Source organism: Stylophora pistillata, chromosome 3 (genome assembly GCF_964205215.1).
Source record: "Stylophora pistillata chromosome 3, jaStyPist1.2, whole genome shotgun sequence".
NCBI classification, from domain to species: Eukaryota; Metazoa; Cnidaria; class Anthozoa; order Scleractinia; family Pocilloporidae; genus Stylophora; species Stylophora pistillata.
The window spans coordinates 12,725,141-12,845,000 of NC_142521.1; the positions used below are offsets into that span (position 1 = coordinate 12,725,141).

The following is a 119,860-nucleotide window of genomic DNA, read 5'->3' on the forward strand; positions in this document are numbered from 1 at the left end:
GACAACTTGCACGAGGCTGCGTGAGGCAAGAAGCCCGTGAGAGACCAAATATGGAGGAGATAATAAATGAGTATTTGAACCAAACTAGTTAAAGTAGTGGAACGTTAGATCATTACAGTCAGGCCTTACTTACGGTTGACTCGCTGGCCACAGTAAGTTGTTAATCAGTCTCGTTTCACTGATAGTTACTTTCAAACGAAGGCAAGCGCGCGTTTAGATGTACTAATATTGAACATCTAAGTAGCATACATTCACATATCTTCAACAGGTGCTTTTATCGTTTTTGTTCGCTTTCGTAAAGATCGATAACCGATGGAAAATGTGGTCTATTGCTTAGTTATCAGTGCGATTTATTTTACACGATTTTTAACAATTATACGAAAAGTTAGTTCAGGATAGCGGAATCGCAAAATCACAGCTTAGGTTACCAGCATTAAGTAAGGTTTCTTAAGATCATTATTAAAACCGATTCTTCTTCACTAAACCTGAGAGGTTCAAGTCAAGGTCGCTGCATAGCCTTTCAGTAATTGCAAGGGTTTTACGAGTCACTGACCATAAATATCAAGAATCCGCCGACAGTGGCAAGATTTCGTCATTCATTTTAATTTTCCTACAGGACCCATTTGGTGAACCTTTTGTTTGTTCTTTTGTTTGTTCTTGCGGCGTTAACGTCTCCTTCTCAACCGTTTTTCGGAGGTGTCATGAAACGACGCCCCCGGTCCTGAACAAAATCGTTATGTTTTGATCGTCCCCGATAAAAGCTGGTTGGAAAGGAGACTACGCTTCAAAACAAGCAGATTGCTCTTTGGTTATACGAGTGGCATATAGATGGTTGTGGTTTTTGAAATGCCACTTTTGTTACTTCGATCGCTTAAAAAATAGCAACACACAATGTTGGAAAGGAACAATGTTCAAACGAAATAAATCGCGGCGATCAGCAAAGCAAAGGCGATGAAAGAATATAAGTCAAGTTTATTCCTCGTTTCCTATAATATTCCTGTTGAGTGTAATATGTTTGCTACCCTTATTCAAGCATTTTTATTAAGTATCTGTGAATGTTTACTTATAAGCAAAAATGTATTCGAGTTTTCGTTTGAGATTTTTTGGGCCATGTCATATGTACAAACCATATTTGTTACGAGCGGCTGTTACATAACGATAAGTATTACTACAGTATGATTGTAGAAAAGTGTTGTTAGCTTTGTACATGTATATTTATTATAAATAGTCAGTCAAAGTAGAATAAAAGGGATAGTTCTGAATGTTCGCTTATGCTTTGCGTTGACACGAAGCTCAGGATAGGGATTTCGTACATTTAATGAGGACAGACGTGGTCATTTCAATTTGAATTAAACTTCTTAAAGGAACATTACTGTCACGGAAAATGGATCACGCGTTTCATTTCATTTTCCTTTGACGAAAGTACAATTTCTAGATCAAAGCTGAGTTCTAGTGACACATACGTTACTTGAGTACTTGAGACATAGGTTTTAATCCAACTTGAAACAAAAACGGGCCAAATAGAATTACTCATCTCAACACTTATTAGATGCAAAAAGGAACGAACGACTGTGCCAGTTAATTTTCTACAGGAAATTTAGTGATGGTAATCAGCGTGACTTAAGGGTCTTGTTTTGTAAACCAGTCGACAAGGATTTATTATGCGATTTGCAAATTTGACAGCGCTGGCTGTCTGCTGATAATTTCTCTTTCCTCCCAAACAATATAGCTCAAAGTAAGGTTTCATTCTGAAATAACAAAACCTTAATCCTTGATTATCAAGAGAAGATTACTTCATCCTCTCTGAATGACCGATTAACTTCTCGATTCTGAATAGTGACTGACCGTTTAAAAGAAAGTTATGTCTCAGTAACAAAGTTATCTTTATTCTTTTCTTAATCTTTTCCAGTGCTATCCATTTCATTGAATCTGTGAATATTAGCCCGCTTGTACACAAATTAAAGCAGAACAGGAACATACGCCACTTCACACGAGATCTACATATATTCAAGCCGGGGCCAAGATGAAGAGAGTTGTTCTCGAATACGCAAAACAAATGAGTCCAATTCTTTTCGATACAACAAACATTAAAACTAGCCCAAGGAGTTTTTTTAACCTTAGTTTTCTGGTGAACGTAGCTCTCATGGGAAAAGAATCTTTTGCTCTTCTAAACTAATTATATGACTTGTATAAAACAAAAAAAAAAATAAACAAAGTCTTTTGTAAAGCGTAGTAAAAAGATGCTGCAGAAAAAATCAAGAGATGGAACCACGCATGTAAAGTCTTAGAATGTTGTAGTTTTAGTATTCGAAACGGATTCGAGTCTGTTTTCATGTTGACTCAGGGTTCTGACATTTGTGAGACCCGCCACCCACCCACCCATATATTATTTAGCCCCTCCCCCTTCGGAAATAGAGTGTAATTCAAAGGGGCCTGATAGATAATCACTTGTTTTCCGTTTGAAAATTAAGTGGACCACATTCGCTCCGTTTGCAACGTTCCTGACAATTTGAGCATGAAAGTATGCTTATTATATTACTCATACTGAAGATAGTGAAATGCGCCCTCCTCAAGGTAAATGTTTACTTGGCCAGGCAAATTAAACATTACAAGAAGTAAACATTAGAAAAAGGAACGATACTCGAAAGTGAGCAAACCAAGTAGACCAGATTCTTTGTGGCTGATCGAAAAGAAGTATGAGGGAATCGACAGAAAGTTGGAATCTCTTTGATTTGTAGAGGTTGAACTGCTGGGAACGATTATGGGTTTTCAACCGACAGCGACGCTCTAGAGGACAGACAGAAACGGTGAGTGATTTTTACCGGTTAAATCAGTTCGTGGTTCAGTGCCAATCGCTGTCCATCAGCGCGGACTACAGAGTTCGAAGCAATTAGCTTCTTTGAATTATGTTGCTTGGTTTTAATGACTTAGAACTAAGCAGCAGTTGAAAGTTTCTCCATGAATTTGTTTTTCTGTCGGTAGAATTGATACGTGACGACTCGAGTGTCAAACCAGGAAGTAGAATTAAGAAGAGCCAGCCCCATCATTAAGACCAATGACCCCGGCCCCAACCCAAATTTATACTTCTGATCACGCTTCATCAAGAGAAGAAGTAACAAATAGGAAACGTTTCTTCAATTAACAAATCTGATAGAAAGATGAAACAGTAATTATCTGCCATTTACCGAAAATAAGCGACAGAAAAGCGTAAACGAATGCAACACATGATTGTCATATATGTGAACGATCCTTCGCAGTAAAGCACTATTTGAGCAATAGTGAAAATCAGACCTGAAAAAAATTTCAGGCCTGTACGGGATTCGAACCACTGACCTCTGCGATACTAGTGCAGCGCTCTACCAATTGAGCTAACAAGCCAACTGGGAGCAGGCCATCAAATTTCAGGCCCCGTACAGGCCTGAAATTTTTTTCAGGTATGATTTTCACTATTGCTCAAATAGTGCTTTACTGCGAAGGATCGTTCACATATACGTCTCATAACCGCAGTTCATACATATGTTTCATATGTTTGTTGTTGTTTGATTTATCATCTACGGGTTTATGTCGAATTAATTTGATGGCCTGCTCCCAGTTGGCTTGTTAGCTCAATTGGTAGAGCGCTGCACTAGTATCGCAGAGGTCAGTGGTTCGAATCCCGTAGAGGCCTGAAATTTTTTTCAGGTCTGATTTTCACTATTGCTCAAATAGTGCTTTACTGCGAAGGATCGTTCACATATACGTCTCATAACCGCAGTTCATACATATGTTTCATATGTTTGTTGTTACATGATTGTCAGCAGGCATAAAAGTTAAAGCTCAAGGATTCTGGTTAAATGAAAATAACAAGATGCCTCCGGCATCACAAAACGTACATTTCGATATATTTATCGCTTGGAACCAAGTAACGTCCAAGTTGTGATCCCTGTCGTAAAGTTTCTACGACAGGGATTGGATATTGTGAGACTGGTTTTATTTCAGTTGAGTCGATTGTGCATTTTTCTCATGCGTGTTTACCCGAGAGCACTTAGTCGTAGCCCGTTTAATGACTTGATTTTTATTTCAATAAGGCGATAACCTGTAACTGGCAATATCTTGCAGATCATCTGACGGATTAAAATGAATTTATCTTCAATTAGCGGTCTCCCTAATTGACCTCAGTTTTCTTATAGACTAGATGTGTAAAATTCTTTCGAGAAGTCATCAAAGGTGGAATCGTAGCTTACCGGACATTTGGGCGTGATTAAACGAAAATTATTTTCTCTTGTATTTAAGTTTTGTACTTAAAGCGGTCTACTTTTAGTAAATAAAAACATTCAAGTAAAAACATTTTAGTAAATAAAACATTCATTTTAAAAATTTCAGGAAGCTACACTTAAGAGGATGGAGGAAGGGAAGATGTAATCTGCTTTGCGACCGGCATGAGGAACAAAGAAAAACATCTGAGTTCCCATTTGGCATACAAGCCCAGACCTTCGGATTTTGCGCCCTAATACTTTGAATTCCTAGCGAGGGAACTCTTCTTTACTACATGCTCGAAGAACGAGTCTAAAATCTGCCATGTTTCTTATTTTTACACTAAGAGGGCTTGTTAAAATAGTTGTTGGGAAAACCAGCGACATCCGTTCATCCGCTTAAAACTAAACAGCTCCTGTACTTTACGAAAACATCTGCCATCCCTCTCCAGCATATTGATTAATATTATTGGCGAGTAATGCCTTTGGATTAAGCCTGACACCACACGACACAATAAAAGCTATGCAGATTAATCTAAACCTAATAATAAAATACAATAACCTTGTTATCGGAGAAAACAAGACGTCGGTATATGTTTGCTTTAAGGGAAGTGATCGGAGGAACGCTCACGTAGAGGCTAAGCTTTAGGGACCAAGAACACCTTCTACAGAAGGTATGTACGACCAGCTATCAAAGACATATGTTCAATTAGATACTATGTGCATGATTAAATGGAATAACAGAACTCTCTCTGACTCTTTCCGGAAAGAGCTGCAATTTGATATTCGGTCTTAACATCGTTCGGTGTTAGATATATACTGAAACGATTATAACGTACAGGGTCAGAGAAACTGGTGGATGTTTACCTCCACATTATATAATTAGTGAATTATTTTATCACATCTAAACTTTTCAGTATGCTTTTAAATTTGAACATGGTCCTTTGAAAGGACCTCTCCTCCCTCCCCCCTCCCCCCTCCCCCCTCCCCCCTCATCATGGAATAATCCCATTCACAGTATTATAGTCTCAGACGCCGACGGGAGGAGAATACTCCGAAGTAGACGGTCAGAAGTTAGGTCTACCAGACAAGAAAGAAACTCTTTGAAACTCTTAACGGTGGCCAATTTACATCATCATCCCCTCCCCCCCCCCCCCCCCACACACACACACACTCACACACACCGACGTAGCATTACAGTTTCTTTAGAAACTTACTTCCTTTATTTACTGGTCAAAACGTAGCTAAAAATAACAGAGAACAAATCAACACCATAACAGCAGAGACGGAAGAACTTAAGGAGCATAAAAACATATTTTTTGGTAGGTTTTCAAATGATTTAAGATTTCTAGAAAGTTCAGTAGAACGGTACGTGACATGAAGAAGGAAGTAGAATGAAAAGAAAACATTCATTTGACTAAGCAACTTATGTATTGAAAGAGGAAGTGAGTTAACATTGTAAAGTTTACATAAGGAAGCAAAACTTCTTAATGACAGATTAACAATAACAAAAATACGAATAGATTTATTGCAGTCTACGGACGTCCCAATAGTAAAGTGGATGTGAAATTGTAACGTGATCTGTATCTAAAAAAAAATCCTACGCATGTAGAATGTTGCGGTTTGAGTAATAATCTTCGAAACGTATCCGGGTAATGTTGACTTAGGGTTCTGACATTTCTGAGACCCGCCACACGCCTACCCATATACTATTTAGCCCCTTCCCCCTCCGGAAATAGAGTGTCATCCAACGGTGCCTGTTTTGCGTTTCTGATAGATATCGGTTGTATACCGTATGAAAATTAGGTGGACCACATTCGCTCCGTTTGCGACGTTACTACCAATTTCAGCATGAAAGTGTATTATATTCTTATACGGAATATAGAGAAATGCGCTCTCTTCCAGGGAGATGTTTACTTAGCCTCTAAAAGGTTGCAAGGCAAAGAATTAGAAAAAGGAACGATACTGAAAAGCGAGCAAACCAACCAGACCAGATTCTTTGTGGCTGATCGAAAAGAAATATTTTTTGATAGGAACTGCGTTGAGGAAATCGACGGAAAGTTAGAACTTCTTACATATGCGGAGGCTGAACAGCTTTTGGAGATTATTTCTCTAGAGGAACGACTGCGGGTATTCGACGCCGGACAGCGACGCTCCGGAGGACAGACAGAAGCGGTAAGTCATTTGTTATGATTAAGTCAGTTCGTGGTTCAGTGTCAATTGCCGTCCATCGGTGCGGAACAACAGAGTTCGAAGCAATAAGCTGCTTTTAATTATTGAATTATGTTGCTTGGCTCTGACTTAGGACTAAGCAGTAGTTGAAAGTTTCTTGATGAGTTTTTTTTCTTTTCAGTTAGTTAGAATCGATACGTGACGACTCGAGAGTCAAACAAGGAAGCAGAGTTAAAAAGAGTCAGCCCAGCATTTAGAACAATGACCCTACCAAAACCATACGCTTTTATTCACGCTTCGTTAAGAGAAGAAGTAACAAATAGGAAATGTTTCTTCATTTAAAAATCTGATAGAAAGATGAAACAGTAATGATCTCGCCATCTACCGAAAATAAAGAAAGACAAGCGTAAACGGATGCAGCACATGATTGTAGGCTAGCATAAAGGTTAAAGTTCAAGGATTCTGGTTAAATGAAAATAACAAAGAGATGCCTGCCGCATCACGAAACATACATTTCAATACATTTATCGCTTGGAACCAAGTTACGTACAAGTTGTAATCCCTGTCGTAAAGGTTTTAGCTTGTATATTACTTGCAAGACCAATTTAATTTAAGTTAAGTTAATTGTGCATTTTTTTTCTCATGTGCGTTTACACAAGAGCACATAGTCGTAACCCGTTTATGACTGGTTTTCATTTCGATTAGGCGATAACTTGTAGCGGGCCAAATCTTGCGGATCGTAGCGGTCTCTCCAATCGACCTCAGTTTTTCTAGAGACTTGATGTGTAAAATCCTTTCGAAAAATTTAGAAACGCCTTCAAAGGTGGATTCAATAGTCGTAGCTTACCGAGCAATTGAGCGTCATTTTAAGCAAATTGTTTGGTGTAGTTGTATGAGGTTTGCACTTAAAGCAGTCAACACTGGACTCTTGCCTATCTTATATAACGTGCACAAAAGCATTAAGTTAAAGAATTTCAGGAAGCTAAATTTAGCAGCTGGGTAGTGGAAGGGAAGATGTAATCTGCTTTGCGATGAGCATGGAACTAACAAGAACATCTGAGTCTCCCACTTGGCATACAAACCCAAATACAAACATACCTTGGCAAACTTCAAAGCATTGCGCCCGTGCCCGATGCTTTGAATTCCTAGCAGGGAAACTCTTCTTTTCTACATGTTCGGAGAACGAGCTCAAAACTCGCCATGTTTCTCATTTTATGGTAGGAGGGCTCGTAAAAATAGTTGTTGCGAAAATCAGCTCCATCCGTTCATCCGTTTAAAACTATACAGCTCCTATATTTTGCGAAAACATCTGCCATCCGTCTCCAGCGCTTTGTTCATACTGTTGGCCAGTAATGCTTTTATTTTTAGCCTGTCACCACGCGACACAATGCAAACGATACAGATTAATCTAAAACTAAAAATAAACCACAATAACCCTGTTATCAGAGAAAACAAGAGTTCATTATAGGTTTGCTTTCAGGGAAGTGATCGGAGGGACACTCGCGTAGGGGCTGAGCTTTCGAGACCAAGAACACCCTCTACAAAAGGTATGTGGAATCAGCTACTTATCAAAGATATTAGTTCCGCTAGATACTATGTGTATAATTAAATGGAATAACAGAACTCTCTCTGACTGGCTTTCCAGTCAGAGAGAGTTTTTCTTACGCCTGACTACATATCGTTCAGAGTCCGATTATACTGAAACAGTTATAACCTCCAAGGTCGGAGAAAGTGGATGTTTACCTCCACTTTGGTAACTTTTTTTCTATCTTAAAATTTCAGTATGCTTTTAAATAAAAAATATCCTTTGAAAAGACGACCTCTCCATTCTTTCCCCCGCATCACTGAATAATCCCACGCACGATGGCGTTACCTCAGATGCTGACGCTAGGAGAGCACCCAAAAGAAGACGGTCAGAACTTAGGTCTGCCAGACAAGAAAGAGACTCTTGGAAACTCTTAACGGTGGCCAACTTACATCATGAACTCAGTTGATAAAACCAAATGATCTTGTCATACCACCCCCCTTCCCACTTCCCCCTTCCCCCCCCCCCCCCCACTGACAAAGCACTGCAGGTTTTTTGAAAACTATTCTCCTTTATTTACTGGTCAGAACTGAGATCTGCCATACAAGATGAAGAGCGTCAAAAATTGAAAACAGAGCTAGAATTACAGAAAGAACAAATCGACACCTTAACTGCAGAAAGAGAAGAACTTAAGGAGCAGTTATCCGAAAAAGGTTAGTTCGACTAAAGAAAACATGTCTATTAAAGTAGGTTTTAAAATGATTTAAGATTTCTAGAGAGTTCACCAGAACGGTATGTGACATGAAGAAAGAAGTAGAATGAAAACGAAACATTCATTTGACTAAGCTACTTATGAATTTGAAAGGGTAGTGAGTTTGCATTGTAAAGTTTACATAATGAAACAAAACTACTTAATAACAGATTCATTTAATATCATTTAGCTTTCGAATCGACGTGTCTTAATCTTTACTTAATAACTGCTCTTGGTGAATTATTTAAAACTTTTTGGTATTTTTTTTTTTCAAAAATTTCAAAATTTGATCCTTTTATAGAACCTCTCCTCTTTCCTTCCATCTCCATTGAACAATTATACTTACGTAATTACAATCTCAGAACTGACGGGGGCTAACGCTCGGAACGTCAGTTTTAGAAACTCTTAGTGGTGGCCAAGTTTCATTGTCAACTCAGTTGATAAAACCAAATCATCATGTTATACCCTACCGTCGACGCAGCTCTACAGTTTCTCTCGAAACTTACCCCCTTTATTCGTTGGTCAGAACTTAGGTCTGCCAGACAAGATGAAGTACGTCAAAAACTAGAAAATGAGCTAAAATTTCTGCGGGAACAAACCAACACCTTAACTGAGAAAGACAAAGCACTCGAGAAGAAGCTGTCCGAAAAAGGTTAGTAACAAAGTAGATGTGTCTTTTAGGTGGGTTTTCTAAAGTTTAAGTCTTCTAGAATGGTCGAATGGCAGATGACATAAAGCAGGAAGTGGAATGAAATACAAACATCCAGTTGATAAGATGACATATGAATTTGAAGAGGAAGTGAGTATTAGATGTATAGTTGAGATATGAAGCAGCCGACTGTTTAATAACATATTCATTTAAGTTTTTGAATCAACAAGTCTCGAATCTCGCTCGATAGCTGCATTTCAGGATTCATATTGTCGTGTTAAAACTTTCTGACATGTTTTAAATCTAAAGTATATTTTATGGAATAACATTTGACCACCATCATCGAAAACTCCCACATACATCGTTGAAATATCAGGGAAGAGAACAGCCAGAGGTAGACAGTCAGAAGTTAGGCTTGCCAGACAAGATGAAGAGCGTCAAAAACTGGAAAACAAGCTAAATTGTAGATAGAACAGACCAACACCTCGAGCGAGAAAAACAAAGCCCTTGAGAAACGGTAGTCCGAATAATGTACTTACCAAAGCGAACGTGTCATTTTTAAATGTATAGAGACTGAAATTAAATCTGTTTGCTCCTCACTCAAAAGAAGGCTTAGTAGATCAAATCGAACGATCAAGCATTATAAGTTTTTGGCGATTAAGAGTCTTTTCGCCTGTCGCAACACATACTCATTATTTTCTTTTGATGTAATTGTGTTCCTCTCAACGCATCATATTCCTTTTTGAAACACTAGATTCACAGTTGGCACACCGCGACCAGCAACGAGGAAAATGGAAGGAAGAGAAAGCTGAATTCATAAAAAGGCTAAAAACCCTCCAACAAAACTTAGACGAAGTAACACAAGCTAAGAAGGATCCTGAACAGCAAGTGGTGAACCTGGAAGCAGAGTCAATAGCAAAAGAAAAACGAGCGAAAGAACTGGAAGAGTCTTCAGCCTCAGTTCAACATACTCCAGATGACTATAGACCAGAAGAGTCCTGTGAATGGGTCATATCACGTAACGAGATTATCCTGACAGATCAGAACCTTGGGAAGGGTGCTTGGGGTAAAGTTCTCCTTGGGAGGTTTAGAGGTTGCAAAGTAGCTGTGAAACAGATTCATGGCTTGATTCGTTCCTCCTCTTTCAAATCCACGTTTGAAAGAGAAATGAATATTGCTTCAAGATGCCGCCACCCTTGTTTGCTGCAGTTCATTGGTGCAACAAACGATGAAGGAACGCCTTTGCTTGTAACAGAGTTAATGGAAACCAGTCTACGAGCGTTCCTAGAAGCCCAGTTTCCAACTCTCTCTAATTCAGGAATTTCTCTCATTTCCTTGGATGTAGCACTCGCCCTCAATTATTTGCACAAAACTGAGCCTCTTCCCATCATCCACCGCGATGTAAGTAGTGCCAACGTGTTGTTGTGGCGACAGGGTCCGCATTGGCGAGGCAAAGTGTCAGATTATGGAGCCGCCAACTTTATGCAGCAGACCATGACAATCGCTCCTGGAACTATGGTTTACAGTGCGCCTGAGGCTCTTACTCCAAATCATACTGTTAAGGTTAGTATATGTTAGTTCACCGAAAAATTAATGAAAATGAATTGAAAACACCTACCTCATTACACGAAGTTGCTTAATTTGCGTCGCTAGGATTTTAGGGATTTTTGGAAAGACAATTTTTTTCACTGAAATTGTAACCTACAAGTTGAGTTGAATCAACCTTTATAGAGATAATAGTGTCAAATTATGTGCATAGGTGGGGGAGAAGCAATGACCAAATGGTTAGTGCGCTGCACTGTGGGTCGCGAGGTCTGGGTGCGAAACGCAGCGGGGTCGTTGCGTTGTGTTCTTGGGCGAAACATTTTACTTTCACAGTGCCTCTCTACACCAAGGTGTAGAAATGGGTATTAGCGAATTCCCAGGGAGGGCTGATGAAATGCCTGGGGGGGGGGGCAACCTTGTGAAGGACTGGCATCTCATCTTGGGGTGAACGGTAATCCTTCTAGTTACTCCATGCTATGGTAAACGGATAAGGTCCTGTTGCATGGTGCATTCCGCTCGAGACAGAATTTACCTTACTTTTTACATACATAGGTACTGCAGTAAATTTGAAAGTACAATAATTATGTTTTTGATGCTGTTTTTTCGTCAGATTGATGTGTACAGCTTTGGAGTCCTACTCTGTGAAATGTGCACGGGAATATTTCCACATCCTGATCTGCGCGAGAAACATATATCCCAAGTGACAAACCAAGAGTTTAAAAGTCTCATTCAACGCTGTGTGCTGCCAAACCCTAAGAAACGCCCAGATATGAAGGAAATCTGTGCTGAAGTCGAGGCCTTGTATGACCACCAATCAGAAAGCGAGGGCGATAAACTCTCAATTGGAGCCATAGAGCAAATGTTGAGAGGTGCTGTTAGGGAGACTAACGATGGAGAACAGACGAGGGAAGTGCATCATGAAGCAATAGAACCACACACGGCGAGCAGCATACAACCAAGTCAAGAGTCATGTGACTGGACCATCCGACGTGATCAAATTGAGCTGACAGATGAATGTCGTGGCAGAGGATATGTTGGGAAGGTCTTTGAAGGCAAATACAATGGCTGTGCGGTAGCAGTGAAGCTAGTCCATGAGGTCCTCCTTTCCCCTGAATACCGCCGTTTGTTTGAACAAGAGATAAACATTGCTTCACGATTCCGTCACCCTTGCTTACTTCAGTTCATCGGAGCAACTAACGATGAAGAATTTCCTTTGATCGTGACAGAGCTTATGGAGACAAGTCTACAATCACTGTTAACTTCGCGATCTCTATCGGAAGCGGAAGTCTGCGCTATTTCTCAGGATGTAGCTGAGGCACTGAACTACCTTCACCACAGAGAACCATCTCCAATCATTCACCGAGACGTCTGCAGTGGTAATGTGTTGTTGTGGCGACAAGGACATCAGTGGAGAGGAAAGTTGACCGTTTCAATCGCTACCACTTTTCAGCAAGAAATCATGACAACAGCTCCTGGAAATATGCTGTACAGTGCACCAGAAACAAAAGGAACAAAACAGACCGTCAAGGTTGGTGACCTATAATTTTTTCAATACAATCTTAAGTATCATATAGTAAATGGTTTGAACTAAGAAATAACAAATAACAGTTAATCGTTTCCTCTAATCATTTATGCAGGAGCACGATCAAGTGTCTTCTCTCCAGATCGTGATATGATCTTTTACTCCTCAGGGGCATAAATGTTTTCTGTTGAAGATTCTCAAAAAAAAAAAAGACTGATTAGAAACTAAAAAACAGATTAGCAACGTACTGCAAACTTTTAATTTAGTTAAACAACTCAGACAGGCTCGTGAAAAATGTCAAAAATAGTTACCACCCAACAAACGTTGACTTCTTTAACATCAATGGCGATCAATGAGAGTTCCGCTTCAATGTATTGACGGGTGAAAGGTAGCAGGTCACAAAAACGAGCAACACTTAAGTTCTGCAACCGATTGTGGCCTGAAAAACATCATTTTAGTCTTACAAACAGCTTTTCTCTGATATGACTCCTCCTCAGATTTTTGATGATGGTTGTCTTGGAAAAGGACTATCATCATCCGAATGATAATATCACATATTCTTGAATAGTCACTAACGAAAAGATCCCACATCCAAGCTCGTCCTGGATGAGAAATTTGCGAGGGGGTTCTTTTAGCCGTCAAAAATCGTAATAACTTCGTAGTGTTATCTTTTGTCGAGAGACGAGACCGTGGCATTAAAGGAAGATTCTGATGTTTAATACCATTGATTCAAGGATGTTCTTGTCTCTACTAGGTGGACATCTATAGTTTTGGTGTTCTCCTGTGCGAGATGTGCATCGGGGAACTACCAGATCCTGAGCAGCAAGGACAACAAGTTGCAAGAGTGAAAAACCACGTGCTTCAAGAGTTGATACACAAATGCCTGCCAGAAGATCCTGAGAAGAGACCAGGGATAGAGTATGTCGTTACTGAACTACGCCACGGAAAGTTACACTAATTTCAGTTGGTCAAATTTGTTTTTATCAGCCAGTGTCTTGAAAAGATAAACATGAGGCGAACTTGCAAATAGCTCCATACTTAAAAACTTCTAAAGATCCTGAGAAATTTACTTAAAAACCTTTTAGTTTAGATGATAGCTGTTAGCTTACTTCTACAGTGTATATATCCGATAAACAGACAACACAACATGGCAGACAACGTGAACGTTTGCATGGCCGATACCCGGAAAAGTTAGAAATCATTGAAACATTTTAAAAGCATTAATATCATTGACTAGTGTAGTTCAGTATGTATTGTAAAAATTAAAGAGGAGGTCCCACTTTATTTGCCACTGAGTGCTCTTGGCCCTCAGATGAGAGACCCTGGGAACGAGGTTGCATTCCGAAAACTTTACGAGATATCAAAAGCACATTTCCGAAATATCCTTGGCCTCATTTTCAAAACGGGGCCTGGTGCTCAACCATTCTTGTGAAAATGAGTTTAATTGCATGTGAATGAAAACTTATTATTATATCAAAGGATGAGCACAAGGACTCGTTTTGAAAATGAGGCCAAGGGTAATTCGGAAATGGGCTATTTACGAGCAATCCTTTACGAGTGAATCTTTTATGGAGAAATATCAAGCGAAACCTGTTATATCAAACGAGTTATATCATATTATGTTTACATGTAAACGCAACCGTGTATTTCAACGTGATCGAGAACCCAGTAGAATACCAGAAGCTATACTCTGAAATGTAGAAGAAAGGGCAGAAAACTGAAGGAATTTGCTTATGAGCGTATTCATCCAAGCATACCGAGTTCCTTTTGGCTACGTCATTATGTGAAGGTTAGAGGAGTTACAAAGAATATTTATAAGCTTAATACGGAGAGGGTAAGATTAAATAAAGTTACAAAACATGATAAGAAGTATTATTTTGTTGAATTGTTCAGTGAGGGTATATCAGAGGATAATGAAATTGAAGTATGGAGCAAGGTGGTATTTATTAATGTTTTCTTGTAATAGACCCTTGTGTCTTAATAAGAGTCAGACACACGCATCAAACTACTGTAAATGTCAACTGAGTTCAGATGTTGAGAAAAATCCTGGTCCTACTCCAATGTACATTGACCCTGGCAAAACAATAATGACACCATATAGCGAAGCTAATGAATTGATATTTGGACAAAATTCAGGACAACAATGTGTTGCAATGAGTTTATGCTCTATCGTGTCACTTGATCAATTTAAACCTATAAAAATCAGAGAAAATTTAGTGGTGAACTATGATTATCAAGAAACTATAAAAGAAAGATATCAGTACTGTACCTCCTTAGATAGAGCCTTTAAATCATTTATATCTGAGAATTTCTTGACAATGGGATGTACTGCAGTTGCTATCTATAGTAAAGGCAATGTAGGCTTCAAAATATTCGATTCTCATGCAAGGTATATTTATGGTAGATACCATCCTCAAGGTACCTGCGTGCTACTTGAAGTATCATCACTGGATGGCTTTGCACATTATTTTCAGAGTATACATAATAATGATGTATTTGAGTTGAAAAGGATTAAAATTAATAAAGTTTAAAATAGCACCTTTTTCAGAGTGATGCCTGTGAAACCAGAAAGTTCAATATGAGTTGTGCTGTGGCTGTCTCTTCACTCTGTTACTCTGTAATTAAATCCTGTAGTTATTTGGAATTCAAACATCTTATCTGATGTTATTCAGTATGGCAAAAGATTATATGAAAATTCATATTTGAGCAAGTATTTACCCTCAGATGATTTGCCAAAAACTGTTGATGTTTGTGGAACTGAAGTAAGTCTAGATCTTAAAAGTGATTACTGTGAAGGAATATTATTCATCGAAAAATTTTAACCACGGCACTATCTTATTTCACAACAACTTCAAACAAAAGAGGCCCGAGTTCACGCAGCCATGCGTCTAGTTATTTGAATAAATTTAATATTACTTGCAAGACTTGTTTTCTTTGCTAAATTGTCACCAAATATTTTTGATTGGGATTGTCCCTTTACCTGTAAATGCTCCTTGCCTTGTGCAGCGATTTCACAAATTCGGTACCTCATTCAAAGTTTGCTTATAACTGCCAGATGTGTCTCATGATTACGGTAAACAAGCATTGGGAAACGTTGTGGTGTGTCGCTGCCAAGTTTAGGCAAAACTTTTTGCATATCGGGGGATTTAGGGCAGGGAGCAATAAATTTCATATCGTTTCCTTTCATTCTTCTCACCATCATAACTTCCTGTAGCGAGATATCGATGACATCAAAGTTTCAATGTTCCATTTAAGACTGCCATACTTTTCCTGATAAAGTATCGTAGGAATATATAGTGCTGACTTCACGTAACGTTGCTCCATATAAATATTCTTTTGCTATCAAAATCGTACAGGACTGGAATAGCCTACCAGATTTTTTTAACAGATGAGATACTTGGAGAAGGTGCACGGGGAAAAGTTCTCCTGGGAAGATTTAGAAACTGCAAAGTAGCTGTGAAACAGGTTCACAGCTTTATTCGCTTCCCCTCAGCCAGATCCTCATTTGAAAGAGAAATGGAGGTTGCTTCAAGATGCCGCCACCCTTGTTTGTTGCAGTTTATTGGGGCAACAAACGATGAAGGAACTCCTCTGTTTGTGACATAGCTAATGGAAACCAGTCTACGAGCGTTGTTAGGCCCCAGTCTCAACCTCTCTCTGTTCCAGGGATCTCCATCATCTCTTTGGATGTAGCACTCGGTCTTAATTACTTGCACCAAACTAAGCACCTACCCATCATGCACAGCGATCTCAGTAGTGCTAATATAACGTGTTGCTATGGCGTCATGGTCGGCAATGGCAAGGCAAAGTCTCAGAATATGGCTGGGCTAATTTTATTCAGAAATAATGACACCTGGGCCTGGAGCACGGGTATATAGTGCTCCTGAAGCCGTTACAGAAGACTAACAGACAGTCAAGGTAAGTGGTAACATTGCCGAGGAAATGAGCTTGTTGTCTTGAGATAACAGCCTCCACCAAAATGTTTCTAAACACTTCACTCACCTCTCCATGTTGATTGATTTTTACAAGAGGTCCAATGAGAGGGAAAATGTTTAAAGAGTTATGAAAAGGATTGTATGACCAAACGAGTGAAATCGGGAATACAATTTCTGGAGGGACATGATTTTCCTGAAAATCAACAAATTTTGGTTAACATCCTAATTTTGTTGCACCTGACCCTTTTTCCTCGAATAGCCTTTTGCAGTTAGAGCAACGCTAAAGAGAATTTGATACAAGAAACAACCCTTGACAGATTTTATCTAATATGTAGCAAATAATGTTGGGTCACTTGCATGGTAAATAGTGTACGCTGTTTCGCTCGTCCGTTACTGCGTTGATTTTGAAACAAGAAATATGATCGGATTTTGATTTTGTTGTCATCAGATTGATGTGTACAGTTTTGGAGTTCTTCTCTGTGAAATGTGCACGCGGAAATTTCCGGATCCTGACCGTCGAGAGGAACAAATTTCCCAAGTGACAAATGAAGAGTTTCAAAGCCTCATACAACGTTGCGTACAGCCAATCCCTGAGGAGCGACCTGATATGCAGGAAGTCAGTATAAGTATTTATTACACGACTCGGGCAGTCAGAGGGCCAATAACTAAAATCAACCAATCAAAATGCTCTATTGCCGGTCCAATATTCTCTAAGTATTGGAGCGGGCACTGTCCCGAATGGTCCCGAATGATACCACATTTGTGTCCCTTTGAACTTCAGTCGTATAATTATTCTGTTATTAACCAAGCTTGCTCGGGACCGTACTGGAAGAATATCGACCCTCGGTCTTTATTGTATGGACCTCGCTGCGCTCGGTCCGTACTGTCAAGACCACGGGCCGATATTCTCCCAGTACGGCCCTCGCGCTTGGTTAATAAGAAATATGTATTTTTTTTTAGCAATCTAGTATGTAGGTTGGATTTGGATTTTAATAAAGTTGTGTTATAATAATTGTCATTTATAACGGATATAACGCGCGCTGTCACGGAGCTGAGCTAAAGCTGTCCTGCCATCGGCAAATTTTTACTTTGTCCAACCACTTCCTGGGCTTCTCCCTTGACTTCTTTTTTTTGTTAATCGAAAGTGAAATTTCGGAACAAGCGATTTGGCAAGTAGCAACATATATATATAACCATGCTAAGTGCCGTAGGATGGAGGATTTTCGTCTCTGCTTACGGTTTAATAACGTCAACTTTCATAATGCTATGTACATTGGAGATTTTGGCAGTATGCACATTGGAAGCGCGAGTCTATGTAGTTTAGTTGTAGAGCATCGGAACGCGGAATCTGAACTTCTGAAGTTCGATCCCTCATGGGGACTTTCTTTCTCCCACAGCTTAAGTCTTGTTCAACCAACCAGATCATTTGAACCATTCTAATAAGGATTCTGATTGGCTACTATAGCGTGCTTCATCAGAGCATATAACATTCTGACGAAACTGTTATTCAATTTGGAAGTAACGTTTATTTTTAAAATTGAAAGTAATACGTGGGAAATTTAGCGGATTCTTTATTATAAAACAAATAGAAAAGTCTTGACTGTGCTCTGATCTGTTGTAAAGCACGCAGGAAACACTCCACTACGTCTCTACACTTCTTTCGTGCTATAGCCGCTTCCTGTGTGCTTTACAACAGAACAGAGCACAGTCAAGACTTCTCCATTTGTTAAATAAAACATTTTAATTTATCATTATCATTATAATTAATGACAATAAATACCTGTTAACCAGTTCTTTTAGATTGAACTCTCATCGTCTTTAAACGGTATAAAGTGGCATTATGATAGCTTTCATACGCAAAAATTCTGCTCTAGCTGAACACTGTTTACATTCCTGCCAGGAAAGGAAGAGAAGAAGAAGACGAAAAGACGAGAAGAGTTCATAAGCGAGATGGGTCGGACACAAACAAAAGAGACGAATCCACGAGATGAATTACGCAGTGAAGAGGAGACAATCACAGAACTTAGAAATCAACTCTCATCCTTGAGAGAAGAAGTCAGACATAATCGTAACTGGGTCATAAATAGAAATGAGGCTCAAATGCCAAGGACCCTTCGGAGAAGTTTCGGAGAAGGAGCATGGGGGAGAGTGGTTCAGGGGACATTTCGCTCCTGTAATGTTGCTATAAAAGAAATGAATGATAACATTGTATCTCCCCTTAACATACGATTGTTTGAACGAGAAGTCAACATGGCCTCGAGGTGTCGCCATCCCTGTTTGTTGCAGTTTATAGGAGCAACGGCGGACAATGAAAGACCGCTGTTTGTGACGGAACTCGTGGACCAGAACTTAAAAAGTCCTTCTACCAATCAGCGGACCTCAGAGAAGAGCAAGTCTCCGTCATTTTTCTGGATGGGGCCCGAGCTCTAAACTACCTCCACCAAAATACACCCGAACCCATAATCCATCGAGACATTAGTAGCACTAAGTTAAACGTGTTACTATGGAAAAAGGGAGAGCAATGGAGAGCAAAAGTTTCTGATTATAGTACTGCCAATTTTGTTCGTCAGTGCGTAAATAACTACGCAGGCGCTGTACCTTATTGTGCACCGGAAGTTGTTGATGCAGGCGGGATGGTCAGCTGTAAGGTAAGGATCTTGAGGTCAGCTTTCCTGAGTGCTCTTTCCCCTTTCCACTCTTTTTGTATAAACGTTTTATTCGCTCTTAATGAAAGTTGTGTTCCACCACCGGGATGTTTTTGTTTTTTTTCTCCCAACAAACTTAAACAGGAGTGCGCCATCTTCAAACTACACTGCCGGACATGCCTGTAAAATATCAATAGCCCACGCTAAGAAAAAGAACAGAAACGGATGAAGTTACTTTTGGATTCATTTTTTTCAGATTGATGTCTTTAGCTTTGGTGTTCTTCTCTGCGAAGTGAACTCAGGGAACTGCCAAATCCTATTCGGCGCGTTCGTCAGGTAGACTCGATGAGGAGCATCAGATTTAGACAACTTGTACGAAGCTGCGTGAGGCAAGAACCCCGTGAGAGACCAAATATGGAGGAGATAATAAATGAATATTTGAACCAAACTAGTTAAAGTAATGGAACTTTATATCCTTACAGTCAGGCCTTACTTACGGTTGACTCGCTGGCCAAAGTAAGTTGTTAATCAGTCTCGTTTCACTGATAGTTACTTTCAAACGAAGGCAAGCGCGTGTTTAAATATACTTAATATTGATCATCTAAGTAGCATACATTCACATCTCGTAAACAGGTGGTTTTATCGGTTTTGGTCGCTTTCGCAAAGATCGAAAACTGATGGAAAATGTGAACTATTGCTTAGTTATCAGTGCGATTTATTCTACACGATTTTTATCTATTTTCGAAAAGTTAGTTCAGGATAGAATCGCAAAATCACAGCTCAGGTTACCAACATTAAGTAAGGTTTTTTAAGGTGATTATTAAGACCGATTCTTCATCACTAAACCTAAGAGGTTCAAGTCAAGGTCGTTGCATAACCTTTCAGTAATTGAAAGGGGCTTAATAGTCACTGACCATAAATATCAAGAATCCGCCGACAGTGGCAAAATTTCATCGTCCATTTTAATTTCCTAAAGGACCCATTTAGGGAACCTTTTTAAAAATTCATATCAAGGAGTTCCATCGTACTTTTCTTTCTCCTAAAAATCGAAAAGTTCAAAATACGGTTAAATAGCCCCCCCCCCCCCCTTGCTGTTTTCATTGTGACTTGGTAGTGGTCAGATGTTTTGCCTTGCTAGTTTTCAACAAAATCAAGAACAGTATTATGTGATGGCTTTTCTCGCTCATTACTCATGCAGTGTGAAAATCTTGATCTCATGTTTCGAAAGTTTTGTTCTTGCGGCATTAACGTCTCTTTCTCAGCCCTTTTTCGGAGGCGCCATGAAACGACGCTCCGGTTCCTGAACAAAATCGTTCTCTTTTGAAGAGCAATTCGCTTCAAAACAATCAAATTGCCCTTTGGTTATACGAGTGGCATATAGATAGTTGTGTGTTTTTGAAATGCCACTTTTGTCACTTCAATCGCTTAAAAAAATAACAACATAAATGTAGGAAATGAACAATGTTCAAACGGAATAAAGCGCGGCGATCAGCAAAGCAAAAACGATAAAGAATATAAGTAAAGTTTATTCCTCGTTTCCTATAATATTCCTCTTGAGTGTAAAATGTTTGCTACCCTTATTCAAGCATTTTGATTAAGTATTTGTGAATGTTTACTTATAAGCAAAAATGTATTCGAGTTTTCGTTTGAGATTTTTTGAGCCATGTCATATGTACAAACCATATTTGTTACGATCGGCTGTTACATAACAATAAGTATTACTACAGTATAATTGTAGAAAAGTATTGTTAGCTTTGTACATATATCTCATTAATAGTCAGTCAAAGTAGAATAAAAGGGATAGTTCTAAATGTTCGGTTATGCTTTGCGTTGACACGAAGCTCAGGATAGGGATTTCATACATTTAGTGAAGACAGACGTGGTCATTTCAATTTTGAATGAAACTTCTTAAAGGAACAGTACTGTCACGGAACATGGATCACGCGTTTCATCTCATTTTCCTTTGACGAAAGTACAATTTCTAGATCAAAGCTGAGTTCTAGTGACACATACGTTACTTGACTACTTGAGACGTAGGTTTTAATTCCATCTTGAAACAGAAACGGGGTCAAATAGAATTACTCATCTCAACACTTATTAGATGCAAAAAGGAACGAACGACTGTGCCAGTTAAATTTCTAACGGAAATTTAGTGACGGTAATCAGCGTAACATAAGGGTCTTGTTTTGTAAACCAGTCGACAAGGATTTATTCTACGATTTGCAGATTTGACAGCGCTGGCTGCTGACTGCTGCTGATAATTTCTCTTTCCTCCCAAATAATATAGCTCAAAGTATAAGGTTTCATTCTGAAAGAACAAAATCTTAATTCTTGATTATCAAGAGACTATTATTTTATCCTCTCTGAATGACCGATTGACTGCTCGATTCTGAATAATAACTGACCATTTAAAAGAAAGCTATGTTTCAATAACAAAGTTATCTTTATTATTTTCTTCATCTTTTCCAGTGCTATCCATTTCATTGAATCTGTGAATATTAGCCCGCTTGTGCAGAAATTAAAGCACGAGATCTATATATTTTCAAACCGGGGCCAAGATGAAGAGAGTTGTTCTCGAATACGCAAAACAAATGAGTCCAATTATTTTCGATACAAGAAACATTAAAGCTAGTCCAAGGAGTTTTTTTAACCTTAGTTTTCTGGCGAACGTAACTCTTATGGGAAAAGCATCTTTTGCTATTCTAAACTAACTATATGACGTGTTTAAAATAAAAAAAAATTTACAAGTGAAGGGTAGTTTTAAAAAGATGCTACAGAAAAAATTAAGAGATAGAACCACGCATGTAGAATCTTAGAATGTTGCAGTTTTAGTATTAACCCTCGAAACGTATTCCAGTCCGTTTTCATGTTGACTCAGGGTTCTGACATTTCTGAGACCCGCCACCCACCCACCCATATATTATTTAGCCCCTCCCCCCTACGGAAATAGAGTGTCATTCAATGAGGCCTGTATTGTTTTTTTGATAGATAATCACTCGTTTTCCGTATGAAAATTAAGTGGACCACATTCGCTCCGTTTTCAATATTCCTGACAATTTCAGCATGAAAGTATGCCAATTACTCCTACGGAATATAGCGAAGTGCGCTCTCTTCAAGGGAAATGTTCACTTGGCCAGGCATGCAAAGTAAACATTAGAAAAAAGAACGATGCTCGAAAGTGAGGAAACCAACTAGACCAGATTCTTTGTGGTTGATCGAAAAGAAGTATGAGGGAATCGACGGAAACTGATAGAATCTCTTTCATTTGTAGAGACTGAACTGCTGGGAACAATTACGGGTGTTCAACCGACAGGGACGCTCTAGAGGACAGATAAAAACGGTGAGTGATTTGTACCGATAAAATCAGTTCGTGGTTCAGTGCCAAGTGCTGTCCCATAATGCGGACTGCAGAGTTCGAAGCAATTAGCTTCTTTGAATTACGTTGCTTGGTTTTAATGACTTAGAGCTAAGCAGTTGAAAGTTTCTCCATGAATTTGTTTTTCTGTTGGTAGAGTTGAAACGTGACAACTCGAGTGTGAAACCAGGAAGTAGTATTTAAAAGAGCCAGCCCCATCATTAAGAAAAATGACTCCATCCAAAATTTATGTTTCTGATCACGTTTCATCAAGAGAAGTAACAAATAGGAAATGTTTCTTCATTTAAAAAATCTGATAGAAAGATGAACCAGTAATGATCTCACCATTTACCGAAAATTAGCGACAGAAAGCGTAAACGAACACAACGCATGATTGTCAGCAGGCTTAAAGGTTAAAGCTCAAGGATTGTGGTTAAATGAAAACAACAAAAAGATGCCTGCGGCATCACGAAACGTACATTTCGATATATCTATCACTTGGAACCAAGTTACGTCCAAGTTGTAATCCCTATCGTAAAGTTTCTACGACAGGGATTGGATATTGCAAGACCGGTTTTATTTCAGTTGAGTCGATTGTGCATTTTTCTCATGCGTGTTTGCCCAAGAGCACTTAGTCGTAACCCGTTTAATGACTTAGTTTTCATTTCGATAAAACGATAACTTGTAACGGGCGAGATTGAGCTCAATTGGTAGAGCGCTGCACTAGTATCGCAGAGGTCAGTGGTTCGAATCCCGTACAGGCCTGAGATTTTTTTCAGGTCTGATTTTCACTATTGCTCAAATAGTGCTTTACTGCGAAGGATCGTGCACATATACGATACTAATTCAGTTAGGTACTAATTGTATGATCAAATGGAATAACAGAACTTTCTTTGACTGGCTTTCCTGACTGATAGCTGCAATTTGATATTCGCTCTTATGCCTGTCTGCACATCGTTCGGTATTAAATATATACTGAAACGATTATAGCCTACAGAGTCGGAGAAAGCAGTGGATGTTCACCTCCACTTTAGTAAATTATTTTTTCATATCTAAACTTTTTAGTATGCTTTTAAATTTGAATATGGTCCCTCTCCCCCCCCCCTCCCCCCCCTCTTCATTGAATAATCCAATTTACAGTATTGTAGTCTCAGATGCTGACGGGAGGGGAGCACTCCGAAGTAGACGGCCAGAACTTAGGTCTGTCAGACAAGAAAGGAACTCTTAGAAACTCTTAACGGTGGCCAATTTACATCATCAACCCCCCCTCCCCACACACACGCACACACACAGACGTAGCGCTACAATTTCTTTAGAAACTTACTCCCTTTATTTACAGGTCAAAACTTAGATCTGCCACAAGCGATGAAGAGCGTCAAAAATTGAAAATTGAGCTAAAATAACAGAGAACAAATCAACACCTTAACAGCCGAAACAGAAGAACTTAAGCAGCATGAAAACATGTCTTTTTAAGTAGGTTTTCAAATGACTTAAGATTTCTAAGAAAGTTCAGTAGAACGGTACGTGACATGAAGAAGGAAGTAGAATGAAAAGCAAACATTCACTGACTAAGCGACTTATGTATATAAAGAGGAAGTGAATTTACATTGTAAAGTTTACATAATGAAGCAAAACTACTTAATGACAGATTGACAATAACAAAAATATGAATAGATTTATTCTAGTCTACGGGCGTCGCAATGGTAAAGTGGCTGTGAAATTGTAACGTGATCTGTAACCAAACAAACCTTTAAGTGTGTGTTATGTGTGGGTTCCCAGTGTCTTTATCACCCTTTTACCTAAATGGGCTTCGTCTAAGCGACCAGTCATTTATCGTGAGGGAGGGGGGGAAGGATGTTTGAGAGGATCACATGGTTTTATGGGGAACGAACCGGGGAGAGCTAGTTATCTCCAGTAGAGTATAAAGCGGGGAGGGTAAGAAATTGACTGCCAGTGAAGGGGGATCTTAAGATACTTACAGAGCTTTATGGAGTGATCAGGTTAATTTTATCGAGACAGAACCAAAATCCTCTGACCTTTCTCAGGTGATAATTAATGACTGGTCCCCAAAGAACGGTTATGTAAAATGAAGTTGAAATGGTAAATTAGCTACCGATATGATTATAAAAGCTGATGTTTCGAGCGTTAGCCCTTTTATAATCATAACAGTGGCCAATTTATCATTTCAACTTTGTTGATTTATTCAAATTATTTCGTCACCCCCACCGACGCAGCCCCAAACAGTTTCTTTAGAAACTATCAGCCTTTATTCATATGTAAAATGAAGTTGTGATGTGTGATGTTTTTGCCCCTGACGTGGAAATATTGCTCGAATGTAACCCTGGCCTGCTTGGTTCAGAGAGGAATTCAGACGGAGCCTGAGATTTGTTAATTAGGCTAACGCTATGGAATCATTCTCACATCAATACTTACCCCGTCTTGAGCTACGATCAATACTCCGTCAAATGTATCAGGGATGGAAAGCTATCTAACGTTATCGACAGATCATCGCAACTGAATTATACTATAACTGACTTGCACGTCAGTTTTACAACCAGAAATGAATAACTTCTGACAAATCAGTCAGTTTTTACCAACCAAGCTGACATCACTTGACAAACAACTGTTTACGTAATCATAATGATAAACTCTGCCCTCACTTGGACGATCAGACTACAAGACCGACTGCTGTCTACTGCTGTCGATCCGTTTGATCGGCACAATCATCATGTTTATCTCCGTAATTTGACGATGAGTGGAGTTGTTGTCCAACTGTGCCTCGTTAAGTATAAATAACGCCCAAAACTACGTACAAATATCTCGCGGTATGGGGCCATCTTGATATCTCGGAGCTTATCCAGTACTTCCCAATAAAGATTATGGCTTCATCTTTCATTCTTGTAAGCTTTTCAATGCCTCATTGGGATCAGTTTTTGAGTTTTGATGAAGGAAAACATTGCTTAAAGCTATAATTCCATATTTGTGCTAAAAGAGCACCCTTGCTTTATCGGCCGGCTAATAAACCTCAGCTTGTTTTTAGAAAATATAGGGGGAGTTAGACGCTTCCAGGTTCTAAACTTCTGCGTATTTATACAACTGCATAATGTCCAAAAGATATATTTTTTAACAATGAAGTGGTATAACTTTAACACGCCAAAGTTCTGCGCTAGCTGAACACTATTTGCATTCTTGTCAGGAAAAGGACGAGAGGAACGTAAGGAAGAGTTCATATGAGGAATGGGTCAGATACTAACGTGCTCACCAACAAATAGTAGCAGTGAAGAGGAGACAATCACTGAACTTAGAAATCAACTGTCATCCTTGAGGGATGAAGTCAGAAATAATCGTAACTGGGTTATAAATAGAAGTGAGGTTCAAATGCCGGTGATCCGTAGAAGTCTCGGAGAAGGAGCATGGGGGAGGGTGGTTCGGGGGACATTTTGCTGCTGTGATGTTGCTGTAAAAGAAATGCATAATGACATTGTATCTCCCCACAACATACGATTGTTTGAACGAGAAATCAACATGGCTTCGAGATGTCGCCATCCCTGTTTATTGCAGTTTATAGGAGCGACGGCGGACAATGCAAAACCGTTGCTTGTAACGGAACTCATGGACCGGAACTTAAGGTCTTTGTACGAAGAAGCGGAACTCAGAGAAGAGCAAGTCGCCGTCATCTTTCTGGATGTGGCCCGAGCTCTGAACTACCTCCACCAAAATACACCAGAACCCATAATCCATCGAGACATTAGTAGTGCTAATGTGTTACTATGGAAAAAGGGAGAGCAATGGAGAGCAAAAGTTTCTGATTATGGTACTGCCAATTTTGTTCGTCAGTGCGTAAGTAACTACGCAGGCGCTGTACCTTACTGTGCACCGGAGGTTGGTAATACAAGGGGGAATAACAGGGTCAGCTGTAAGGTAAGGATCTTGAAGTCAGTTCTCGCGAGTGCTCTTTTCGCTTTTCTCTCTTTTTGTTCAAATGCTTTATTCGCTCTATTGATAGTTGTGTTTCGCCGCCGGGATGTTTTTGTTTTTTTCTTCAAACTACATTGACATGCCTGTAAAATATCAATAGTCCACGCTAAGAAAAGGAACAGAAACGGATGAAGTTACTTTTAGATTAATTTATTTCAGATTGATGTCTTTAGCTTCGGTATTCTTCTATGCGAAGTGTGCATCAGGGAACTGCCAAATCCTAATCGGCGCGTTCGTCAGGTAGACTCGATGAGGAGCATCAGATTTAGACCACTTGTACGAAGCTGCGTGAGGCAAGAACCCCGCGAGAGACCAAATATGGAGGAGATAATAAATGAATATTTGAACCAAACTAGTCAAACTAGTGGAACGTTATATCATTACAGTCAGGCCTTACCTACCGTTGAATCGCTAGTCATAGTAAGTTGTTAATCTACTGCTTTGTTACCAAATGAATATGATTTATTTTACACGATTTTTAACAATTTTCGAAAAGCTAGATAGTTCAGGATAGAATTGCAAAATCACATCTCAGGTTACCAGCATTACGTAAGGTTTTCTAAGGTCAGAAGTCTAAGTCAAGGGTATTGTATAACTTTTCAATAATTGAAAGGGGCTTAAGAGTCACTGACCACAAATATCAAGAATCCGCCGACAGTGGCAAAATTTCGTCATTCATTTCATTTTTCCTACAGGAACCATTTGGTGAACCTTTCCAAAACAACCATATCAAAAAGTTCTGTCGCACTTTACTTTCTCCGATTTATCGAAAAGTTAAAAAAATAAGCTTTAATGACCGCCCCCCCCTCCTTGCAAAACGTCGGAAAATTATGCAACTTCGGCAACTACGTACCTTGTGTGTCTCCCTAGTTTTTTGACAGCTGTTTTTGTCAGATGTTTTGCCTTGCTAGTCAGGTTTTCATCAAGAACAGTATTATGTGAGGGCTTTTCTCGCCCACTACTCACGCAGTGTAAAAATCTTGATCTCATATTACGAGAATTTTGTTCTTGCGGCGTTAACGTCTCCTTCACGGCCGTTTTTCGGAGGCGTCATGAAACGACGCTCCCGCTCCTTAACAATATCGTTATGTTTTGATCCTCCCCCAAAAAAACTGGTTGGAAAGGAGACTACGCTTCGAAACAAGCAAATTGCTCTTTGGTTTTACGAGTGGCATATATATGGTTGTAGTTTTTGAAATGCCAGTTCTGTTGCGCGCTTCGATCACTTAAAAAATAACTAACACATTGTAGGAAATGGACAATGTTCAAAAGTAAAGTTTATTCTTCGTTTCCTATAATATTCCTATTTTGTGTAAATGTGAGTAATTTTTTTGCTGCCCTTTTTTTATGCATTTTGATCAAGTGTTTGTGAATGCTTACTTTTAAGCAAAAATGTATTCGAGTTTTCGTTTGAGCTTTTTTGAGCCATTTCATATGTACAAACCATATTTGTTATGGTGGCTGTTATATACCAATAAGTATTACTGCAGTTTAACTGTAGAAAAGCATTGTTAGCTTTGTACATGTATATTTATTGTAAATCAGTTTGAGTAAAATAAAAAGAATTGTTCTGAATGTTTGCTTATGCTTTGTGTTGGCACGAAGCTCACGATGGGGATTTCATACATCTAGTGAGGGCAGGCGTGGTCAATTTTGAATGAAATTACTAGAGGGAACTTTTGTCACGGAAAATGGGTCACGCGTTTCATTTTATTTGTTTTTAACGAACGCACAATTTCAAGATCAAAGCGGCATTCCAGTGACACATACATTACATGAATACTTGAGACGTAGGTTTTAATTTAACTTCATACAAAAACGGGGCCAATTAATTAGAATCGCTCATCTCAATACTTATGCAAAAAGGAACGAAAGACTGTGTCCTAATGTTCTACCGGAAATTTAGTGATAGTAATCAGCGTGGCATAAGGGTCTTGTCTTGTAAACCAGTCGACAAGGATTTATTATACGACTTGCAAATTTGACAGCGCCGACTGCTGACTGCTGCAGATAATTTCTCTTAGCTTTCCTCTCAAACAATATAGCTCAAAGTAAGGTTTCATTCCGAAAGAATTCATCTTAATCCTTGATTATCAAGAAACTATTGCTCCTTCCTCTCTGAATGACCGATTAACTGCTCGATTCTGAATAATGACTGGCCGTTTAGAGGAAAACTATGTTTCAATAGCAAAGTCACCTTTATTCTTTTCATAATCTTTTCCAGTGCTATCTATTTCATTGAATCTGTGAATATTAGCCCGCTGGTACACAAATTAAAGCAGAACAGGGACATACTCCACTTCACACGAGATCTACATGTTTTCAAGCCGGGGCCAAGATGAAGGGAGTTGTTCTCGAATACGCAAAACAAACGAGTCCAATTCTTTTCGATACAGCAAACGTTAAAACTAGCCAAAAGTGACTTTTAACCTTGGTTTGCTGGTGAACGTAGCTGTCACGGGAAAAGCATCTTTTACTATTCTAAACTAATTATATGACATATATAAAACAAAAAGTTTACTGTGAAGGGTAGTCTTAAAAAAGATGCTGCAGAAAAAAATCAAGAGATGGAACCACGCACGTAGAGTCTTAAAATGTTGCAGTTTGAATAATAATCTTCGAAACGTATTCGAGTCTTTTTCATGTTGACTCAGGGTTCTAACATTTCTGAGACCCGCCCCCTACCCACCCATATATTATTTAGCCCTCCCCCCCTACGGAAATAGAGTGTCATTCAACGGTGCCTGTATTGTGTTTTTGATAGACGATCGCTTGTTTACCGTCTGAAAATTAATTGGACCACATTCGCTCCGTTTCCGACGTTACTGACAATTTCAGCATAAAAGTGTGCTATATTCTCGTTCGGGATATAGAGAAATGCGATCTCTTCTAAAGAGATGTTTACTTGGCCTCTAAAAAGTTGCAAGGCAAAGAATTAGAAAAAGGAACGATACTCGAAAGCGAGCAAACCGGCAACCAGACCAGATTCTTTATGGCCAATCGAGAAGTATTTTTTAATAGGAACAGCGTTGAGGGAATTGACGGAAAGTTGGAACTTTTTTTATCTAGAGAGGCTGAACTACTTTTGGAGATTATTTCTCTTAAGGAACGATTACGGGTATTTAACCGACGACGACGCTCCGGAGGACAGACAGAACAGGTAAGTCGTTTGTACTGATAAAGTCAGTTCGTGGTTCAGTGCCAATTGCTGTCCATCAGTGCAGGACAACAGAGTTCCAAGCAATAATCTGCTCTGAATTGCTTTGCTTGGTTCTACTGACCTAGAACCAAGTAGCAGTTGAAAGTTTCTATATGAACTTGTTTTTCTGTTGATGGAATTGATACGTGACGACTCCAGGGTCAAACTAGGAAGTAGAATTAAATAGAATCAGTCCATCATTAAGAACAATGACTCCAACCAAAATCATACGCTCTTATTCACGCTCCGTCAAGAGAAGAAGTAACAAATAAGAAATGTTTCTTCATTTGAAAAATCTGACAGAAAGATGAACCAGTAATGATCTCGCCATTTACCGAAAATAAACAACAGACAAGCGTAAACGGATACAGTACATGATTGTCAGCTAGCATAAAGGTTACAGCTTCAATGAAAATAACAAAGAGATGCTTGCTGCATCACGAAACGTACATTTCGATACATTTTTCGCTTGGAACCATGTTACGTCTAAGTTGTAATCCCTGTCGTAAAGTTTTTAGCTTGGATATTATATGCAAGACCAGGTTTATTTAATTTAAGTTGATTGTGCATTTTTTTCCCATGTGTGTTTACCCAAAAGCACTTAGTCGTAACCCAGTTAATGACTTGGTTTTCATTTCAATATGGCGATAACTTGTAACGGGCGAAATCCTGCAGATCATCTGGCGGGTTAAAATGCATTCATCTCTAATTAGCGGTTTCTCCAATCGACTTCAGTTTTTCTAGAGACTTGATGTGTAAAATCTCTGAGAAAAATTTAGAAACGCCTTCAAAGGTGGATTCAATAGTCGTAGCTTACCGAACAATTGGGCACGATTTTATGCAAATTATTTTGTCTAGTTGTATTGAAGGTTTGTACTGACTTAAATCAGTCAACACTGGACTCTTGCCAATCTTATATAGCGTTCACAAAAGCATTAAGTTAAAGAATTTCAGGAAACTAAATTTAGGAGCTGGGTAGAGGAAGAGAAGTTGTAATCTGCTTTGCGACGAGCATGGAACAAACAAGAACATCTGAGTTTCCCACTTGGCAAATTACTTGGCATACAAACCCAAATACAAACATACCTTGGCAAACCCCTTGCATTGCGCCCCTGCCCGATGCTTTGAATTCCTAGCGGGGGAACTCTTCTTTTCGACATGCTCGGAGAACGAGCTGAAAACTCGCCATGTTTCTCATTTTACGGTAGGAGGGCTCGTAAAAATAGTTGTTGCAAAAATCAGCTTCATCCGTTCATCCGTTAAAAACTATACAGCTCCTATATTTTGCGAAAACATCTGCCATCCCTCTCTAGTGCATTGTTTAATACTGTTGGTCAGTAATGCTTTTATTTTAAGCCTGTCACCACGCGACACGATGTAAGCGATACAGATTAATCTAAAACTAAAAATAAAACACAATAACCCTGTTATCAGAGAAAACAAGACTTTAGTATATGTTTGCTTTCAGGGAAGAGATCGGAGGGACGCTCACCTAGAGGCCGAGCTTTAGGGACCAAGAACACCCTCTACAAAAGATATGTACGATCAGCTATCAAAGACATTAGTTCAATTAGATACTATGTGTATGATTAAATGGAATAAAAGAACACTCTCTGACTGGCTTTCCAGAAATAGCTGCAATTTGATTTTCGATCTTACGCCTGACTACATATCGTTCTGTGTCTGAATATACTGAAACAGTTGTAACCTCCAAGGTCGGAGAAAGTGGATGTTTACCTCCACTTTGGTAAATTTTTTTATATCTTAAAATTTCAGTGTACTTTTAAATCAAAAATATCCTTTGAAAGGACCTCTCCTCCCTCCTCCCTCCTCCCTCCTCCCTCCGCATCACTGAATAATCCCACGCATGGTGGTGTCACCTCAGATGCTGACGGAAGGAGAGTACCCAGAAGAAGACGGTCAGAACTTAGGTCTGCAGAACAACTGAAAGAAACTCTTGGAAACTCTAACGGTGGCCAACTTACATCATCAACTGAACTCAGTTGATAAAACCAAACTATTTTGTTATACCACCCCCCTTCCCAACCACCCTCCACCCCCACCGACGTAGCACTGCAGGTTTTTTAAAAACTAACCCTCTTTAGTATATACTAAAACAGTGGATAGCATCGAAGGCGCGCTCTGATTGGCTAGTCAAACTCCGAATATCCTTTGCTATTTACCTCCGAGCAACTCGGGAAAAAATGGCGTCCCGGTTTGCATCCATGACAAGGGAAGAAATCACTCAAATTGATTTTTGGTGGTGTATATTATCTCACTATTTTAGTATATACTAAAACAACTATTCACCTCAGTGTCGGTGCATAGTTAGCGGTGGATATTTACCTCGCTGCTTCGCGGCTCGGTAAATATCCACCACTAACCACCTCCACTTCAGTGAATAGTTGTAAATTAGTATATACTAAAACAGTGGCTAGCGTTGAAGGCGCGCTCTGATTGGCTAGTCAAACTCCGAAGATCCTTTGCTATTTACCTCCGAGCAACTCGAGAAAAAGTGGCGTGCCGGTTTGCATCCGTGACAAGCGAAGAAATCACTCAAATAACAACGAAGCAGTCCCTGAAAACACAGAGAAAGCGACTAAATTTGGTTTGGCTGTGTTTAAAGGTAATGGTAACCGGGAGTTTATCGATAAAAACCAATGAAAAAGGTTTTGTTTACAAATGCAAATTAATCTTGCGTAACCTCACTTGTTTACTTCAAGATCAAAGTTGAATGGTATTTTTTTACAGAATGCTTTCAAATACAGAAAGAGTTTGCAACACCATTTGAAGAAATGTCGCCACCACAGCTAAACAAAATGTCTTCAGAAATTTTATCTGTCAGCGAAAAAACGAGGCGGCAGTCTTCACAACAAAAAATCACTTACCGCGATCCGAGCCGCGTTGGATCGTTACGCGCGGGAAAATGTTGAAATGTTGGAATCGTATGAATTAAAATCAATTTTTGGTGGTGTATATTATCTCACTGTTTTAGTATATACTAAAACAACTTTTCACCTCAGTGTCGGTGGTTAGCGATGGATATTTACCTCGCCGCTTCGCGGCTCGGTAAATATCCATCACTAACCACCTCCACTTCGGTGAATAGTTGTTAATTATTTACTGGTCAGAACTTAGATCTGCCACACAAGATGAGGAGCGTCAAAAATTGAAAACAGAGCTTAACTGCAGAAAGAGAAGAACTTAAGGAGCAGTTATCGGAAAAAGGTTAGTCGACTAAAGAAAACATGCCTATTAAAGTAGGTTTTCAAATGATTTTAGATTTCTAGAAAGTTCACTTGAAAGGTACATGACACGAAGAAGGAAGTAGAATGAAAAGGAAACATTCATTTGACCAAGCTACTTATGAATTTGAAAGGGAAGTGAGTTTACATTGTAAAGTTTACATAATGAAACGAAACTACTTAATAACAGATTCATTTAATATTAATAAGCTTTCGAATCGACTTGTCTTAATCTTTACGTTATGACTACATTTGGCGAATTATTTCAAACTTTTTGGTATGTTTTTTTTTTCAAAAATTTCGAAATTTGATCCTTTTATAAAACCTCTCCTCGTCCCTTCCATCTCTATCGATGAACAATTATACTTGCGTAATTACAATCTCAGAGGTGACTAGGGGCTAACGCTCGAAATGTCAGCTTTAGACATTCTTAGTGGTGGCCAAGTTACATTGTCAACTCAGTTGATGAAACCAAATCACCTTGTTATACCCTACCGCCGACGCAGCTCTACAGTTTCTCTCGAAACTTACCCCCTTTATTCGTTGGTCAGAACTTAGGTCTGCCAGACAAGATGAAGTACGTCAAAATTGGCACCTAACAAACGTTGACCTCTTTTACATCAGTGGCGGTCAATGAAGAGTTCCGCTTCACTGCAGCAACGGGTGAAAGGTAGCCGGTCACAAAAACGAGCGGCACTTCACCGATAGTGGCCTGAAAAACATCATTATAGTCTTATAAACAGCTTTTCTCTGATGATGACTTCTGCTCAGATTTTTGATGATGTTTGCCTTGGAAAAGGACTACCATCATCCGAATGATGATATCACATATTCTTGAATAGTCATAACGAAAAGATCCCACCTCCAAGCTCGTCCTTGCTGAGACATTAGGGACCTTACGCAGTCAGGATGGCAACGCCACTGAAGACGTCGATTAAAAAATTAATTTCTACTTCTAGTTAGAATTTCGAAAAGGACGGCATGTGTTTACCGTCTCATAGGGCGCCAGACCTCAACCTCAACATAATGCATGAAAGTAGCGTTGAGGGCCAAATGGAAATTAAAATAATTTGCCGTCGCGGTTTCGGTTCGCAGACGACGCAAATTTTGGTGATTTCACGTTGTTGTTTTGCAAAGGGCAGCTAAGAAATGAACAAAGTTTTAAAACGCACATGCTGGGCTATTGTTCTTCCAATTAGATCTTTTGTTTTTTCACGTTCCCATTGCCGTCGCCGTCGTGGTTTGCGTAAGGTCCCTATTTGCGAGGGTATTTCTTTTAGAGTCAAAAATCATAATAACTTCATAGTGTTATCTTTTGTCAAGAGACGAAACCGTGGCATTAAACTAAGATTCTGATGTTTAATACCATTGATTCAAGGATGCTCTTGCTTCTACTAGGTGGACATCTTCAGTTTTGGTGTTCTCCTGTGCTAGATGTGCATCGGGGAACTACCTGATCCTGAAAGGCAAGGACAACATGAGTTGCTAGGGTGAAAAACATCTTACTTCAAGAGTTGATACACAAATGCCTGCCAGGAGATCCCGAGGAGAGACAAGGGATAGAGTATGTCGTTAATGAACCACGCCACAGAAAGTTACACTAATTTCAGTAGGTCTACCCTTATTTCGTGCGTGAATTGTTTTTATCAGTCAGTGTTTTGAAAAGATAGACATGAGGCGAACTTGCACATAGCCGGCTTCACACCTAAAAAACATCTAGCGATCCTGAGAGATTTACTTAAAAACCTTTTAGTTTAGATTATAGCTGTTAGCTTACTTCTACAGTGTATATATCCAATAAACAGACAACACAACATGGCAGACAACGTGAACGTTTGCATGGCCGATACCCGGAAAAGTTAGAAACCATTGAAGCATTTTAAAAGCATCAGTATCATTGACTAATGTAGTTCAGTATGTTTTGTAAAAATTAAAGAGGAAGTCCCACAATATTTGCCACTGAGCGCTCTTGACCTAGACTGCCATTTCTCACACAATGGCTATAAACTGGAAAAGGGCCTTTCAATCGAGTTATTCATGGCAGTCTCTACGAATTATAAAATTTGGCGATACAAGGATTTTATCCGTTTGGTTGGATGGGTGGTTATGGCATGACCCGCTAAGGATTACATGAAACACCTCTACTGAGAGATTACCGATATTTCAAAAGAGTTAACTAGAAAGCTTTCTAAGAAAAACAAAATATACGAATAGATTTATTGTAGTCCATGGACGTTCCAATGCTGAAGCGGCAGTGAAATTGTATCGTGATTTGTATCCGAACAAAGCTTTATGTGTGGTACGTGCGGCGTTATAGTATCTTTATTACCTTTTATATAAACGGTTCCCTCTAAGGGAATAGTCATTATTGATCGCGAGGGGGGAGGGGTAGGCAGAGGATTTTTGGGGGATCATATGGTTGCCTACGTGTAGCTGTGACATAGTCTGCAAATGCAAGCATTGAATGCGTGAGTTTCGTAAGTAAAATGCAAATCGAACATCGTCCTCTTCTTACTCCATACAAAAATCGCTCGTAATGTTTTCATATATTTTTATCGAAAAGTATACATTTGAATACGGACTCTAAAATGCAAATTTACCCAAAATAAAAATGAATTCACTTCAATGTTGTGAATGAATGAAAATTATTCATCACTTCGACGTTTCTCGAATGTAACCCGCCCTGGCCTGCTAAGTTCAATGAGGCATTTAGACGGAGCCTGAGGTTTCTCGAAAAGGGATCTTCGCACGGAAATTTTCCATATAGATCTGCACTGAAATAAAAAGTGTCTTCCTCCCACTGGGCAAAAATTTCCGGTGCGATACAAGCAGAGGAGCCGTAGAGTGATCATTTATCAGATTTGAGACCGCCATACTAATGACATAAGGTCACCTGCTCGTTATTTGAATAAATATAGCAGATACTCAGTGACGCAGGACTTGTTTTCTTTGCTAAATTGCCACCAAATATTTTTGATTGGGATCGTCCCTTTACTTGTAAATGCCCCTTGCCTTGTGCAACGATTTGACAAATTCGGTAACTCATTCAAAGTTTGCTTATAACTGCCGGATGTGTCTCACGATTTCCATAAACGAGCATTGGGAAGCGTTACTGTGGTGTGTCCCTGCCAAGGTTAGGCACTTGACTTCTTGAACACCAACATAGCGCTAACTCGCCGAAAACGCTTCGAAATGGCCTCAGACGCTAGGAATCAACAAAGAAAACAACAAGGCAATAAGGTAAGTCCATTTTATTTCAAAACAAGACATTTCTTCCTCTCTTTTAAGGCAAACCGATAACATCCCATACAAACCTTTCTAAATATACAAAGTTGCGCAACACGGTAAGAGTCACTTCCGCTTTTCTAGTAGTGAGCGTGGGCTACTTGTGGTGATGTCCGGTTGAAAACAGACACCAACCCAATTGTCATACTGATTGCCCGTGATAATGCACTTCAGAACAGAGATGTATTCTCATAACAATAAATTGAAAGGCCTGCTATTAGGAATTGGCTTTAATGAAAAAACTAGGCTCATCATTGCGAATGTTTAGGCTGAGTTCGAATTACTTATGCCAGTTCATTCCCAACCACCTGGCATTTCACAATCCCTTTAAGTGCGCATGCACAATTTCTGAATAAATTTTACCCGTCAATGACACCTTTCGTCTTCGTTCTCGGTCATGCCACTTCCTGTTTATCCTCGAATCGAAAACTCGTAGTTATCCAAGATACAGACGTGAAACGTGTTTCGAATCGCTGAACAAGACGATAACGAGCATTTCGTTCTTACAGATATCTAATGCTTAACAGCTGGAATCGATCATCCCGTCGGAGACATCGAAGCATCACACTTTGATGGACGTAAGTTCATTCGCCTTTTTGTGTTTAAGTGCCAATGAAAGTCGACATGAATCCTTAAATTCAAACAACTCTCATATCATTCAGCTACAATCGTCCCTTTAACTCTTTATTAGGATATGAACCCTTCAGTTTAGCTCCGGCATCTGCGGAATGCAAGTTTGTTTACCAACGTTGATCAGATTAAAATCCGGCCATCTTGTAGCTACATGACTCGTCGACCGTCACGCTTTTTGTGAAAGTTCATCTCAGCAAGTTAGGTAAACGGTAGAATTGTTGGGGCGAGTGTGTTTGAACCCCTTTTTCTTATTTTGCTATTTGAAAGTTGGTTTATTCACTTGTAACTCTGCTGGCTTTATTTTCATTAAATGACTACCCGCCAAACCTCAGGCTACGAAGCCTACGAGTGACAGTCGACAGCTCGTCACACCAGGCGTAAGGGATATCGCCATGGAACAGATAGGGAGACTGAGGGATAAGCTTTTTGAATAAATCCTTTAAATTGGCCTAACTGTAAGTCAAGCCTGTTCATTCCTCTCTTTTGATTGTCACTACAAAATATTACACAGAAAATGAAATAATTATAATGGAAGAAATGGCTAAATGGCTGTCAGATTGTTTCCAAAGTCCATCTTACCTCGGAAAATAGCAAGTCTCTAAATAAATTATTGAGCTCTTGGCGGGCTAGTAGAACCATTCACTTTGTAGTTATCACCTTTTGAGCTGATATTGGCTACAGATGCAGTCTAGTTTCGGCGGTTTCGAGTTTCGAGTTTCCACGGCCTTGTCCAAAACAAGCGTAGACGCTGGTCAGACTTCGTATACAATAGCAGTCACATCCCTTTTGATTTCGCTTTGCCATGTTAAAAACAAACACGTGGATACACGGCCAGTATACCAAACAAAACAAGGTGCACAACACCGTAATGAGACTTCGCACTATCAGCTTGCAAAAAGAGTTCATAACCTGCGTAAATGGTAATAACGTAGAGAGGGAAATTAAGAAAAAAAAATTGCGACAAACTCGTCAAATAAACAAATTTGTTTACAGAAAGTATGAGGCATGGCTAAACCACTAGGGACCTCACCTTCGGTGGATTACTTTCGATTACGATCAATGTTTCTGTTCAATTGAATTTGTCACAGTTCACTTCACAATTTCACGATCAGTGCGGTAAGCCACATGAGGAGTTTTAGAAACATTGAGTGCTGAATTTACTCCATACCATAGAATATGCAGGTAATCGGTGGAGCTTTTGGACATGTTCAGGGACTGAAAAGTTTGAAAAGAACTTACTCAGCATGTGTCTCGGACCCAAAGAAAACAACAGCATTAACAAAACCAACGAACCGAGCTAAACGATCTAACTTTATCGACGGATCTAATCGCAGCTTACTAACCACAATTGAGCTGCACCACGTCAGTTTTACAAGCATTTCGGAAAAACTGATGACAAATTAGTCAGTTTTCATCAGCCAAACTGATATGTTTTATTTGTTTTGTTTTGTTTTGTTTTAACGACTTTACCAGGTGTGACTAGACCCGGAAGGGTTAGTGCGAATGGATATCAGTCCACTGATAAAACAACAATGATAAATTCTGCCCAGATGGTCAAAACGTCACGCAGCAACACCAGTCGTTTTAAGAACTACACCAGCTACTGCTATCGAACACCAGGAAAACAGACCCTTTGCTGTAACACCAGCCTATTAATTTAATTGAGGCTCGATTTCCTATACTTAACACAAGCCTTATCGAATTTTGTAATTTACCTACGTGCAATATTAAAAAATTAAAACCCAATATTCTTTAGTACTACATATGAAGCGCTATAAATTGGCCCAGTTGTGCCTGAGTAAAAACGTATGATAAGTAAGTATCTCATATGCTTTTCTGATTTTTTTTATCAGGAAAACGTCTATCAGTACGTGAGAAATTCATCACCTCTATCTACAATCTGTTTGCTACATGTTTCAACCAAAGGTAAGTTTGACCTTACACGTGGCCGTATAGTATTTAGAAGCATGCTGAGTAGACTCCTTTCACTCTTTTTCTTTTCTGCAAAAGTATTTCAACCAGAACGAGAGAATTTAATGAAAAAAACAGCTCTTCATCCAACTGCACTCCGTAGAGTACAAATAACGCCATAGACGAGTACAGATATACCATGCGGTATTTGTACTCCAGAGAACCGGTTAGACAGGTTTTCTCGTAACGCGCAAGCGAAGAATTGGTTTTAGGTTAAGAAAAAAAAAATTGGCGGACAATTTGAATCATATTTCTGGAGACGAAGAGTCGGAATGGCTGGTAAATATAAATCCAAGTTTATTAGATGAATAGAACGAAGGTAGACGACCAGCTAATGTTTTCATTAGTCGGATAACCGACTATATAGGTTCACCCTCGTATTTCTCCTCAAAGCCCAGTCACGTGCAATGGGAAATACCGCAGACACCTAATAAGGGCGCACCCTTCTTTCCACGATGCCGAAGATGGCAGATATGTCGATTATGTTAACAAATGGTGTCATCTTTTCAACGCTCAAGCATATTGGTGACTTGCACGTGACGTCACGAAAATCATGCAAATTTGTGACCGCCATTATTGTGCCCCTCTGAGGTGTGAAGTATATGCTAAGCAAGTCCAGTTCTATAGTAATTCTTTATTCGTGTGTTAAAAATAGCTTCTAAATTATCTTAAATGTCGGTACCAGTTCTATCCAAGTATGCTGTGTCTCTTAAGGATGATGTAAAGCAACGATATATCGAAAAGATAGCGAAAATAGGCATTGATCCGGTCACGATCCCCGAAGAAGAGCTCGATGCAGAGAATTTACCTCCGGTTGAACAGTCGGACTTGTTTAGTTTCTTGGTTTTAGAGACAAGTTATTACACGACCGAACAGTTTAAAAATTACAAGAGTCTAGAAGCTTACAATCAAGTGGTATCCGGGTTTGTTGCTTCAGTCAAAGGTTACCTGGTTTTGGAAAAGCATGTTGTTGTTGCAAAGGTTCGCCATTCACAACGAATGAATGACTCTCTTGTAACTATTTGGATTATACATGGGACAAATGGAAGAGTTTTTTCTGCGCATTGTTTAGGATGTAAGGCAGGTTTGGCTGAATCGTGCTCTCACGTCGCCAGTGTCCTTATTTACCTAGAATGCTGGACGCGAATTAATGGGAAGCTAGCTTGTACGCAAGTTAAGTGCACGTGGCTCCTTCCAACGTACGTCGACAAAGTGGCCTATGCTAGAGCAAAGGAAATCAATTTTACTTCAGCTAAAAAGCTGAAAGAAGAACTAGACAGTAAGATCGATTCTTTTGATGGCAAAGATACACGCTTCGATCAAAACAAGACTGTTAAACCAAAGATCACTTCGAGCACAATTGTTTCAGCACAAGAGGTTTTAAATTTTTATGAAAGGCTCAATAAGTGCGAAACAAAAGCTGCAGTGTTAACTTTAATTGACCCATATGCTGATCAATTTGTATCAAAGAGCCGCAATGTACCAGTTGTAACTGATCTTTACGAGCCACGTAATTTAGATCTTAAGTATACAGAGCTGTTGAACAAGTGTTTAGAGGTCGAAATTAACATTTCTGAGGAAGAAATTGAAATTGTTGAACAAGATACCAAGACCCAAGCAAAGGGTTCAGGGTTCTTCAGACATCGTGCTGGTAGAATTGGAGCCTCTGTCTGTGGTGCTGCCTACCATACTAATATTGCGCAGCCTTCACAATCACTCATACAATCAGTATGCTATCCTCACTTGTTCAAACTTAACATCAAAGCAGTTAAATATGGTTGTAAGTATGAGGAATCTGCCATTAGAGCTTATGAACAGGTCATGAAACAGCAACATATAAACTTTGAACTCAAGAGATGTGGACTGTTTATAAACAAGGAGTATCCTTACATTCATGCAACACCAGATTTTTTAGTCTCTTGTGATTGCTGTGGGTTGGGTTGTGTGGAAGTGAAATGCCCTATTTCAATCAAGGATGGCAACTTTGAGGAGTATAGTCACAAATCAACATCCTGTCTTGAGGATGTGAATGGAAAATTGAAGCTTAGAAGAACCCATAATTATTACTATCAAGTACAGCAGCAGTTATTTACCTTACCTGAGAGAAAATTTTGTGACTTTGTTGTCTTTTCAAGAGATTCACAAGGAAATTCTCAAATTGTTTGTGACCGAATAAACCCTGACACAGAACACTCAAAGAATGTGTTGTCAAAGCTTGAAGTTTTCTGGAGAATTTGTATCCTTCCAGAGATGCTTGGAAGGTGGTACACTAGAAGGTGTGATCAGCCTGACAGAGTGCCTGACGAGAATGCGATTTGCTTTTGTCGAGGGAGCCATAGTGATGGAGTAATACCCTGCAGTAATGTTGATTGTCCTTATGGAAAATTCCATAAAACATGTTTGGCTTTAGATAATGTGTCGATACCTAAGAAATGGTACTGTCCTCATTGCTGTAAGCTTTCACAGTATCAGAAAGGAAAGAAAGCCTCAAACCAAAAAGTGCAATCTACAATCCATCAAGCTGCAATGAAATATAATACTATTTGTCGTATGTGTGAACGATCCTTCGCAGTAAAGCACTATTTGAGCAATAGTGAAAATCAGACCTGAAAAAAATTTCAGGCCTGTACGGGATTCGAACCACTGACCTCTGCGATACTAGTGCAGCGCTCTACCAATTGAGCTAACAAGCCAACTGGGAGCACGCCATCAAATTAATTCGACATAAACCCGTAGATGATAAATCAAACAACAACAAACATATGCAACATATGTATGAACTGCGGTTATGAGACGTATGTGTGAACGATCCTTCGCAGTAAAGCACTATTTGAGCAATAGTGAAAATCAGACCTGAAAAAAATTTCAGGCCTGTACGGGATTCGAACCACTGACCTCTGCGATACTAGTGCAGCGCTCTACCAATTGAGCTAACAAGCCAACTGGGAGCAGGCCATCAAATTAATTCGATGGCCTGCCCCCAGTTGGCTTGTTAGCTCAATTGGTAGAGCGCTGCACTAGTATCGCAGAGGTCAGTGGTTCGAATCCCGTACAGGCCTGAAATTTTTTTCAGGTCTGATTTTCACTATTGCTCAAATAGTGCTTTACTGCGAAGGATCGTTCACACATACGTCTCATAACCGCAGTTCATACATATGTTGCATATGTTTGTTGTTGTTTGATTTATCATCTACGGGTTTATGACGAATTAATTTGATGGCCTGCTCCCAGTTGGCTTGTTAGCTCAATTGGTAGAGCGCTGCACTAGTATCGCAGAGGTCAGTGGTTCGAATCCCGTACAGGCCTGAAATTTTTTTTTTTTTTTCAGGTCTGATTTTCACTATTGCTCAAATAGTGCTTTACTGCGAAGGATCGTTCACACATACGTCTCATAACCGCAGTTCATACATATGTTGCATATGTTTGTTGTTGTTTGATTTATCATCTACGGGTTTATGTCGAATTAATTTGATGGCGTGCTCCCAGTTGGCTTGTTAGCTCAATTGGTAGAGCGCTGCACTAGTATCGCAGAGGTCAGTGGTTCGAATCCCGTACAGGCCTGAAATTTTTTTCAGGTCTGATTTTCACTATTGCTCAAATAGTGCTTTACTGCGAAGGATCGTTCACACATACGTCTCATAACCGCAGTTCATACATATGTTGCATATGTTTGTTGTTGTTTGATTTATCATCTACGGGTTTATGACGAATTAATTTGATGGCCTGCTCCCAGTTGGCTTGTTAGCTCAATTGGTAGAGCGCTGCACTAGTATCGCAGAGGTCAGTGGTTCGAATCCCGTACAGGTCTGAAATTTTTTTTTTTTTTTCAGGTCTGATTTTCACTATTGCTCAAATAGTGCTTTACTGCGAAGGATCGTTCACACATACGTCTCATAACCGCAGTTCATACATATGTTGCATATGTTTGTTGTTGTTTGATTTATCATCTACGGGTTTATGTCGAATTAATTTGATGGCCTGCTCCCAGTTGGCTTGTTAGCTCAATTGGTAGAGCGCTGCACTAGTATCGCAGAGGTCAGTGGTTCGAATCCCGTACAGGCCTGAAATTTTTTTCAGGTCTGATTTTCACTATTGCTCAAATAGTGCTTTACTGCGAAGGATCGTTCACACATACGTCTCATAACCGCAGTTCATACATATGTTGCATGTGTTTGTTGTTGTTTGATTTATCATCTACGGGTTTATGTCGAATTAATTTGATGGCGTGCTCCCAGTTGGCTTGTTAGCTCAATTGGTAGAGCGCTGCACTAGTATCGCAGAGGTCAGTGGTTCGAATCCCGTACAGGCCTGAAATTTTTTTCAGGTCTGATTTTCACTATTGCTCAAATAGTGCTTTACTGCGAAGGATCGTTCACACATACGTCTCATAACCGCAGTTCATACATATGTTGCATATGTTTGTTGTTGTTTAATACTATTTGTGTTTGTAATGGCAAGGCATCCACTATAGATAGGCTGGTTGAGTGCCACAACACTACCTGTAAAAATGGGCATTTTTTTCATTTGTGGTGCTTGGGATTGAAAAGACTGCCTAACAATTCCAAAACAACCTGGTTGTGTCCTGATTGCAGTGGAAAGAAAACCACTACTACCACTTCTGCTTCTTCATTACCTGAGTCACCTGTTGCTTCAAACTTATCAGACGATAATGATGATGATGACAGTGATATTGAGATTACGAAAGTGTCAACTGGCTCTATCAACAAATTCAGTGCTCTTAAGAGGTTAGACAGCTCAGACTATAACATTATCAAAGATCCTACTGGATGGCTTACTGGGGACATTATTCAGCATGCTCATGTCCTCATAAAACAAGAAAATCAATCAATTGGGGGTTTTCAGCGCCCAATTTTGGGTAGAGTTAGAAACTTCGATGTAGAGTCTGGTGAATTTATTCAAATCTTACACACTGGAAGTGATCACTGGGTTTGTGTAAGCTCAATAGGATGTACCCCTGGCATAGTTAACCTCTATGATAGCTTATTTCATCATGCCATTTGCCAAGAGATTGAGGAACAGACAAATGACCTACTAGGTGGGAATTTGATCAGTCTTAATTCTTTACCTGTGCAGCAACAAAATAATGGCAGTGATTGTGGTGTGTTTTCTGTTGCCTTTGCAACATGTCTAGCTTTTGCTACAAACCCCAGCCATGTTACTTTTGATGTTCCAAGAATGCGCTCCCATTTGTTAGCTTGTTTCAAAAGTGGCAGGATAAGCATGTTTCCATTTATTTAGTAACAGAGCTAATAACAATAGCTAATTTATAACATTGTGCCATTTACTGCAAAGGCAAGAATGTCTTGTGATTTTTTTCTGATGTTTGGTTGCCATACAGAATAGTAGGAAAACAATTGTCACATATTGTAATTCTACGTTGCATTTGACACAAGTGTACAAATTATTGTTAAACACATGTTCAGTCAATATAGAGTTTTGATAGTAATGTCCACATGTATATCTAGGTACAGTACTTGTACTAATTAGGTGAAAACATAAATATGCCGTAGCTTCTTTGCAATAAATGTACTTATTGTCACTTCCCCCTTTAGTTTCGGAACAATTAGTAAATCTTATATATTACAAATACATGTTTAAGACATTTGTTCAGTCAATTCATTAAAACACACACATTTATTTTTATTTGACAGTAATTTAATCATAACATTAGCAAACAAGGATTTGTATTAAAAAAATGAATATATGAGTATCTTGTCCTCCAATCATTGCTTTCATTGTCAAGTCAATCTAATGGTACTATACATGGGCAACAATTGACAAGGGCTGAACAAACTCTTAATATACAGTCAATTAGAGGTTCCTGGCTCTGTGTGCTACTTAAAAATTTTGTAGGTAGTGTACCTTCCAATATGGTATACTTTCGTCGCAGCAACCCTATCACTCTCTCAACGTGAATCCTGACACTAGCTATTCCTCTTGATCTTTCTACATCAACTGGATCTAGTTGGGCCTTTCCTTTTGTAAAAGCAGGAATGACAAGCTTCCCACTTTTTAATCCCACGCTTTCAGAAATCATGAAACCTCCATCTGCTATTACTGTGTCTCCAGGAACTAGCTTGTCTAAAATACCACAGTTCTCTGCAATGAACTTATCTGATGTTCGTCCACCCCAAGCTTGAGAAACAAATGATATTGTTCCTTGGGGTGTTATACCTATGAGTACCTTGATGGTATTGTGGTGCTTGTATGAGCTGAATGTTTGAGCTCGAGCCAGTAGATTCGATGGCTTTTCAATAAAAACTTCAAAGCAGTCTATTATCACAGTCACTTTTTGTCCGAATGTGTACTGAAAACACGTTGGCATGGTTTTCCATAACTGGTCTCTATTAGGCCAATAAATAAAACAAGAAAGTCTGGAGTCCATGGCAACTATCCAGGAAGTAAATATCCTTGAAACACTTGAAAGGGACACAACAAAGCGGTATGCTAAATCTTGGAATGGCATATCCAAACGAAGCTTCATTAAAACCATAACAAATTCTTGGAAGCTACTTAAGATTGTAGAGCCATGTTTTCGTGCAACGTGGGGAGCTACATGTTCAAACACTACCATAAGTACTTCATAGGAGGGTAATCCAGTATAAAAACGGATTTTATCCGAAGAATCAAAAAATCCTTCGTCTGGAGCTCGATAAACAGAGCTTGTAAACATGTAGTTGAATTCATCAATCTGTGTGTCGGTATTTGATGAGCCTTCGCAAACTATTTCAAAGTCCTCTGTGGACGTTGAGTTTTCGACCATATGTAAGGTTGTCTCCCCGACCGTCTCACATTCGCCATCATAAAAATCTTTACTGCAAGAAGGCTCAGAGCAAAGTAACTTACCAGTAGATGAATCGTCAATACAAAAATCAATTTTCTGAACAATTGATCCGCTTTTATCTAGCTCCTTTCTTTTCTTAGCCGCTTCCATTTCTTGGCGCTCCAAAGAACGTTTCCTTCGATCTTTTGCTCGTTCGGCCCTACATTCCACTGCTTCTCTTTGTAGATCTTTCTCCTTGCTTCTCTGTAAATCTTTCGGCTTGCCTAGGTTTACAGTTGGCACCCAGTCAACATTGTATTTGTCCCAAACAGCAGTGGCTTTGCCTGAAACAAAGTGTAGACTGCAAACGCGTTCGCTCTCGAGCACTCTCTTTTCCTTAGTATCGCCTCGACTAACTGCAGAAATCCAACGAGTTCTTCGCTCTCTGGTTAGCTCTTCGTGTTCTTCTCCTTGATTTGAAACAATCTTCGGTATACAATGAAATTTTCTTTGATGTTTTCCGCTTTTAGAACCGCAACCAACGACTATACAATGCACCATATCTCACACTTCTTCTCCATCTACTATCATTGTTTACCTTTGAAGGGGCACAAAGATGGCGGTTAGCAACCGTTGTCAAGTGTGGTGTCACGTGGGTGAAAGTCACCAATAGACCCACTCACCGTTCGCGGCAGACCCACTCTAAAAGATGGCGTGTGTAATGAGCGTATGTTTCGAAACGGGTCGTTCCGCGAACTCAAAATAGCAAAAGAATCAGGTGATTTAGCGAAGGTCTCACTAGAATCAAACCAGAAATCAAATGAGTTAAATGTGGACAGATCGTGACAGAAGAACATTTGCCAATAAAACCAAGGTGCCTCGTGATCAAACTCTGGGAAACGAAAACAATGACGCCATGTTGAACTTTCATCAGAGTGAGGATAAACGCAATTGTTATATTTATGCGACCTTTATCGTTATTGTCAAGCTTACATTTGTTGTTTTTGCTCAAACAGAGTACGTAATCAGCTGTTTTTTCTATTTGTTCCATTAGTTTTGTCGCTTTCTTGCGTATATTATATTCGCATATTGTTGCGCAGGAATGTCTGTTTGGTACCAAATAACGTGGTGTCGGACATGATGATGTATTGGACAAAGTAGCGCCATGTATATGTTGTAGTTCAATTTTATCCTTGGTTCAAATTTTATTTTCCTTTGTTTCAAACTCATTATCATACATTAACATGACCAAGAACAAAGAAAAATAAAATTTGAACCAAGTATAAAATTGGACAACAACATATACAACAAAAGTGTGATGAATCAGCGTTGTGTGTACACAAAAAAAGATGTTGCTAAAGAAAGAACTGCTTGTTACAAAAAGCGTTTTTTATCTGATGTCCCTTACAGGGCACCGTAAATAACAATTTGGCGTGTTGGATAATAAATAACGCGTTAATACTCGTTATTCGTTTTTGACTCGCCCTACGGGTTCTTTAAAATACGGCACAACTCGTGAAAATACTCAGCGATGCTAAGCAACAAAACGTCTGACAAGATTTATTAATAGACAGAGAAAATTGTGTTACTCTTTCTTAAGCATCATCTTAAAATTGTTCCTAGGGAAATCCGGGCCAGAGAAAATCGATGAGTTTGAATGACCCGAGATCTGGCGAACATAATCCAGACCTTAAGTCAAGACTTTCAAGGTTCTCTCGGTTTTTTCGAGGAAAAGGTGTAAAAAAAGAAAAGATTGACCCAGAACTTGAAGTCAATCAAAGAGTTGTGACATTTATCGAGGACGATGTATCCAGAGGAACTATTCGTCATATTGGTGAGGAGAAAGACTCCAATGGAATTGTTCAAAAGATTCTTGGCCTAGAAATGGTAAGACCTGTACTTATAAGAGTTTTGTTTGTGATTAAGAGTAATGATAGAAAAAAGTATTAATATCTAAGATTCAGTTATACGGGAATGAGAACTTCTTAATCTCATTACAGTATGCTTTAACCGAGAGAAAGAACACTATACTTCTACAAATTCAACTACTTTATCAAACAACGCGTAATATTCTTACTAGGGAGTGGCTCTTAAAGGTAGTAAAGAAATTATCCTTAAAAAACTTTCTTAAGCCCACTATAGTCTATATCTTAGCTCACCACTGACGCAATCTCACAGTAGTTACTTTGCTCTCTCCTGATATAGCTTTTTGAACAATCAGTCACTTCCAACAACAACAACTAACTACTAATACGCGACATACATTTACAAGGTATTCTAGAGCATTCCGAAAGCTTAAAACACAACGAACTATTTTAGTAGGATTACATCATAACTACGTGACCTAATAGAATGATTTAGAAAGTTCCATGGCATGCGCGTTGGCATGATTAGGCATTCTAGAAATTTTTATCTACTTATTTTTAGAGTCACTAAAGAGTCGCAATATTGTATGACTTAAAATGATGTTCTCTGAGAGTAATAGCTCCTGAGCCATATGCAAAGATCTTGGGGTCAGCCATTTGAACAGGATTAGTGCCAGCTGCTTTCATCGTCTTCTAGTGATAGGTTATGTTTTAACTTCAGGGATGACTTGGTTTTTGGAATTGTGGTATTTGTCTCCTTTTTAATTGGCAGTATTTTGGCCTGATTTCTTTAGTGAACACTTTCCCACCGCTTAGGGCTGAAAAGCAGCCTTGCATTGAAAGCGCTGAAATCGACTCATTTCTTGGAGTTTCATTTCATGTGAGGTTTTTTTTTTTGCCAGTAAGTTGGTAAAAATCGTCTCTTGTATAGTTGCACAGATTTTCTAGTGACTTTTGTGATATTCTAGTAAAGATAAAATTACTGAAATTAATTTTTTTAAACTTCGGCCAGGATAAAATGTTCAGCATAGGTGGATGTGGCAGAAGGAACGGAAGACGGTTATTTTCTTGTGAAGAAGGTTTTTCCTTGTTTATTCCTGTGGAATCTGTTATGCTAGAAAGAGAGTTTGACGCTGAACCTGAAGCGCCTGAAACACCTGAAGAAGAAGAGAGTTCTGAGGAATTCGATTCGCAATCCGACGATGACTCGTCAGGTAAGTAACAATAGTCTTCTGAACACAAAGTTAATTATGTTAGGTGAACCGTAGAGTTATCTATGTATGAAACACAGGTGCAATACTTAATCATCAACGACTATAACAGCGACAATAAATGAAGGCTTGCATTGTCAGGACAAAAATCACTGGTCTGCAGAAAGACACCATCATTTATTTTTTTCCTTTTTTTCAAATCAAATATATGTGGCACTTCTTCGCTTCCCAGGAGTTCATCTGGTCTTCTAAAGAGGATGCTTATAGGTGGTTAGCTCTTTTGAAAAATAATTCATCACTCTATCATAAGGAAAATTTAGCTTTTAGTTTTGTCATTTGGATTTATTCTTAGAAATGGGTATAGACAAAGTTTCTGTCGAGAGGAAGCTTGAAGTCGAACAGGACCATTGCACACCATCAAACCCACAAGAGGAAGAATATAGAGAATGGAAAGAATACTGGAAAATGCAGTCAACTACGTTACAAGAAGGGATGACCAATTGCAAAGTTGAATCTGATCACGTGTGGGATGAAACAGTCACGTTATATGGACAGCTCGTGGAACAGAGCATTACTGTAAGCAGTGAGTCTTTGGCACAGGGATTAACGGGTTCTGGTGCAGACTTGGATGAGGAAACGAAACATCAGAACAATGAGGTTTTGGAACTACAAGTAAAGGAGGAACAACTTGTGAAAGAGGAACAAGAAGCTGTTCCTAGCAAAGCACTTCAAGATGGCGAGAAACAGCAAAATAATGCACTTGGACAAACGAAAAATGCTGAAGAAGACCTTAAAATCTCCCAGGATGACTTTTCCATTACGGCTGTTAGATTGCACGAAGCAGAGGAAGAGGAAGAGCGAAGAGTGGAAAACTTGTCAACAGATTTAAGTGAGACTGAACAAAGATTAAGAAAAGAACTTATAAGGACAGAAATTAGAGTGGTTTTGTTGAACAATCAGCTCATGATTAAGCAACAGCAAGTGAAAAACTTTCAGAGAAAAGTTGAGAGGATGGAGCAACAGTTGACAGTAAGGGAACATCAAAAAGAGACTTTTCGAACACAACGGGATAAAGAGCAAAGATTGCTGGAGGAATTAAACGAAAAGGAGACGACAGAAATTCTGCTACGGAAACAGCTCAGAGGAAAGGATTGTTTAGAAGTAAGCCTCCGAAGACAGCTGAGTGAAAAAGGGCAACAATTGGAGGAGAAAGACAAGGGAGATGAAACTCTACGAGAAGAGTTTAGGGAAATGGAAGGAAGGTTGAGGGAAGAAATAACAGAGAAAGACGCGAGACAAGTAGTTTTGTGTGAACAATTCAAAGAAAAGGACCAGCAATTGAAGGAGATGAAACAACAGTTGACAGCGACAGAGGAGCGAGAAGAAGATCTCAAGACGCAAATAAGAAGTGTAGAAGAACAGTTCAGAAAGAATGAGGATCGAGTTGAGAATTTGCAAACGAACCTGAGAGATGCAGAGCAACGATTAACACAGAAGGAAGCACAAGAGGAAAATTTACGTTCAATTCTAAAGCTGACGGAGGAACGGATGAGAGAAGAATTAGCAGAAAAGGAAACGAGAGAAACTGAGTTGTGCGAACAGCTTAGAGAAAACGAGAAGCGGACTCTCGACCTACAGAGACGCTTGAGCGAGATGGAACAGCAATTGTCAGAAAAAAACGATCAAATACAAACTTTGGTACGACAACTTACGGAGATGGAACAACGATCAAGGGAGGAGACAGCGGAGACACAGATGAGAGAAAATGGTTTTCGTGAACAACTCAGAAAAGGAGAGCAAAAACTGAGGGAGATAAGACAGCAGTTGACTGAGAAAGAGCAACAAGAGGAGAACTTACGAACACAACTAAGGGTGCACTTAATGGACCAACGGCTGAGAGAAGAAATGATAGAGGAAGCTACTGGGCTTGGTGAACAGCTCAGAGAAAGGGATGAGCAACTAGCAAATGTTCGGATGCAGTTGGAGGAGCTAGAATCTCTAAGGACAGATTTCCAGCACCAATTTGAAGAAATTGAAGCAGAAAATGCGAATCTACGACAACAGGTTGATAACCTTCAGAATCAATTAGGAACACAGTCCCATGACTGGGTTATTTCTCGTGATGACATTCAGTTGACGGGTAAAAGCCTTGGAGTTGGAGGCTGGGGCGAAGTTTTTGAGGGCAAGTACTGCGGCTGTTTTGTTGCCGTGAAACGAATCCATGAGGAAATCAATTCGCCTTACAACCAGAGTTTGTTCCAGAGAGAAATAGATATTGCTTCGCGATGCCGACACCCTTGCCTGCTGCAGTTTATTGGAGCGACTAATGACGCGGAAATTCCATTGTTTGTTACAGAGCTGATGGAATCAAATTTGCGCGAACTACTGAGACAACGACCTCTTTCCCGCAGGGAAATCACCGTAATTTCGCTTGATGTGGCTCAAGCGTTGAACTACCTCCACCAAAAGAAACCTTTTCCTATTTTTCACCGCGATGTCAGCAGTGGTAATGTGTTGCTATGGCGACAGGATGACCAATGGCGGGGCAAAGTGTCCGATTATGGTTCTGCTAAGTTTGAGGAACAGTTCATGTCAATTGGCCCAGGGTGTTTTGCCTACAGTGCACCTGAAGTCCAGAGACCAGCAAACCAGACAGCAAAGGTAAGTCAATGAGCTTACAGAATTTCTTGGAGATTTTTTAATATAGGTCCTTTGCAATTAAGAATCACATAATCACATGGTACTTGTGCAACTTACGTTTTAGTTGTGTGCTTGGTCAACTCAAAGACCTTTGAAAATAGTGATCTTATTTTATTGTCTTCTCTTGTCCTGCTTTTTAGATTGATGTCTACAGTTTCGGCGTTCTCCTCTGTGAAATGTGCATTCAGACTTTCCCAGATTATCAAAACCGTGAACGTCAAATCGCTCTGGTAAAAGACCGTGTATTGCAAGACCTCGTCCGCCGATGTCTACTGTCAGATCCCAGTGAAAGACCAGACATGACAGAGATTGTCAGTACGCTGGAACAGTTCAATGAAACGTTGTAGGTTTGTCGGGTATGCTTTTCCATCAACTATTCTTTAATTTTTAAAACTGTCCAATTAAGGATTAATTTGTATAGTTTCAAACTATCCAATTTAATCCTTAATAAGACTGTTTTAAAAAGTTAGAATGGAAAAAATGGACGGCATGTTGTCCTCTTACATGTACTATTTCAGTACTCTAAGCGTTACAATACTAAAGATGGAGGGTTTATTTTGGAAAAAAACTATAAGCTAGGAGTCGTTGACAATGCTATGGAGGGTTAAATTGCACAAAATAATCGCTTTTTATACACTAAAAGATAATTTTCAAGTTTATGGATGAAGATAAAGCAAAACTTTACAGAAAAACTTTGCAATTCAACAACAGTTATTTTTACATATTGCTATAATAAGTATTTTTTTAAGAAAAATTAAAAAAAAATTCTTACAGTGTCAAAATCCCCGGCAAATGATGCTGTTCTCGACTCTTTGAAACCAAGAGTCCAATCATACTCACGTGCATAAATTTATCTCAAAAGCGTAGAACATGTGATAATCACGGAGTGAAGTAATTTCTCCATGTGCATAAATGTAGGGAGCGAAATGACCTTTCAATCACAGAGCAGGTATATTAGGTTGTACTTATAAAGTGCTCCCCCATAATTTCATTCTGCTAAACATGATACGTAAAAGACTTTTATATTTGAAAGGATAAATTATTTGTATCCTATTCAGTTCAGAATAGATACGTCTAGGTTGTTCTTTGGGTAGATCGGTATTGTTTCAAGTGTAAGCATATTTGGGCCCAAAGCAATAGCCCAAAGCAATAGCCCAGAAGTCTTTTTGTTGGATTGATTTGAAAATTGTAACTGGGTTGAGAATGGTTTGTTCCAGTCTCGGATTTATTCCCTGCCATAGTTTTAAGATAAAACACTTGGTAGTTAATTTGTAGTTGAGCAGCTATCTACGATTGTTACATCAAAATGCTTGGTGGTTAGAAAGCTGGTACCACTACCGCGGAACCCTTTTTTCGTCTAGGTACTTGTTCAATTACGTAAACTATGTTCATCATCAACTGGTACAAGGTGGTGTGGGTGAATCGTGAAGAGCATTCAAGAGTCAGACTCCATTTAGATCCCTGTAATACATACCATACATGTCACGATAGTTAAAAAATTGTCCATAGTTTATTCAAATAAATCAGAAGACTTTTATCATTCTTTGAAGTAGTCAACCTTTGTTCAGCTCCATGAAAACTTCGTTTCCCTTTACTTGCTATCTTAAAATTATCAGTGACCTGGTTTTCTATCTTGATTAGTTCTCATGTTTAATTATTCATTTTCGTATTCAATTTCGTATTCAATATCACGAACAGGTCGAAGAATCTTAACTTTACATAATCATTTTCTAAAAATGATTACGCAGAATGTAGATCTATCGATAATTCGCAAATCAGACTTTCCCAGGGTCAATACCACGTGTAGCCGGACTCAGGGGGCATGGTAGAGAGCAATGGAAAACCTTGAAGACTAGCCAAATAGCACCGCTCCTCACCAAGGGCTGCATTTACCAGAAAAAAGTTGTTTGAAGTGAAATTTGATGAAAGGGTTAACGTTCGAAAGGTCAGCTTCTTAACTCTTCTCTGGACCGAACAAGCTTGGATAATAAAGAATTTATTACATTGCAAAAAGATTTCGCTTTATTAATAATTAAGGATGACTTGTTTACTTCGAGAGCCGGGAAAGAAAGCCAACTGTGTTTGAAGCACATCAAACTCAGGAGAGTCGTTTCTGTTTTCTTTGTTTTGACTATCTTCTGCCGCTTTTGCGTTTCCTTTGCCGAGATTGTCCAAGAATTACGAACGTAGTTCTAATTCTGGTTTTCTCATGCGTGGGATCAATGCGGGCAATCCCGAGAGGGAAAAATGGGCCCATCCTGCCCGCTCGGGTAGCCAATCACAACACAGGATTAACTTCACCTTGCCAACGGGCGCTGCGAGTGATGTAATAAAAGTTAATTAATTCTCGGTCACCCGAGATAGATTTCTCTACCTCAGTAAATTCCCACTGTAAATAAAGTGCAAAACTGTGCATGCCCTAGTCCTGGAAAGTCGTTTCGTTTACTGACTCAAGCGGTTTGTCATAACACTACGGGCTTGTTGACTTTATTTATAACTACAATTTTTAAACAGTTTGAACTCTAGGTGTTTCAGACAGCAGTACGAGACGAAAACAAGGACTTTCCCTTTTTTTTTCGAAGGACAGAACTTAAGATTCAATTATCCTGGGCCGAGATCAGAAGCGAAAATCTGATCGGTTGCTTTAATGAGCCCTTGATTTGTGAAATATGAAGAAGTTGCTTCTCATGAGTTGCCACTTAACAGTTTTGGAATGCGTCGAGAGGCCGTTGGTAAGCACCATCGTCATCTCCCACGTCAACAATGAAGCTATCCTCGCACATATGATCCGGGCCTTTTCTTTCACAAAATCCCCACACTTCGTCTGTGTCTAACTTGTACTCTGGTCGAGGGATAATTGCAATCTCATCCTCTGCCTTTATGTACGGAACTGATATGATGCTCAGAGACATCATTTCCTTTGCATTTTTGCGCAGCTCAGCAATAGCTTCAATGTTTTGCTTATTCCCACCCAACACATAGGTTATTGCATTTCATTTCTCCAAACCATTGCAGAATGTACGTGCGGACCATCTAGGTTTTGAGAAACAAAATCACACAAACGGGGCCCTCCCATCGTCAACAAGACCTCGTAGAAGTCTTTTGAAGTAACGCTGTATCTTTTTCCTTTCTTCTTTTTGTAAAGGTTTTGGGAAATTGTATCCAAAATGTTCACTAGCCCTGCCTTTTCTTTTAGTTTTCCTTCTTTGTACGCTTTGGCGATGTTATAACCAATTGCACTGACGTCGCCTTTCTTAAACAAAAAGGAGAAGACAGAGATTCTGCTACGGAAACAGCTCAGAGGAAGAGATTGCCAAGAAGTAAAGCTCCAAAGACGACTGAGTAAGCAAGAGCAAGAACAGGATAAGGAGCAAGGATTACGAGAAGAATTAACTGAAAAAGAAACAGTTGAAATTCTGTTACGAAAACAGCTCAGAGAAATGGATTGTCTAGAAGCAAGCCTCCGAAGACGGAGGAGGACGGAAGACGAAGGAGTGAAAAAGGGCAACAACTGGAGGAGAACGACAAGGAGATGAAACTCTACGAGAAGAATTTAGAGAAATGGAAGGAAGGTTGAGGGAAGAAATAACAGAGAAAGATGCGAGACAAGTAGTTCTGTGCGAACATATCAAAGAAAAGGACCAACTATTGAAGGAGATGAAACAACAGTTGACAGCGACAGAGGAGCGAGCAAGAGATCTTATCATAACCGTAACCTAAACCATAACCAAACCATAACCAAACTAAGGAATGTAGAAGAACAGTTGAGAAAGAGTGAGGATCGAGTTGAGAATTTGCGAATGACCCTAAGAGATGCAGGGCAACGATTAACACAGAAAGAAGCACAAGAAGAAAATTTACGTTCAACTCTAAAGTAGATGGAGCAACGAATGACAGAAGAATCAGCAGAAAAGGAAACGAGAGAAACTGAGTTCGTCAAACAGCTTAGAGAAAAGGAAGAGCAGGCTCTTGACCTACAGAGACGCTTGAGCGAGATGGATCAGCAATTGTCAGAAAAAAACGATGAAAAGCAAACTTTGCTACGACAACTTACGGAGATGGAACAACGATCAAGGGAGGAGACAGCCGAGATAGAGATGAAAGAAATTGGGTTTCATGAACAACTTAGAGAAAGAGAGCTAGAAATGAGGGAGATAAGACAGCAGTTGACTGAGAAAGAGCAACAAGAGGAGAACTTACGAACACAACTAAGGGTGCACTTAATGTAACAACGGCTGAGAGAAGAAGTGATAGAAGAAGCTACTGGGCTTGGTGAACAGCTCAGAGAAAGGGATCAACAAATAGAAAACTTTCAGATGCAGTTGGGACAGCAGCATGAACAGCTTAGAGAAAGGGAAGAACAAGCAGCAAATGTCCGGATGCAGTTGGAGGAGCGAGAATCTCTTAGGACAGATTTCCAACACCAATTTGAAGAAATTGAAGCAGAAAATGCGAATCTACGACAACAGGTTGATAACCTCCAGAATAAACTAGGAACACAGTCCCATGACTGGGTTATTTCCCGGGATGACATTCAGTTGACGGGTAAAAGCCTTGGAGTTGGAGGCTGGGGCGAAGTTTTTGAGGGCAAGTACTGTGGCTGTTTTGTTGCCGTGAAACGAATCCATGAGGAAATCAATTCGCCTCACAACCAGAGTTTGTTCCAGAGGGAAATAGATATTGCCTCGCGATGCCGACACCCTTGCCTGCTGCAGTTTATTGGAGCGACCAATGACGAAGAAATTCCATTGTTTGTTACAGAGCTGATGGAATCAAATTTGCGCGAATTACTAATACAACGACCTCTTTCCCTCAGAGAAATCACCGTAATTTCGCTCGATGCGGCTCGAGCGTTGAACTACCTCCACCAAAAGAAACCTTTTCCTATTTTTCACCGTGATGTCAGCAGTAGTAATGTGTTGCTATGGCGACAGGATGGCCAATGGCGAGGCAAAGTGTCCGATTATGGTTCTGCTAAGTTTGAGGAACAGTTCATGTACATGTCAATTGGCCCATGGTGTTTTGCCTTCAGTGCACCTGAAGTCCAGAGACCAGCAAACCAGACAGCAAAGGTAGGTCAGTGATCTTACGGAATTTCTTAGAGATTCTTTTTCGTAGCATATAGGTCCTTTGCAATTAAGGATCACATGCAACTTGTGCAACGTACTCTTTAGTCGTGTGCTCGGTCAACTCAAAGACCTTTGAAAACAGCGATCTTATTTTATTGTCTTCTTTTGTCCTGCTATTCAGATTGATGTCTACAGTTTTGGCGTTCTCCTCTGTGAAATGTGCATTCAGACATTCCCTGATTATCAAAACCGTGAACATCAAATCGCTCTGGTAACAGACCGTGTATTGCAAGACCTCGTCCGCCAATGTCTGCGGTCAGATCCCAGTGAAGGACCGGACATAACAGAGATTGTCAGTAGACTGGAACAGTTCAATGAAACGTTGTAGGTTTGTCGGGGTATGCTTTTTTGTCAATCATCCGCATTTTTTCATTAATTGTATAGCTGGTAGTTAATCCGAAATTGTCAGCATAGCTACTATTCTTTAATTTTTAAAACTGTCCAATTTAGGATTAATTTGTATAGTTTCAAACTATCCAATTTAATACTAAGACAGTTTTAAAAAGTTACAGAATAATAGCTTGACTGAACAATGCCCAGTTACAACTAACCAGCTACGTAATTAATAAGTAAGAGGACTACGTGCTTGTCCAATTTTTGAAAAAAATGGACGGCATGTCCTATTACAGATACTATTTCAGTACTCTAAGCATCACACTATTAAAGATGGAGAGTTTATTTTGGAAAAAAACTAAGCTAAGAGTCGTTTACAATGTCTATGGAGGGTTCCACTGCACAAAATAATCGCTTTGTATGCACTAAAAGATAATTGTCAAGTTTATGGATGAAGATAAAGCAAAACTTTACAGCAAAACTTCGTAATTGAACAACAGTTATTTTTACATACTGCTATATTAAGTATTTTTTAAGAAAAATATTAAAAAAATTCTTACAGAGTCAACATCCGCGGCAAATGATGCTGTCCTTGACTCCTTGAGACCAAGAGTTTAATCACACTCATATGCATAAATTGCTATCAATAGCGTGGAACATTTGATAATCACAGCCGGAGTTAACTAATTGCTCCATGTGCATAAATGTAGGGAGAGAAATGACTTTTCAGTCATAGAGCAGATATATTAGGTTGTATTGTACCATGCACCCCCATAATTTCATTCTGCAAACATAATGAGTGAAAAATTCTTTGTATTTGAAAGAATGAACTATTTGTAGCCTACTCAGTTCAGAATAGATACGTCTAGGTTGTTAATTGGGTAGATCGGTATTGTTTCAAGTGTAAGCATATTTGGGCCCAAGCAATAACCCAGGAATCTTTTTGTTGGATTGATTTGAAAATTGTAACTGGGTTGAGAATGGTTCGTTCCAGTCTCGGATTTATTCCTTCCCATAGTTTTAAGATGTGGGAGGCGCGGTGGCCTTATATTTGGTGCGCTCGACTCCGGATCGAGTGGTCCGGGTTGGAGCCCCGGCCGGGGACATTGCGTTGTGCTCTTAGGCAAGACACTTTACTCTCACAGTGCTTCTCTTCACCCAGGAGAATTAAATAGGTAGCGGCAAATCTAATGCTGGGGGTAACCCTGCAATGGACTAGCATCCCATCCAGGTGGGGGGGGGGGGGGTTTGGGGTAGAATTACTCCTAGTCACTTCATGCTACGGAAACCGAAGTTAAGCGCCGGCCCGATGAGCCACGTGGCTCATAAGTACGCTTTACTCCCTTACCTTACCTATAGTTTTAAGATAAGACACTTGGTAGTTAATTTGTATTTGAGCTATCTACAACTGTTGCATCATAATATTTGGTGATTAGAAAGCTGGTACCGCTATCGTGGAGCTCTTTTTTTTTTCCCAGGTACTTGTTGAATTACGTGTACTTATCATTAACTGATACAAGATGCTGTAAGTGAATCATTAAGAGCATTATGAGTCAGATGCCATTTAGATCCCTCTAATATATACTATACATATCACGATAAGTAAAAAATTGTCCAGAGCTTATTCGAATAAATTAGAAGACCTTTATCATAATTTGAAGTTGTCAAGCTTCTGTTTAGTTCCATGTAAATTTCGTTTCCCTTTACTTGCTACCATAAAATTATCAGTGACCTGGTTTTCTATCAAGATTGATACAATGTTTATTTACTTTCGTATTCAATTTCGAGAAAAGGTCGAAAAATCTTAACTTTATATAATCATTTTCTTGAAATGATTACGCGGAATGTAGATTCATCAATAATTCGCAAATCAGACTTCCCCAGGGGCCAATACCATGAGTAGCCGGACTCAGGGGATATGGTTGAGAGCAATGGAAAACCTAGAGAACTATCCAAATAACACCACTCCTATCCTAGGGCTGCATTTTACCGAAAAAAAGTTGTTTGAAGTGAAATTTGGATTAGTCCATAGAGAAAACAGATCGGGAGAACTAATGAAGATGAGGATAAGAACCTTCGACAGAGTGGAGTAGCGATAGTTTGCAGACCAAAGTTTGCTTAAACAAACCCCTGAGGTTACGCGTTTATGGTACATCTAAGACGACAGACGCAGGGTGTGTATGCTGTACCTCTCAGTGGCGGATCCAGACGGTTCTTTTTGTGTATGTACACCTGCCGGCTTTTTTTCCTTCTGATATTTGTTTTCCCCCAGAATAAAGGAGGGGGAGTCGAGACCCCCGGACCCCTCCCCTAGATCCGCGACTGCTTAACTGTCTTACAAGTTACCTGGTTAAGTAGATAAATTGTTGTTAAACGTGCTTTGAACGACTTAGCCCTAAAATTTGACAAGTCTGATCGTCGACTGCTGGCTAGACTGACCCTCTCTTTTATGTTAGAAAAGAATTATTTATTCGACGTTTACCATTCTCACCCCGGCCAGCTTGTAATCCAAGTTTCTCTAGATCTAAAACGGAATGATCTTGCCCTACATAGCGTCTATTTTTTCATTTATCTTCCATGCACTTTAACTCATTTTTCAATGACTAAAATTACAGCTAGCAAAGTACCATTTAGTTTTGCACCTCTACCTACGGATCTGTTTGTCATGGAAAACCTCTTACTCTCGAATATAGGGGCAGCGGATAAGAGTTTTCAAGCTCAAAGGGGCACTCTTCGTTTCTGAGAAACTGGCTTTGAGCAAGTGTTTTGTTTTCCTCTAGTATGATGAGCTAGGTCGAAAATGTTGTGTGAGTAAAAAGGGTAAGACAGCGAAGAGTAAATGTTAAGCTTAATCGTCTAATAAAGATGTTATTTGTTTTGTCACGATAAAAAGGACAGGAAAAACAATCCGAGTTTCTCGTGGAATGGGGTGCTTCACTCGAAAGGGCTTTCTGTTGCATCGTTCTTAGGTTAAACCAAAGGTCTCAAAGTAATTCACGAGTGCAGGTTCAGAAAATTCTTCCTTGAGTGTCTTTACTGTATCTGGAAACTGGTAGCAACAGCGGGCGTCCATACCCCACGTTTGGGGCTGTCATTAATAGCCCTACGTTGAAATTCATTCTTCAGCAGTCCAGGAAGTCAACGACCTCTGCATGTGTTGGGATGAATTTTGGTCACGCTAGATAACCAATTTACTGACTCGAACCTACGTCTAATATAATTCACTATTAACGAATTGCAATTTTTTAAGCTCAAGCAAAGGCGAGGGAACGATAACAAGGGCTTAAAAGGCTCAAACTACGAAAACAGAATGAAAGCGGGGAAGAGATTCAAACTTGCTGAAGAGGTGTCAGGTCTGGAGATAAATAGGACGAACTCGAGAAACATGCCACGTCTTAAACTGATCGCTGGGGACTTTTTTCCTATCAAAACGCACGAATAAAGCGTAAAGAAACCTCTATTGTTACAAAAGTCACCAGTTGGTCTCGTGAGTGTGATTTAATAATCAATTGATTTTGCCATGTCTCCCATTTGTTTGACCCTTAAGTCTCCCTGCCTTTTCTCATTGACTTAGTATGCCAATAACAATTTAGCAATATGAAAACGGTAACCAAGAAGATTCGTGAGGATGCATACACCTTTCTCAGTATTTGGAGGCAATTAAATTTTATTTGAAATTGTGCTTGTTTAAACATGTCGGCACTTCACGAAAACAACAGTAACACATTCGTTCCGTAACGCCTTTGAATTCACGCAATTAATTGCCAATTCATCATTAGAGCATCATTATTATGACAGAGTTATTTTGTATATTCCGTCGATGTTATGGTCCATGCGTGGAAAAACTCTTATGATCGACATTGAGTCACAAAGTCCGGCTAAGCAGACACGACACAAACATAAACGTTAACTCGCTTAGTCGCTGAGAAAACTTTGCTCGTTCACTTGAATAGTTGACAACCATAGCAGTCATAACAAGAGTCACACCTGAAGATAATTGGAATTATAACATAACCAAAGTAAAGCGCGCGCTCTGATTGGTCAATTTAGCGTCCTCCATTTGCCCATGGGTGTACGCTGCTGACGTGAGCAAATGCAAAGACTATTTTTCCGCGCGCGCTTGTTTTTTCTGGTCGCGTAAGATTTGTTAAATAAAAGGGAACTCTTTGGCTACAATGTTTCAATGTTATGTTATAAAACAAATGGTAAACACCACAGCATACACTAATGAGTTATGGATGCACTTGGGAGGTTTGCTAAGCACTCAAGAAGCTAGAGTCGCTCTCGGCTATCGCCTCGAGCGACTCTTACGCTTCTTTCGTGCTTAGCAACCTCCCGCGTGCACCATAACTCAATAGTGTACGCTGTGGTGTTTACCATTTGTTAAATCAAGCACAGTTTCGACGTGCTTAATCAAATGTTAATTCATACCCTTTCAAACACTTCATAAAATAATTGTGCCGTAAAGGTCAAAGTTGTTTGACGCAGCTTTTTCGAAATGGTCACGCTATATTTATTTTGTGCGTAGCAGTTGTTTACCACGGAACTGACATATTAAGAATCTCCGTCGTTTTTCTGGGAAAAGTTGTATCTGGTACCTTACACGAGTTACTTAAAGCATCTAACTCAGTGAAACAACGACGTACTAACTAGTGAAGAAGAGAAACCTTATTTCCGTTCTTCACGGAGGAGCTACTTTCGCTTTCACATCGTGCGACAAGACTGATCTGAAAATTTCTCCGAAAGTTGCAAAATGGAAATTAACAGTGTTCAGAAGGAGAAACCCTGCGATAGATACTCCGATTACTACATCGTCCGCTTTGATCCATGCCAGGAGCTGGTGCAAGGAGAGTTACTAAAGGCCTTATCAAGCTCATACGATTTTAATGTGAAAACATTTGTCCTTGTTTACCCCGCTTACCAGGGAGGACAGAAGACGCCATTAATAGTGCGTTCCACTTGCAACGAAGCGTTTACCCGACTCTCAAACGAAGACGCTAGTTTACTTTTGCCTTGCACTTCACCTGAATCAAGGTATCACGTAATTAGTCAGCAAGGAATGGTTGTTTTTGGACGACGTCTTCAGCCGGGGACAGAGGTACTAGTCTCCTTTAAAGGATGCCCTTGGAGTTTGAATGACGAATTTATACGTGCTAACGTGAAGTACAAGGGTGAATTGCCGTCTGAAGTTGGAACGTTTTTCGGCTTGCAACTAAAGAGTGTAAGTAGCTTTTGGATCAGTAGAGGAAATTTGAGAAACTAAGAATTTAAACTTTTTATTTGGATGATATTTGGATTCCTATGACAACTGCCGCTGTAGCTGTTATGGACAGTCTATCTTATGACAAGCTACTTAAAAAAAACTACTTAAGTTTCAGAGGTGTAAAATCTTTCCCCAAGCAAAAAAGATTCCTAGACCATCTTTGCTTATTGGCGAATGACGGATTTATACGTGAAATCGAAATTAGAATTTGAGCAATGCTACGCACTGAACTGAATCTCCTCATTGTCATTAAGACAGAGGACTTCAGTGGTCTACGTTTCGTTTAGTGATAATTCAGGTTAATCCAAAGCCATTTGAACGTAAAGGCCACAATATAGAGTAACACGTTTGATTGGATCTGTTAGAGCGAGGCCGCATTAAGGAGATCAGACCGGAGGTGTGGGTATCACTCGTCCTTCTAAATTTTTCCCGAAACATCGTATCGCCAGAAAATTGTGTAGTCTCTTTTCCCTGTATCGGTGACGTCAATCTCATATACTGCTTTTTATACCTTTTCGGTCATTTTCGATTCAACTCCTTGCATTTCTTGTCACAAAATTCGTGTGAACAACAAGTGGAACCGGTAGTTGTTCAGTTAAGACGATCGAAATCTACCACCATGCCGCAAATCCATCCACTTTGATCATTGATATCATAATCGTTGTAATTAATCATTTTTGGCATTGTTTTCTTTCGAAACAATCCAATATACTCAGTTTCTCCATGGCAGATTCTCAATGACGAGGACCCCAGTAATAAGTTAGGATCTGCCAAGAGAAAATTGCGCTTTGATTTTTAAATCTTCATCAATGTAATGGGCCATATTCCGTGTCCTCATTACGTTTTCCATCAGAATACTTCAATAATTCACTCTTATCCTTGAACGTACCAAAAGCGCAAATGAGTTCAGTGTTGTAACTGCCCCCGTGTTTTTTTACCCTTGTCTAGAACGACGATGCAAGAGGAAGTTCTGTCAGCAATCATTCCCCACAACTTCCATCTTTCTCTTGGGCATCACCAACTGTTATTTTTGTTGGACTGGACAGGCTGAAGCCTCTATTCTTAGATGGAGAAGAACCTGAATATCCAGAACCAAGAGAATTTCACGATTACAAAACACACCTGCAGTATGTTACACGGAAGCATGATCCACTTCTTATATCGCAAGAAAGAACTGACAAAGTATCAGTACAGACTGGTCAGAATGTCGTGACTCTTGCCGTGGGTTTTTCAACCGGAGGAACTAAACTACAGAATAGTAAGGAGGAATTTACAGATGAAAACAAGGAAACAATGACAGGCCTGCTTTTGGTAAGATGCATTGCATTATAACAAACTGTTGGTAGTGAAATTTGAGTTATCGAAAGTATATTTCGGCTAAGAACAGACAACGATTCATCTCAAGTGTCTTATGTGAGTTTACCCTAAATCTTACGCAACTGTACATCTACAAATGAAGAGATTAGTTAGTGTAAATCTTCAAGGAAAAAATGATATTCGAGCAAAATGTTTTCATGAAGCGTTATAGATCTAAGAATAATCAGATTGCCATCCAAACTTTATAGCGCTGTGTGGCATATCATGACATTTTTCAACAAGGCTCTCTTGTAATGGCTCAGGTATTTCCAGCAATCAGGTATGAGAAATTTCCCTCCTTCCTATCCACTTACAATTACTTAGTTCACCCTCTTTTTGGTAAACAGATCGAGTAAACCAGTTGTATAACTACAAGACTTACCAGTTACAAATGGAATCGAACAGTCTCTGTGATACTCTTGTGTTGGGCAGCTTTGGGTTTTTTCCCCTTTAGGATGAGAGGGCTGCTACAGTTAAAATTGGCAAAGGACATGCCTGGAAGCTGTTAATGAATGAAGAGCAAATCGAGGAAGTTGAAACACACCCTGAAAAAGAGTCACCAGGTAAGCACCGCGCCCCACGAATTGGTTAACGAGCGATGATGCATGCAATTCGTTGAGAAACTAGGTGAATCACTTTTTTCGGCGGCTACGTATTTTACTTTTTGCAGACCACCAAATATTATAAACGTACTGATGGTGTTGGTACTAAACAAAGCAGAAACTGCCATAATTTCGTAATCCATCTGGGCACCATCAGATGACATTTTTAGCTGATACAATCCCTTCTAGTGTTAACTGTATGGGAAGGTTGAAGTTGCTTGAAATCATTCAATACCAAAGAAGCTAGGCCACTAAGGGAACGGTCATTGTCTATCGTATGGAAGGCGGGGCGGGGGTTGGACGATTTTTATTGTGTCACGATCAATTGATGCTGTATTATTGTTATGATCCCTCCTTCGTTGGCAGGCAGATAATGGGCAGTCAATTCTACATACTCCTCTGCTTTTTACTTTTACGACTGATCCCCCCCGTTCCTCCTGAAAACCATTTTATCCCCTTCACAATTCCTCCCCCCCCCTCCCTTCTAAAACCTTAAATAGTGTCTGGGCCCTGAAAACTTACAGTACTTACTGTATTTTCATTTAAAGAAAGAAATATTTTTATTTTAAACAACCATCCCATTATTACTAACTGGAACTTTTTAATAAGTATAGGTAATAACACGATTTTGAGTAAAAAGTTTGGTGTTAATAAGCACGAGTGAATTTTTTTAAAGGCAACAAAAATTATAGTCTTTGAAAAATTTTCATGTGCTTATTTACTTGAAATTGCACAACAAATCATTTTATTACTTATTAATATGTATATGAAAAGAGCATCACAGAAAATCAAGATAGACGAAATTATTTAAATTTCATTTGTACATTGCACTCATGTTACATGAAAAATGTACTCATTTACAGCCTGTCAAAAGCGCGTAATTTGTCATGTACATCACCGTCGCCTTAAGTCTTTATGACGTGCCAGACATATATATTATTAACCAAGCGCAAGGGCCGTACTGGGAGAATACCGGCACGAGGTCTTGACAGTACGGACCGAGCGCAGCGAGGTCCGTACAAAAAAGAGCGAGGGCCGATATTCTTCCAGTACGGTCCCGAGCAAGCTTGGTTAATAAGAGATTTATTATACGACTGAAGTTCAAAGGGACACAAGTGCGGTATCATTCGGTACCATTCGGGACAGCGCCCGGTCCAATACTGAGAGAATATTGACCGGCAATGGAGCATTTTGATTGGTTGATTTTAGTTATTGGTCCTCTGACTTCCCGAGTCGTGTTATAAATTTTTTTAAATAAAACTCACTTCTTTTTAGAACATCAAGGAGTATATTCAACTGTGCAGCCGGTGGAAATGGGACTAGGTCTTAATGAGGTGTATCAGGCTTTTGACGAAAATCAGCCCAACACATCCAACAGAAGAAAAGAGCAAACGAACCAAGAAAAGCAGCTTAGACAGAGAGAAGAATGGGAAGAAATTATACGAACGGACTTGAAGGAAACGGAGCAAAGGTTAAGAAGTCAAACGACGGAGAAAGAATCGATAGAAACATTATTGCGCCTACAGCTAGAAGAAAGGAAACAGCGAGTAACTACTCTTCAGAGACAATTGTGGGAGACGAATCAACAGTGTTTAGAAAGAGAGGAACAAGAAGAAATCCTACGAACAGACCTGGATGAGATGAGGCATAGGTTAAAAAATAAAATGACGGAGAAGGAGGCAAGAGAAACTGAGTTGCATCAACAGCTCGAAGAAAGAGACCAGCGCATAACAAAATTTCTGATACAATTGCAGAGACTGGAACGGCAGTTGAGAGAGAAAGAAGATCGAGAAGAACTTTTACAAGAAAATCTGAAAGAGATGGAGCAACAATTGCAGGACGTAATGACACAGACAAAGTCGAAAGAAAATTACCTGCATAAACAGCTGCGAGAAAAAGATCAGCAGATGGAAGAAATTCAAGAAAAACTGAGGGAGATGGGACAACAGTTGGCACAGGAAGATGAACGAGAGGACATTTTCCAGGCACAGCTTAGAAAAATGGAACAACGCCTGAGAGAGGAAGAAACTACGTTTAATATACGGCTCGAAGATAAAGACATGCAAGTAAAGAACTTACAAAAACAGGTGACAGAAACGCAGACGTACCTGAGAGGGATGGAACGACGTCTGAGAGAGGAAGAAACTGCGTCTAACATACGACTAAAGGATAAAGACCACCAAATAGAGAAATTGCAGAAACAGGTGACAGAGAAAGAAGAACGAGAGCAAAGATGGAGAGAAAATTGGAAGAAAACTGAAACAAGAGAGACATGGTTTCGTGCACAGCTTACTGAGAAAACGCAGCAAGTATTAAACTTTCAAACACTATGGAATATGAAGGAACTGGAGTGGACAGAGAAAGAAGAATGTGAAAAAAATTTACGAACGCATATAAGGGAGTTGCGGGAGCAGTTAAGAGAAAAGGAAAATTTACAGGGACAAGTCAGAGAGATGGAAGACCGATGGAGGAATGCTCAACGACATCTTGCAGAAAAAGAAGTGGAGACTGCTAACTTAAGGCAACAAGTTGCTAACCTAGAGGATCGATTACAGTCAGAGCTCTGCGACTGGATAATCCCTCGCGATGAGATTCAAATATCGGACAACAGTCTCGGAGCTGGAGGCTGGGCAGAGGTGTTTGAAGGCAGGTATTGTGGGTGCTCCGTCGCCGTAAAACAAATCCATGAGGTAATCGTTTCACCTCATAACCAGAGTTTGTTCCAGCGGGAGATTGACATCGCTTCAAGGTGTCGCCATCCTTGCTTACTGCAGTTTATTGGAGCAACTAATGACGAGGGAATTCCTCTGTACGTCACGGAGCTCATGGAAACAAGTTTAAGGCAACTGTTAGAGCAGCGACCTCTTTCCATGCCCGAAATATCTGTTATTGCTCTGGATGTAGCTCAAGCTTTAAACTACCTTCACCGAAAAAAGCCTTCACCGATCATCCACCGTGACATCAGCAGTGGAAATGTGTTGCTCTGGCGACAAGGAAATCGATGGAGAGGGAAAGTTTCAGATTACGGCGCTGCCAAATTTAAGGAACGGAAGATGTCAATTGGTCCTGGCTGTTTTGCTTACAGCGCTCCAGAAGTTAATAATTCTTCGAATCAGACGGCTAAGGTTTGGAAATACACTATGTACTTATCTTTACGGCTTCGTTATCATCGCTTGTCAAAGAGAACTGCATGGTTAATCTGAGATCTTGATTTAATAGAGTGATTAACCATGAAAAAATAGACAGACAAACGGATATTAAAAGGTACGCACATTTGAAGAAAATTCCTCTCCTTGCTTCAAACCAAGAGATGGCTTGTTACTTGCTTTTTTTCGTGAAGATAGGCTGTGACATGTTTACACTGTTTCGAAACGAATAACATTAGGGCTAAAACGCTAAATTTTCATTCCATCTATTTCGTTCCCTTTTGACCTCACCGTTCACCACTTCAGTTGAGAACATCAGATGAAAAGACATCTTAGCCTCCCTCGGTATATTTTTTGGCAAGTTGGAGGAAGAAATTTCAGTGTCCTAGTCTGCTAGGTTTACGACAATTAGAATTACTTTGATTTTCAAGTGTCTGATTAACTGTCTCTTTTATCACTCTTTGACCAGTTTAAGTGATATCAAAACTACTGCATTGTAACTCAGTAACTTCACTATAAGACAACGACAACGATGATGGCGTGCTAGTAACCTAGTAAAGCAAATATTAAGTCATAGTCAAATCCGTTCCATCAGTTCTGTCCTAAGGTACGAGAACTTAGCCAAGGACTAGAAATAGGTATTACTCAGTGAAGAATCTTGGTACACCAAACAAAGAATAAAGATCAATTCTTTGTACAACCTTGAAATGGCGACTATAAAATACACAAACGCACAGCATTGTACCCGTGACACTTGAGAATTACAGCGGGTTGCTTTTTCGAACTCTCTTGTTCGCGCCCGGCCATACGTCTCAAGGGGAGGGAAGTTTTCCAGATCCAGTAATGTCAAAGTTATTCCCTAGATCCCAATGAAAATAAATATTGTTTTAATTTTTTTTCTTATTGTTTTTTTTCAAGATTGATGTGTACAGTTTCGGTGTTCTCCTGTGTGAAATGTGTACCTTCAAGCAGTTTCCAGACCCCCAAAAGCGCTTAGCCCAGGTCAATATGGTGAAAAACCACGCCCTGCGGGAACTTGTGCGTCGATGTCTGAAAACGAATCCCAGGGAAAGACCAGACATGACAGAGGTCATAGTTGAATTGGAGAAGTTACATTATAACCACAGTTAGGTCATTGGCTTTTTATTTGATCTGTCCGAAATATACCCGAAGAGGAAGAGACTTATTGTTGTGAGACTTGCATGCGTTTATTTATTTTATCTGTAATGGTTGAACATTTTGCAGATATACTGTTTTCGGGCAATGTCTGTGTGGATTTATTTGGTACCAATTTACAAATGTTCTTAATAGACACCGTCAGAAAGAAAACTCTTTTATCAATGTGTCAATAGAAGCTGTTTCGGGGGAGGATTTTCTTAGAATCGTCTAAATTTATGTATTGTAAAGCATTTTACGGTGCCAATAGGTTCTCTCTTGTTTAAATTCGGATCTCAAAATTTATTCGTAGTCCATGGTAAATCTCTAAATAAAAATAAAAAAGTAAAAAAATGCGGAAATGTGTGTTTGCGCTTGGCCAACTCGAAGAGCAAAGTTTTGGATGTAGAAATAACAAAAAACAAACAAACAAATCATAGAAACTATAAGTTTCCAAAAGAAAAAGAGAGGATATTTGTAATGTTACTACGGAGGTCACTTTTTCAGGACATCTCCTCGAAAACTTAACTCTCGTGACAAGATGTACTGGAGACGACATCGCTTTTTATTAATTTTGTTAGTATTAGGATTAGCTCTTTGGATAAGGATGTTTCTGTGACATGTTTACATCACCAAAATACTGCCAAGACACCTAACCACAAGCGTTCTTTCCTGAACACATAAGCATGCGATATGGTGTTATACTAAGCTGTGTAAGGGTGATTTGACTGCCGTTATTCTGCAGAAATGGCTCACTTTGAATTACGTTTTCAAAATATCGATTTACAGTAAGAGCTCGCTTAAAAGGATGAACCAGTTGGGCTAAGATGTTTATCTTTACCTCCTTTTATTTATTTGTTTATTTTTTACTTTATTTTATTTTTTTATCTTTCTTAATTGAACTTTATTCAACACACATCGGTTATAAATGATACTACTTACAAAAAATACTACTTTACCTCCTTTTATTTATTTGTTTATTTTTTACTTTATTTTATTTTATCTTTCTTAATTGAACTTTATTCAACACACGTCGGTTATAAATGATACTACTTACAAAAAATACTACTTTACCTCCTTTTACACATAGGGACCTGCTTTCAACATTCGAAACAGGTTCTTATTTAATGATGATGATGAGTTATTGTTTATGTGGATTACGAAATTTCGCACGCATGCTGCCAGTCTTCTTCAAACGATGAGTGCGACCGTGATTGCTTAGTTTTCCAACTTTGAAACCTAGGAATTTTTGATGATGTTTCATTGAGCTCTACGCTGTAGCAAGGCCTCCCTCCTGCAGGGTTAAGCGTTCTCATCTTTTTTTTTTACATTTTTGATACAAGGTAGTCTTATTCTTATTTTATAGAATTTGTTTAAAACTAGAAACTCATGTGCCAATTGAGACAAACTCTATGTATCAAGCAATGATAATATCTAAACGTAGATCGACATGTTCACAGTTTATGTAGATACTCAGGAATAAAATTTGTAACTGAAAAATTGGCCCTTTTAGTGACGAGGTAATGACATAACTTATTTTTAAAATGTAACTATGAAAAAAAGAACCTTCCCCTGACTGAACTTAATGAAGAGCTGACGCTGAATTTGTATCACATGCTGCAATTTATCTAGTGAAATGGCGCAGAAATTAAGGTTAATTCCAGTAAATTTTGGCGCTGTCGTCTGTCAAGAAAAGAAACATCTCCATTCGACATCAAACCTAAAGCAGCTGAGAGGAAATCATTAGATTCTTTGCTACACAAGTAAACCAATCTACGCTAAGCGGCGTTTTATTTGCTGCTCCTCCAACGGACATGTTATAACTACGCTTGCAGCCAGATTTTTCATCGTGACAGAATATTTTGCTTTTGAAACATGGATTTCTTTCAGATTCTTACAAAGGTCTCTTCATTCTTATTTACTTTTTTATCTTTGCGTGATTTAAAAGTATCTATTGCTGTTTAAGAATCAGCTTAATTCCTGGAGAACACCCCGCAATGGCCGGCGGTATTTTCTCCGAAATTAGGTCAAACGCCTACGACTAATCTAATCAATATCATATCTTCACTATGACGGGCTTAATTTTGAAGAATTAGAACGTTTTTATTTAAACATCAAAACATGAGGATCATGCAACACAGGATAAATTCATGAAAAAGCCATTCTCAACCTCGGACAGAACTCGATTTTTCAGGGTTAAAACATACGGTATGATTTTAGCTAAAAGAGCCGTATTTGGCTAGCCTGGGGTCCTTTTTTACTCGGCTAACTGTGCGGCTCACCAGAGCTCCGAGTATTGAGGATGAATTTGTTCTTGGAAACGAGATTAAAAAAAAAATATGTGCTCGGCACCTGATGAGTGAGAATTTTGAATATCATAGCAACTTTGCCCCTAGAAGCATAGTGTTCCTGTGTTGCTTTGCTTTCAAAACCGAGAGGGTCTTGGGAACGAGGCAGCAAAATGCGCATTCAGTAAGACTTTGCCAGAGTTCTTAGTACAGCCGACTATGTGCGGGCCTCGACTGGCTTTCATTTTCGTTCCTTGTGTACATTTACGTGAACGCAATAATTCAAACAGTTGATCAAGTTGTTTTTCATGTACGAGGACTCCCTGGGTTTTACTTTGGCAGTTTTTAAGGGTATAACTTGGATATATCAACAAAGTTGAAGTGGTAAATTGGCCACCGTAACGATTACAAAAGCTGACGTTTCGAGCGTTAGACCTTCGTCGGAGCGAATAGAGGAATTGTGGGTTGTGTGTGCTTTTAAAGGCAGAGAATGGAGCTACGTTAGTGGTGGGAACATGGCAACGAGAAAAACAAGAATAAATTAGTGGAATGAAAAGCGTTCGTTGATCCCTGTGGGATTTAGACTGCCGGTTTGATTGATGAGCTTTTATTCAAGATTTTTACGACTTTCCGTGCTACCTAAGTGTAAGGAAAGACCGCAGATTGCCATATGTTGCTTAGAATGATTAGGTAAATTAAAATGTCTAGCGACGGAAAGCCGTAAAAATCTTGAACAAAAGCTCATCTTTCAAACCGGCAGTCTAAATCTCACAGGGATCAACGAACGCTTTTCATTCCACTAATTTATTCTTGTTTTTCTCGTTGCCATGTTCCCACCAATAACGTAGCTCCATTCTCTGCCTTTAAAAGCACACACAACCCACAATTCCTCTATTCGCTCCGACGAAGGGCTAACGCTCGAAACGTCAGCTTTTGTAATCGTTACGGTGGCCAATTTACCACCTCAACTTTGTTGATATATCCAAGTTCAAGTTATTTCGTTACTCCCACCGACGCAGCCCCAAACAGTTTCTTTCGAAACTATCAGCTTTTAAGGGTATAGATCGTTTTCACTCACGTGACTAATTGCTTAGCAACGGTCGCTACGCAGCCATATTGGTGGACCAAAATTGTAAACAAATCGAGTCGCGCGTCTTCAGTAAGAATTAAGGATGGGCCGATACGGCTTTTTCAAATCGATACGATACCAAGTACGATATTTATTTTTTTAATCGATATCGATATCGATACCGATACTGTGACGTCGTTGAAGTAGTAAGTCACGTGATCTGAGTGACTAAACGAGACATTTTCGCACGGTTTTCTGTTCAGTTCTCTATCGTAGCATCAACGAAACAGTCAAACATGTCCAAAATCTTAATTTATTGGGAGTCACTTTTAATTTTCCCGAGGAAATGAAGAAGACCGCAATGGTAAAATCTTTCTACTTACTTATAATATCAAGCAATCTGCAACTTTCACTTGCATTCATGATCATAAGGTGTACACTGAAAGGTTGGTGATTACAATTTTTTGCAATGCAATCTAAAGTATCATATAGTAAATGGTTTGAACTAAGGTATAACAGTTAATCGTTTCCTCTGATCGTTCATGCAGGAGCACGATCAAGTGTAAATGATACTTTTCTCCGGAACCGTAGACCTGTTTCAGCGATGCTGAACAATCCCTTAGTCTTTTTGTTGACGTTGATGAGATCTTTACTTTACTCCTCAGGGGCATAAATGTTTTCTGTTGAAGATTCTCCAAAAGAAAAAAGGAAGAAAAGAAAAAGACTGATTAGAAACTAAAAAACTGATTAGCAACGTACTGCAAACTTTAGTTAAACAACTCAGTACATACAGGCTCGTGACAAATTCCAACAACAGTTGGCACCTAACAAACGTTGACTTCTTTAACATTAGTGGCGATCAATGATCAGACATTAAGAAGAGTTCCGCCTCACTGTATCGACGAGTGAAAGGTAGCTGGTCACAAAAACGAGCGACACTTGAGTTCTGCAACCGATTGTGGCCTGAAAAACATCCTTATAGTTACAATGAATATATGAAGTTCATATATATGAAGTTCATATATAAATATATATATATATCTGATTTATCATCACGGGTTTATTACGAATTAACTTAACGGCCTGCTACCAGTGGGGGTAGAGCGCTGCACTAGTATCGCAGAGGTCAGTGGTTCGAATCGCGTACAGGCCTAATTTTTTTCAGGTCTGATTTTCGCTTTTTGCATAAATAGCGCTCTCTACTGCGAGGATCGTGCATCATACGTATCATTATAGTCTTACAAACAGCTTTTCTCTGATGATGACTTCTGCTCAGATTATTGATGATGTTTGTCTTGGAAAAGGACTACCATCATCCGAATGATAATACCACTAACGTATTCTTGAATAGTCATAACGAAAAGACCCTACCTCCAAGATCGTCCTGGCTGAGACATTTGTGAGGGTATTTCTTTTAGAGTCAAAAATTTTAATAACTTCGTAGTGTTATCTTTTGTCGAGAGACGAGACCATGGCATTAAAGGAAGATTCTGATGTTTAATACCATTGATTCAAGGATGTTCTTGCTTCTACTAGGCTACTGACATCTTCAGTTTTGGTGTTATCCTGTACGAGATGTGCATCGGGGAACTACCTGATCCTGAAAGGCAAGGACAACAAGTTGCAAGAGTGAAAAACCACGTGCTTCAAGAGTTGATACACAAGTGCCTACCAGAAGATCCTGAGGAGAGACCAGGAATAGAGTATGTCGTTACTGAAGTTCGCCACGGAAAGTTACACTAATTTCAGTAGGTCAAATTCTACACTTATTTCGTGCGTGAATTGTTTTTATTAGTCAATGTTTTGAAAAGACAGACATGAGGCGAACTTGCAGATAGCCGGCTCCACACCCAAAAAACATCCAGCCATCCTGAGAGATTTACTTAAAAACCTTTTAGTTTAGATGATAGCAGTTAGCTTACTTCTACAGTTTATATATCCAATAAACAGACAACACAACATGGCAGACAACGTGAACGTTTGCATGGCCGATACCCGGAAAAGTTAGAAACCACTGAAACATTTTAAAAGCATTGATATCATTGGCTAGTGTGGTTCAGTGTGTTTTGTAAAAATTAAAGAGGAAGTCCCACATTATTTGCCACTGAGTGCTCTTGGCCTAGACTGCCATTTCTCACACAATGGCTAACGGGAAAAGGGCCTTTCAATCGAGTTATTCACGGCGGTCACCGCGAATTATAAGATTTGGCGAGACAAGGATCTTATCCGTTTGGTTGGATGGGTGGTTATGGCATGACCCGCTAAGGATTACATGAAACACCTCTACTGTGAGATTACCGATATTTCAAAAGAGTTAACTAGAAAGCTTTCTAAGAAAAACAAAATATACGAATAGATTTATTGTAGTCCATGGACGTTCCAATGGTGAAGCGGCTATGAAATTGTAATGTGATTTTTATCTGAACAAAGCTTTATGCGTGGTATGTGCGGCGTTATAGTATCTTTATTACCTTTTATATAAACGGTTCCCTTTAAGGGAATAGTCATTATTTACCGCGAGGGGGGAGGGGTGGGCAGAGGATTTTGGGGGATCCTATGGTTGCCTTCGTGTAGCAGTGACACTCTCTGCAAATGCAAGCATTGAATGCGTGAGTTTGTAAGCGCAATGCTAATCGAACATCGTCCTCTTCTTACTCTATAAAAAAATAGCTCGTAATGTTTTCATATATTTTTATCGAAAAGTATATATTTGAATACGGACTCTAATTTGCAAATTTACCCAAAATAAAAATGAATTCACTTCAGTGTTGTGAATAAATCACTTCTACGTTGCTCGAAAGTAACCTGCCTTGGCCTGCTAAGTTCAATGAGGCATTCAGACGGAGCCTGAGGTTTCTCGAAAAGGGATCTTCACACGGAAATTTTCCATATAGATCTGCACTGAAACAAACAGCGTCTTCCTCCCATTCAGTGACAAGCAAAGGAGCCGTAGAGTGATCATTTATCAGATTCCAGACCGCCATACTGATGATATAAGGTCACGCTGCTCGTTATTTGAATAAATATAGCAGATACTCAGTGATGCAGGACTTGCTCCATATAAATATTCTTTTGCTATCCAAATCGTACAGGACTGGAATAGCCTACCAGAATCTATTGTTGAGGCTGGCAGCCTGAGCCGTTTTAAGAGTGCGCTGAAGCGCTTTCTAAATATCCATTAGCTGCTTGTCTTGTTTATCCATTTTTACTATTGAACGTCAGTCAACGGTTATCCAATTTATCTTTTGAAAATAGTTCTTGAGTGTTTTATATGGTATATAGCTTATGCCTGTTTATATCATAGGGTCAACCTCCTGTTTTCCTTTCCAAGATGTTTTATAACTTTTGTTTCTTCACCTGGAATAAAGTGTTATGTTATGCTCGGTTCAAGTTTGTGATGTCAGTTGAAAACAGACGCTGGCCCAATTGTCATACTGATTGCCTGTGATAATGCACTTCAGAACAGAGATCTATTCTCATAACAATAAAAGGCATTTCACAATACCTTTAAGTGCGCATGCACAATTTCTGGATAAATTTTTCCCGTTAATGACACCTTTCCTCTTCGTTCTCTGTCATGCCACTTCCTGTTTATCCTCGAATCGAAAACTCTTAGTTATCCAAGATACAGACGTGAAACGTGTTTCGAATCGCTGAACAAGACGATAACGAGCATTTCGTTCTTAGAGATAGCTAATGATTGACTGGAATCGATCATCCCGTCGAAGACATCGAAGCACTGATCACACTTTGTTGGACGTAAGTTCATTCGCCTCTTTGTGTTTAAGTGCCAATGAAAGTCGACATGAATCCTTAAATTCAAGCAACTCTCTTATCATCTGCTACAATTGTCCCTTTAATTCTTTATTAGGATATGAACCCTTCAGTTCAGCTCCGGCATCTGCGGAATGCAAGTTTGTTTACCAATTTTGATCAGATTAAAATCCGGCCATCTTGTAGATACATGACTGGTCGTCACGCTTTTTGTGAAAGTCCATCTCAGCAAGTTAGGTAAACGGGAGAATTGTTGGGACAAGTGTGTTTGAACCCCTTTTTCTTATTTTGCTATTTGAAAGTTGGTTTATTCACTTGTAACTCTGCTGGCTTTATTTTCATTAAATGACTACCCGCCAAACCTCAGGCTACGAAGCCTACGAGTGACAGTCGACAGCTCGTCACACCAGGCGTAAGGGATATCGCCATAGAATGAGGGATAAAATTTTTGAATAAATCCTTTAAATTGGCCTAACTATAAATCAAGCCTGTTTATTCCTCTCTTTTGATTGTCACTACAAAATATGACAGAAAATAAAATAATTATAATGGAAGAAATGGCTAAATGGCTGTCAGATTGTGTTGCCAAAGCCCATCTTACCTCGGAAAATAGTAAATCTCAAAATGAATTATTGAGCTCTGTGGCAGGCTAGCAAAACCATTCACTTTGCGGTTATCACCTTTTGAGTTGATATTGACAAACAGATGTGGTCTAGTTTCGGTTTCGAGTTTCGAGTTTCCACGGCCTTGTCCAAAGAAAGCGTAGATGCAGGTCAGACTTCGTATGCAATAGCAGTCACATCCCTTTTGATTCCGCTTTGCCATGTTAAAAACAAACACATGGAGACAACGCCAGTATACCAAACAAAACAAGGTGCACAACACCGTAATGAGACTTCGCACTATCAGCTTGCAAAAAGAGTTCATAACCTGCGTAAATGGTAATAACGTAGAGGGGGAAATTAAGAAAAAAAAACTGCGACAAACTCGTCAAATAACTTTGTTTACATAAAGTATGAGGCATAGTTAAACCTCTAGGGACCTCCGGTGGATTACTTTCGATTACGATCAATGTTTCTTTTCAATTGAATTTGTCACAGTTCACTTCACAATTTCACGATCAGTGCGGTAAGCCACATGAGGAGTTTTAGAAACACTGAATTTACTCGATACCATGTTGAATTTACTCGATACCATAGAAAATGCAGGTAATCGGTGGAGCTTTTGGACATCTTCAGGGACTGAAAAGTTTGAAAAGAACCTACTCAGCATGTGTCTCGGACCCAAAGAAAACAACAGCCTTACCATAACCAACGAACCGAGCAAAACGATCTAACTTTATCGACAGATCATCGCAGCTGACTAACCATAACTGAGCTGCACCACGTCAGTTTTACAAGCATTTCGGAAAAACTAATGACAAATTAGTCAGTTTTCATCAGCCAAACTGATATCACTCCACTGATAAAACAACAATGATAAAATTCTGCCCAGATGGTCAAAACGTCACGCAGCAACACCAGTCGTTTTTAGAACTACACGACCTACTGCTATCGAACATCAAGAAAACAGGCCCTTTGCTCTAATACCAGCCTTTTAATTGGGGCTTGATTTCCTATACTTAACACAGGCCTTATTGAAATTTGTAATTTACCCACGTGCAATATTAAAAAATTAAAACCCAATATTCTCTAGTACTATGTATGAGGCGCTATAAATTGGCCCAGTTGTTCCTGAGTAACAACTTAAGGATGAGTAAGTATCTCATACGCTTTTCTGATTTTCTTTTTTAATCAGGAAAACATTTATCAGTACGTAGACAATTCATCAGCTCTATCTACAGTCCACTTGCTAGATGTTTCAACCAAAGGTAAGTTTGACCTTACACATGGCCGTATAGTATTTGGAAGCATGCTGAGTAGATTCCTTTCACTCTTTTTCTTTTCTGCAAAAGTATTTCAACCATAACGAGAGAATTTAATGAAAATAACAGCTCTTCATCCAACCACACTCCGTAGAGTACAAATAACGCCATAGACGAGTGTAAGTACCATGCGGTATATGTACTCCAGAGAACCGGTTAGACGGGTTTTCTCGCATGGCTCAAGCCAAGAATTGGATTGAAGTTAAGAAAAAAAAATTGGCGGACAATTTGAATCATATTTCTGGCGACGAAGAGTCGGAATGGCTGGTAAATATAAATCCAAGTTTATTAGATGAATAGAACGAAGAAAAAGGTAGACGACTAGGAATTTTCTTCATTAGTCGGACGACCGACTATATAGGTTTACCCTCGTATTTCTCCTCAAAGCCCAGTCACGTGCCATGGGGAATACCACAGACACCTAATAACAGCGCACCCTTCTTTCCACGATGACGAAGATGGTAGATATGTCGATTATGTTAACAAATGGTGTCATCTTTTCAACGCTCAAGCATACAGACCCACACACCGTTCGCGGTAGACCCCCCTAAAAGATGGCGTGTGTAATGAGCGCATATTTCGAAACGGGTCGTTCCGCGAACTCAAAATAGCAAAAGAATCAGATGATTTAGCGATGGTCTCACTAGAATCAAACCAGAAATCAAATGAGTTGAATGTGGACAGATCGTGATAGAGAACATTTGCTGATAAAACCAAGGTGCCTCGTGATCAAACTCTAGGAAACGAAAACAATGATGCCATGTTGGACTTTCATCAGAGTGAGGTTAAACGCAATTGCTATATTTATGTGACCTTTATCGTTATTGTCAAGCTTACACTTGTTGTTTTTGCTCAAACAGAGTACATGATCAGCTGTTATTTTTCTATTTGTTCCATTAGTTTTGTCGCTTTTGTGCGTATATTATATTCGCATATTGTTGGGCAGGAATGTCTGTTTGGTACCAAATAACGTGGTGTCGGACATGATGATGTATTGGACAAAGTATCGCCAAGTATATGTTGTAGTTCAATTTTATCCTTGGTTCAAATTTTATTTTCCTTTGTTTCAAACTCATTATCATACATTAACATGACCAAGAACAAAGAAAAATAAAATGTGAACCAAGTATAAAATTGAGCTACAACATATACAACAAAAGTGTGATGAATCAGCGTTGTGTGTACAAAAAGAAAAGATTTTGCAAAAGAAATAACATAATTATGCAAAAGAATTCAAGTCTCGTTATGTGATGTTTGTTAATCGTTGTAATATCAACAATGGTGATCGAGTACCATATGCGAAGACGATTCGATCGTGATCCTGCTCTAACAATCAAGGCACCACATCAAGGTGATATTATGTACTTTGGTGAAAATGCTGGAAAACAATGTGTTGCTAGGAGTTTGATTGCTCTGATTTATAATAAGATAATAGGAATACATACCCGTAGTGACCTGGTACAAATGTTGGAGATGGGTAATCAATTGTATTCAATTTTGTCACAACTACAGGGCAGATGTAATTTAATACAAACGGAATCACCGTCAGTGACTGCTTTGTCTGAGAGAAATTACCAGCTTAATTATAGTGAAAGCTACACTGGTAATCTAAATCATTGTGATTCAATAATTGAGGGATACCAGTACAGTATGTCTATGATAGACAGGGCTTTTGAATCACTCTTGTCACAAAATTACTCTTCATTTATTCTGACAATAGAATGTACTGGTGTTAGTATCTGTCATACTGATAATGGGAGTTATAAGATATTTTATTCTCATGCAAGGGACGAATATGGTAGAATCCATCCCTCAGGTACATGTGTACTGTTAGAAGTACCATCTATTCAGGGCTTGGTATATTATTTCCAGACTATACACTCCCTCAGTGACAATTATGAACTCAGAAGAGTGCAGATAGGTACATATGAAATATCTGCGGTGAACAGTTTGAGAGAACACAACTGCTCTTGTAAACAATACTCTGCAGTAGGGCTTTATGTATGTGTTAGTCAGTAGCAAAGTCTTGTAGTTATTGGAATTCCAGAACCGTATGTTGCATAGTTGACCAAGGAAATAAATTCTATCGTAACATAGGCAGCAACAGGCGTCTAAAAAGGGAAGATTTGTACACGAGTCTTGATACAAGTGGAGTTGAGATATCAGTCCAACTTAACGCTTAAGGCCTGTAGCCCGACTTACGATCTTAGATCGTCTTGTTTATTGAAGAAAATAGAGACAGCAACACGACAACGCTCAATTCAGTTCCGCTTCGCATACTTCTGTCACGCACTCCCCATAAATAAATATCGGCGAAATTCGCCCGTACTGAAATAACTTCGGTGCCCAGTAAAGGACATCAGATGAAAAACACTTTTTATCTAGCACTGCCCCTTATTTATCTGGCACTGCTACTTAATAAGTGGCACTGCCACTTATTTATCTGGCACTGCCACTTACTAAGTGGCAGTACTACATATTTATCTGGCACTGTTGTAAGTAGCAGTGCCAGTTATAAGTGGCAGTGCCAGATAAATAAGTGACAGTGCCAGATAAATAAGTAGCACTACCACTTATTAAGTAGCAATGTCAGATAAACAAGTGCCAGTGCTAGATAAATAAGTAGCCCTGCTTGTTACAAAAAGTGTTTTTCATCTGATGTCCCTTACTGGGCACCGTAAATAACAATTTGGCGTGTTGGATAATAAATAACGCGTTAATACTCGTTATTCGTATTTGACTCGTCCTACGGGTTCTTTAAAATACGGCAAAACTCGTGAAAATACTCAGCGATGCTACACAACAAAACGTCTGACAAGATATATTAATAGACAGAGAAACTTGTGTTACTCTTTCTTAAGCATCATCTTAAAATTGTTCCTAGGGAAATCCGAGCCAGAGAAAAGCGATGAGTTTGAATGACCTGAGATCTGGCGAACATTATCCAGACCTTAAGTCAAGACTTTCAAGGCTCTCTCGGTTTTTTCGAGGAAAAGGTGTAAAAAGAGAAAAGATTGACCCAGAACTTGAAGTCAATCAAAGAGTTGTGACATTTATCGAGGATGAAGTATCCAGGGGAACTGTTCGTCATATTGGTGAGGAGAAAGACTCCAATGGAATTTTTCAAAAGATTCTTGGCTTAGAAATGGTAAGACCTGTACTTATAAGAGTTTTGTTTGTGATTAAGAGTAATGATAGAAAAAGTATTAATATCTAAGATTCAGTCATACGGGAACGATAACGTCTTAATCTCATTACAGTATGCTTTAACCGAGAGAAAGAACACTATACTTCTACAAATTCAACTACTTTATCAAACAACGCGTAATATTCTTACTAGGGAGTGGCTCTTAAAGGTAGTAAAGAAATTATCCTTAATAAACTTTCTTAAGCCCACTATAGTCTACTAAGATGATGTTCTCTGAGAGTAATAGCTCCTGAGTCACATGCAAAGATCTTGGGGTCAGCCATTTGAACAGGATTAGTGCCAGCTGCTTTCATCATCTTCTACTGATAGGTTGTTTTAACTGCAGGAATGACTTGGTTTTTGGAATTGCGGCATTTTTTCTCCTTTCTAATTGGCAGTATTTTGGCCTGATTCCTTTAGTGAACACTTTCCCACCGCCTAAGGCTGAAAAGCAGCCTTGCATTGAAAGCGCTGAAATCGACTAATCTCATGGAGTTTCATTTCATGTGAAGTTTTATAGTTTGATAAACGCTGATAACTTTCAACAAGTTAAAAAAAACAAATAAGTTATCTGAACTGTTTTTTTTTTGCCAGAAAGTTGGTAAAAATCGTCTCTTGTATAGTTGCATAGATTTTGTAGTGACCTTTGTGATATTCTAGTAAAAATAAAATTACTGAAATTAAATTTTTTTAAACTTCGGCCAGGATAAAATGCTCAGCGTAGGTGGATGTGGCAGAAGGAACGGAAGACAGCTATTTTCTTGTGAAGAAGGTTTTTCCTTGTTTATTCCTGTGGAATCTGTTATGCTAGAAAGAGAGTTTGACGCTGAACCTGAAGCGCTTGAAACACCTGAAGAAGAAGAGAGTTCTGAGGAATTCGATTCGCAATCCGACGATGATTCGTCAGGTGAGTAACACTAGTCTTCTGAACATAAAATTAATTATGTTAGGTGAACCGTAGAGTTATCTATGTATGAAACACAGGTGCAATACTTAATCATCAACGACTATAACAGCGACAATAGATGAAAGCTCGCATTGTCAGGGCAAATATCACTGGTCTGCAGAAAGACACCATCACTTATTTATTTTGTTTTCAAATCAAATACATGTGGCACTCCTTCGCTGCCTAGGAGTCAATCTGGTCTTCTAAAGAGGATGCCTATAGGTGGTTAGCTCTTTTGACAATCTAATTCATTATTCTATTAATTAATACTATGTGTCTTTTTGTTTCATTATCTCGTGCACCGAGCATGTGAACTTGGTGCTCTGTGGATTTTTAAATCATCCAACTATTCGTCATGCATTTGGGTCCGCATGGGATTATTTTTTTTCGACAGAGTAATTAATTCTTGGGAAATTTAGCTTTTAGCTTTGTCATTTGGATTTACTCTTAGAAATGGGCATAGACATAGTTTCTGTCGAGAGGAAGCTTGAAGTCAAACAGGACCATTACACACCATCAAACCCACAAGAGGAAGAATATAGAGAATGGGAAGAAGACTGGAAAATGCAGTCAACTACGTCACAAGAAGGGATGACCAATTGCAAAGTTGAATCAGATCACGTGTGGGATAAAACAGTCACGTTATATGGACAACTCATGGAACAGAGCATTCCTGTAAGCAGTGAGTCTTTGGCACAGGGATTAATGGGTTCTGATGCAGACTTGAATGAAGAAACGAAGCACGAGAACAACGAGGTTTTGGAACTAAAAGTAAAGGAGGAACAACTTGTGAAAGAGGAACAGGAAACTGTTCCGAGCAAAGCACCTCAAGATGGTGAGAAGCAGCAAGATAATGCACTTGGACAAACGCAAAATGCTGAAGAAGACCTTAGAATCTCCCAGGATGACTTTTCCATTACAGCTGTTAGATTCCACGAAGCAGAGGAAGAGCGAAGAGTGGAAAACTTGTCATCAGATTTAAGTGAGACTGAACAAAGGTTAAGAAAAGAACTTATAAGGACAGAAATTAGAGTGGTTTTGTTAAACAATCAGCTCATGATTAAGCAACAGCAAGTGGAAAATTTTCAGAGAAAAATTGAGAGGATGGAGCAACAGTTGACAGTAAGGGAATATCAAAAAGAGATTTTTCGAACACAACGGAATAAAGAGCAAAGATTGCTGGCGGAATTAAACGAAAAGCAGACGACAGAAATTCTGCTACGGAAACAGCTCAACGGAAAGGATTGTCAGGAAGCAAAGCTCCAAAGACGACTGAGTAAGCAAGAACAAGAACTAGAAAAGGAGCAAGGATTACGAGAAGAATTAATTGAAAAAGAAACAGTGGAAATTCTGCTACGAAAACAACTCATACAAATGGATATTCTAGAAGCAAGCCTCCGAAGACAGCTCAGTGAAAAAGGGCAACAATTGGAGGAGAAAGACAAGGGAGATGAAACTCTACGAGAAGAGTTTAGGGAAATGGAAGGAAGGTTGAGGGAAGAAATAACAGAGAAAGATGCGAGACAAGTAGTTTTGTGTGAACAATTCAAAGAAAAGGACCAGCAATTGAAGGAGATGAAACAACAGTTGACAGCGACAGAGGAGCGAGAAGAAGATCTCAAGACGCAAATAAGAAATGTAGAAGAACAGTTGAGAAAAAATGAGGATCGAGTCGAAAATTTGCGAACGAACCTCAGAGATGCAGAGCAACGATTAACACAGAACGAAGCACAAGAGGAAAATTTACGTTCAATTCTAAAGCTGACGGAGGAACGGATGAGAGAAGAATTAGCAGAAAAGGAAACGAGAGAAACTGAGTTGTGCGAACAGCTTGGAGAAAAGGAAGAGCGGGCTCTCGACCTACAGAGACGCTTGAGCGAGATGGAACAGCAAATGTCAGAAAAAAACGATGAAAAGCAAACTCTGCTACGACAACTTACGGAGATGGAACAACGATCAAGAGAGGAGACAGCGGAGATAGAGATGAGAGAAAATGGTTTTCGCAAACAACTCAGAGAAGGAGAGCAAAAACTGAGGGAGATAAGACAGCAGTTGACTGAGAAAGAGAAACAAGAGGAGAACTTACGAACACAACTACGGGTGCACCTAATGGAACAACAGCTGAAAGAAGAAATGATAGAAGAAGCTACTGGGCTTGGTGAACAGCTCAGAGAAAAGGATCAACAAATAGAAAACCTTCAGATGCAGTTGGGACAGCAGCATGAACAGCTCAGAGAAAGGGAAGAGCAACTAGCAAATGTTCGGATGCATTTGGAGGAGCGAGAATCTCTAAGGACAGATTTCCAACACCAATTTGAAGAAATTGAAGCAGAAAATGCGAATCTACGACAACAGGTTGATAACCTCCAGAATCAATCAGGAACACAGTCCCATGATTGGATTATTTCCCGGGATGACATTCAGTTGACTGATAAAACCCTTGGAGTTGGAGGCTGGGGCGAAGTTTTTGAGGGCAAGTACTGTGGCTGTTCTGTTGCCGTGAAACGAATCCATGCGGAAATATTTTCGCCTTACAACCAGAGTTTGTTCCAGAGGGAAATAGATATTGCTTCGCGATGCCGACACCCTTGCCTCCTGCAGTTTATCGGAGCGACTAACGACGAGGAAATTCCACTATTTGTAACAGAGCTGATGGAATCAAATTTGCGCGAACTACTGAGACAACGATCTCTTTCCCACAGAGAAATCGCCATAATTTCGCTTGATGTGGCTCGAGCATTGAACTACCTCCACCAAAGGAGACCTTTACCTATTTTGCACCGCGATGTTAGCAGTAGTAATGTGCTGCTGTGGCGACAGAATAACCAATGGCGAGGCAAAGTGTCTGATTATGGTTCTGCTAAGTTTGAGGAACAGTTCATGTCAATTGGCCCAGGGTGTTTTGCCTACAGTGCACCTGAAGTGCAGAAATCAGAAAACCAGACAGCAAAGGTGGGACAATAAACTTACATAATTCCCTTGGAGATTTTTGTTTTCATTACATAGGTCCTTTACAGTTAAGGATCACATGGTACTTTTGCAACTTGCTCTTTAGTCATGTGCTTGACCAACTCAAAGATTTTTGAAAACAGCGATCTTATGTCATTGTCTTATCTTGTCCTGCTTTTTAGATTGATGTCTACAGTTTTGGCGTTCTTCTCTGTGAAATGTGCATTCATACATTCCCAGATTATCAAAACCGTGAACGTCAAATCGCTCTGGTAACAGACTGTGTATTGCAAGACCTCATTCGCCGATGTCTGCGGTCAGATCCCAGTGAAAGACCGGACATGACAGAGATTGTCAGTAGACTGGAACAGTTCAATGAAACGTTGTAGGTTTGTCGGGGTATGCTTTTTTATCAATCATCCGCCTCTTTTTAACATTTATTGTCAGCATAGCTATTATTCTTTAATTTTTAATTAAGAATTAATTTGTAATAGTTTCAAACTATCCAATTAATCCTTAATTGGAAAATTTTAAAAAAATTAAAGAAAAATAGCTTGACTGAGCAATGCTTGGTTACAACTGACTAGCTATATAATAATAGATAAGAGGACTACATGCTCGTCCAATATTGGGCATAACTGAACTACATCTTTTCTTATTACATAGTTTATTTTGGAAAAAAATATATGTTAAGAGTCGTTTACAATGTCTATGGAGGGTTCAGTTCCACAGAGCATTGCTTTCTATGGACTAAGAGATCATTTTCAAGTGTATCGATTAAGATAAAGCAAGACTTTACAACAAAACTTCGCAATTCAACAATAGGTATTCTTACATACTGCTACATTAAGTATTTAAGAAAAAGTATTAGAAAAAAAATCTGACGGTGTCAACATCCGCCGCGAATGATATGCTGTCTTTGACTCTTTGAAACCAAGAGGCTAATCACACTCATATGCATAAACTTCTATCAAAGCGTAGAACATTCGATTATCACAGAGTAAACTATTTTCTACATTTTCATAAAACGTAGGACGCGAAACGACTTCTCAGGTATGTTAGGCTGTATTTATAGCGTGTACTCCCGGAATTTCATTCTGCAAAACATGACGAGTGAAAGGTTCTTTGTATTTTGGAGGATAAACTATTAGTAGCTTATTTAGTAAAGAACATGAAGGTCTAAGTTGTTCATTAGGTGGATCAGTATTGTTTCAAGTGTAAGCATACTTTTGCCCAAAGCAATTCCTCGGAAATCTTTTTGTTGGATTGATTTGAAAATTGTAACTTGGTTGAGTATGGTTCGTCCCAGTCTTGGATTTGTTCTCTCCTATAGTTTTAGGACAAGACTCTTGCTGTTTGTTTACTTATTGACTGTAATAATGTAACTGGCCTTGTGTGTATTGATTATAGTAAAGCTTTTGACCTGATAAATCATGATATTCTCCTTGCTAAACTGAAGATCTATGGTGTCATGATGGAAATCTACAATTGTTCCGGAGCTACTTGGCTGACCGTCAACAATATGTTAATATAAATGGGTGCACTTCATCCCCACTAGATATCACCCATGGTGTTCCACGAGGAAGTATTTTGGGCCCCTTGCTGTTCCTGACTTTCATCAATGACCTCCCACAAGTGATCTCAAACTCTACTGTAGATGTTTATGCCGATGATACTACCTTTTCCTCTAGTGCTCATTGTACTCTGGGGACAACGGAAGTTGAAGCAAAACTTCAGGAGGACATTGACAGTCTTTGCGCATGGTCTACTCAAAATCGCATGGTCTTAATTGCCGGGAAAACCAAATCTATTCTGGTAACTGGCAAGCGTCTCAAGTCACGTGTAGCTGACCCTAGTTTGAAGTTGCAAGCAAATGGAACAGCTATCGAGCAAGTTATACATCAGAAACTGCTTGGGGTCACAATTAATCAAGAACTAACTTTTAAGGAACATGTAGATAAACTTTGTAACAAGCTTAGCAAGCAAATTGACCTACTGAAAAAGTTTTGTACTTATTTACCCATTGAGGAAATATTACTCTTCTATAATGCCCTTATTAAGCCGGTCATGATGTATGGTAGTATAGTTTGGACCTATTGTTCTAAAGAAGATCTCATGAGAGTGTTTCGGTTGCAGAAACGTGCAGCGCGTGTAATATTAGATCAAGAGCTGTGGAAAATTTTAAGAAACTAAATTGGATCCCATATTATAATGAAGTCAAGATAAGAAAGTGCGTGTTAATCTATAAAGCACTGCATGGGGAATCCCCGACGTATATTGAAAGTATTTTAACTAAAAATCACTCCCTGCATGGTAGAGAGACCAGGCATGGCCAGTATAACCTAATTTGTCCCAAGTATCGAAATACTACTGAGGCAGGAAGGTCTTTCCAAGTTAGTAGTATTAAGTTATGAAATAGTCTTCCAAATAAGCATAAGAAACAACGTAGCATCTCCTCTCTTAGGAATACTTTGATGAATTATTTTATAAATTCTTATAGAGACATTGATTCTTTTGAAGCTGTATTATAATCTAGTTTTATTGTATTTATAATCTTTAAATAGTTACATTGTTCGACTAGTCATTTCTATTTTTAATCCCTATGGCTTAGAATGTATTACTTACTAACTTCAGTTTTGAGGGCCACTGGTTTATCAGCGCAAGCTGTTATGTGTATACCCTCTTTAAATAAAGTCGATTATTTATTACTATTATTATTACTTGTATTTGAGCTTAGTGTATTTGGTTGTTTGAAAGCTGTTAACGCTACCGTAAAACCCTGTTTTTGTCTTGATACTTGTTCAATTACGTATGCTCATCGTCAACTAATACGGGGTGGTGCAAGTGAATCATTAGTCAGTTAAGGCTCATTAAGAACATTAATAATCAATATCATGTGACTCGTGCGGCCCCGCGTGCGCAATCCCACTCAGCCAATAAGTACAAAGTAATCACTTAGATCACTGTGATATATTCGATACATAACACGATAATTAAAAAATTATCCAGAGTTTATTCCAATAAATTACAAGACCTTTACCAATCTTTGAAGTTATCAAACTTTTGTTTAACTCCGTGAAAATTGCGTTTCCTTTTACGAGCTACAGTAAGAGTACTAGTGACCTTGTTTACTATCTTGATCAGTTCCCATGTTTATTAAAGTTCATCTTTAATTTCGTACCAACATAATTATTTTACATAAAAATGTTTACGCGCGGTATAAGATCCATACCAGGGGTAGCCGGACTCAGGGGTAGGAGAGAGAGCAACGGAATACCTTGATAACTGTCTAAATAACACCTACCCCAACTAGGGCTGTATTGTACTAAAAAAAGAGTTGTTTGAAATGAAATTTGGATTAGTCCTGAAAGAAACTAGACCGGGAAAAATAACTGAGCCGAGGTTAAGCCGCTTCGATCGAGTAGAGCAAGGATAGTTCGCAGATCAAAGTTTGTTCAAACAAACGTCTGAGGGCTCGGGTTGATGGTAGATCTAACACGACGGACGCAGGGTGTGCATACTGTACAGTGGCGGATCCAGAGTTGGAGCTTAGAAGGGGGGTGGGGGTTTGTGTGTACACCTTCAGCCTTTTCTTTCTTCCGCGATATTTTTTTACCCAAAATAAGGGGGAAAGGGGTGGTCCCCGACCCCTCCCCTAAATCCACCACTGCTTCATTATCTCAACATTAGGCGAATGCACATATATTCTAAGCTCCTCATGGTCTGATCTGAGTCGAGTTTGCTCAGAAAAACAAAAGTTACCGGGTTAAGTAGATATAAAGTTTATTGTTAAATGTGCTGCGAATAATTTAGTCCTGTAAATTTGGCAGATCAGATCGGCGACTGCTGGCTAGACTGACCCTCCCTGTCATGGTCTAACAGTTATTTATTCGACGTTCACCATTCTCACTCCGACCAACTTATATTCCAAGTGTCTCCAGATCTAAAACGGAATGTTCTCACTATAAATAGCATCTTGTCCCTTCCTCCATTTATCTTCGACGAGTTTTTTTCTCATCTTTCAATAAATAAAATAACAAACCAGCAAAGCATCATTTAGATTTGCACCACTACCTAAGGATCTGTTTGCCATGGAAATCCTCTTATTCTCGAATAAAAGGGCAGCGGATAACTGTTCTTTAAGCTCAAGGCAACACTCTCTGTTTCTAGGAAACTGGCATATTTTTACCCAAGCACAAGTTTGTCTGAGGCAAAAATTGCCACGCGAGGTTAGTTTTAGATGTTACTTTCAATCAAACTCCGTTTTCAGGGTGGAGAAACAATTTGCGTTTTAATGCTCAGCCAATGAGAATTCAACGGTCAGATAGACCATTACTAGTAAAGGTTCATTTGTAACAAGTGTTGTGCTCCCTAAAAGGTGATGAGCTATGTCGAAAACGTTGTGTAAGTAATAAGAATAAGACAGCGAAGAGTAAATGTTTAGCGTAATCGTCTAAAACAGATTTCTGTTTCGCGTACCAGTTTTCATCTTTTTGATGGTTTGTAACTTTGAAAGAGTACAACAAAAAAGATTGACAAGGGCCAGTTCAACACTTCTACGGGGATGAATTATATAATCATTGGTTATCCTAAAATAGATATCATTTCGTCTCTAGCGGTTTCCATGGAAACGCTTCTAAAGGATTTCTCAGACGCATTTTTTTAGCTTATGGCTCAGATAATTCGGAACCTAATTTGGTAACCTCGTGATTTTTTTTAGTGCTTGCTTTTGGCACTTGAAAAAGAAATCTACAAAGATTTGAGAAAACTCTACGGGGCGGAATTTCAGATAATATGGTATAATATTTACCAGGATTTTTTCTGACGATTCTACTCATTGATAATATTATATTGAAACAATAAAAAGAAGTGGTCACCGAACTTGTTTTCATGCAATAGCCTTCGTGAGTTTAGCAATTCCCACGCGCGTTCTCGCGCATTAAAAGTTGGTCATGATCTGTTATGGCTACTGCTGACTATCGAGTGTGTTCGCGCGGGCACCTACGACCTGATGTTTACAGACGTTTATTGCTTAGATAATCATTAAATAGCCGTCAAAGACAGCATCACGGGCTCACCTTGAAGGACTTACTCACAACTACTGGCTATATCATATTCTTTTCCTTGGAGTTTCAAAGTCTTTTCTTTCTTCCAGCAGATTTTCTTTCACCTGGGTTCTCACTTTTTTGCTGTCGCGAGATTTCGTTTCGATTGGATTTTCGTTTAGATACGAATCATACGTAGTGGCCGTTGAATACATCAAATACACCCTGGTAGGCAAACTTCTTACAAAATAAGACAAAATTAGCGTAGACCGAAAGAAGCCTCGCGCCGCCATATTTGTCTTGAATTTTCGCTTCTTTCGCGCGTTTCTCTCGCGCGTGACGCACGAGAGTGACCTACTCCCCGCGCGAAGAAACTAGTGCTAGCTACCTTGATAAATTTGTCTCAACTGTCAAACATTACCATACAGCCGGCAGCTGGTGCAATCCTCCTCGCTAAACAAACATATTGGTTAGAGTAAGAGAAAACACTTTTTTTCCTTTACCATACAAGTGTCATTGAAGTTATTTCTCGGACGATCGTGATTGATGACTCTCTTCCTCAGTAAATTCCCTTTGTAATTAGAATGCAAAAATGCGCATGGCTTGGCTCTGGGAAGCCTTCAGCGGTTTGCCCTAGTTCTGGGAAGCCTTCAGCGGTTTGTCCAACACTTATGGGTTTGCCGACGATAGTATAACTATACACTCTAACCATCTGTGAACTCGACGTGTTTCAGACAGCAGTAAGAGTCGAAAATAAGGACTTTTTTTTATCTTAGTTGATCACAAATTGAGATTCAATTGTCCTAAGACGAGGTCCTAAGCAGAAATCTGATCGGCTGTTTTTTGTATTAATCCTTTTTTAGAGAGCCCTCGGTTTGGGAAATATGAAGAAGTTGGTCCTTATATACGTTATTTCAGGTACCTGATACTTAGACACTACTGAAACCTCCTTTGTCTCATTCTGCTGTAAATACACCTAGTCTCCTCCTTCATCAATTAGCCTCAAAAGCCTGATCATCTATCCGAAAACATATACAACGGCTTGACCTAATTGCGAATGCTCCAGAGCAATTATTTTGATTGATGAGCGTCACCAAGTGTTGTTTTGTTCATTATCCTTTATGATGTTGTCGTGATTGAGCCTGAGTATTGCATCAACTACGCTTTGTTACCAAGATCCTGCAAAGGAATGTAAGCACTAAATTGAATCTAGAGGATCTCTTGTAAAAACTGGAACTGATCGCTGTGAGGTCCGTGATTTCTTTATAAAGGACACTACTGATCATCTAAGTGACCGCAAAAAATAGAGGTGAGTGGATTTAAACCGCGGATTAGATAGCAGGGCGACGGTGAAATGCAAGCAGCTAGGAGTATTAACTACCGCACCTACGTCACGATATTTTGTTGTATTTTCTCCGGTAGCGCTAGCTTTGTATAATATAGAAAAGTACGAGGATGGTCGTGGAGGGAGAAAACTGACACAAATATATCATGGATGACAAATTAACTTTAAAGTATCTTTCATCTCCGACGTTTGAACAGATATATGATTGAAAACTAGGGTGATTGACTCGAAAAATAAAAAGTATTTACTGACTAAGTGCCGATGGTAATGTCATCAGCACCGAGAGTAACAACTCTTTTTTTCTCTTTCACGCGTAATTATGCATTTGTACCTTCAATACAGAAGAGTGAATTAACAGATTGAATAGATGGCTGGAATTGTAATCTTTTCTTGTAGTGGACTAATTTTCAGACATTGTTAGTGAAATTGAAAATCCCTCGGTATACTATTGTGTGTTCCTTTTTTTATCGAACAACGTTTGAGTACGACAGTGAATGTTCTAAATGAGCATATTAAAGATAATTATTCCGAGCCTTATCAGACATCACGTTCTCCTAAACTCCAGTTGCTGGTTATTTGAACAAAACCATTGTTTAAAGAGCTCGCGCTCTAAACTATCTTAAACTTTGCCGAATCTCCTCTCTGAATGATTCATTTTTGTGAACATTGTCAGGGAGGCAGAGAGCAGTGGAAGGACATTTATTTAATGTAATTAAAGCAAACCTCTTTTAGAGAACATATACGGCCCACTGCTTGCATAAAACCGCGGTTTGGTTTAGACCTCGTTTAAATAATCGGCCCTAAGAGTTTCGAAAACAAAACTACGCCTGAGGGAAAACTGAGGCTAAAAATAGAGCATTGGTCCTAAGATCCGGAAAGTAGACGGGCGAATGACAAAACCGGTGAAAAATGCGTTTCAAGATCGTATGGAAAAAATTACTAATCCGAAAAAGACGTTGAGTGCTAATTGGTGAGGAGCGAAAACTGGAAATGGTTTAGTCACGATGGCGTCATTGAGACTGTCGGCAATATCATGTGAGAATAAAATAAAGTCCATACTGACAGTCAAATCAAAAGCCCTTAAAACCACAATGACCACTCAAAATACCTAACTGCAAGCAAACTCAATATCAAAACTGTCTAAAAATTACAATATTTTGCGATTTGAGAATTAAGAGGCTGTCCGCCTAAGAACGGATAAGGCAAATTTCGGACCTTCACCGATTTCCCTAATTTTTGCTGTAAAAGTCGAGACTTGTATCCCATGAACAAATATAGCGTTTATTTTGAACCAGTCTGGTTTTTTCACTAATTACGAGATATTTTTCAAGGTGACCTCAAAGGCACCCAGTTTCCCCCCGGACCTCCATAATATAGCTACAAAAGTCGATCGCTGCTGTAGCCGTATTTTCAATTCTAACGAGCTTTCTATTTTATATGTCTAAGAACAACCTTTTGCTATTACGTTAACGGTAAAATAATCACACTGTATATATTTTTCACTGAGTTACAAATTTTTCAAAATACTTACCTCGAGCACTGAAATTTGTGATGCGTGAGGTACATGTGGTTGAAAGCTATTTTCTCTTATGTGGGACCTAATCTCGAGTCAAATCTATTACAGCCTATAAGCACTTACACCTAATAAGTAAATTACGGAATAGAACTTTTGGGCACTCTTCATGGCGCGCCGCAGAGAGCTTTGCGAATTTAACAAATATTCGCCATTTTGATCGAAACCAAAGATAACGCGATCCGCACATGAATCCGATTTCTAAGCCCTAACGGCCTAAAACTGCTTGAAGATAAAGTAGCAACTCCTTAATGAAGTATCAAATCGATAGAAATATTGTTTTGTCCGTTTTACATGGCATGGAGGAAATGTTTCAGAATAATCTTTCCCTGTAGTCATATGCAAATTAGCTGTATGCGTTCCTTGTTTTTCGACACACGCGTCCAAAATAGTTTCCGAAGCTATATTTGACCATGCAAACAATAGTTTCTGTAGAAGTGGAAACGTTACTGTTGTATCCCCTTTGGACTTGAGAAACTTACTTAATGTTCAAGAGCGCTAGCCTTTGTTTTCAGTTATCAACGACGTGCCAACGGAATTTATTGTTGAAAAAGTTGTTCATTTCACTCGTGTTTATTATTGTGGCCAATTTGCCAGATTTGACCATTTCTTCCAGCTATTTGCTAAAGTTTTCCTTTTAAGTGGTTAGCAAGTTTTTCATCATCCTTTGTAGAATGGCATCACAGTTGGTTTGTTAGCCTAATGGTAAGAGCGCTGAACCGGCGGTGTTGCTAAAGTCAAGGGTTCGAATTACGTTCAAGCATGAATTTTTCAGGTTTATTTTCGCAAATTAAAAGTTTCGTCTATAATTGCGATGAACTTCTTCTCGTTCCGCAGTTCCAATATACTGTATTCATATATTCATCATTTCAAAACGGTATTTGTTGAAGAGGTGAAATTTACATGTTTACTTTTTCAACGTGACTGAGTCAGTTACGCCTGGTCACGCAACATCTAGTTTCAGAGGTTTGTCTCGTCGTTGAACCAAACGCGAATCCCGAAGATATGCAATATGATTGAGTCATCGAGAGTAGGAGAATCCTGCCGGGAGAAATTGAAAAATAATACAAATGATCGAAACTGGCATTTTAATAAACTCCTGCAAAATTCACATATCATTAATTTCTCGAAATTAAGAAAATCACAAACCTATATTTACGCGTAAATGCTATTAACATCTCCCACGGTCAGGGTAGTATTTTTTTTTACTTTCTTTTTTCTCTTTTAATTCTTGCGAGTTAAGAACATCGCCACAAACTTAATAACGACAAATTTTGAGAGATTTTCGCGAATTTTCTCAGAATTGAGTACGTTAATTCGCTGAGTACAACTGTTTATCAGGTTACTTTGAGGCTGTGCCTATTGTTCTAAAACAAACTCGCTCCACAGGCACCATCATTTGTTTTCCTGGGCTATGCAGCTTCTGATATAGTTTAATTAAAGCATTGGCATTCCTGTATAAATGACATCAGTTGCTCAATAAGGTCTTTTTTCCTGTCTCTCGATTTAAATGGTACTTCAAAAAACGAGATTTCTTTGAGCATCGCTACCTTAAAAAGACTAAGCTTATTCTCCTTTGCGCACTCACACAGATTAAAGGCATCGTAGGACAGAGGGTGCTGCGGCTTTAGTTCATTAAGGATGTGTTCCATCAGCCGTTGTCGTTCAGCTTCCTCTTCCTATAAGGACAGTTCCTTCGGATTTTGCTCGATTTCTGAGGGTGTTCGTTGCCTTTTTCTGTTTGCTGAAAGGCGAGAGAAAAACCCCTACACTTGGCTCTTGGTAAGCCACTCGTCTCGGTCAAACAACCTATTATTCTGCTCGTCTCTTGCCTTTCGCATATCATTTGAAACCTGCAGAGGGTCAGCTTTTAGCCCTGATTGTTCGCCTTGATCAAAATTTGCTGTTAAATAATTCTTAACTTTGCAACTGAATCTAGTGGATCCTGCGCGTGGCTTGGGTAGGGCCCAGCCCATACTGACAGTGTTTACTGGAGGCATTGAGTCACGTACAACCTGGTGGGTACTAGTTTCGTACTGTAGTTCGTCAGTGATGCTGACTGATGTCGTAAACCTCTCTGCCCAATCTCTACGGAGTTTATCATATACTGTTTCTGACAGCCTTTCATCCTTCACACAATGGTCCCCTACGTTCAAATGTAAATCGAGCTCTGAAAACGTTTGGAAACTCTTCACGCATCCAGGCTCCGAATATTCAAACATGTCCATCTTTGAATCGTCCAAATCATCGTCTTCATTTTAACCCTCTGCTCCAGGAACTGTGTATTCATATACACGTGCATTGTGAAAAGAGAAGAACTCCTTACTTACAACGAGAGCGGTGTCCCCTTGGTCATCTGAAACTAGCTGGTGGTAAGAAATCTCCTTGCCACGCCCTATTCCGTACGACCTCCGCGCACGTATACTTTTTTCCCCAAACTGGATGTTGTGTAGCTTGCTAAAACAATCTATCTTGTTTACTTCTAAGGTTCTCTTAAACTCGTCAACTTCACATATGCACGCAGATGTACCTCTCACTGGTCTCTCAGAGAGCGCCTTTCTCATGTCTCCCACTGTTAGAATGTCGTGTCCTTCGTTGCAGAAACATCGGATGCATGTTTTCATTGGGCACAGGATACGATCACACAATCCTTGCCATACTGTGACTCTGAAAAGTCATACCGTAAGACTTCAATACCTGCTCGCTGACCGATAAAAGAAGCTGTTAGGAAAACGAGCCCTGTTGCGTCTTGCTGGAAAAAAAAAACATCTCTTGCTACTGAAGAGAGGTTAAGGAAATATTATTGGTAAGATCTTCGATGTCCACTTCTCTGTGGTTGATGATAACTGAATTAGTTGGCGATAAGAGTGCAAAACAAACACTGCTGTTTTACTTAATCAGCGCTTCGTGGGAGATGAAAATGGCCATAAACTCAAAAAATACCTTGCGTTAGAAGTGTGGAATAATATGCTCTTCAGTTAAAAGAGACAGCTCTTTGTGTTTAAGAACATCGAAGAAAAAAAATTTTTATGGACACAATTTTAAATAATGCTAATTTGCATAATTTATTAACTATAAACACAGGTCTTTCCTCTTTATAACACCAATTTTTTCAACTTAACGGCGAAAAAGTCGCATGATATGTATTTTTCAATATAAAAATCCGCTCTTCAGTTTTATTTTATGATTTGTAACAAGTTCTCAGATCCCAAATTTACCTGTTAGCCGGATCGCGTTATCTTTGATTTTGATCAAAATGGTGAATATTTGTGAAATTTGCAAAGCTCTGTGCGGCGCGCCATGAAGAGTGCCCAAAAGTTTTATTCCATAATTTACTTATTAGGTATAAGTGCTTATAGGCTGTAATAGATTTGACTCTAGATCAGGTCCCACATAAGAGAAAATAGCTTTCAACCACATGTACCTCACGCATCACAAATTTCAGTGCTCGAGGTAAGTATTTTGAAAAATTTGTAACTCAGTGAAAAATATAAACAGTGTAATCATTTGACCGTTAACGTAGTAGCAGAGGGTTGATCTTAGACATATAAAATAGAAAGCTTTTTAGAGTTGAAAATACGGCTTCAGCAGCGATCGACTTTTGTAGCTAAATTATGGAGGTCGGGGGGGGAAACTGGGTGCCTTTGAGGTCACCTTGAAAAATATCTCGTAAAAATGTAAAAACCGGACTGGTTCAAAATAAACGCAATATTTGTTCATGGGATAGAAGTATCGACTTTCACAGTAAAAATCAGGGAAATCGGTGAAGGTCCGAAATTTGCCTTATCCGTTCTTAGGTGGACAGCCTCTTAACATCTTAAACACTTTGAGCGGACTGACTTGTAAGGAAACCCGGCAGGTTTCTTTGCCTCATGTTTAATATACGTAAAAAAACGTCCGATAGCTTTCCAATCCTTTTGCACAGACTGACCAATAGGAGCTTGCCATAAGTTTATTTGGTCACAGTGTCTAAACACACACACAAAAAAACGCTGTATACAGTCAGGGTGATCTCAAAGTAGACATATGCACATTTGGTTCTGCTTAAAATATTCTAGCCAAGGATAAATCATGAAAGGGAAACTGTCATAAGACCTGCTTGGGTGATTCCACCCTACAAATCAACGAAATTAGAAGTAACTAGCCGAAACAGTTCCAATAAGTATAGTAAGCTGAAAACTGAGTAAATTTATGAAATTTCTCATGATTGTGAAAGCCACCTTTCACGCCGATTGGCATTTGTGTACAAGATCTTCGACAACTTTAGGAATTTTGCGCGTATCAAGAAAAGTGGCTCAAATCTGATAACAATAGGCTTTGTTAGACAGGTGAAAAATGACCCTACATGGCCATTTTTGAACAATGGCGCAACAGCTTCAGAACATACGAGGGATTTGTAGCTTCCGATTAGCATACGAGCGGGAAATTTAAACGCTCGGAAAGACTAGACTTTTGTTTAGAATTATGACGACTTTAGTTTAGAACTATGTCAGTTTCTGGAGAAAGATTTATACGGGGAGAGGTGGTCTGAATGAGACACATGACGTATTTTGAATTCTGTGTGCGTTGCCACATTAGCGGTCGATTTTTTTCCTGGGGTAGACCGTTGAGAGTTGACTCGATGAGACAAATTTACATACGTATGATGCACGATCCTCGCAGGAGGATCGTGCATCATACGTAACTAATACCGCAGTTCAAAATATAGGAACTTCATATATACATTGTATCAGAAAAATTTACGCTACCCACCTCCCCGAAGCGGCTAAATCAGCGTTTAATTTTCCCTTGGGGTACTCCGGTGACAATTTATCTGTCGTGTGCAAATATGCGCTACCTACTCTTCCAAAATAGCTAAATTGTGATGCCAAAAATTTTTTTCCGATTAGTCAAGAACTTTTTCTCGTCGCTTCGGCCAAAGTCCCTCAGCGCTACAAAGAACAAAAGGACTATTGTTTACTACTTAATGGGTGAATTTGAGCCGGAACAATCGACCATTTCTTGATACACGAATGTTTTTCTCCGCTGTTTCTAGAGTTTTTTCCCCCAATGAATTAATCGAGCTATTGTTTCCAACTTGGTCTGGTACTTATAGAAATCGATCAGATGCCAATGGTTTGTTAAGCCCCATACCAGTATAACTATATACTTTTTTAGCATGGTATTGTGCAGGTTAGATTCGGATTTTTATAAGGTGGTACTAGAATAATTGTCATTCATCATAAATTCTATTGGCTGAGAGAGCGCGCCCGATCGGAGTACAAAACATGAAACTGAGCTAGAGCTGTCACGCCAACTGCCAATTTGTACTATGTTCGACCACTTTACGGACTTCTCTTTCGCTTTCCTTTTTTGTTAATGGAAAGTGAAATTTCGGAACAAGTGAGTAGCAACAGATGAACCAGAAAAACATTTGTAAACAAGTCAAGCGCCGTAGGATTGAGGATTTTTGTCTCTGCTCACTTTAGTTTAGCTTCAACTAACATGACGCTATCGACTTTGGCGAACCAAGCAGTATACAGGACGCATGTCATAAATGAACACGTAAATGGCCTTCCTCCCCATAGTCTCTGTGGCTCAGTGGTAGAGGGAGCATCGGAGCGTGTGATCCAAAGATTCGAGGTTCAATTCCTCATAGGTCCCACGCTCGTGACAAGAGAAAATACAGCTTCAGTCTTGTTTAACTAATCAGATTGCTTGAGTTGAGCCATTCTGACAAGGATTCTTATGGGCTTATTAAAGCGTGCTTCGTTAGAGCATCTAGCATGTTGGAGACATTGTTTTTCGCTTTAGAAATAGAGATTAGAAAATTGACGGTAATTCATAGGGAATTGAACAAACTCTATGTTCTAAAACAAATAGAGAAGCCGTAACTATGCTCTGTCCTCTTTTAAAGCAAGCAGGAAACACTCACCTACGTCTCAAATGCGTGCGAGAGATAACGAAGGCTCTTTGGTGATTACTGGAACTTTGATATTGTTTCGCTTCTATGTATACACAACAACTAGAACTAATGCTGTTTTCTTTTTTTTTTATTAAATTATGCGATTCAAGGAAAATCCATTACTTGACTCGAGAATTCCGCGTTAAATTGCACTTGAAAATTCGCGCGATATCGGTTTTCGTGTGCAATTTAATGCGGAATTCTCTCGTCAAGTAATGAATTTTCCAATAATATCTTCCGATTGATGTTTGCGCCTCCATTTGCCACAGGCTCGTGTGTTTGTCCTTGGACATTTTCGAGGCTCACAGTTTTTTTTTTTCAGTTTTTATTTCTGAAACTATTCGCACCTCGGAACAAACCCGTTTACAGTAGTGGTTCTTAGATTCTCCATAGTTAGTAGAGGGTCCCTTCTACTAACTATGGATTCTCAAGTAATCTAGATAGAACAATTAAAATGAAATTGAATGAGTCAACACCATGCAAAAAGTTCTTTACATAAAATATATTTAAGTGTGGCATTGATTTTCAGGTGATAGAGTCGGAAAAATGTCTAACGTCAATCACACTCAACAATACCTACAGCCCCCAAAAGTAGATAAGACGATTAAGGAGGCTAGGCCACCAGGTGGTTACACAAGCTACAATACAGGTACATGTAACGCTCAAGGTCCAAAATTTTTTAATTATAGACCCACATTTTCCACGAAAAAAATATTTCCTTGTAAGAGATGAACGAAAACGTATTATCTAATTTTGAAACCTAGGGTGATCATGAGTTCCAGTTCGGAATGATCCAGATTAGGATTTCTGATCTGTTTCGTTCCTTGGGTAAGAATCCGCTTTCTGATCATTGATCCATTGAATTCACTTTAGACACGGATTCATCGAATCTCTGATCCGAGTGGTCTGAAAAAAGATCATTAGATCACTGATCTGCTAACTTCCATCGGGCAAGGTATTCGAAATTAGTCACTCCGCATGGCGGTTTCTTCTCAGAGCATTACAGGTACATGATGTGTGAACTGCATATGAACTGAATATCTGTCACCCTTCCCCCACACCAGCCGGGGAAGCAAGGCTGGTTTAAGCCACGCCGGAACCTTGTCTCCTTTCAGGATTTAATTTCCACGGAGTCCTTTGCATAAGTGATATAACACATTTTCCGGGCTATATAATGTAATAAAGCCACACGGGATCGATATTAGGGGAAAACACTAGGAAAGCTTATAAAACACGAGCCAAAGGCAAGTGATTAACAAGCAGGGTTAACGCTCGAAACGTCAGCTTTGAAAATCGTAGTGGTGGCCAATTTACATTTGCAACCCAGTCAATAACACCAATATTACTATACTATCAAGTATCCAGCTAACTGCTGACTTGCCCCAACGTCGTATAAATTTTCCTGTAGCCGTTTGAAGAGTTGAATTTGAGACTGAAACAAAGCAAACCGTACAACAAACTGCGGTTCACATCCAAAATAGAGCAAGACAAAAAGATCATAACATCAGGCTCCTAAATGCTGATTCTGCAATTAGGATAAACTTATAGGTTTGGGTTTCGATCTTGACTCGTGATTTTATCATTTTTTTTTTCAAAAAAAAAAAAAAGAGTTGAAAGACGCCAGCCGAAAGAAAGCGTTAAGTGAGACGGAAGACAAGCTGACACACGAACAAGAGAAAGTAAAAGAGAAAGAGCAAGAACTCGATAAATTACCAAGTCAACTGAGTGACAATACACAACAGCTCGGAAATCTCCAACGACAGTCGCAAAAATCGAGGCTCTGTTGTTCACAAGAGTGCGAGCAACTGCAGAGCAAAAACCAGCACTTACACGACACAGGAGAGCTATCGAAGGCAGTGACACAGCAGCTCACAGATGTCCGAGAACAGTTACAGATTGAAAAAAGAGAAAGAACAGTTCTACAGGGTGAAATTTCCAAATTGCAGGGAAAACTAAAAGCGAAAGATCAGGAAATAGATGAACTGGAGCAAACTCTTAAAGCCGCACAGAAAGAGATAAATGAACTTCAAAGGGAAGAAAAGCCGGACTGGGTGATTCCACGTGATCAAATTCAGCTGACAGACTCATCGCTTGGCAAAGGTAGCTGGGGATTTGTTATCGAGGGCAGGTATTGTGGCTGTGCCGTAGCTGTGAAAAAAATGCATGACTTGATTCTATCTCCCCACAACATCAGTTTGTTTGAGAGAGAAATGAAAATTGCTTCAAGATGCCGTCATCCTTGCTTGTTGCAATTTATTGGAGCAACTAACGATTTTGATAGTCCTTTATTTGTAACAGAGCTTCTGGAAAAAAGTCTACGAGTGCTCTTGAATGAGCGCTCCCTTCGTCGAGATGAAATATTCGTTATTTCTTTAGATATCGCTCGAGCACTAAATTACCTTCACCAGAAAGAGCCCTCCCCCATCATTCACCGTGATATCAGCAGTGCGAATGTGTTACTTTGGCAACAGGGCAACCAATGGCGTGCCAAAGTGTCTGATTACGGTACGGCTAACTTTATAGAGCAGATCATGACAGCTAATCCTGGGGCTCTGATATACAGTGCACCTGAAGTATCTACCAAGAATCAAACAGATAAGGTAACTATATTTATGCAATTATGTTAGGTTTGTTATAACTAAATTCTAACCCCCCCACAGACGGTTATTTAGAGCTTTGGTAAGAACAAAATGGAATGTGATCATGAATGTTTTTTGGCGAACAACATTTATTTGGCAAGCAGGAGGATTATTTACCAGTTTACTGATATGAGATTCCACTCAAACTAAGAAAGAGCCGTTTTAACCGGCGGTAACCCGCCTATGTAGAGATAAACTGAAAGATTAGCAGTTAATGTTTCTGGAACCAATTAGGTCTTTTATATATAGTCGGTGGGTGTTGCTACGTTTTGCGCTCGATTCATAATCAACAATCTTCTTCTCTGATCTAATTTGATTGCCCAAGTGTGCACACGATTGAGCAATTGAGCCCAATTGAGCACACGATCGTCACGACGCATGCGCAAAATAAAAGCACAAGCGAAAAGCTTACATGTTTAGGGAGAGTAGGCTTTTCAGTTTGTCGACCTTTTTATCGTTTGTTATTGCGCTGGGAGTTTCGGCCATTGAACATATAAATTGAGCTCTCTTATCAGTGAAATACTTCAGAAACTGGAACTGCTACGATATCAAACTAGACATTAATACCCCATTTAAAGGATCGGAAGTAATTGTAATATCACTGAAGTACTGTAGGCTTGATCTCTTATCAAGGGATTAATTTTCTCTAACTATCAGATCGATGTGTACAGTTTTGGCGTTCTCCTCTGTGAGATGTGCATTCGAGAACTGCCAAATCCTCAAGCACGCACTCAACAAGTCATAAAGGTGACCTACAGTGAGCTCCGGCCTCTTATCAGGCAAAGTCTACACGATGATCCTAATTCAAGACCAAGTATGGAGATGATTATCGACCATCTCGAACAGGATGTTTAGGGTAGATGTCTCCTCTTAGATTTAGTAATGTTACAGTTACCGAATTTTTCTATTGTCGAATCCTTTTTCGATGATAGTCAAACGAGTTTTAAAAGAAAATGCCGAAATTGGCGGGAAACTGAGAAGAGAAAGATGGTATCTCTACTCAGCGAGAAAGCGATAAAAAGAATTTTTCACCATATACAATTGTGCTTTAAACCCCGGTTGTAAACCTTATCGATCTATACGCTCCTTCCCCCCCCCCCCACCCCCTAATTCCCTTTCATTAATAACAAGCTATAAGGCTCAGGGATAAACTTGTGATTTATCTCATGTTGCTCACAATTACTAAAAATATTGGACATCAGTAAAAATAGAAACAGAAAAATGGATCAAGATCCCATGATCAATTACTAAAAAATTGATCTTTTAATCCTCTAAAACACAATATATAGTTACTGGGTGGTGCACAAAGTGATTGTTAATCATAAAATGCATTTTCGAAAACTTACTCCAATCTAAAGATGGCAATCTATTGAAGAAAGTGCATTAATGACAATTAATTTAATTTAATTTAGGAGTTTGGTGTAAATCAGATTACACGAGGCCTTTAGCTTGTTCCAAGCTCCATCTCATTATGATGAAAGACCACGCTCGGCGAGGGACTTGTGTGCTGATATCTGAAGACAAATCCCACGGAAAGACCAGACGTGACAGAGATCATAAGTGAACTGCAGAAGTTATGATGAAACCCCAGCTTAGTCATTGGCTTTTTTATTAAATCTGTCCGAAATATGCTCGGTTTTTCAAAGTTCTTCAGGAGTTTGTTTTTGTGAGACTTGCGTTTATTGTACTTTATCTGTAATGGTAAAAAATTCAGGTAGAAGTACTATTCTCGGGCAATGTCTGTGTGGATTTATTTAGTAACGATATTTAGCAAATATGATACGAATTTATAGATGCTCTTTGTATTACGTCAGAAAGAAAAGCTTATCTTCAATATGTCTTTACTCAATAGAAGCTCTTTTGCCAACTCCAGGAGAACATTTCGGATGTAGAAAAAGTAAAAATTAACAACAAAACAAACCTAACAAGAAACAAATAAACAAACAACTACCCGGAAGAAAAAGAAAGGATATTCGTAATGTCACCACGGAGGTTAATTTCCTAAGATATCATCTTTGAATCTTTACTCTTGTGACAAGATGTAACTGAGAGATATTGCACTTAGAGTATTTTTTTAGTATTACATTTAGTACTTTTAATAGGGGTGTTTACTGTGGTATGTTTGCATAACAAAGTTATTACCAAGACACCCAATAACAAGTGTTTTTTCCTGAACACCCAAGCATGCGGTATGGTGCGTCACTCGCAAAACATTTAAAAAACACTGTATCGATAGTTATGCTATAGTAAACTGTGTAGGGGTGATTTGACTACCGCTCTTCTCCAGAAAGTGTTCACTATAAATTACGTTTTCAAAAAATTGGTTTATAGTAAGAGCCCTCTGGAAAGAATTTAGCAGTTGGGCTAGGATGTTCGTCTTTCCCCCCCTTTTATACATAGGGACCTGTTTTCAATATTGAAATATCTTAAGAATAACGTTTGAAATAGGTTCTTATTTAATAGTAATTAGGTGTTATGGTGATTCGCGCTTTCGATATGAAGCGTTAATATAGCTTTGAAGGTTACAGATGTATGGTGACCCGTTTATTTTTGTACTGGTTGCCAGAGGAAGCAAGTCAAACTAAAAAACAAATTCAGATTTTTTTTAAATATAGAATAACATTTGAGAGTTCAATGAATGTAACTTACAATTCGTATGGCATTCCATACATCTTATAGATCTTTACGTTATCTCTGGCTGACCGTTATTTTCAATATTGGATTCGTCGCGTCCTTAAATAAAAAGAGGGGTGGTCCCCAGACTCCCTGGGACAACGCTCTGGCGCCAAAACTATTAAACACTAAGTGCAAATCATATGGTTAGCATTACAATATAGCATCTTCTGGTGTGGATCATGAAATTTCGACCGGTGCTGCCAGTCTTCCTCAGGTGATTAGTGCGATTGTGATTGCTAAGTTGTCCAACATTGTGACATTCGAATTTCGATAATGTTTCCTTCAGCTCCAGTTTAAGTTTAAGTATAGTTTAATTCATTCGCCACAGGAATGGTAGGAGAAAGGAACAGAACTTTCGTTCCAAGTTACACCTAACCCCTTTTTTACCCACCCATCCCACCCCGGGGAGGACATCCATCACACAGTAATCTCGTGTGTGGGAAATTAACGTCTCCTACCCCAACCCTGCAGGAGACGGAGCCTCCATTTGTCGTTCCTATTCGAGAATACTAGAAAGTCTAACCATTTGCCGATATTATTACAAAGGCAGCACTTTCTTCTCAGTTAATTAAAGACCCTGAGTGTTGGTCCGGCCGGATTTGAACTCACGACCTCCCGCACAACAGTCCGACGCTCTACCAATTGAGCTAACCGGGAGGCGGTTACCGGCTTGCGGTGTTGCAAGGCTTCCCTCTTGTAGGGATCTTATCTTTTATCTTTTGTTATTCAAGAGATCTAATTCATGTTTAATAGCTTAGTGTTGCGGCTGGTCGACGCGCGGCCGTCGCCTGGGTTCCCATACGGGACATTTATGTTTTGGTGCATGCGCGGTGGCGGCATCTTCAAACGGTGCCACGAGGCCACGGAGTTAAAACCTCCCTCTATATCTTTCAGTTTTTCTCGAGTTTGGGTCTCAATGTTGTGTTAAGCATTGTAACATTTAGGGTGAGCTTTCTCGAAGCCTTCGTGAAGGCAACAATTAGTTTAAAACCAGAAATTCATGTATCAATTGAGACAGGCTCTAGAAATCAGGCAACGAAATATCTAAACACTGATAGACATGTTCAAAGGTTATGTAGATACTCAGCAATAAAAAGTATATCAGTAAAGTAGGCCCTTTTTAGCGGTGAGGTAATGACAACTTATTTGTAACCATCGCAACAATGAAATGAAAACCTTCCCCTGACTGAACTTGTTGAGGAGCTGACACTGAATTTGCTCCATATGTTGCGATTTATCCAGTGAAATGGCGCGGAAATCAAGATTAATTCCAGTAGATTTTGGTTCAAATCCCGTATGGACCTCAGATTCTTTCAGGCCTTATTTCCAGTACCGCGAGGATCGCTTTCATAGGGCTTTTGGCACCGTTGTCTGTCAAGAACAAAAAGAGATCTTCCTTCCAATTGAGCTGAGAGGAACTCATTAAATTCTTTGCCACGCAGGTAAACCAAACAAACTACGCTTGACGACGTTTTCTTTGCTGCTCCACCTGCGCACATGTTACAACTATGCGTGAAGCCAGATTTTTCATCGTGAGGGAATATTGTGCTTTTGAGACAAGGATTTTTTTCAGATTCTTACAAAGATCTCTTCATTCTTATTTACTTTTTTTCTATCTTTGTGCAATTCTAAAGTATCTTTTGCTGTTCAAGAAGCACCTTAATTCTTAGAGAACAGCCCCCAATGGCAGTATTTTCCCCGAAATGAATTAAGTAAAAAGTGCCAACGACTGTTTTAATCAATATCTTATCTTCACTATGATAGGTTTGAATTTGAAGAATAGCAACTTTTTTATCTGAACATCAAAATACGAGGATCATGCAACACTGTATAAATCAATAAAAAAGCCATTCTCAGCCTGAGATAAAACTCGATTTTTTAAAGTCCTGTAGCTTGATCATAGAAATATCTTTTGGCCAGCCTGTAGTCATTTTCCTTTTTTGTAATGTTTACTTGCTGTACTCCGTCGTGAAAACGGCCGACATTTTTTACGCGGCTACTTGTGCGGCTGACCTGTGCGGCTGACCTGTGCGGAGTTCCGTTTCTTGGAAACGAGATTAGAAAAATTAATATGCTCAGTTCCTGCGATGTGAGAATGCTAAATAGCAACTTGGTCCCCTAAAGCGTAGTGTTCCTGTGCTGCTCTCAAAACCGAGAGGATCTTGGGAACGAGGCTACGAAATGCGCAATCAGTTAGACTTCGCCGGAGGTCATATAACAGCTGCCACGTGCGGGCCTCGTTTGGCTTTCACTTTCTTTAATTGTTTACATTTACGATAATGCAATAATTCAAAACGTTGATCAAGTTGTTTTTACATACGAGGACTCACTGTATTTTACTCTATGTAATTTTTTCGGTGACAATCAGGAAAGATCTCAAGGCTTCTCTACAGAGAAACTGACGTCGACGAACACATCCTGAATATTTCCTCTTACGAACTATCGTTCTTCCAAAAATTGGTTCTCTGTCGTGGCCTGAAATTTGCGATCCCACAAAGAGTGTCTCCAGTTGAGATCAAGGCAAGCTTCGAGAAAGCATATTGGAACCTTGAACGGCATCTACCAAACGAGAATTTACGCGAACTAGCAGCCGCATCCTTACGATCTGTTGCGCTAGAGTATATTAATAAGAGTAGCCCAAAACCTCCTAAAGCCCTCTTGCAAGCTATTGAAGATCTGAAAAAACGCGATGACATCGTTGTCACAAAACCGGATAAAGGGTCTGGTGTTGTTGTTATGGATAAATCAGAATATCTTCGCCTACTATCCGAAGCGTCAATAAACGATACCAGCAAATTCCGATTCGTCGACTCGGAGAGACCGAGAACCAGAGGACGACCTCCTAAGTATTACCACCCTCTCCTTCAGAAAGAAAGGGAGTTGGAAACTCTCGTTCGAAAGATTCTACCGAAATCCATTGCTGACGCTCTCCGCCCGAAAGGGTCCAGACTCGCACACTTGTATGGCTTGCCGAAGACACATAAAGAACAGTTGGCCGTGCGGCCAATACTCTCTGCTACTAACACCTACAATTACTCGCTAGCGAAATGGCTTGACGACAAATTGAAACCCCTGTCGTGCAACCAATATACAGTGACAGACACATTCCGCTTTGCTGATGAAGTACGAGGCTTCGAGATCAGGAACGGCGAAATTTTAGTTTCCTATGACGTCATCTCATTGTTTACAAATGTACCATTGGAGGAAACAATACAGATCTTAGCTGAAAAAGCCTTTGCCCAGGATTGGTTCAACGAGACGCACAGCTTGAACATCTCTAAAGCGGACCTAATCGACCTCCTCCGAGCAGCTACGAAAAACCAGCTTTTCCAGTTTGACGGTGCTTTATATGAGCAGACAGATGGAGTCGCTATGGGTTCTCCCCTTGGACCGTTGCTGGCTAACGTCTTCATGTGCTCGATTGAGGAAAACCTCGAACGACACGGTCAACTTCCGCGCTATTACCGGAGGTACGTCGATGACACCCTGACCGTAATGCCTGATAGGGTGACCGCTGGCCAGTTTCTAGACACCCTTAACTCTACCCATCCCTCCCTCCAGTTTACCATGGAAGTCGAACGGGAAGGATCCCTTCCCTTTCTAGGAACTGAACTGCTTAACCGTGCACCAAAGATTGAGAGCAAGGTCTACATCAAAAGAACCAACACGGGTCTCCTTCTGCATTTCCAGAGTCATGTTGACATTAAGTACAAGCGCAGCCTAGTTAACACCATGGTGGATCGCGCTTATCGATTATCTTCTAACTGGTCTTTCTTCTCCGAGGAATGTGACCGCCTTAGAGGGGTTTTTCATAACTTGAAATACCCAAAGCCACTGGTTGAAACTACAATCAAGCGGTTTGTTGAGAGAAGGATTTCATCTGCAGAACCCTGTCCATCACCAGACGTACCATCGGAGACTGTGAGATTAGTGTTACCCTTCAAGGACCAGTCGTCAGCTAATCATGTTAAACAACAACTGAACACTCTAAGCTCGAAGTTAAGCGTGACTGTCCAACCAGTGTTCGTTAGCCCTAAGCTCGATCAACAGCTTAAGCAACACGAAATTAAGCCCCCTATTGTTAACCAACAATGTATCGTTTATGAATTTAAATGTAACCTGTGTGATGCAGGGTATGTGGGCTATACTCGTGGTCACTTACACGAGCGCGTAGAAGGGCACAAAAGGAAATCATCTTCTATCTACAAACACTACCACCTCCAGCACAATAGTGAAATGCCTGAACGCTTGATCGAGCAATTCAACGTCATCACGAAATGTAACGGCAAATTTGATTGCCTTGTTAATGAAATGTTGTATATTCGCATGCGTAAGCCAACACTGAACGTGCAAACGGATTCCATCCGCGCCAAGGTGTTTGTTTAAGCCGTTCAGTCTAATTTATGCTATTCTTGTACCTTTCCTTATTTGCATGTTTTTAAACTAGTCTCTTGATAATGGAGTCACGATGACCCCGAAACGTCGAGTAATAAATCTTTCCTGGTTTTTTCTATGCCTTTGCTTTAGCAAATCCCTGCTGATCAAGAATCAGGGTATTACCCATTTCAATTCTCATAATTGCTTATTGAAAACAAATACTCCTGAGCTTCAGAGTAACTTTCCTTGTTTCTGTCAAACATGCTCTCCAATGTCTACGCAAAGCAAGAGCCGTAAGCAAATCTGTACTCGAAAAGTAGTCTTTCAAGTCACTCAGAACGTTCTATGTCACCAAAATCACGATATACAGAACTGAACGGATGACCGGTCAAGGTAGTAACTTATTTTGTCTCTTTGTAAGATGATTGAGATTGAATCAGTTAATTCATTTCTGCGTTTGTTTGCCTGAAACTCGAAGTCCTTGCTTATCAAAGAAAATTTTACCAATTTTATCAATAAGACCCATGAAATAGAGATTAGAGAAGAAAGTAAAGGCCCGACTCAAACTACGAAGCTTGAAACTGCAAATCTAATTATGCGATTTATTCGCTGCATGTAAAGTTCAGACTCTGAAACAGTTAGGCTCGGCAGGTTTATATTTGGGTCAATCTGCCGTTGTATTTACCGTAGTTACATTAAATAGCTCCGGAAATTACGTCTTCATTCATTTACTGCGAACTTAATGCGTTTGTTTAGGTTTTGCGATCGCAATATGAGTTGTCCTTAATCTGATCAGACAAGGTATTGAATTAATATTTGAGTGATGAAACGTAATTCAAAGACCGAGCGATTCTTTGTAACAAAGAGTGATCAACACTTCAAAAACTGCTTTTTGTATTAAACGTAAAATCTAGTAGAGAACAAGACAAAACAAAACATTTGCAACTGCTTTATAATTATAATTGACCGCAAAGTGTACAGCCATCTCTTCTAATCGTCAGTAAAAACTCCCACAATTAACCACCAAAGGCCACCATCTTGTGCTCCTCGAAGTTTGTCTCTCTGTTATGACGGCCGCGTGGAACTATCGGTAGACAACACGAACACAACCGAAAATTTGAAGAACAAAGTTGATGTCCTCCAGAAATTCACCAAGTTATTATTAGTCATTGTGTTGTGACGTCATGGGGTTACCGGACTGATAGAGGTGGTTCGCTATCTGTAGGCCATTTGATAGTGTGGACAAAGTCCAGGTTTTTAACGATATAGTCAAAATTTTAAAAGTTATATTTGCTTAATACTTCCAGATAGAAAGAAAACGTAAAATCTCATATGATAACTTGAACACAAACTCGAAAACCACAGAAGCTTTATCTTTACGTTTATAATTGAAAGTTGAAATGTACGCTTTAAAATGGAATGTAAGACGATGACTTGAATGTGGCATTTATGTCAGCCTATAGCTGACCTTTTTGAGGGATAAGGTATCTCCGCGGTGAATTATCTCTTCAGTGCGCGTAGCCATTTACGCGTAACACAAAACACGATATTCAAGCAAAATGCGGACAGCTCTTACACCAATTGATATCAGTCCGCGTCTTCGATTGAAGATAACGTCGACCGTGTTCAGGAATAGAAGGGAAAACAGAGGTGAGTAGATATCTCAAGCTATTGATTACGTCGCTGTAGATTGTCATCGATAGCTAGCCTTTTGTTATTGATACAATAAAAAGATAGGGGCTAAGAGAATCCGTGAATGGTTTTTCGTTAAGGAACGTTTGTATAGTTCGGAGATTAGTTGCATCAGGATGAGAGCAGTAAAGGAATCAAAGTCTATTTGCACTAAGGTTTCGTGCAAAGGGTTTGAAGTTTGTGAAAAATTGAGGCTTGTCACTTAAGTTAACCAAATTGTTTTGGCTTAGCTTGCTCACTTGTCGCGGTGGAAGCCACATAAAACAAAAATAGACGGCATTGTCGTCGAAGCAAGAGGCTTAATTGAAAGGAAGTAAAAGATAAAGTGATTATGATATTCAGGATGGATTATTAGAACTGCGTACCGTAATTGCTTAATTAAACAGCCTCGGAATTATTAAAACTAAACGATCTCTGTGCCGTTTAAACGGAACAGAGTTAATACATAACCGCTTCTTAAGGAATTTTTCATGGCTACTGCCTCCAATGGAGGCGAAGCCGTAATGTTGTCCTGTTGAGTGAGTGAGTGTAACAATAGAATACGAACGACCTCTTAGCCGACAACGAAGTATACCGAGCGTTACCCGATATTCCTTGCTCCTGGCTTTTGTTTGCTCCGGAACATCTGTTCGGTCGTTCAACGCTTGGTGACGATTTCTTCGGAGCGCTTCGAATGTTACTCGGAATGATAACATGATCAAACTGTTTCCTGGTGCTACTCGTTCGTTTCTGAGTGCTACAACAGAAGACCATAAAAATCTCACAACAGTTTGAGAGGGGCGCGAGAAACCAAAGCTTTACCTTGCAGAAATGTCCTAAAAGGCGCACCACGACTGAAAAATCAGATGAAATTTTCTTTTTTACTGAACAGAGAGCATATTAGCATTTTAGCGTTTGAACCAGCGAATTATGCCTGGTATATCCGAAGATATAATTTTTCAGAGCTAATTATTTCTTGCCGTGACACTTACACAGAAGATGATAAACATATCAAAATAGTTTAACTGAGAGCGTCTCCGGCACGCAATTGAAAATTACTTTTCCAACCTGAAATATCTAGATAAGTTTGATCTGCACATCGCGGAAGCTTTGAAGAAAAATTTTATTCGAGAGTATTTTACCATTTTAATCAGTGAGAAATGCTCAAAAGAGCCGCTACATTTTTCTTTGCAAAGCGCGGAAGGTCCGAAATACGATACCTTGAGTTTAATAGTATGACCTTATTGGACGAAATGATGGAACGGAAGAATGGCGGAATGGCGGAACATCCTAAAACGCAAAATGCCTTGTTGTATGAAACAGTTTCACAAAAGATGAGATTGCAACGAAATATGAAATAATTTATAATCAACAGGCAAATTTGAGATTATGAGAAGCCTAGTTTTATCATTATTGGAGCCTAAAGGGTAGACCGACAGAGGAACGGTGAGGTTCTTGAGCATTCCCAGTAAGTTACCATTTCCATTACTATTGTTATCATCATTATTATTATAACTATTATTGTTATAATTATTATAATTATCATCATTATTATAATTGTTAATATGATTATTTGTTATCATTTAATTATTGGTTGAGTGTCGATTAGTCACTATATCCTTGAATCATCTTAGGAACAGGGTATTCATAAATATGTGGGATGCGACAGCAGTACCTATATGCAGTCTTAACTGTGTATTTTCAAATACCTTAAGAGAAGCGGTTAAGATATTCAAACTAAGTAGAAGAATGATAACTGACAAGAGGATTTATCCCTTTTACCTGATTAACTTCATTTAGATCGGTTTCTCATCAAAGGCGTGAGACTCTAGATCCCTTTCAGACGTGTATCAAAGTCGACTAAATAATCCGTTCCGGAGTTTTACTAACGAGGCTGAAATATGTTTAACGATAATTATTAGGATATAGAATGTCCTCATTTCTACATTTAGTTTTTTAGCTGTTTATTTTTAACAAAAGGCTTCTTCATTTGTGCTACCTTAATACTTTATTTGATAAAAGATGTTGTTCATCTACTGTTTATGTCGTTACTGTATGCGATCACTTGCAAACACAGCCTCCGTGTGAAGATGCAGATGTAGACTTCAAAAGGATAATTAAAAAGGTTATGATATTAAGATTTCATGATGGCAAGAATAACACAGATAAATGAACTTTTTCAAATCGTTTGTCTCACGATGTAGAGTCAGGCTATCATCTGTACTGATGACGATCGTAATCGATACTTCGTGGGGCGACGAGGTGGAATGTTTACGTGCCGCTATATATGGCACCTTGACCAGCTGTTATAGGTGTCTTTTAGCGCATTAGTGTGCTTCGATTCTTAATATCATTTTGACTGCTAGTTGTTGTTCCCGCGCAGTCTCTACTTGTATGTCAGTGAAGGTCATGATCAATAAACTCCCTGATAGGAACGTGTCCTGAAACAGCTATAGATAATACTTATCGTCATCATCATGATCATCATCATCATCGTCATCATCGTCATTATCATCACCATTATTATCGTCATCGTCATCGTCATCGTCATTATCATCGTCATCGTCATCGTCATCATCATCATCATCACCATCGTAATCATGATAATAAAGTTGATTTTAACAGACACCCCAGCAAATGTTGACAGAAAAAAAAAAACCTCGAGACCTCCGGTCTGGATGTTATAATTAAAAAAAGAGAAGCGTTTCACATATTAATTACAAACAGCCTTCCATTTAATCTTATTTAGTAAGATTTAAGTATTAAGTTTCTGTCTCGAAATGGTTGGAAAAGGACCAAGGGTCTAAACAGAGGAACTCAAGATATTTCGTAACCTAAATGTGTCCTAAGGCAAACTTGCCGTATCAATCAATTACTTTCCCTATATGTCCTGAATTGGACAGCCATTCCATCGTGAAATGCATGCATATGCCTACTTTAAACAGACACATGATATCGTAGTGACTGCTCACAATGAGTCAGGCCACTGCACAGTTGCATTGAGGGCAATGGCTGCCCATGTTTCAGTAAATTTTGTTTTCAAGCGTTCATTAATATGACCCAATAGGGTTGTTCAGTAGAAGATTTTGGTTTAAATCGTACAATTGTCGGAATTTTCAATGCAAAGCCAAACAATTTTCTGATTATAAATTTGTACACGCAGGAAATTCGCTCCTCTTAGACTTCTTATCAGCAAATTTACATTTCTTTGAATAAAACTTTGGCCTCGAATGTTTTTTCGTCGATTTTGCCTTGACCTCAAAGTTTTTGGGTAGATCGTAATTACCTGGTGAACCCCACATACGATAATAAAACCCCTTCGTCAAGCACAAGTTGTGCCCGCTTTGTTAAAAAATAATTGATTCGTTCTCTAAGCTGTGCGTATGTCAAGTTATGAATGCACTTGGTAAACTCAGGAAGCTAGAGTTACTCTCGGCTGCGCCTCAAGCAAATCTTGCGCTTCTCTCGTGCTCTCCAAACTTTGCATGCATCCATAACTCGATATATGCGCGCTAAGCACAAACCAATTCTTCAATATCTTTATTATTATTTTCGTCGTCATTGTCGTAAATTAACTGTCGCGACTATAACTACATTGTTTTAGTTCAATTTGTACGCTTTACTTACCTATGATTGACATCATGTGATAATGACGTAATTCGAAAACCTCGTGTTGTTGTTGTTTTTTGGTTTTGATTTTAGTCGCCATTTTTTGTGTAATGTAAAGATTCGTTTGGAATCAAAATACAGTTCTCAAACGTCAAGGAGTGTTTGGTCAGTGGTACGATCACTTTGGGTGACATTAACTCTTCGGCCAAAACGCCAAAACATGTCTTTTAAAAACTGTAAATGTGTGTAATATTTTACGACATGGAAAGCAAAGTAAATCGAAATTGGATCGAAAGGTCATGATTCTAAACTTGTTACATCTGAGGAATCTATTGAATGACATGCTCGAGTTTTAGTCTTTAGCCTTGTGCACAACAGACGCTCATGCAATAAGAGACATTCTATGGTACGTAAGAAGAAGATCGCACCTCCTTAGTTGCAATTTATATTACCGGTTGTTTTAACCATTCTTGCAAATATTGCTGTCCTTACTTTGCGAAGATACCTCGAATCGAAAGTAGCTTGTCCAGGTAGGATTTGATACCCTGTCTGAGAAAATGTGAAGGCCCTATAATCAAAATGAGATCAATCGAACCTAATAACCAATGCAACTCTCCACTTCACTTTCACACTGGATGCCTGTAGGAAAAGCGTGTTGGATAATGATAGTATGGCTGTAAGTACACTAAGCAACCCAAACTGTGTTTGAGCTCTTTCGATTTTGCTCAAGTTGGGCTTGATTCAGGCTCTGGAACCGAGGGCTAGCTGTTTATCTCGAGTATGAAGTCCCTGTAAGCCCGGTTCGAAAAGTCTTTCATTATTGATCAAATATCTTAGCGTTTATGGTTTTTCATACTAGAATGTTGTTTTCTTCTTTCAGAAATTGGAAAGAACGGGAGGAGCAGTTACTAGTTAAAAATTACTAGCTGATAATTGTGCGGTGCATAATTCAAAAAGGAAGATTTTTTTACATCAGTCAAGCCATGAGAAGGGTACTAAGAAGCTTTCGAAGCCGAAATCGGGTGGAACCAAAGGAGGGAGCTCAACAAGCAGAGCAGAAGATGCAGTCAAGAGACCAACAACTTACAGAGCAATTTATGGTATCAAATCGAGAAGTTGAGGAGCGCAGGCTTGAGAGACAACGATGCAAGGACAAGGAAGATAGGCAAAGTTCAATTGAGCAACAGCTGACGAGGATAGAACAACCCATTTTGGCCAACCCTGGCGAGAAAAAGGGCGCAAGTGAAATCGAAGCCATTCAACAGACGCGATACCAATTTCCACACCAGATTCAGAATGAGCGGTCAAAATATCAGCACCAATTAAAGGCTCGATCAGAGGAAGAGGAAATACAGAAGAACAAAACAAGTAAAGAACTAGTTGCTTTAAACGGAGCAAAAGACAGAGAGGAGGAAGATCTACACAGAAATGATCGAGAAAATAATGAAATGATTAAAAAGCTCGAAGGTCTAGTAAGTCCCAAGCAGAAAGAGGTAACTAAGATGCGACAACAATTAATCAACCAACAGAAACATCTGCAGGAAAAAAGCATTAATGAGGAGATCTCAGACGATAAGCAGAGACTGCAGCGGAGAAATTCAATCAACGAAAATTTAATTGAGATAAAGCAACCAGAAGTGATTACCTTACGAAATCAGCTCCGAATGAAAAACAACGAACTAGCTGCACAAGAGGAAGAGTTTCGAAAGAAACAAGAGCAAGTTAGGAACCTCACAGGACAATTACGCGCAGAAGAGCGGAAAAATGTAAGGATCCAGCAACAATGCAGTCATCTTCGAGAAGAGTTAGATGGAAGAGGAACAAACGTAAAGAGAAAAGAGAATTTAAATCATCCAGAGGAAAGTGACATAGACAAAGCTACCCTCAGGAAACAGTTGAGGGATGAAAGTGCTCAGTTTCGTAAGTTAGAAGAAGATTTCAGAAAAATGAAAAAAAGACTGGAAATGGTGCAAGAGCAGAGAGATGAATTAAAAAAAATTGAAATATCACATCGAAAAGACTCAGATCAAGCTCACAAGAAGCTGAAAGTTAAGACTGAAAGAATTAGGCACCTCGAAAGTCAGTTAGATAAAAAACAGAGGGAAGTCGAAGATGGACAAAAACAAATGAATCACTTGCAAAAACGATTCACAGCAAGAGCTGCGGCATTCGCAAGATTTACAGAAGAGTTACAAAAAACGCCGGTAGGTCAGATGAAACAACAATTAACAGAGATGGAGAAAAGGATTCAGGTTCACCAATCAGAGACAGAAAACTTAAGGGAAAAGTTTCGAACTCAAGAACAAAGTTCTAAAGATTTACAGAGTCAATTAAACACAAAAGATCAGCAACTGAAACAGTGGGAAGCCCGGCATTCTGTGCTAACGCAACAAATACAAGAAAACCAAAAGAAGACGAATTATTTAAAGAAAGAGTTACGAGCTCGTAAAGAAAGGGAGAGAGATTTGCAAAATCAAGTGAACATTAAAGATCAGCAATTGCAACAGAGGCGTTCTCAGTTCGTTGAATTAAAAAATCAGTCAGAAATAAACCAGACCTCTTTAGAGGAAGAGATAAGAAATTTGCAAATTCAATCGAGCGCAAAAGATCAGCAAGTAAATGAATTACATGAAAAACTACAGGCGAGCCAAATAAATAATACTTCCTTAGAGGAAGAGTTGAAAACTCGAAAAGAAAGTATTTCATATTTGCGAAGTCGTCTGAACGCAAAAGATCATGAACTGCAACAGAAGCTCGTTCAACTCACTGAATTGCAAGGCCATTTACAACAAAATGAAACACAGACGGTAACTTTACAACAACGCTTAAGAGATCGAGAGCAAGAGATTACAGAACTGCGAACAAGAACGTCAAATCAAACCGAAAGAGAGCGAAGTTTTCGCCATTCGAATGAAACTGACATGCTTCCCTGGCAAATAAATCGAAACGAAATTCAAATGACGGATAATCCAGATGATTCTTTAGGAGTGGGAGCGTGGGGACGGGTAGTTCGAGGGAAATTTCGCCGTACTAAAGTTGCGGTTAAAGAAATTCACCAGGTACTTCTGAGGGACGAGAACAGTTATATCAGGGAGTCTTTTGAGGTAGAAGTTGGAATCGCTTCAAGATGTCGCCACCCCTGTTTACTTCAGTTTATTGGAGCATCAATTGATGCAGAGGGTCTTCTATTAATCACAGAGCTTATGGACCGTAGTCTGCGATCGCTTTACGAAGAGCAGCCACTTCTCAAGAGAGAAGTCTGCATTATTTCGTTAGATGTTGTACAAGCTCTTAACTACCTACACAAGAGTTTGCCCCATCCCATTATTCACCGCGACATCAGCAGTGCGAATGTGCTGTTGTGGCGACAAAATGACCAATGGAGAGCAAAGGTGTCAGATTATGGGAATGCTAACTATGTTCGTCAGAGTCGAAAAGACGGTCCTGGATCTGCGGTTTACAGCGCACCGGAGGCCATGGATGATGCAACTAAACAAAATATCAGCTGTAAGGTTAGCAATTCAACGAGTCTCGTATAAACCATTATTATCCAACTACACTCCGTAGGGTACAAATAACGCCTAAGACGAGTAAAAATATCTCTCTCAAATCATCACTTGAAACAAATCAATAATAGTGGTAGCTATCGGCAGCCTGCCCCTCATTTAGGGGTTTCTTTTTGATCGTGTGAGTTTCTGTTCTTTGTTGCGTTTAATAATCAGATAGGCAATATTTGCGTATTAAGCGTCCTAAATGTGTTTCTCAGATTTCTCATCGGGTGACCCAAAACGATTAGTCACGAGCAAAACTAAGCCTCGAAAGATTATGTCAGCTGGAGTTGCGTAAAATTATAGCAGAATTCCATCCGTTTTGGAGGGCCTAGCTTTTACCACTAGTCTTCAAGACATTAGGAATGGCTGTGCGATATCTTGCCCTCTAGCATTGCTTGATTTTGAGCGTAGGGGCTCAACTGGAAGTTACTATGAAATTGTTTTAGTCTTGTACACGGGTGAGTAAGCAGTTTGTGTTTCGAAGTTTCGAAATTAACAATTTGTGCGCCTTTTCCGTTAAGGGTGAGAGTGGTTGAAGATGTTGTTTGGTTGGTTGGTTTTCAGGTTGACGTCTACAGTTTTGGTGTGCTCCTCTGCGAAATCTGTACTGGCGAATTTCCTGATCCTGACAGGCGGCAAGAGCAAGTGACCAAGGCTGTAAATAGCGAATTTCGAGATCTTGGTGAACTCCTAATACCGAAGTGTCTTATAGAAGAACCTGAGGACAGACCGGATATGGAGGAGATAATTGATGGACTGGAGGCATTCCAACGTAATCATAAATTACAATGACATTAACTTTCTTCAACGTTCATGGTATGCTACATGACGATTCACTGTGATTTTGTTTTTTTTAACTCTATATTCTCTTTTGAAGGTCACTTGCATCGTGATTTATCATTTATAATTATTATTTGTCATTTTTTAAATGCAAATCGACCACAATTATCTCATCTTCGTTTGATCAGAATGATTTCAAATTGCCATGTTTTGTGCAGTCATAGATATTCTTCATCGCAGAATTAGCTACCAAACTGTTTTGTCGTCTTCTGTACGTAAAAAAATTATATAAGTCGTTCCTTTAATAAATACAATATTTCATTTGGTCGAAGATCCTTTCGGTAATTTACTAAACGAAAATATTCTCCTTAGGTGCCCCACATTATTTCTCGTAAACTAATCGTGCTTGACTTGCCTTACCCTTTTCACTCCTTGGTATTTAATGCTGTGAGAACTTTAGAAGAACACTCACCTTCTGTTAATGTGTTAATCTTTGTTGTCTTTACCTTTTGGCTTGATATGTAATCAATAACTGAACAAACACGGGGCAAAATGGAACTATGAGGTAATTGAATTCATTTTACCTAGGAAAGACAGAAAAAATAACTCGAATTCCAATGAACGTTTCCTTCGTGAATAATATATTACTAGTTACTTCTATGTAGACTACAATTCATGAATGAGCAGTTAATATGAAGCTGGCGCCGCGAAAAACATTTTATATGTAGCCGGCGTTCGTACACCTTGTGCAGCAGTGTTTTTATTTTGTTAACACAAACCGTCACTTATTTGAGGACAATTTCTTGTTACCAAAAATAGCGTGCTTTAGGTCTCTTTTCTGACCTAGCTTTCCACCCTTCCATTTTGGTCAAAGAAATAGATACATTGTGAATAGACATTCGATGTGTCTTGCCACCGAAAAACGTCAAAGACGATTCATAAACCACTGTTTAATCTATTAAAGTACTCATTCTTGTCTGGAAACGAAAATTTCGATATATCTAAGTCCCGCGTTGGCAGGTTCCAAAAGTTTCTAATTTTGAGGGTACGTTTAGAGAACCCACAACATAAAAATTAAAAAAAAGTCACGAGCGAGATTTGCGGCTTTGAAACTTGCGTAGGCACTCCCCGCCAAATACTGCCGGCCACACAGACTAGTTATCACAGACTCATCATCACAACCTTGCATGAAAAATTGCCTATTTATCCAACAACAAATCCCCAAGGAAGCATAGGCGTCCCAAGTTCACATCTCAAGAAAGAAGTAAGATTAATTCTCGGACTGACGTACATGAAAGTGTCACGCTTTGTATTACGCGGTGTTGGGTTACGCGAGGAACCGTTGAACCAGTTAAGGCGTTAAAAGAAATAGTATGAGAAACGAAACATGGTCGATTTACAGCGTTCAATATTCGGAAATGTGAACATATTACACTCCGTGTGTGTCTGTTTCGGTTTCTGGTCATCTCTGCCGTTTTGGGCTTGCTTTGCTGTCACTGTATCAAACTCCGTCCTACGAGGCCAAACTTATTTACCTCCAAGATTTTCGCCAATGGCTCAATAAAATATGAATGCAATGTCGAGTTCAAAATAAAAATGTGAGTAAATTGCTTCCAAGCGTTCATTGCTAAGAGCATGTAAAAGTTGGTGTCAAGTTTTACTTCTGTATGGAAAGCCGGCTGGGAAATTAACATAGTTTGATAACACACGTCACGGTTTCGCTTTTGAGCTTTTTGCCATGAACGGTGACGCCGGCTAGGCGGTTTACCCAAATCTTGAGACGTTTCCATGGCAAACTGTCACCCCGGCTGACAGGGCTGCCCTACCTAGCAGATCGGAAAACCCGCTGGGCGGATCATCCCACCTATCATGTAAATGTTATCAAGATAAATTAAGAAATTATATGGACAGGCGGGTTACCTCACCTACCTTGAGGTCCCCCACTTCCATGTAAACGGGCCCTAAATTACAATTACCATGTAAAGCTCTTGCATAGACAACAACAATGGCAATAAGAATTCGAATAGTAATAACAATAATATTAATAATAATAATGACAATGATGACAACAACAATGATAATCATAATAATTCGGTTCTCTAGGATCAGACTCGTATCAGACCCAAACTAACTTTGATAACAAAAATGACCTACATATAAAAATCGCGAATGCAACTACTAGTTCGTATTGAAAGAATTTCAGAAAACGTGTATCGAAATTATCCTTATAAAAGTAAATTAAATTAAAAAAAATATATGAGAAGGGAAAGGACACTCTTACTCTAAAAAACTGTAAGTATAAAAACAAATTTTAAAAATGTCTAGCC

General features: G+C 39.3%; 11 protein-coding genes, 1 long non-coding RNA gene and 1 pseudogene across 27 annotated transcripts; 11 read left to right on the forward strand and 2 right to left on the reverse strand.

Moving 5' to 3' along the window:
- Positions 1–5,991: 5,991 nt before the first annotated feature.
- Positions 5,992–13,680, forward strand: LOC111335218 (putative serine/threonine-protein kinase DDB_G0271682). Its single transcript, XM_022941079.2, has 7 exons — positions 5,992–6,407; positions 7,885–7,951; positions 8,517–8,642; positions 9,207–9,332; positions 10,084–10,892; positions 11,485–12,402; positions 13,151–13,680. Exons 1-7 carry the CDS (start codon positions 6,084–6,086, stop codon positions 13,352–13,354), a joined length of 2,574 nt encoding a protein of 857 aa, XP_022796814.1. The 5' UTR covers positions 5,992–6,083; the 3' UTR covers positions 13,355–13,680.
- A 2,562-nt stretch (positions 13,681–16,242) lies between these two features.
- LOC148734569 (uncharacterized) lies at positions 16,243–20,002 on the forward strand (annotated as a pseudogene).
- Positions 20,003–21,967: 1,965 nt separating this feature from the next.
- Positions 21,968–27,874, forward strand: LOC111335247 (uncharacterized). The gene is made up of 4 exons (XM_088751536.1): positions 21,968–22,154; positions 22,248–22,316; positions 25,528–26,252; positions 26,469–27,874. The coding sequence occupies exons 3-4, from the start codon at positions 25,569–25,571 to the stop codon at positions 26,739–26,741; spliced, it is 957 nt and encodes a 318-aa protein (XP_088607662.1). The 5' UTR covers positions 21,968–22,154; positions 22,248–22,316; positions 25,528–25,568; the 3' UTR covers positions 26,742–27,874.
- Positions 27,875–35,527: 7,653 nt separating this feature from the next.
- Positions 35,528–54,512, forward strand: LOC111335219 (uncharacterized). 4 transcript variants are annotated; one of them, XM_088755497.1, is made up of 9 exons: positions 35,528–35,993; positions 36,548–36,616; positions 37,004–37,126; positions 38,525–38,597; positions 47,050–47,313; positions 48,304–48,505; positions 48,855–51,163; positions 51,343–51,542; positions 54,399–54,512. In XM_088755497.1, the coding sequence occupies exons 4-9, from the start codon at positions 38,583–38,585 to the stop codon at positions 54,430–54,432; spliced, it is 3,024 nt and encodes a 1,007-aa protein (XP_088611623.1). In that variant the 5' UTR covers positions 35,528–35,993; positions 36,548–36,616; positions 37,004–37,126; positions 38,525–38,582; the 3' UTR covers positions 54,433–54,512. The 4 variants fall into 4 exon arrangements, with proteins under 4 accessions (XP_088611623.1, XP_088611622.1, XP_088611625.1 ...); XM_088755496.1 differs by lacking the exon at positions 37,004–37,126 and having other exon boundaries at positions 35,529–35,993; XM_088755499.1 differs by lacking the exon at positions 54,399–54,512 and having other exon boundaries at positions 35,533–35,993; positions 37,004–38,597; positions 51,343–52,747.
- On the forward strand, positions 39,098–44,371 carry LOC111340026 (uncharacterized). Its single transcript, XM_088755387.1, is given in 3 exon segments — positions 39,098–39,167; positions 39,298–41,203; positions 43,079–44,371. Coding segments are annotated over 3 exon segments (2,799 nt in total). The 3' UTR covers positions 43,902–44,371.
- On the reverse strand, positions 44,279–46,015 carry LOC111341952 (uncharacterized). The gene has a single exon (XM_088755539.1). It carries the CDS (start codon positions 45,985–45,987, stop codon positions 44,407–44,409), a length of 1,581 nt encoding a protein of 526 aa, XP_088611665.1. The 5' UTR covers positions 45,988–46,015; the 3' UTR covers positions 44,279–44,406.
- A 568-nt stretch (positions 54,513–55,080) lies between the features above and the next one.
- On the forward strand, positions 55,081–55,431 carry LOC148734570 (uncharacterized). The gene has a single exon (XM_088755559.1). It carries the CDS (start codon positions 55,081–55,083, stop codon positions 55,429–55,431), a length of 351 nt encoding a protein of 116 aa, XP_088611685.1.
- An 87-nt stretch (positions 55,432–55,518) lies between these two features.
- On the forward strand, positions 55,519–69,686 carry LOC111335216 (uncharacterized). Its single transcript, XM_022941076.2, has 7 exons — positions 55,519–56,274; positions 56,453–56,655; positions 61,390–61,885; positions 62,876–63,238; positions 63,738–63,846; positions 65,161–67,010; positions 67,950–69,686. Exons 1-7 carry the CDS (start codon positions 55,519–55,521, stop codon positions 68,160–68,162), a joined length of 3,990 nt encoding a protein of 1,329 aa, XP_022796811.2. The 3' UTR covers positions 68,163–69,686.
- Positions 69,687–71,840: 2,154 nt separating this feature from the next.
- Positions 71,841–90,461, reverse strand: LOC148734571 (uncharacterized). Of its 2 annotated transcripts, none has more exons than XR_015999459.1 (2): positions 90,291–90,461; positions 71,841–73,224 (listed from the first exon to the last, which is right to left on the reverse strand). It is a non-coding gene; the product is annotated as an uncharacterized LOC148734571 (long non-coding RNA). The 2 variants fall into 2 exon arrangements; XR_015999458.1 differs by having other exon boundaries at positions 89,402–90,458.
- Positions 75,077–87,366, forward strand: LOC111335214 (uncharacterized). Of its 11 annotated transcripts, none has more exons than XM_088755484.1 (8): positions 75,077–75,302; positions 77,115–77,187; positions 80,126–80,389; positions 81,134–81,335; positions 81,826–84,326; positions 84,506–84,722; positions 85,357–85,376; positions 85,882–86,157. In XM_088755484.1, exons 2-6 carry the CDS (start codon positions 77,173–77,175, stop codon positions 84,710–84,712), a joined length of 3,189 nt encoding a protein of 1,062 aa, XP_088611610.1. In that variant the 5' UTR covers positions 75,077–75,302; positions 77,115–77,172; the 3' UTR covers positions 84,713–84,722; positions 85,357–85,376; positions 85,882–86,157. The 11 variants fall into 11 exon arrangements, with proteins under 11 accessions (XP_088611610.1, XP_088611611.1, XP_088611614.1 ...); XM_088755485.1 differs by having other exon boundaries at positions 84,506–84,712; XM_088755488.1 differs by having other exon boundaries at positions 84,506–84,712; positions 86,015–86,145.
- A 59-nt stretch (positions 90,462–90,520) lies between the features above and the next one.
- On the forward strand, positions 90,521–102,556 carry LOC111335248 (uncharacterized). 2 transcript variants are annotated; one of them, XM_088755548.1, is made up of 5 exons: positions 90,521–90,677; positions 98,760–98,879; positions 99,839–100,830; positions 101,527–101,725; positions 102,282–102,556. In XM_088755548.1, the coding sequence occupies exons 2-4, from the start codon at positions 98,777–98,779 to the stop codon at positions 101,722–101,724; spliced, it is 1,293 nt and encodes a 430-aa protein (XP_088611674.1). In that variant the 5' UTR covers positions 90,521–90,677; positions 98,760–98,776; the 3' UTR covers position 101,725; positions 102,282–102,556. The 2 variants fall into 2 exon arrangements, with proteins under 2 accessions (XP_088611674.1, XP_088611675.1); XM_088755549.1 differs by having other exon boundaries at positions 100,025–100,830.
- A 3,363-nt stretch (positions 102,557–105,919) lies between these two features.
- Positions 105,920–108,062, forward strand: LOC148734572 (uncharacterized). Its single transcript, XM_088755545.1, has one exon. It carries the CDS (start codon positions 106,282–106,284, stop codon positions 107,929–107,931), a length of 1,650 nt encoding a protein of 549 aa, XP_088611671.1. The 5' UTR covers positions 105,920–106,281; the 3' UTR covers positions 107,932–108,062.
- A 1,343-nt stretch (positions 108,063–109,405) lies between these two features.
- Positions 109,406–117,864, forward strand: LOC111320368 (uncharacterized). Its single transcript, XM_088755505.1, has 3 exons — positions 109,406–109,572; positions 114,083–116,714; positions 117,318–117,864. Exons 2-3 carry the CDS (start codon positions 114,186–114,188, stop codon positions 117,543–117,545), a joined length of 2,757 nt encoding a protein of 918 aa, XP_088611631.1. The 5' UTR covers positions 109,406–109,572; positions 114,083–114,185; the 3' UTR covers positions 117,546–117,864.
- The last annotated feature ends 1,996 nt before the right edge of the window (positions 117,865–119,860 follow it).

Bases quoted from the DNA above. Each gene is read 5' to 3' on its own strand.
- LOC111335218 (XM_022941079.2), top strand. From the start codon at position 6,084: ATGAAAGTGTATTATATTCTTATACGGAATATAGAGAAATGCGCTCTC. The intron at 6,408-7,884 runs GTAAGTCATTTG...GTTTGCTTTCAG, and splicing joins CCGGAGGACAGACAGAAGCG to GGAAGTGATCGGAGGGACAC. The intron at 9,333-10,083 runs GTTAGTAACAAA...TTGAAACACTAG, and splicing joins GAAGAAGCTGTCCGAAAAAG to ATTCACAGTTGGCACACCGC.
- LOC111335247 (XM_088751536.1), top strand. From the start codon at position 25,569: ATGGGTCAGATACTAACGTGCTCACCAACAAATAGTAGCAGTGAAGAG. The intron at 26,253-26,468 runs GTAAGGATCTTG...AATTTATTTCAG, and splicing joins ATAACAGGGTCAGCTGTAAG to ATTGATGTCTTTAGCTTCGG.
- LOC111335219 (XM_088755497.1), top strand. The intron at 47,314-48,303 runs GTAAGACCTGTA...AACTTCGGCCAG, and splicing joins AGATTCTTGGCCTAGAAATG to GATAAAATGTTCAGCATAGG. The intron at 48,506-48,854 runs GTAAGTAACAAT...ATTTATTCTTAG, and splicing joins ATCCGACGATGACTCGTCAG to AAATGGGTATAGACAAAGTT.
- LOC111341952 (XM_088755539.1), bottom strand. From the start codon at position 45,987: ATGGTGCATTGTATAGTCGTTGGTTGCGGTTCTAAAAGCGGAAAACAT.
- LOC148734570 (XM_088755559.1), top strand. From the start codon at position 55,081: ATGGAGCAACGAATGACAGAAGAATCAGCAGAAAAGGAAACGAGAGAA.
- LOC111335216 (XM_022941076.2), top strand. From the start codon at position 55,519: ATGCAGTTGGGACAGCAGCATGAACAGCTTAGAGAAAGGGAAGAACAA. The intron at 56,275-56,452 runs GTAGGTCAGTGA...CCTGCTATTCAG, and splicing joins CAGCAAACCAGACAGCAAAG to ATTGATGTCTACAGTTTTGG. The intron at 63,847-65,160 runs GTAAGCACCGCG...ACTTCTTTTTAG, and splicing joins CCCTGAAAAAGAGTCACCAG to AACATCAAGGAGTATATTCA.
- LOC111335214 (XM_088755477.1), top strand. The intron at 81,336-81,825 runs GTGAGTAACACT...ATTTACTCTTAG, and splicing joins ATCCGACGATGATTCGTCAG to AAATGGGCATAGACATAGTT. The intron at 84,327-84,505 runs GTGGGACAATAA...CCTGCTTTTTAG, and splicing joins CAGAAAACCAGACAGCAAAG to ATTGATGTCTACAGTTTTGG.
- LOC111335248 (XM_088755548.1), top strand. From the start codon at position 98,777: ATGTCTAACGTCAATCACACTCAACAATACCTACAGCCCCCAAAAGTA. The intron at 98,880-99,838 runs GTACATGTAACG...AAAAAAAAAAAG, and splicing joins TTACACAAGCTACAATACAG to AGTTGAAAGACGCCAGCCGA. The intron at 100,831-101,526 runs GTAACTATATTT...TCTAACTATCAG, and splicing joins CCAAGAATCAAACAGATAAG to ATCGATGTGTACAGTTTTGG.
- LOC148734572 (XM_088755545.1), top strand. From the start codon at position 106,282: ATGGATAAATCAGAATATCTTCGCCTACTATCCGAAGCGTCAATAAAC.
- LOC111320368 (XM_088755505.1), top strand. From the start codon at position 114,186: ATGAGAAGGGTACTAAGAAGCTTTCGAAGCCGAAATCGGGTGGAACCA. The intron at 116,715-117,317 runs GTTAGCAATTCA...GTTGGTTTTCAG, and splicing joins AACAAAATATCAGCTGTAAG to GTTGACGTCTACAGTTTTGG.